The sequence below is a fragment of the Euleptes europaea genome, chromosome 5, assembly GCF_029931775.1.
Source record: "Euleptes europaea isolate rEulEur1 chromosome 5, rEulEur1.hap1, whole genome shotgun sequence".
Taxonomy (NCBI): Eukaryota; Metazoa; Chordata; class Lepidosauria; order Squamata; family Sphaerodactylidae; genus Euleptes; species Euleptes europaea.
This window is the reverse complement of record NC_079316.1, coordinates 82,040,740-82,168,385: the sequence shown is the minus strand read 5'-3', so window position 1 is coordinate 82,168,385 and position 127,646 is coordinate 82,040,740. Positions and strand designations below refer to the sequence as shown.

Below are 127,646 nucleotides of genomic sequence, written 5' to 3'. Positions count from 1 at the left end.
CCTTGCAGCTGTGGAGAAGTTTACATCGGGACCACAAAACGCAGCATACAAACAAGGATAAAAGAACATGAAAGATACTGCAGACTTGGCCAACCTGAGAAATCAGCAGTGGCTGAACATGGACTGACACAAACAGGACACAGGGTCTTATTCCAAGACACTGAAAGACTGGACAATTCTACCAACTATTTTGTCAGATTGCACAGAGAAGCCATTGAAATTCATAAACATCAGCACAACTTTAACAGAAAAGAGGAGAGTTTAAGAATGAATAAGGCTTGGCTTCCTGCCCTGAAAAACCTCCAGACAAAGACAACATTCAACAATAGCCATACAGATTAGCTTTGGATTACACACATTAACAGATCACTTCAGGATACAATGGTTCCATATTAACATACCATACCCTCATTAGCACATTATCTTGATACTTACAGGACAATACTTTTGCAGGACAATACTCAGCTCAAACCCAACCCCTTTCTGACTATATATTACTCTTCCTACACCCTTGACACTGAGAGACACTGTCCTTCAGTGTTACTACTCTGAAGATGCCTGCCACAGTTGCTGGCGAAACGTCAGGAAAGAAAATTCCAAGACCACGGTTACACAGCCCGGATAACCTACAAGAACCAGTTTGAAGATGGCGTGTGGGGCGGGCACATATAGGGAGAGGTTAACATAAAGGGCAGCTGGAAGGCCCATCTGAGATGAACAGGGCAATTCTAAACAGAGTTACTCCAGGCTAAGCCCATTGAAACCAGTGGGCTTCAACGAGGGTTGCGAGTTACCTGCTGCTGGTGGGGGATCTCCTGCTGGTGCTCCTCTCCCTCTTACTGGCACTCAGTGGAGTAGCAGGTGAAGACCTGGAAGTGATGTCACTGTATCAGGCAACATAGAGTTTTATGACATTCCTAGAGTGGCATGGTGATGTCACTTCCAGCTCATTGCCCAGAAGTGATGTTGATGCGTCGCATGCCACAACACTGGCCATACCTCACCCCCAGAGGCTCCTGGGGGTTGCTGGCAGATGCCTGGCATTGCTAGCTGAAACTGGAGTAATTCTACATAGGATAGTACTGCAAGACAACTATGGTTGCCAACTGACCAGAAATGAAACAGCCTCAATGTTTGTCATTGGGATTTTGCTTGTAGGCCTTTTTTTTTTTTTTTTTTACAAATTTTCTTGTACAAGCCCCATTGAAATGAATGATAGATGTACCAGTGGCACAGCCTCCAGGTACTAGTTGGAGATCTGCTATTACAACTGATCTCCAGCCGATAGAGATCAGTTTACCAGGAGAAAATTGCTTTGGCAATTGGACTCTGTGGCATTGAAGTCCCTCCCCTCCCCAAACCCCACCCTCCTCAGGCTCCACCCCAAAATCTCCCACTGGTGGTGAAGAGGGACCTGGCAACCCTAGAGACGGTTCCTGTACCACCGTGTTTTGCTTACAAAGATAATTGGAAAGAACAGATAATGCATTGTGTTACTCTCAAACCAACAACTGCCTCCCAATATAAGCTGGTCATAGCAGCTGTTCTATTTCACAACATTTTTAATACAGAAAATGTTGTTAATATTCCAGCATATTTACCAAATGATGTCTCAGCTGGCCCCAGTGTATAAGCTCAGCGGTATGTTAACATGCTAGAGAGGGGAACAGAAGACTCTTGACAGTATGGGAAAATGCCCAGTTTATCCCAGAAAGCTGTTCGCTGATGCCAAACATAGCTCCCAGTAGAAAGAGCATTAGCATTGCCAGCACTTTCTAACAGAAAATCAAGCTTTGTCTTCTGTAATGACTGTATACAATTCAGGGAGAGCCTCTGGAGTAATTTCGCACCTTGACTTCAACCTCTTAAGGATGCTTTTCAGCAAAGCAACAAGAATCAATGGCCGGTATTCTTCAACTATATCATTAAGAAAACATTAACTGCCCTTCTGTTTTCTTAGGAGGGGGCAACAATTTCTACCAACTGGCCACCCCCCTCTTCTGTAGCTTACTGACCCCCTGACATTTTTTATTTGGGGGAAAGCAGGCCCTCGGGAACAGCATAGTGAGGAGCCCCGTTCACATGTTACAGTGGATGCACACACATCTGTTTGTAAGAAAAAGCCAATGTACATTCACATCGCAGTTGAAACAGGAGACTAGTTCCTGGATAAATGTGGGATTTGTATCACATGTTCAGCTGTACATGGGTTGAATGTAGTGTGAGAATTAACTAATGTATAAATAAGAGTATACTGAACACAGGTTGTACATGGCTTCAACTGTACCTTGTGAACAGAGCTAGGCTCCGCAGTGAGAAAAGGGAATAGGTAGAAATGGCCACCCTCCTCTTAAGAAGACTTCACTGACTTCAGGTTTTCTGAATATGGCTGGATATAGGCCAACAAGTCCAAGATCCAATCAAAATGATGCTCGAGGGGAGAACGGACTTTTTAGTTTTTTGTTGGTTTTCCTCGTAATGGGGCTTAAAGAAGCCGTGGAGATTTTTTAGTGAGGGAAATAGCAAAGAAGGGAAAACATAATCTCCCCTTCTTTGCTAGCTATAAATCTCCCCACCTCTGTAACTGGGACCTAATTGGGCCCCAATGGTCTTTATTTAGAGGTAAAATGTATTGGGAATTCCAACAAAAGACCCCCAAAGTAGTGTCTGTCAGGTTCTTTCTAAGTATTCCTTTCCAGGGTGGGGGTGGGGAGAATGTATTTTCAACAGAATAATTTGCTAGATAAAAATCAAAATATTTAAGTAGCCACAAACACCCTTCTGAATTTACCCTTAGAAGTACTACAGCAGACAGTCATCCATAACTAAAGACTGCGGATGGAATCAGCCTTTGCAGTCTGCATAGAAATGCAGGTTTTATAATAAGAGGACAGTGGAACAATAACACCACACGAGTGAGCTTCCCAAGAGTGACACACGCTGGAATTATGGCATAATCCTAATTAAATTGCTACTCTTCTTTCTCACCTTTCACCGTCCTTGCATTTTCCCATTCATCTCACTTAGGGCAGTTTTCTTACTTGATTCCACGTACACCCGTGCTAAACAGAAGGATGGAAACAGACAGAATCCCTTAAGCTAGAAGGTGCAACAGGGCTGTCAGGTCCCCCTTCACCACCAGCAGGAGGTTTCTGGAGCAGAGCCAGAGGAGGGTGGGGTTTGGTGAGGGGACTTCAATGCCATAGAGTCTAATTGCCAAAGAGGCCATTTTCTCCAGGTGAACTGATCTCTATTGGCTGAAGATCAGTTGAAATAGCAGGAGATCTCCAGCTAGTACCTGGAGGTTGGCAACCCTAAGGTACAAGATTTCCCCTACTTTGAAATGGGAAAAGGCTGTTAGTACAGACCGTGTGAACATTTCTAATAACAGGCAAATTCCTCTCTGTGCTGTGGACAGTAGACTGTGAAGAAAGAAGAGGAGGCCAGTACATTACCAGCCTCTCCATTTGTGTCCGGGGGTCTGGAAGATAGTCAAAAGCACTTCCAATCCTTCTGGAAGCTTCCATGCCGAAGACACATGAAGTTGCCTGATACTGAATCAGACCCTTGATCCATCAAGATCAGTACTGTGTACTCAGCGGCAGCGGTTCTCTAGTGTCTCAGGTCTTTCGCTTCACCTACCACCAGATCCTTGTAGCTGAAGATGCTGGGGATTGAACCTGAGACATTCTGCATGAAAAGCAGGTGCTCTGCCACTGAGCCACAGCCCCTCCCCAACCCTGCATTATGTACCTGTTGTTAGTGACACCGTACGTTACTCCTTACCTGCTTGCAAGCAAAGAGTTTGAAGTGTGCAGGTGTCCAAGTCTCTGCTCTACCATACTTATTTTTTAACCACTAACATCATATTTTAGATGCATAAAACTCCCCCACCCAGCCTCAACTAGGAGTCTTTTTCACGTTTGATTATATTTTTGCAGTTTTTTCCAATGTATCCAGTGTTGCCCCTTCGGTCCTTTTTGTGTGTATATTTCCATTTTTCTGCAATGTTTCCTCATCCCCCCACCCTTTTCTGTTTCTGACAACAAATTAATCTCTATCGTTTTTTTCTAAAATTTCCTTTAAAAATGTCTTGCCACTCTGGGTAATAACCCACTAAGTAATAACAAAACGGGTAAGTAACTGTAACTGCTTGTATCGAGAGAGATATTGTCTAAATATTTAGCATCTTTTATGAAAGTCTTCTGTAAATGCTGAAGCTGTCTCATATTTGCGCATGATATTGATTCTCGGCATGTACTGTTTATCAAATGTGATTCTTGTTTGACTTGTAGCAAAGATGTTACAGCTGCTGTCTTCTCCACTGCCATCATCCGGATTTGTGCAAATAAATCATCGTCATTTTGTAGCAGAAGAAGAGGGTGATAAAACTAATTTCTCTGGGTCTGTCAAAATAAGTTCTTGGATCTTGACAATTTAAATGTGGGATGAAAGTTTTACTGATATAAACGAATTCTGACTCACTGTGCAGGAACGTAGAGCTGGAATTTTTTTTTTTTTAAGGAAGGGGGTTAAAGACAAGACAGACCTTGAAAGCACAAAAAAAATTTTTTTGGGGGGGACCCTTAAGATTGCTGTGTAAAATAGGGGGGAAAGGAGGAGGAGGAGAAGAAGAAGAGGAAGAGGAAGAGGAGGAGGAGGAGTTGGTGTTTATATGATGGCTTTCTCTACCACTTAAGGAAGGATCAAACCACCTTCCCCTCCCCACAACAGAGGTAGGTGGGGCTGAGACAGTGTGATGATCTCAAGGTCACCCAGCTGACTTCATGTGTAGGAGTGGGGAAACAAATCCAGTTCACCAGATTATTGTCCGCCGCTCATGTGGAGGTGTGGGGGAATCAAACCCGGTTCTCCAGATCAGACTCTACCGTGCCAAACCACTGCTCTTAACCATTACACCATGCTGGTATAGTTTAAGGATACACAATACAGAAACCTTGCCAAAGCCAAGCAGATGGGTGTGGTCAGCTCCTGGGTAGGAACCCGGCATTGAGCATCGGGTTGGACTGAGTGACGACCAAAGCCCCTTCCAATGCTACGACTTGAATCCTAAGCAGAGTGAGCGAAGTCACACTAGAGGCAGGAAACTCCTCCGCCTCCCCATTCACTGCAACTTTCTGTGCCCCCCCCCCAAAAATTGTGCTACTGAGGGTCAGCAGACCCAACATGTGGGGATCCAACTGGAAGTCTGCAAGAGGAGGGGAGAATCAGTTAAAAAAAAAATCTCCCCTCCCCCCATAGATGAAAAGCCATTTCCTCATATGAGCTGCCGCTGCTGCATGGATGGATGTAGGCACCTGAAGATCCAATTCTATGTCTGTAATACCTGTTTTGTATTCATCCATGTAGGATGCAATGGGAACAAGTAAGGTACATGCCCCAAAATTGGCAGGATGAAAATATTCCATAAAATGAAGGCTTCAGGGCAAAGGAATTATTACAGGTTCTGCCCTCAGGGCGAGGAAAGCACAGCTGTTTTGCAAAATGGCATTTTTTATTGGATGTGGACGTCATTTCTTCCATCTCCAAATGAGTAAAGGCCTGACAATTAAGCAAAACAAACGGGACAAGTGTGATTTCTCTGTGAATGGTTTTCAAGATTGTTCAGAAGAAATCTTCATTTAACGTTTTTGTGTACTTTTCAGCACCAAAAGGCAAAATGAATGATTAACTCAAGCACTGAAGTGAAAATGTTGTGTTAGGAGGCATCCAGCCCTACACGGAAACAGCCTGTTTTCTGACAGAACAACACTAGACAAAGTCAGAGTTCTGAAGTCTGCCTGTTCAAGCAAGCATCTGGCCAAGCATTGCCATTCCACAGTGGTGGGAGCAAAATATGCAGCCTCCCTCGCCCATCGCAGAGGTAGAGTTGACTAAGACCAAATATGGGAAGCTTGGTTCTTCCTAGAGTTGTCAATTCCAGGTTGGAAAATTCCTGGGATTTGAAGGTGGTGGCTTAAAGTGGTGGTTAAAGTGCTGGACTAGGACCTGGAAGAACAGGTTCAAAGGCTCACTCGCTCCCCATGATAGGGTTGCCAATTCCAAGTTAGGAAATTACTGGAGATTTGTGGGTGGAGCCTCAGGGGGCAGAGTTTAGGGGAGGGGACAGACTTCAGCAGGGTATAATGCCATACAGCCCACCCTCCAAAGCTGCCATTTTCTCTAGGAGAACTGATTTCTCTAGGAAAACTGAAATCATAGTCTGGCAACCCTAGCCTTTAGGCATTCTCTGCCTGCTCCAACCCCCCACAAAAAAATTCTTGAACCAACCCTGTGTAAGAGAACAGGTGGAAGAAAAGTAAGAAAGGAAAGAATTCAGTCCACATGGCAAACAGAGGGCAGAGGTTCTGAATGGAGGACATGATCCTGAATTCTTTTCCAAGATGCTTTTGAGGAAGAGGAAGAAGAAAAAGAGTTGGTTTTTATACCCCGCTTTTCTCAACCATTAAGGAGTCTCAAAGTGGCCTCCAATCGCCTTCCCTTCCTCTCCCCACAACAGACACCTTGTGAGTTAGATGGGGCAGAGAGAGTTCTGAAAGAACTGTGACTGGCCCAAGGTCACCCAGCAAGCTTCATGAGGAGGAGTGGGGAAACAAACTCGGTTCTCCAGATTGGAGTCCACAGCTCTTAACCACTACACCACGCTGGCAAATTGGTGCCTTGACCACCCACTCACATTCAGCCATTAAGCCACTCAAAAATGCCATTAAGCCACTCAAAAATGCATACTAAAGTGATGAGTCATGATAGAGAAATATCAGACAGGCATTCTTCCAGCACCAAAAGACGTGGAATAAGCTCAAAACAGGAGAGAGGAAGGAAAGCCCAGTGAGCTAATCTTTTTTATAACTCACAAGTCTCTGGAATATGATTCCCAAGGAAATCAAAATGAGTGTGATCCTTACTATTTTCAGATTCTGCTCCCCGCCCCCAGATGCATCTGTTTGCCAATAAATTAATGCACAGTTGTTTGAAGGCAAATTTTCAGTGCTGGCTATATGACTAATGCAGCATCAGAATGAGAAAAAGGCTACTCAGCTAGCTGCTATCAGATAATTGGCCAGAACCTACTATATTTTCTTCATCAACAAAGAGCAAGTGGGAAGAAGAAGAAGCAGCAGCAGCCAACTTTCTCACTTAAGGAAGAATCAACCTGGCTTACAATCACCTTACCTTCCCCTCCCCACAACAGACACCCTGTGAGGTAGGTGGGGCTGAGAGAGTGTGACTAGCCCAAGGTCAGCCAGCTGGCTTCATGTGTAGGAGCGGGGAAACGAATCCAGTTCGCCAGATTAGCCTCCGCCACTTATATGGAGAAGTGGGGAATCAAACCCGGTTCTGCAGATCAGACTCCACCGCTCCAAACCACCGCTCTTAACCACTACACCACAAAAATACACAGGATGGCCTGGGAAATAGTACTACAAAGGGATATACTACTAACAATAGCTTTTACACACTGCAGTTTTATATACAAAACACTTCATCATTGTCTTAGTAGCAGCAAATACTGGAATTATCATCTCAATTTTCAGAAGATACAAGAATTGAAAATTTTTAAACTTCTTGGGTCAAAGTTCAGGAGCATGTCCTCATCCAAGGCAGGCCTAAAACCTAATCAGTCCCCTGGCTGTCTCACAATCAACGATTCTGTGTTATCTGGACTGAGTTTCTGTTGAACAGCACTCATTCAGCATCTCTCTTCACAGCTCCTTCCCGACACCCATTCAGAGATTCCACCTCCTCAGGGAAGTTTGAAGGAGAAATCATAACTGAGCACAATTAACCTGTTGGTCACACCCAGCTCTAAATCCTCATGCCTCCAATTTCCTGTCAATTCAGAAAGGCTTTTTATACTTGCTGAGAACCGCCGCAGGGCCCTTGAAAGATTCCCTCTGCTCCTCATACCACCCAGATCCAATCCAAATTTCAAAAAAAAATCACATTGTTTACACAACTCCATGGGTCAGGATCTCAAAAATGTTGTTCCCCATGTCCTCCCCCCATTGGCCCTGCCACTTGCTTAAACGTACCCTCTTTATAATTAAGTTAGTTGAGTCCCAATGTAGAAAATAGGTATCAAACTAAGATCTACCTCTCCCGTGAAGAATTTTTATCATATACGTTCGGGAATTAGGTTGCTGTAATTCTTGTTTTACAGACGTAGGCAGAGATGAAGAAGAGGAGTTGGTTTTTACATACTGACTTTCTCTACCTTTTTATATGCCAACTTTCTCTTTTTAAGGAGACTCAAAGCAGCTTACAATCTCCTTCCCTTCCTCTCCCCACAACAGATGAGGTAGGTGGGGCTGAGAGAGTTCACAGAGAACTGTGACTAGCCCAAGGTCGCCCAGCCAGCTTCATGTGTAGGAGTGGGGAAACCAACCCGGTTCACCAGATTAGAGTCTGCTGCTCATGTGGAGGAGTGGGGAATCAAACCTGGTCCTCCACATTAGAGACCTCTGCTCTTAACCACTACACCATGCTGGCTCTCAGAGACATGTTCAAGCCCTCTCAGAGAACGCATCCATCATTGAGCTAGGATTTGAACCCAGCTCCCCCAGGCCGACGCTGGATTCTCCAAGCTCTGACAGACATTGCCACAACCCTTCTTATCAATCTATTTAAATATTCGCACCCAGCTTTTCATTTACCTGGGACTGAAAATGTGATGGATACAAAATGCAACCCCCTCAATACAATTTAAATAAAGATAACAGGTACACAATACACTTTTCAGGCAGGTTATGCAATAATTCCAGGCTGGGACTGGTTCTGCCAACAGGGTTCACAAAGGGCTGTAGGCAAAGATCCTTTGGCTCTTGCCCTTCGGTTCGTACCAAAGGGGAAGCTGTCAAGGGAAAGGTATCCTGCCAGCCATCAAACAAGTTGTCATGCTGGAGAGGAAATCATATTATGTACACTATTGGAAGCATTTTTTGGCTTCTGGGTTTTGTAGGGGGGAGAAGGTTTCCTGAGCTAAAAATCACTCTTAATAATGCTCAAGAATGTATTCTAGAGAAACAAATTGTTGTCTCCTCTTCCCAAAGGCAAAGGCACCATCTGGGACTCTTTTGTTGGGGGTGGGGGGGAGCTGCAGCAACACAGAGGCAAAGGAAGCTGCTACGACTTTTCCCCTGAGAGATCCAGACAGAGAAAGTGGCCAGATCACAAGAGAGAACTGAGCAAGCTGCCATGAAGCTTGGGTCAAACCTGAAACAAAGGGCCAGCGAAGAGGATGCAAGCAGAAAGTCATCAGATTGGTGCCAAGAGACTGAGAGGTAACATTTTTATTGCCAGATGACGGTCAGCTGATTCTCCATAAAACTTGTTGTCATAACCTAGGGTCGCCAACCTCCAGGTGGTGGCTGGAGATCTCCTGCTATTACAACTGATCTCCAGCCCATAGAGATCAGTTCACCTGGAGAATACGGCCGCTTTGGCAATTACAGTCTATGGCATTGAAGTCCCTCCCCTCCCCAAACCCTGCCCTCCCAAGGCTCCGCCCCAAAACCTCCCGCTGGTGGCGAAGAGGGACCTGGCAACCCTACTCATAACCGGGTGATTTAAATATCTCCCCGGACAAAATTGCTCTTTGTTTCCAGAAGGTTTCTCATTACTGTGGGGTCCAGTGTCTGGTGATTTGCATATGCCGTCTTATGACCTAGCAGAGAAATTGTTTCATGGTGTTTATTCTACACACAAGTTTACACATTGGATTTATATGCTTTGCAATTTTATATTGGTACTAGAACAGTTTTTACTGGCTTTCTGGAGCACTGTGCTGACTTGCATGGCGCAGGGATCAGACTAGGGAATTACAACTGAGCTCCAGACTACATGTATCAATTCCCCTGGAGAAAATGAGCTGGATTTGAGCCCAGTAGCACCTTAGAGACCAATGAGATTTTCAAGGTATAAGCTTTTGAGAATCTGTTGAAGGGAACTTTGACCTTCAAAAGCTTACACCCCAAAAATCTTGTTGGCCTCTATGGCGAACCTTGCTCTTCTACTGAAGACCAACACGGCTACCCTCTGTAACAATCTTCCTGGAGAAAATGGCAGCTTTGGAGGGCAGGGTCTATGGTATAACATAGATTATTGGTGAAATCCCTCCCCAAACTTCCCTCTCACCCCTAAAAGAGCCAGCATGGTATAGTGGTTAAGAGCGGTGGGTTGGAGCGGTGGACTCTAATCTGGAGAACCGGGTTTGATTTCCCCACTCCTCCACATGAGTGGCGGACACTAATATGGTGAACCAGGTTGGTTTCCCCACTCCTACACATGAAGCCAGCTGGGGGCCTTGGGCTAGTCACAGTTCTCTTTAAGCTCTCTCAGCCCCACCTACCTCACAGGGTGTCTGTTGTGGGGAGGGGAATGTGATTATAAGCCAGTCCGATTCTTCCTTAAGTGGTAGAGAAAGTTGGCATATAAAAACCACTCTTCTTCTTTGTCTTCTTCGTCTTCTTCTTCTAAAACTTCAGGAATTTCCAAAGCCAGAGTTGGCAACCCTAGCAAAGACAAGTAATGGAGTGGAATGGCCAGATAGTGGATCTCAAGCAAAACAGGTGGTATTATTCCGAGTTAATATGTGTGATCTCCAGGACCAGTTCTCCGCCCAAGCCTTCACTGGCAGCACGGCTGGGGCCAGTGATGAGAGAGAAGGCAAAAAGCATAGCTTACACCTTCCCAGCTACCTGCTAGGCCTAAGGTGAATCCTAGAATCATAGAGTTGGAAGGGGCCATACAGGCCATCTAGTCCAACCCCCTGCTTAAAGCAGGATCAGCCTAGAGCATCCCTGGCAAGTGTTTATCTAGCCTCTGCTCAAAGACTCCCAGACGGGGAGCTCACCACCTCCCTAGGTAGCTGATTTCGCTGTCTTACTCTAAAAATATTTTTCCTAATATCCAGCTGGTACCTTTCTGCCCGCAATTTAAACCCATTATTGCAAGTCCTATCCTCTGCTGCCAACAGGAACAGCTCCCTGCCCTCCTCTGACAGCCCATCAAATACTTAAAGAGAGCAATCATGTCCCCCCTCAACCTCCTCTTCTCCAGGATCAACATTCCCAACTCCATCAGCCTTTCCTAATAGGGCTTGGTCTCCAGGCTCCTGATCAACCTTGTCACTCTCCTCTGCACCCGCTCGATCCTGAAATGCTGCTGCCGGTGTCTCGCGAAGTACAATCCTTGCCCCACCTCAGTTTGCCAGCACACTGTCATCTTCACAAATACACACTGCATTCTTCTGGCACTTCAGCCAAAGAGGTTGCCTACTACCCCACCAGCGTGGTGTAGCGGTTAAAGTGTCAGACTAGGATCATGGAAATCCACGTTCAAATCCCCACTCTGCCATGGAAACTTGCCGGGTTTCCATGGAAAGCAAAGAAAGCAAGTACATTTGGAACTTGTTACTTTGGAATTAACACATGACATATCATGCTACCCTTCAAGGGCAAAATCTCCTAGTCTACTATTTTGACAAATTCAATTAAGGGTACATGACTTCAGTGTCATCTGAATAGCAGTGGTTAGGAATGATACCTGATAATGAGATATGGGGCTTTGATTCCCATCTAAGGCTCTTTAACATGTACCTAAAAATATCCCACATTGGGTGCAGAGAAATATGCAGCATGCAGTGTGGAAAGATAGGGTGTCAATTGCCACAGAAGTAGAGGGACTACTGAAATTGTGATTAAAAATGCTAAAAACTAGCAAAACATGCCAGTGCTTTGTTCAAATTCTCTGTTTTCCCTCCCCAATGGAAAAAAATGCTATAGTTAGAAATGATTCACAGGTATTATACCATATGTTACATTACCACCTAAAGTTCTATTTTTGTTGCAACACAATGTATATTTTAACAATTTTATGAGTTATTCCCCCCCCTGTATTTTGTACCTGGTGACTTTTTGGTGTTATTATTCTCGTTTAACACCAAGTTTCAAACATATTTACAATAACTGACTATTTACATGAATAGCCAAGCTTGCTGCCTCTTCATCTGGGAATTACTTATAAAAGGTTATGCGTTCATCTAACATCAGATGGTAATCCAATAAACGCTGACATCCCACCTTTTTTTTTTGTATTTTCTTCTTTATAATCAAGCTGGCGGCAACTGAATGTTTCTTAGCATTGTTCTAAAGCAGGTGCACACAACATGCAAGGAACTGGTCAGCTCTATGACGGAAACCTGGGGCTTGATAAATGTTCTGGTTTTGTTGCTTGCATGGGACAGCAAAACCAGCAAGGTAATCAACCATTTGACAGAGCTCAGTCCAAGGCTGCAGGCAGGACTACATTTGGCTTTATGGGTACCAAGCTGAGCATGTTCTAAAGCAGTGGTTCCCAAACTGTGCTCTACGGAGCACTTTGTGCTCCACGAAACATTTCCTAGTGCTCTGTGAAGAGATTGGAAAGAAAAATAAACGAGACAAGATCTCAAAATCGTGAATTTTTGCAGCCATGAACTGTGTGTAGGTAAGTAAAAATGGTTTAAAATACCAGATCAATGTGTGTAAAATATTGTGGGTTTACCATACTTGCTTTGAATTCATTCTCAAATGTGTTTCCTTACTTTTTGTTTTTTGTTTTTTGTGTATGTAGTGAGATTAGTGGAGAAAATAAACTTTTTAATGAAATAAAACTTGATGTTTAACATGCTCAAATGCTTGAAGTACCTTCAATCATCAATACTACTGTCATTTGGTTAAGTATATAGGTGCCAGGTGAAAATTAGTGCTCCGTGACGAATTTCTCTCCTGAAAAATGCTCCATGACTCAAAATGTTTGGGAACCGCCATTCTAAAGAGTCTTAAAAAACCCACTCTATATATCATGAGTGCAAAATAAAAACTCTCCTAGTCATTGCTGAAATTCCATCATCTTCCAGTACGACCCAGACAGACAACTCAGGAAGGGGCGGCGGTGAAAGAAGCAGGTTTGATTCTGAGCTTGCTGGGTTCCCCCAAGTTCAGGGAACAAAATAGTTGTCCCTCTTTACATTCCATGAACTCACCATTCACTACTAGGGGAAAAGTAGAGAGTACTCCTCTAGTCGAAAAGGTACCAAAAGTAGTACATATAGGAAACAATGGTTCCATCAAAAATCAAAGTTCAGGACAATTGCTCAGCAATAGTTTATTGTGTTTCCTTTTTGGAATAAGATCCCTCCAAAGCTGAACACTGTTAAGTCTCTCTGATCTCAAAGGGAAAGACTTCAATCTCCTCGCTTCCTCACTTTTTATCCTTACAACAGCCCTTTGAGGTAAATTGCAAGAGTGAGTAGCCCAAAATCACTCAGTGAAGTTCATGGCTTTGAACCCATGTTTCTCCAGTTCAAGTATGACACTCTTGACACCAATACCACACTGGCTGGATCATGCTCATTGCTACTATTAGAGTCACCTGCAAGCATAGCATCTAAATCCTGGTCATGAGAAGTGGGACATAAAACAGAGGACTCAACAGCACAAGTTATCACCCATTAAAAGGTCAAGGTCCCCTGTGCAAGCACTGGGTCATTCCTGACCCACAGGGTGATGTCACATCCCGACGTTTACTAGGCAGACTTTGTTTGAGGGGTGGTTTGCCAGTGCCTTCCCCAGTCATCTTCCCTTTACCCCCAGCAAGCTGGATACTCATTTTGCTGACCTCAGAAGGATGGAAGGTTGAGTCAACCTTGAGCCGGCTACCTGAAACCAACTTCCGTTGGGATCGAACTCAGGTCGTGAGCAGAGCTTTTGACTGCAGTACTGCAGCTTACCACTCTGTGTCACGGGGCTCCTTTGTATCACCCATTAGGAGACAATATAACAAAATGGAACATTGATTTGAATCTATGTTCTATGCTTTACGACTGAATATTCAGGTTAAGCTAACATTTGCATGACTATTTGCTTAACCATAATTACAGTTCTGCAAGGTTACTCTGACACCAAAGAAGAATCAGAGACATGCCTTGGCCAGCACTTTCGTTATTCTATTTTTTTCCCAATAAAAGACTATCCAGGGAGAGACCTGTCCAGCTTTTCTGAGCAGCACCAAATTATCTTTGATTAAATCAATAACTTTGCTGTAAATATACACCAGGTAATGAAAATACAGGGGGAAAAGTAAAATTTGCTAATAGTATCTAAAATAAGTGCAGTAAATTACCTATTATCATTGACCCTGTTATGCAATTTTGTGGTTGTAACAAGAACAAAAGTAATGCTGAGCTTATAAAGATCCACACCTTATGGTTTTGATGTCTTAATCGCTGCTGCTAAGATTTCTTAACTACAGCGAAAATGTTGAATTTCCCTCTCCGGCTTCCTCCCCTACCTTTTGAAGAGGGTGACCTTGGGCCAGTCACACATTCCCAGTCACAACCCTGGCAAGTATTTGGATGGGAGACCTCCAAGGAATACCAGGGGCATGATGTAGAGGCAGGCAATGGCAGACCACCTCTGAACCACCTCTTAATACATCGCTGGGAATACATAGAAAGTGCGAACAGTACTTTTTATAACAGTTTCAAACTCTTAATACATCGGTGGGAATACATAGAAAGTGCGAACAGTACTTTTTATAACAGTTTCAAACTCTTAATACATCGCTGGGAATACATAGAAAGTGCGAACGGTACTTTTTATAACAGTTTCAAACTCTCAATACATCGCTGGGAATACATAGATAGTGCGAACAATACTTTTTATAACAGTTTCAAACTCTTAATACATCAGTGGGAATACATAGTGCGAACAGTACGTTTTATAATAGTTTCAAACTCTTAATACATCGGTGGGAATACACAGAAAATGCGAACGGTACTTTTTATAACAGTTTCAAACTCTCAATACATCGCTGGGAATACATAGAAAGTGCGAACGGTACTTTTTATAACAGTTTCAAACTCTTAATACATTGCTGGGAATACATAGAAAGTGCGAACGGTATTTTTTATAACAGTTTCAAACTCAATACATCGCTGGGAATACATAATGCGGTAACCCCCAACGATTTACGCGCCGTTCACTGCAGGAGGAAGGACGTCTTGGAGGGAGAGCGGGAGAAACTACAACTCCCGGCATGCACTGGAACGTAAGCATGCGGAGGGGGACTTCCTCTTGCCCGGGGTTTTCACCACGTGGGTTCAACATGGCCGGGTTCGTGGACCTGAACCTCCCCCACTCGCCGGAGAAGGCGTCTTTGCAAAAGTTGGTGGAGTCGGCGGCGCATCGTGAGTCGGGGGCGCGTCCGGGGCAGGGGTGCCAAAGCAGATCCCCCAGGGAGGTGGGGCCGCCCCGGCTGAGAGCAGAGCCTGGCCCGGCTGAGCTTGCGAGGCGGTGCGGAGCGGACGCTTTAGGCGCCTGCGCGGCTCTCTGGCGCCCTCTGTTGACCGGGACGGGTTTTCCTTCTGGCTCAGGAGAGGTAGATGAGAGGCGGCAGGCTGCGATGTTGCGGGGAGGGGGACAGTTTTGCTGCCTGTGCACGTTGGGGGAAACGGGTCTGCTCCTGGCCTGGACGGTGTCAAAGCTCGCGCACTGGGGATTGCTAAAGCAGCTCGCCAAGTGCAGGGACGGAAAGCAGGAGCCAGACAGTCCCTGGTCCAAATTTCCTGTGCCAAGTGCCATCCGTTCGCTTTTGACTCTAGGGTGCTTTCGCACATGGTCAATAATGCAACTTTTAAATGCACGTTAACAATCGTTTGCAATAGTAGAAAAAGGCAAGAGTCCAGTAGCACCTTAAAGACTAACAAGAATATTTTCTGGCAGGGCATGAGCTTTCGTGAGCCACAGCTCACGAAAGCTCATACCCTGCCAGAAAATATTTGTTAGTCTTTAAGGTGCTACTGGACTCTTGCCCTTTTCTACTACTGCAGACAGACTAACACGGCGACCCACTGCCCTCAACTTTTCCTAGCATGACTGTCTTTTCATGCTATACCTAGGCAATACCTAGATGGGTTAAAAGAGCAAGAGTCCAGTAGCACCTTAAAGACTAACAAATATTTTCTGGCAAAGCTCATACCCTGCCAGAAAATATTCTTGTTAGTCTTTAAGGTGCTACTGGACTCTTGCCCTTTTCTACTACTGCAGACAGACTAACACGGCGACCCACTGTGAATCGTTTGCAAGTGGATTTTGCCGTCTCACGCAGTAAAATCCATCAGCAGCGTTCATTGTCTGGCATGCGTGGAAGTGCAGTATGAATAAGTGTCCTCCAAAACGTCCAGTTGTAAACAGCCTTGTTCAGATCTTGCAAATTGAAGGCTGTGGCTTCCTTTACAGAGTCAATCCATCTCCTGTTGGGTCTCCCTCTTTTCCTGCTGCCTTCAACTTTTCCTAGCATGACTGTCTTTTCCAGTGATTCTTGGCTTCTCAGGCATCTAGCATCTCCTTAAATGACCAGCAAATTTTTATTCCCAGCGTTAGTTTCTTTAACCCTTGGTCTATGAAGGATTATACTGGAATAGCATTTTGCTGGTCTTTATGGTATAATTAAATTCCTTCTATTTTTAATGCAACAGACTAACAAGGAGACTGTACCCCACTGGTCAACTTTAGGGACTTGTTCTAAGGATTGCAGATGTATGCAGAGGGATGTTATGCTTTAATAACTATAAGGACTCAATCAGTTGGAATTTCACTGCGTTGGACATAGCCTCATTCCTTTGTAAACACTCAGGAGACAATGAGTGCTCTTTATATGCTCAGAAGAACTCCACCCTTGCTTTAGTTTCTTTTAAAAGTTGGCTTATTTATTATGCTGACTGAGCACGCCCAAAATAGTCCAGATGGTTTCTGCTTTATCTCAGCAGATGATACCATCATGATAAAACTCTCCCTATTTCTGATCACTGTAGCAAGATCTAGAACTGAAATAATTTCCTAAGGCATAAATGGTTATTAAGTGCATATGCAAGAGGGCTTTTTTGTGTGTGGGGGGGGGGACCTTTTACAGGAAAACATTGTCTTTCAAAAATCTGTATATTTTAAACACATCAGCAATTCTACTTCCATTTAAATTAAAAGTGTGCGTGATTCAGTCCAGGGTCTTTATGAAAACTGGCTTATTTGACAGTAAACTTAAATGACACAGGCTTGGCGTTTTTCTCTTTGTTAGTTTGCATTGCAACCATAAATGTGCTTTCTTGTATACACAGAAAACACAAGGCTGGAATAAACCCCCCTCTAGTCCAGCAGTCTGTTTCCAACAATACAAGCCAAATGTCTGAGGGAAATTTGTAGGAAGATAATATTACTTTGTTTTTATCCAGCATCTGGTGCTCGGAAGTATACTGTCTCTGAAGAGGTCATTCTCCCAAACTTGAATTTTAAAATCTTGCATTTATGTGTTGAAGTCTATATTTTTATTTTATTTTCTAGTTGGCTATTCAACCGTGGCAATTAATTATGTCGTTGACTATGAAGAAAAGAAAAAGGTAAGGCCTGTTTCTTCAAAAAGATGCCCCCCCATGCTTATGCAGATGGCAGTGTCTCAGTACAGTGGAAATAGTTTCCCTTTCAGCACTGCAGTTCTGATCTCCAGCAGCTTATGTCATTTTTAATGGAAAAATTTGTGCTGGAGTGCACAGGGAAAAGAGTTCATTGCACAGATAAGTACTCAACCTTTGTTGAGATAAGAAATGGTGCTTTCAGCAGGATTGATTATAGTCATAGCGGGAGGTTGTGTCACTCATGTCATTGTTAGCGATAGGTGTTGGTGACCGTTCCGCAGACACGCTTGTGTCACAGCGGGGTTCAGACAGTGCAGTCCTATGCGGAGTCATGCCCTTTGCAATCCTATTGACTTCAAGGGGCTTAGAAGGGTGTCACTGTACATAGGATTGCATGGAATGGCTTCAGCTTGAGGATGGGGTGGAGAAGGTTTCTGTCTAACAATAGATGTTACTTCCTGGGGTATTTTGTTATCTAGGGTTGCCGGCTCTGGGTTGGGAAATACCTGGAGATTTTGGGGGCGGAGGCTGAGGAGGGCAGGGTTTGGGGAAAGGTGGGACTTCAATGCCATAGAGTCCAATTGCCAAAGCGGCCAATTTCTCCAGGGGAACTGATCTCTATCGGCTGGAGATCAGTTGTAATAGCTGGAGATCTCCAGTCTCCACCTGGAGACTGGCAACTGTATTGATGTCCCAGCTTGCATGCAAGAGAAGTGCAGTGCCTTCCATGAGCATAGTCCTCCTCTGGGCCGTTTCAGTCAGAGAACGATAAGCATGCATTTAACTCCTCCTTGGAAATAGACTAGACTTCTAAGGACCTAACTGGCTTGTGACCTATGTATGTGCTGACTTGCCCAGTAGTGAAGAGTGAAGTGCTTTCATGGCTGTCAATATACAATGGGGAGGGGCCATGGCTCACTGGTAGAGCATCTGTTTTGCATGCAGAAGGACCCAGGTTCAATCCGTGGCATCTCCAGTTAAAGGGACTAGGCAAGTAGATGACGTAAAAGACCTCAGCCTGAGACCCTAGAAAGCCGCTGCCAGTCTCAGTAGACAATACTGAGTGATGGTCCGAGGGTCTGATTCAGTATAAGGCAACTTCATATGTTCAGTGTTCAAATTAGCCTGCATTCACCAGAGGAGAATAAATCAGTTATTGACATGGATAAGCCAGAAGTAGCTTGGGCACATTTTAATCCCTTTACTTTGCACAACGTTTTGGGCCTACTTAGAGCCCTGTGTGTGTGTAAAGTGCCATCAAGTTGCAGCCGGCGTATGGCGACCCCTTTTGGGGGTTTTCATGGCAAGAGACTAACAGAGGTGGTTTGCCAGTGCCTTCCTCTTAGAGCCGTAGCCACTGTATATAAATACCTGTTTGGTTTAGTTTTGATTTTCATTTTGTTGTGTGACACTGTCAAACGTAGCTACCCAGTTTTTAAAAAGGTAAAGGTCCCCTGTGCAAGCACCGGGTCATTCCTGACCCATGGGGTGACATCACATCCCGACGTTTTCTAGGCAGACTTTGTTTGCGGGGTGGTTTGCCAGTGCCTTCCCCAGTCAACTTCCCTTTACCCCCAGCAAGCTGGGTACTCATTTTACCGACCTCGGAAGGATGGAAGGCTGAGTCAACCTTGAGCCGGCTACCTGAAACCGACTTCCGTTGGGATCGAACTCAGGTCGTGAGCAGAGCTTAGACTGCAGTACTGCAGCTTACCACTCTGCGCCAGTTTTTACTTGCATGTTAAATATACTAAACATGTTTCTGTCTTTTCCCTTTAGGAAGTTGTCAAACCTATATCACCCTCAGAACTTTTTACGTCCTTGCCTATGGTGCAGGTATGGCCAGACATAGATTTGTAACAACACCATGTTTATAAAAGACATACTGACGCTCTGCGGGCTTCAATGAGAGTGTTTGTTGATGGTGCTCATTCAGATTTGCAATGTCTTTGCTACTGCATTGGGAGCGAGCACTAGTGGTGGTGGTGGAAAGTGACATCCAGGTCACACCTGACCTATGGCAACCCCGTCGGGTTTGCAACACGAAAGTCAAGTGGAGGCGATTCACCATTTCCTGCCTCTGCATAGCAACTCCAGACTATCCTCGGTAGTCTCCCATCCACAGTTGAATAGTCAGGGCAGATTTTGCTTAGCTTCCAAGATCGGATAAGATCGAGTTAGCCTGAGCACCAGTCTGCAAGAGGAGAATTCTCCACAACCTTTGTTGGGGTAACATAAGGGGATTAAGGAGTCTCCTGGCCCAAGAGGTGACTCCGCATGGTGTAGTGGTTAAGAGCGGTGGTTAGGAGCAGTGGAGTCTGATCTGGAGAACTGGGTTTGATTCCCCACTCCTCCACATGAGTGGTGGAGACTAATCTGGTGAACTGGATTTGTTTCCCCACTCCTCCACGTGAAGCCAGCTGGGTGACCTCGGTCCAGTCATCCTCAGCCTCACCTACCGCTCAGGGTGTCTGTTGTGGGGAGGGGGAAGGAAAGATGATTGTATGCTGGTTTGATTCTGCCTTAAGTGGTAGAAAAAGTCGGCATATAAAAACCAACTCTTCAACTTTTCTTCTCAGTGGGCAATGCCAATATTGCTGGGTCATTCATTCAAAACATGGGTCCTCTTTTTTTTTTAAAAAAAAAAAGAGGTTTCTTAGGGGGTAGCATACAAACACAGCCTGTGCACACATCCGTCCTGTGTGCCTCCTCATTATCAGGAATGGAAATCCAAACTGTGGGTCACACTTGAATGCCGGTGACAGAGATGTGACTGAAAACCCCTGTACTTGCAAGTGGAGAGGAAAGGTAGCTACCAACTGTACTAAATAAACTTCTCTCTCACATTTCCATTGATTACAAATTAAAGGCAATTCTTGCTTAAATTCCTGCTTGCGGAGTGGGCTTATAGCCGCCAAGAGAAAAAAGGAAATGCTTCACTGCTGCAGTAGAAGGGGCATTACTGACAATTACTTGCTTTTTGGGAGGAGGAAACATGTCCTTGAGCTAAGTGGAGTTCTATGGAAGGGGTGGGGCAAACCACACGGTTTAAACTCTTTGCCTAACTGAAAATAGACCTCTTGTGGATTAAAGAGAGGGCAAAGATACGTTTGGCTTCCTCGGGAAAAGAGGATTTGCGTGGGCACTGATTTTTTGAACGCAGCGTCATTCTTTGTTTTATTTTAATGACGAGTAGGAGGGCTGTTGCCATGGTTTCTGCTTTTCTCCTCTCCTCACAGTCTCGACTTTTCCTTTACAGGGGAAATCCAAGCCAATTAAGATTTTGTCACGACTAACGCTGGTTGTTTCTGATCCATCCCACTGCAATATCCTAGTAAGTCTGGAATGCATTTTGCAAGCTGTTTTGCTAGACTGTAACTACGGTGGATTAGAGTCAGGTGCCCTTCATGGCAGTGGGTCACAGTGACTCCCTATGGACTGCCCTAAGCTACCTGGTATGCCCTTAAGAGGTATATAGGGCCAGAGTAGCCAGCGACACATCCTTACACTTAAGAATCTGTTCTAGCTCCTTCATGGCTTTCCTTCCCAGTCTCAATCTTCTGATTTCTTGGTTGCAGTCTCCCTTTTGGCTGATGATGAAGCCAAGGAATAGAAAATCTTGAACAATTAGAAACTGCTAGTAGACATATTTTCTTAGTTTTGTGATAACCTTTTTTGCAGTTTCTGAGGTTGGTGTCTCCCTTCATAGGTGAGTGAGAATTCTTGTAATGGTTCCCATAACATTCACCAACTTCTGTTTTTTGACAGAATCCAGAATGAACATTTTAATTCATGAGGTTTTACGGGCTATAATCTTTTTATTGTCCATTAGTGACATTTGTATCACAGCACATCACTATTATCAATGGGGCCTTTATATTTTCAATGGGGCCCTTTTATTCTGGTTAGTGCTGTTTATTTAATTGTGCTGTTACACAATTAAATTTTTGATGATAATATTTAGAGAGCAGTCCTAAGTTGATCTACTCAGTGAAGCTTGCTCCCAGGGAAGTGTTCTTGGGATCGTACCACAAAAGCGTTCTTACAGTGCAATCCAAAGGGGGCAGGAAGCCAAAAATGTAATTTTCAGAAAACCCTATGAAACTGCTCTATGCAGTTTCATGGGCTATGCCTCCCTTTTTGCAGGTGCAAGTTTGCACCAGCAAGAGAGGGCATTCCCCGGGCGAAAGGCCCCAGTGAGCTGACCCTGACCCCGGGAATGTCCTCTTTGGCACCAGCGCGAGCCCTTGTGCTGGGGAAATGCTGCTGTGGCAGCTGCGCCAGAGCCCATACATGGCGCTGCCGTGCGGCTCTCCGGCATCAGCGTAAGTGGCCCCTGCACTGGAGAGTGCCAATTTAGCCAGTGCAAGTGTCATTAACTCCAGCGCAGGGGTCATGCTGGCTCCAAACCCCTTTCGCCCCCCCCTCTTCAGGATTGCTCTGTTAGGATCGCACTGTTTAAAGTTTTGAAATTTCTAATCTTTATGTTGTGATCCACCTTGAGAACTTTGTAGAACAGCAGGTTATAAATGTAATAGTGAATTAATAGTCTTTTAGCCACTGTTGGATTATTGAGGGCTAGAAACGTGCAAGCTCTGTGTGTTTATAGGACTAAAATTCTGTGAAGGGTCTTGAAAGACTGCCTGCTACCACTGCTTCAGCACTGAATGAAGTTTGCTGCGAATATTATCCACCAAATTGTTTAGCCATTGGGGGGGGCATAGTTTAGCTTTACACCATAAAGTATCATTTCTTCCTTTTATCTGGTTAGTATGATAAATATCTCATACATCGCATTTTCCATAACACAGTTTAATTTTTCTCCTGTACCAGAGAGCAACATCTACAAACATAAAATTTTATGACATCTTCGCTGTATTTCCTAAGAACGGGAAACTCTTTCATGTAAGTTCAGCCCCCCAGCCCGTAGAGCAAAAACATAATGTGATTGATGTTTTGGACTGCTGTTTAAAAACTATTTTTTCTTTTTTTTAAAAAAAGAACAACAGAAAAAAACTCAAAATCCAGCAACTAAAAAAAGGAAAAAAATAGTGTATGTAAAATAGACACACAGCATGTGTGTGTGTATATTACAGTGGTGGCAAATCTACTCATAATTCTATAAAAGCTTTCCACATATCTAAAAATAAGTTCATATGCAATAGTCAGCTATATGCCAAGCATTCAAATATTGATAAAGTTCTAAGGTACTGAATCCATTAATTTACAAGAGGTGGGCATTTATCTCTCCAGTGTTGTAATACGAGTCTTTTAGCTGTAGTAGAGGCATGGAGGGTCCATTTTTGTTGACCATCAGTTAGCCTCCCAAGAGATGGGCGGATAGTTTTGGACTCGCTTGCAAAAATGGTTGTTTTGCTACCGTATCCACCTCTTTTTAATGTGGTACAATTGCTGCCGTGGAATAAAGAGTCTGTCATTCCACTGTTGAATGATCAGTGTTGATGGTTTTACTCAACCCACAAGCATGGTGGATGATTCCCTCTGTTATGGTGCGACCCTTCTGAAGCGATGGTATTGCAGAGAATTATGGACCAGTGCAGCATTAAGGGGAAGCTGGGAAGCAACCAGTTTCAAGGCATACCTCGGATTTTCTCAGCCTCAGCTCCTGATTTACTTTAAAGCTCTATTGTAGGGTTTATGACAGAATGTATGTCAACAGCATTGCACACATAAAATCTCTTCAGATGTAGCCAGCTTGGTGTAGTGGTTATGAGCAGTGGTTTGGAGCGGTGGAGTCTGATCTGGAGAACCGGGTTTGATTCCCCGCTCCTCCACAACTGCGGCGGAGGCTAATCTGGTGAACTGGATTTGTTTCCTCACGAAGCCAGCTGGATGACCTTGGGCACGTCATGCTCTCTCACCCTCACCTTCCTCGCAGGGTGTCTGTTGTGGGGAGGGGAAGGGAAGGTGATTGTAAGCCGGCTTGATTCTGCCTTAAGTGGTAGAGAAAGTCAGCATATAAAAACCAACTCTTCTTCTCCTTCTTCTCCTTCTTCTTCTCCTCCTCCTCCGAAATAATAATTAAAATAATGTTGGCAAAGAGTGATTTCAGTGGATCTCTGATTTGGAGAGATTTAGTCGTGCCGCTTAAAGAGAGAGCGACAAGGCGAGAAACTAATACCAGTGCTAATTTTTCAGCATATATATTTTAAAAAATAATCCCACATCTAAGGAGCACATAAAGCTGGGTTCTTTGGAGGAGCGGTTCCCAATCTGTGCTCCACGGAGCACTTGGTGCTCCTCGAAACATCTCCTAGTGCTCCGTGAAGAGATTGGAAAGAAAATAAATAAAATAAATGTGACGAGATCTCAAAATAGTGAATTTTTGCGGCCATGAGCTGTGTGTAGGTAAGTATTGAGTAGAAATTATTATTCCCAAATGCTTAAACTACCTTCAATTGTCAATACTACTGTCATTCGGTTTAGTATAAAGGTGCTTGGTGAAAATTACTGCTCCGTGACAAATTTATCTCCTGAAAAGTGCTCCATGACTCAAAAGGTTTGGGATCCCGCTACTTTGGAGCATTCAAGGAACATTTTTGGTGTGAGGATGAGTCCTTTGTCCACCAGGTGGAGCTGTAGCCTCTCATACCAGAGGAAAGCGCAACTGTGGGCAGTGTGCCATGAGGAAGCATTCTGCCCATGTGCCCTCTTTCCCCAAGCATTCTTTTCCCTTTTGAATATCTAGTATTTTAAATTCCTACAGGCTGCAGGGAAATTAGGCCCTGTTTAAAAAGCAGATTTTTTTTTTCATATTCTAGTTGATCTTGACAAAAGTTGCAGGATTTTCTTTTTACCGTTTTGAGAAACCAGTGAAAAACGTAAGAGCAGGCCATGCCTTGCATGCACAAAGTCCCAGTTTCAATCGCCTGCATCTCCAGCTAAAAGGATCAGCTGGTAGGTGATGTTAAAGACCTCTGTCTGAGACCCTGTAGAGCTGCTGCCAGTCAAAGTAGACAATACTGACCCTTATGGTCTGCCAGGCCCCAAAAAGAGGCTGTGGGTAACTTTGGTTGCAGGACTTTTGGTTGTAGGACTTGATTACATAAAGCTGCTATATGTTGATTCCGATCATTGGTCCATCAAAGCAAGTATTGTCTACTCGGACTGGCAGCAGCTCTCCAGGGTCTCTGGTAGAGGTCTTTCACATCACCTGGTACCTGATCCTTTTAACTGGAGGTGTCAAGGATTGAACCTGCAACCTTCTGAATGCCAAGCAGATGCCGTACCACTGAGCCACTTGCCTCCCTTCTCATTTACTTGAGGTACTTACAGTCTTGGGTCAGTTGTGAGTTCACCAACCTATCGCCAGGATGCAAGAATAATTAAGAGTGGTTAAGAGCGGTGGACTCTAATGTGTAGAACCAGGTTTGATTCCCCACTCCTCCACATGAGCGGTGGAGGCTAATCTGGTGAACTGGATTTCTTTCCCCGCTCCTACACAGGAAGCCAGCTGGGTGACCTTGGGCTAGTCACAGCTCTCTCAGCCCCACCTACCTCACAGGGTGTCTGTTGTGTGGAGGAGAAGGGAAGGTGATTGTAAGCCGGTTTTATTCTTCCTTAAGTGGTAGAGAAAGTCGGTATATAAAAACCAACTCCTCTTCTTCTCTGGGCATCCCCTGCTATCCCCCCGTCTCATTCCCTTCTATAATCACCTGAGCCAAAAAAGAAAAAAGGTCTATATCTATATCTAAAATGATATTGATAGACTCTATGGTAATGTGTTTCCAGCATAGGCAAGGCAGCATCCCCCCTGGACATCTTGGACATCTTCCTGTCATGTGCATCCCCCCAGTTAATGAGCCTCTTACCGCCCCTGTGTATCTGAGTTCTCTGTGCTTGAAATGCTGGCTTGATTAACACTTTCCTGCTTTGACCTCACAAAGCAGAGAGCCCTGTTGCATAGTGTGTCACTGGACATCCTGTATCCATTCCTGGGCAGACAACTGCCAGCTCATTGTAGTGGGACTCAGCCTTCGGGCATAGGCAGTCTTCCAAACAACAATTGCTTCCTTGGGCGACGTGTTGAAAGCCAAATGAGTTCCTTCAGGAGAACATCCCGCTTATTAACACTGCGGGAAAGAGTCTTCTGTGCGCGCGTGTCATTTAGAAATGAAATGCTCTTATTCTCTGCTTTTCAAATTTCGAAACAGGTGGCTTGCACAACCTTAGATGTCGATCTCGTGTGCATCAATGTAACAGAAAAGCTGCCCTTCTACATCAAAAGGCCTTCGGTTAACGTGGTAAGGTGGTCTACTACTTGAGTGTGTGGGTCCTGACCCTCATTTTTGGTTTGTGTTTTTCTCCAGGATCAGAGGAGCATGCCTATTATATTAGGTGCTTTGGAGCACAGGCAGGATAATGCTGCTGCAGTTGTCTTGCTTGTGGGCTTCCTAGAGACGCCTGGTTGGCCACTGTGTGAACAGACTGCTGGACTTGATGGACCTTTGTTTGATGCAGCACGGCCTTTCTTGTATTCTTATGTTCTCCCTTGGGTTATTTATGTATTTATTTTTGGCTAGTGGAAGAATGTGGGGTTTTTTGGGGGGGTTGCCATGCTGTGCTCAGCTAAAGAAGTTCTTTTCACTGGTACGAGAATGTGGACCGTTTTCCCCACATCTTTGTTTTGGTTACAGATCACAGCATGACTGCAGGCTAGGCTGCTTTAAGAGCACTCTTGGTTCTAGTGCGCCTCTCTGTTCTGGCTGACCAATAACAAGAGGGCCGCACAGGTAGCAGTGAGGGCTTCGCCAGCAGCCTGGCAAAGCTCGGGAGCTTGGGAACAGCACCTGCAGATTCTGTATGGAGGCAGGGAAGGAGGCAAGCAGCAGACTTCCTGGGATTTGCAAGCAAACTGCGTTCTGTTACATATGTCCGAGCTCGTGCGACAAACTGCAGTTTAAAGAAACCGCCATTTGTTGTGACACCTGAGTACATTTAGCGCCCTGCCACAGGGGTTTGCCCGACTCAGCAGTCCTGGCCTACTCAATTTCAGTTCAGCCCTCACTCCCTGTGATCGTCACAAACAGGGATGCTGTGAAGTGCCCTGATTCTGCATTGACATGTATCTCTGGATTCCGTTTTTTCCCCTCTGCTTTTTGAATAGAATACCTTTGGATTTGGAAATCTCTGCTAAACACCCTAAGTGTTCTGAATCTGAGAGTATTAATGTGGATTGTAGCATCTTTAGTTTGGCGTGCGTTGGCGGCGGGGTGGGGGGGGAGGACTGTGTTTTCCCTAGAACCGTTCCTTTGTCCCATTGGCTGCCTCTCTATACCAGAGGAGGCAGGAAAGGAAAACACATCAGTCATAGACAATAGCTGTGAGATTTGACTGTGTTGCTGCTTTCCAATTATGATTATTTTCCTTTCATGTGAAGGCAATAGATCGAGGCATATACTTTGAACTTGTTTATGTGCCTGCCATCAAAGACTCCACAATGAGAAGATACACAATTTCCAACGCGCTCAGCCTGATGCAGATCTGCAGAGGAAAGGTGAGGTTTGAAAACGAAAGGCTTTGCCCTGCTTTCTGCCTCCTGAATGGTTTTGAGTTAACTCGCTGGAATTAAGCGTGGGCAGCTCCAAGCTTTGTTTTGTCAGGAGAGAGGATAATGAACGATTCTATCTGGAAATAGTGTAGTTAATGATCTTCTAATGCAAACGGGAACCTTTGCCACAACTATTTCTAGCTTTGTTACCTGGAAAGGTTATGCAGCCTTAGAGGAGATCACACTGTAGCATCAAGACAGCAAGTTGTGCGCAGCTGCCTTTCTTGACAAGTAGAGAGTTGGCACTGTTGTCTTTGCCAAACACTGATCGGCTGTTTGGAGGCATGGAAGGGGCATGTCTAAACCAGTCCTCCGAATCCCCCCAAATAGAAAGGGATCAGTGCTGACTCAGTGGACCCCATCTGCTGAAGAAGAATAAGAATTTATTTTTATATGACAACTTTCTCTACCGCTAAAGGGAGAATCAAACCGCCTTACAATCACCTTCCCTTCTCCTCCCCACAGCAGGCACCCTGTGAGGTAGGTGGGGCTGAGAGAGTGTGACTAGTCCAAAGTCACCCAGCTGGCTTCAGGTGTAAGGGTGGGGAAACCAACCCGGTTCACCAGATTAGCATCCGCCGCTCCTATGGAAGAGTGGGGAATCAAACCCGGTTCTCCAGATCTGAGTCCACCGCTCCAGCCACCCCTCTTGACCACTACACCACACTGGCTCACTGAGTGGGGTAAAGGCTGTAGATGTGAGCAGCCTGCTCGCCATAGCATCCGGTTGTACCTGTAAATCATGCCCAGGAGCCTCATGCACATGTGTATTGCCCTTTGCTGGGTGGGACATAAGCCTAACACTCTTGTATCACAAAGGAAACCTTCCTCTTCTCTGTCTCCTCTCTCCACAACAGCTTTCTCATTCAGCTGTGGAAAAGGGGCCATATCTCATGAGCACTAAAGGGATCTGAACAGGGAAGCGTGATACCCGGTGAAATAAACCTGTCTGTTGCATTGTTAACTTGGCTCTTCCAAGGAGCTCAGAGCAGTGTACACGGTTCTCCCCTTTATTGTGGTATCCTCACAACAACCCTGTGAGGTCGGTTGGTCTGAAGAGTGACTGGCTCAAGGGCACCCAGCAGGCTTCATAGCTGAATGAGAATTTGAACCCAAGGTCTCCCCAGGCCTAGTCCAGCCCTGTAGCCAGTATACCGTACTGGTTTGTATAGAGGAAATCTTCTTGATGGGAGTAGCTTGTGTCCAACTGATTGCCTGTGGACCTCTAAACTGGGGGAATTTGAAACAGGAGAGGAAGTATGTTCAGCAACTGTTAACTCAGACTAAACTATTAGATCTCATTTTGTCTAAAATGAATCATGTTTTGTTCCCTAGAATATTGTACTGTCCAGTGCAGCAGAAAAGGTAAGCTCGCAGGTGCATGTATGCGTGTAAATCTGCAATAGATAACTGATAGCTTCTTTGTACGTGGGTGCTTGTGTGTGTATTTAATGAGTTTTGACATGCATTTAACTTCGTAATGTTATTGTTTTTGCTGCAGTTTCTCTATGTCCCCTTTTGTCAGTCCTAATTGTAATGGCCTTTGGCCCTACACAATAAATGCTACTTCCCTACCTACCTGTAATAGATGCTGGAAATGAATAATTTAAAAAAAACTTAAATCCTGTCTTGATAAAGAAGCAGCATGTGCATGTATAAGTATTCTGATCTACTTGGGAGAACTTACGAAGAAGAGCTGTTTTTTATATGCCGACTTTCTCTACTTTTTAAGGAGAATTAAACCGGCTTACAATCACCTTCCCTTCCTCTCCCCACAACAGACACCTTGTGAGGTAGGTGAGGCTGAGAGAGCTCTAAGAGAGCTGTGACTAGCCCAAGGTCACCCATCTGGCTTCACGTGGAGGAGTGGGGAATCAAACCCGTTTTTCCAGATTAGAGTCCACCACTCTTAACCACAGCACCACGCTGGCTCTTAAGTAATATTGACACAAGTATTGGCTTTTCTAACAGCAACAAAGCAAGACTGTTCCGCACAACTCCCAAGTTGCTGACCATCCGATGATGCAAAGGTTAAGACTGGGACCGTTAAAACCAAGGAGCCATGTCATTGACTTGGTCAGGCAGAGAAAGACTGGACTCCAAATTTTGGTTGCGTGACCCTGCATTCAATCATTACGTGATGCCCTCCTTGAGTCTACTGCTACATGGCCCTGATAATTTTAATCAGGGGTTGTTTTTATTGATCTTACACCTTTATTTGTACGGGCAGTCTGTGATTCTGCGGTGCACAACTGTTTAGTCTGGAAATTTTGATGTGTTGGAATTTGGAGCTGACCGTATTAATAAATTTGAATTTGAGTACTACTACACGTTTTATTATCTAACCTCAGTACTTATCATGGTATTGTTTTCTGCTTTAGCCTTTACAGCTACGGGGTCCTTACGATGTGGCTAACCTGTATCCTTTACATGCATGCCCATGGGGACATTTAAAATGCTACTGCCTTCGCGATAAAAGTGTGTTGCTGCTTTGTTCTCGCCTTCTCTGCTTCAGAGAAACTATTGGCAACGGAATGTTGGTCAACACTGCTGGTGGACTGCAGAGTGAAAGGTTACATGGAACAAACCTCACCCAGAGCCTAGAGAGAAAAGATGCCGTTGACAGAAAGGGATGCAGGAGATCAGGAGATTTAGGAGGCTGGCAAAGCTGATGGAAGGAAAGAGTGGGGGGCTGAAGGGAGTGGAGGAGAATGGGTAATCAGTGAGCTGAGAATTTATGGGGAGGATGGGGTAAAGGAAAGTACAGAACTTAGGAGAAAGCCAAGTAAAGTAGGGGTTGGAGGTACAATGTGGGTCTGGAGAGGGAAGCCAGGACTTTGTGCTGTTAAGTATCAAGGGAATTTGTAGGGCTGGGAGGGTTATGGATGAGGGAACTTAAGGGTACAGCTAGATCAAATAGTTCAGGATGGAATGGGAAGTTTCACACTACAAGTTTAGGCTTCTTTCTGGCCTAATAATGATTCATTTCTGATATTAGCTGTTTAAAACCATTTTGTTTAGCACAGAGGTCTCCAACCTGCGAGCACATTTGGAATTCTGACGCAGTATGGTAGACGCAGCAATAAAATGACTGCCACAAAATGGCTGCCGTGGGAGGGGGAGCCAGCAACAAAATGATCGCCACAGCTTAACTTCAGCAACATGGTATAGATCCTTGTGCTGTACTGGCAGTGGCTGCCAAAGCAACATTTTAAAAAGCCTGCACAGCCAATCACAAGCCTTGCTGGGCCAAAGCCTTACCTGGCCCCACCCACTTCCTGAAAACACTTGGCCGGTGCCAGAAAAGATGTCAGCGGGCACCATGTTGGGGACACCTGGTTTAGTAATTTAAAATACATCCTCCTGTTCATCTAACTGACCATTCTTGGGCAAATCGTTTTGATTTCCCCCCCTACCTGGGAAGCTGAGGCTGAAAGTGGGAAATGGTCAGTGGCCGAGGGAAGATCTGCACACATGTCTCAAGCTCACCTGCTTGATGGCTGGATTTTATTTGGGCGATTTGGACCCTGCTTTACTGTCCCAAGATTACCTCAATGGCGTACAAAAAACAAAGTTCGCCAAGTGGAATTATGGTTCCTTAGAAATGTGCCCACTGTGCCACAGTAGCTCTTCTTGATAGATGGGAGTTTAGCCATTTGCCTTTAAACTCCTTGCCCTCTCTGTGCGTGAGGATCCTTAACGAATTGAGCAGAGGGTGGCTGTTCGGCCTGTCTGAAAGCAACGCCAAGGCTGCTGTTTCTACCAATGGCAGAGCGGTCCTTCTTCACGGAGGTGAGTGAAGGGGCCGTCGCCCAGTAGCGCAAAGCTCTGCCTTGCAGGCCGAAGGTTCCAGGTTCAGTCTCTAGCATGTGGTTCCCGGCCTGCGGAACATGCGGCTGTCCTTGACAAGAGCGGGGACATTCTCGGCCCCGGCCTGGTTGAACAGTCTACCAAGTAACATCAGGGCCTTGCAGGACCTAAATGAGTTCCACAGAGCCCGCGAAACAGAACAGTTCTGCCAGGCCTACACCTGAGGGCAACTGCAAGTCTTTCCACTGTCATCATTTGCCAGCCTCCCCATCCTCCCTCAACTGGTCTGGGGGTCCGCCGCCGACCAGGCCCACCTAGTGGCTGCGATTCGAATGAAATGCCACCTTGTTCTATTGTAATATGAAGCATGAGTTTTAAAGTATGTTTTAATGAATGAAAGGAGCCCCGTGGCGTAGAGTGGTAAGCTGCAGTACTGCAGTCCAAGCTCTGCTCACGACCTGAGTTCGATCCTGACGGAAGTCGGTTTCAGGTAGCCGGCTCAAGGTTGACTCAGCCTTCCATCCTTCCGAGGTTGGTAAAATGAGTACCCAGCTTGCTGGGGGGTAAAGGGAAGATGACTGGGGAAGGCAGTGGCAAACCACCCCGTAAAACAAAGTCTGCCTAGTAACAAAGTCTGCCTAGTAAACGTCGGGATGTGATGTCACCCCATGGGTCAGGAATGACCCGGTGCTTGCACAGGGGCCCTTTACCTTTAATGAATGTTTTGTGATTATGTTGTGAGCCACTCTGAGCCCGGTTTGCCGGGAATGAGGGCGGGATAAAAATGCAATAAATAAATAAATAGCATCTCTATTTGAAAGAATCAGGGAGTAGGCATTGTGGGAGAGGTCTGCCTGAGACCCCAGGAGACTCATAGTATGCAATGGTGACCTTGATAGATCAATGGTCTGACTCACTATAAGTTAGCTTCAGGGGTACATCTGTACATCTGTGGCCAGTCTTGGCCCTTCAGTAGGGTTGCCAGGTCCCTCTTCATCACCTGCGGGAGATTTTTGGGGCAGAGCCTGAGGAGGGTTTGGGGAGGGGAGGGACTTCAAGGCCATAGAATCCAATTGCCAAAGCGGCCATTTTCTCCAGGTGAACTGATCTCTATCGGCTGGAGATCAGTTGTAATAGCAGGAGATTTTCAGCTAGTACCTAGAGGTTGGCAACCCTACCCTTCAGATAAGTCTCTCCTTGTTGAATTGCAGAAACCAGAAAGACTGCTTGTGGAGTGGTATATACAGTGAAGAAACCCCGAAGCCCAGATGAAGACGACTCCACTCCAGCTACCAAAAAAGCCAAGATGGCATTGTGATCACCAGGCTCTTGAATGGCCCGTTGCGAGACGCATTTGTTCCATTGACGCAGTTAAATTCATTGGGTTTTGGCATCGCTGAGATCAAGCGGGGTATCTGACTGTGGACATTGGAGCCTACATATACTGCTGTGACTTTGGGGAAAGGAGGAAGGCAATTCCTTCCCAGCTGCCTAGTGGAGAGTGGCAAACAAATAGACTTCAAAGCATATGGAAGACTGTTCGCATAGCTCCACTCCATTTATAATAAAGACCTTTCACCAAGGAGTCCTGTTATGCTGCCTTTAGCCATCTGTCTTGCAAGTATTTTCCAGGAATGGAATCTCGCTAGGTATGATTGTAAGTCAGAGCGCTCTAGCACCCTGGTGGCTATTAATTGGCTTATGAATGCACAATCAAGCAATTAAAGAAATTTCCAGAAATGTTAACGAGAGCATTACTGCGTTGATTGGAAGTCTACAAATGCAGGCCCTAGCTGTGCATGCATCACGATGCCTATGCTTGTGGGCCCTGAAAGTGGGAGCTAACTTCTAGAAACATGGTCTCCAGGCTGGAAGTCACTAGCAACTCCTTCATCAAGGGTGTAGGAGGGAGAGCCGACCTTCACATGCAGTCATTCGCCTTTCCCCTCTGATCCTGCTATTAGTAAATCGTCCCATTTGGATTCATAAACTTTGGGCTGAAAAATGAAATTCAGGCTTTCAGATTTTGTAGCTTCTCCCCCTCCCCCCTCCCTTGTTGTATCTTGTGCAACAGGATTAGTGTAATCTTTTCCTGGGATTTGTATAGATCTGACGGCCTCTTGATGGTTTTACAAAACAGCTTTTGGATAAGACAACAGTTAGCAGTACCAGCCATTTGAAACCCAAGGGACCCTGGTCAGCAGCACAAGGGGTGTATAGGGGACAATCGTGGCATGTGAGAACCCAGATTTGGGTTTCCAGAAATATTTGCATCCGTGCATCCACAGCCATTCTTATCCCCTACAGGAACAAGTGAAATCAGACTAAACTTTACTATCTTCTGGCACATAATGTCTCTTCTGTCGACTTCCTTGATCTCCTTCAAGCCATTCCCTCTACTTACCTGCAAGTTGCAATTGGCTATTTCTTCTTGTCATCAAAAAATGGGGGGGGGGGGCAGGGAGACTCCTGGATCTATTCTTTTCTCATGTTAAACTGGAGGTCTAACTAGGAGTGACAGCGTACTAGATAGTTAAATTGTGGAACTCCCTGCCCCAGGATGTGGTGATGGCTGCCAACTTGGAAGGCTTTAAGAGGGAAGTGGGCAGGTTCATGGAGGGTTGGGCTATCCATGGCTATTTGTCAAAATAAATACTACTCATGATCCATACCTATTCTCTCTATTATCAGAGGAGCATGCTTATTCTATTAGGTGCTGTGGAACACAGGCAGGATGGTGCTGCAGTCATCTTGTTTGGGGGCTTCCTAGAGGCACCTGGTTGGCCACTGTGTGAACAGACTGCTGGACTTGATGGGCCTTGGTCTGATCCAGCAGGGCTTTTCTTATGTTCTAGCAGGAGTCCCCACCAAACATTTAAAAAGGGCTGGTTTTGAGTTCATGCAGAAAATGGTTGAGTAGGAGGTAGTACTGATTTTTAACTCAGCTGGGAGAAGTAAACACCATTTAGGAGAAAAGAGTAGCCCCAGCTTTGGAGTGAAGGGAAAAGGACAGGGAGGGAGAGAACTCAGGACCCTGTTCTTTCTTCTGTCGTTTACATTACCCCCTGCTGTTTACCGTGTCAGTATGTCGTAGGATCTGCCTTTTGCCAGGGCTCCATCTAATGAGATCCTGATGGGAAGCAGAATATAATTATCCACCGTAAGAAGGGGCTTGTGTTGTAAATATGCTGTTTCCCAAAGGCCTATAGTGGCTGCTTATAGGAAGATGAGGAAATGCTGCTTGGAGGCTGTAACCTTGAAACCACCAAACCATGAATGGTCATGTTAACATTGGGGAGGGGGGAGGAAGGAGAGAGAAAGGGCTTTGCTGTTAAGTGACTTCTGCTTGGCCATGTATGGTTTTCTGATTTTTCATATTTATTTTGCCACGGATAGTCAGAGTCTCTGAAACTGTTTTGGGCCTTGCAGAACCAGCATGGCTTTGCTTTTCCAGGTAAACTTACAAGTGTAATCCTGAACGGAGTAACACTCTTCTAAATCCCATAAAATGGGTTGCCAGCTCTGCGTTGGGAAATACCTGAAGATTTTGGGGTAGAGCCTGAGGAGGGGCAGGTCTGAGGAGGGACTTCAATGGGATATAATGTCATAGAGTTCATCTTCCAAAGCGGACATTTTCAGCAAGTGAACTGATTTCTGTTACCTGGAGATCAGTTGTAATCCCAGGAGGTCTCCAGCCACCACCTGGAGGTTGGCATCCCTACCCATGTATAGGCTTAGGGTGTAATTCTGCCATTGCACTTAGGATCCCTAGGAGCTGTTGATTTTTGCATTGTGTTCCTTTCTGCCATTCACTTTCATCTGTGAATTTTACTAATAAAAGCACGTGTGGTTTATGATGAAAGAAAATGAAACACGGTTTGTGTTTGGTAGCTTTCTGTGGATGGTCACAGAACTGGGAGCACGGCTGGGGGTCCCATTGAGGAGCTGTGGCCCTGTTTTGGGATGTGGCTTTCTGAGTTGGGAATGTGACCTTTGGATAGGGTTGCCAGCTCCGGGTTGGGAAATACCTGGAGATTGGGGGGGGGGGGGACAGAGCCTGAGGAAGGCAGGGTTTAGAGAGGGGAGGGACTTCAATGCCATAGAGTCCAATTGGCAAAGTGGCCATTTTCTCCAGGGAGACTGATCTTTGTCAGCTGTAATAGCAGATCTCCAGCCACCACTTGGAGGTTGGCAACCCTACTTTTGGGGATCCTTTGCAGCCTAACTTGTCAGGTGACCAGTTTGTAACTTTCAAAACTGGTGCTAACAAAGCCGCTAAGAAGCAATCTTCTTTTGCGATAAAGGCTTAAGAAAAACCAGCTTCTCCATTCTGTGCAATATCTTGGGACAAATTAAGAGGAGAAAGAGTGACGTTTGAAATCTTAAATAGGATTTACTACAAAAAAAATGTACGTCAAAAGCTGTACAAATATACATCGCCTTTTCTTCCGCTTCTCAGTCTTTCGGAACAACTGCGGACTTCCTTGAGCGCCTTTTTTGCCCTGCCCTCCTCCTACCTACATAAACGTTCCACACTGAAATTTGCCATGCCAACAGCTCTCTGACATCTGATTGAAAGACTTGGCCACGACTTCTCTTGAGTTTGAACAAAAGAGAAGAACCGTTCCCTCGTTAATTCTCCTTAATTGCAGTTAACATTCTCTGCCTTCCCGCTGCTTCTCCAGCCTCTGCTTTTGACAGTTTACCAGGACACCAGTGAATCAGCAGAAACCGGGTGATGGTTCCAAACACCCTCGAATGAAAAGAGCGCTGGCCGGGAAGCGACTAATATGCTCCGAACTGCTGTTGTCTTTTATAAAAAGCAGCCTAATGCTCCTGGCTGATTCTCATTAGCACCTCAGTGACTCCAGCTCTCTCGCTAACAGTGGTGCCAACTTGACTTACTGAAAAGATCAACGAAGAACAACGGCCAACGAAACGCTATCCAAGAAAAGGGGGGGGAGAACGGAAAGGAATACAAAATATAAATAGGAATAAATAAAGCCACTTGAAATGAGCAGAACTTGAATGTTCAAGCTGGGCCTTTGGAAACAATGTTGTCCTTGCTTTTTCCCTTCTTTTGGGTGTTCCTTCGGACTCTTAACAAAGGCGGCTTTACATAACCCAGCAAGTTAAACGCTTGTTTCGTTCCCTGAAGGCGGCATCGTTTGTAACGCTGCTGCTCCTTCCTGTCGGTAATGGTGCCATTTGCAAGGTTGCTGTCAATCCCCTTGGCGTTGGAGGCTTAAAGAGTTCAGAACGTGTCTATAGGGCAGCTCTTGTACGAGTTCTCCTTCAGGCTGTTGAAGATTTCTTTGGTGCCGTTTTGCCATTGCAGAACAAGATCCATGGGACTTTTCCCTTCCTGCATGGGGAACATAAGGAAATGAGATTTACTCTTCCAACCATAGTTTAACTTACAATGTTTCTGTTTTGGTCTACCATGTTTCTAGAAGTTGGCTACCTTTCTGGAATGATGGTGAGAAGCAATCGGAACTATTTGTTGGGCAAAAAAACCCCATGAGTGTTGACAGATTTGGTCAGTTTCTGCTTTTAGCGTGGTGTAGTGATTAAGAGCGGTGGTTTGGAGTGGTGGAGTCTGATCTGGAGAGCCAGGTTTGATTCCCCACTTCTCCACATGAGCGGCGGAGGCTAATCTGGTGAACTGGATTTGTTTCCCCACTCCTACACACAAAGCCAACTGGGTGACCAAGTCATGCTCTCTCAGCCTCACAGGGTGTCTGTTTTGGGGAGGGGAAGGGAAGGTGTTTGTAAGCTGGTTTGAGTCTCCTTAAGTGGTAGAGAAAGTCGGCATATAAAAACCAAATCTTTTTCTTCTTCCGCAAACATATTTTCTGCAATAGTATAATAATAAAAACTGACGAGCTACTTACAGTATTCTTCACATTTAGGTTGGCTCCATACATAATCAGGAGTCGGATCATTTTGTAGCGATTCAGCCTCACTGCATCATGCATCGGAGTATCTCCTTCCTGGAACAGAGCAGAAAATGAACAAGATCTGCTTTCAGGCGTCCTCCTGAAAACACTTCACCAATCAGGCAGCTTCTTCCACCCAAGTGCCACGGTGCTGAATGGATTGCCTTGGGTGGGTGGCAAGCGTGTTAAGTGCTATTCCCATTCTCTTGGTGAACATTTTCTGTTTCAGGGGCACCCTTGGTCTCTAAGCACTACCAAGGTTGCCTTGGAGAGGGAGCAGCTGTTAAACAAGCAATAAGGTAGTGGCATAGCCTTTTGCATGACCTGCAACCGAGTGTGATGTTAGATGCTGTGCCAAAATCTCATAAAGGCTTTAAGTAACCATTGACCCAGTCACCTGTGGCTAGTAAAAGGATAAGAAAGAGGAAGGTAGCGTTTATAAATTGATTTGCTATCTCCTCTACTGCTTGGGCCTGTGGGCTTGTTGTGTGTGTATTCATAATTTTTTAGAAGCCTCTTGTAAGTCCAATTGACAGCTGCCTTTCAGACCTGTGGATTCCCTAAGCCAGAGGGGTAGGGTTGCCAGGTCCCTCTTCACCACTGGCGGGAGGTTTTAGGGGTGGAGCCTGAGGAGGGCGGGGTTTGGGGAGGAGAGGGACTTCAATACCGTAGCATTCAATTGCCAAAGCTGCCATTTTCTCCAGGTGAACTAATCTCTTATCAGCTGGAGATCAGTTGTAATAGCAGGAGATCTCCAGCTAGTACCTGGAGCTTGGCAATCATACAAGAGGGGAGATGGTTGCCTAGCTTTCACAAGATCACCCAAATGACATCAGCCCAACAGGCATTTCAGTTTGGGGATATTTCTATTCAGCAGGACACAGCCCCAGTAGTAGGGTTGCCAACCTCCAGGTACTAGCTGGAGATCTCCTGCTCTAACAACTGATCTCCAGCCGATAGAGATCAGTTCACCTGGAGAAAATGGCCGCTTTGGCAATTGGACTCTATGGCATTGAAGTCCCTCCCCTCTCCAAACCCTGCCCTCCTCAGGCCCCACCCCTAAAACCTCCCGCCAGTGGTGAAGAGGGACCTGGCAACCCTACCTCCCATGTACCTCTCACGATTGTCTCGATCACATATAAATGTTATTTGACTGGGCCAGTGTTATTAGAGAGCTACTTCATGGGAAAGCCATTTCATTGGAATGGCCTGTACGCTGCCTGTTCAGAGGACTCATGAAACAAGAATCCGCTTACTCCAGTGATGGCGAACCTTTTAGAGACCGAGTGCCCAAACTGCAACCCAAAACCCACTTATTTATCGCCGAGTGCCAATGCCGCAATTTAACCTGAATACTGAGGTTTTAGTTTAGAACAGGGGTGGGGAACCTTTTTTCTGCCAAGGGCCATTTGCATATTTATAACATCGTTCGGGGGCCATACTGGGCGTGGATCTCCTGGTGTGTGTGTGTGGGGGGAAGCTAGGGTTGCCAGGTCCTCTTCACCACTGGCGGGAGGTTTTGGGGGTGAAGCCTGAGGAGGGCGGGGTTTGGGGAGGAAGACTGCACAGCCATAGAGCCCAATGGCCAAAGTGGCCATTTTCTCCAGGGGAACTGATCTCTATTGGCTGGAGATCAGTTGTAATAGCAGGAGATCTCCAGCCACCACCTGGAGGTTGGCAACCTTAGGGGAGGCTATGCAGAGAAGGCTTGGAGAGTGCCTCAGCTCCCCCAGGTCTTCCCCCTCCTCCCAGGTGGGAAGGCAGCCAGCGGTGGGCCCAGGCAACCAAGGTGCCAGGGGGGCGTAGCTTGCAGCCTGCGGTCGATCTGCAGGGAAGGAAAGAAAGAAAGAAAGAAAGAAAGAAAGAAAGAAAGAAAGAAAGAAAGAAAGAAAGAAAGAGAAAGAAAGAAAGAAAGAGAAAGAAAGAAAGAAAGAAAAAGAAAGAAAGAAAAAGAAAGAAAGAAAGAAAGAAAGAAAGAAAGAAGGAAGGAAGGAAGGAAAGAATGAAGGACAGAAAGAAGGAAGGAAGCAGGGAAAGAAGGAAGGAAAGAAGGAAAGGAAGGAAGGAAAGAAAGTAGGAAGGAAGGAAGGACAGAAAGAAGCAAGGAAAGAAGGAAAGAAGCAAGGAAAGAATGAAGGACAGAAAGAAGGAATGAAGGACAGAAAGAAGGAATGAAGGACAGAAAGAAGGAAAGGAGGAAGGAAGGGAAGAAAGGAGGACAGAAAGAAGGAAGGAAGGACAGAAAGAAGTAAGGAAAGAAGGAAGGAAGGAAATAATGAAGGACAGAAAGAAGGCAGAAAGGAAGCATGGAAAGGAGAGAGAGAGAAAGAAAGAAAGAAAAGGAGAGAGAAAAAGAGGGGGGGGAAGAGACAGAAAAAGAGGAGAGAAAGAATAGGAGAGTGACAGAAAAAGGAAGAAAAGAGAGAAAAGCCTTCACACACACACACAGCCGGCTCCCTGCGACCGGGCTTCAGCCTTCCCACCTCTCCCCCACCCCCACCCCCAAGTCCACAAAAGTCCTCCACCTGATCGGCTCCCACGCGGATGCTCCGGCCCCGGGAGGGAGCGATTGGCTTTTTCCTCCTCTTCCCCCCTCCCTCCCTCCCTCCCTCCCTCTGCGGCGGCCGAGAGAGGTTTCAACCCCTGTGCCGCGCGGCGTGCAGGGACGCTTCGCCTTCCCGGCTTGGGGGAAGCGTCTTCCTCCCTCCCGCCTCCCGCCTCCTCTTGCCGATGGCGAGAGGGGATTTAAAGGGGCCGCAGCGTTCCTGCACGCTGCGGCTTCAGAGAGGGCCGTGCTGCGCTGCGTTTCTCTGGCAGCTGCAGCGGAGCCCAGTCTGGGCCAGGAGCCTTCTTACTCCTCCTCCCAGAGGCTCCAGGGGCTGCTTGGGCGCAAGTCCCGCCGGCCGCCACCGCAGCATGGCCCCCCCCCCCACCGCACGGGCTGCTCCCGCTCCCCGGCTCCGCTTCACAGGCCGCTCGGCTGGGCTGCGCGCGGGGCAGAACCGGGGCGGCAGCGGCGGCAGCTCCTCTTGGCCGAGCGGGGGAGGCGCCGCAGGTGGCAGCCCGGCTTTCAGGGGCCTTTTGCAGCGGGCGGGCGGGCAGGCGGGCCCTGAGGGCGACCGCTGCCGGCTCGCCCGCTGTCCCCGCCCCCGTTCTGAAGCGCCTCCCAGTCCGACCTCGGCGTGAGGAGCCAATCCGGAGTCGCTGCGGACCGCCCGTGGCGCGGGGCCAGGCAAAGCCGCGCCTCAACCCCTCGCCTCCAGCCCGGGAAGGGAAGGGGAAGGAAGGCTGCTTCCCCGGGGGGGGGGGAGTGGAGGCGGCCGGGCGCGTGCCGGCAGAGAGGGCTACGCGTGCCAGAGTCGGCACGCGTGCCATAGGTTCGCCAACACGGGCTTACTCTGTCTTTGGCATTGAGATCTGCTTCACAGGCGATGAGGTGTTCTCCACAGTCATACTGGCCGGTCCTCACTGCCACATGCAAAGGTGTGCTGAGCAGCTAGGGAAAGGGAAGAAAGCATCATCCAGGGAAGCAAGGCAGTTGGTTCCAATACAATAAATGAAAAACTTTGGCCTAAAACAGAATCACGTACGAACAGCTACCAAAGCCCTGGGGGGGGGGGGGATTCCACATCAAAAGCTGTGATAATATAAAAGCTACCTTGTCTCTGGCATTTCTGTTTATTCCTTTGTTCAGCAAGTACTTCAGGACTTCCACATTTCCGCCACGACACGCCCAATGAATAGCTGTTGATTCAAGCTGTGCCCAAGGAAAAGGATCAAATTAGTGGAAATTAAATGATGTCCAAGCAATGTATGTACCACAATACCTTTGACAGAGAAGACAACTGGATCATCTTTTCCAGTACTGTCTACCTGAACAAACAGTGTTGCGAAATACCTGTAGAGTTTGGGGCACAGCCTGGGGAGGGCAGAGTTTGGGGAGGGGCAAGACCTCAGTGGGGTATAGTGGCACAGAGTCCTCCCTCAAAAGCAGCCATTTTCTCCAGAGGAACTGATCTCTGTTGTCTGAAAAGGAGTTCTAATTCTGGGCGATCTCCAGGCCCCACCTGGAGGTATGCACCAGTATGAGCAAATAGCTCTTTGGCCTCACCAGCTGGGGTCTTCCCAGTGTCAAGGAAATGGGCTCCCATAATTCCTTGCTGTTATAATTTCTTTGGTTCAGGCTTTTGGCCTGCTCTAGATTGATATTAGACCCTGAACGGTTGGAGTGCAAACATTCCAGCCTGCAATTTATTGCTGTGGGAATGGTTTCACTTTTGAAAGATTCACTCCTGTGGGAGGAGAGATAACACGCAGTTGTGAGTCCTTTACAGCCCTCCTTTCCTCCCTAAATTGAAGGCCATTTGTTACTAGGGCAACAAATCTGTCGAGCAAGGTGTTATCTTTTGCTGATGAGTACCAGGTGAACTGAGTTCTGCAGACTCAAGCTCACCTTTGACATACCCTGATGCAAGAGTGGGGCAATGTTTGATACATCATTAATTACTGGTTTATGGATTTCTTCGCAGTCTCATTGGATCATGTGGGCTCACTCTATTGGGACTGCAATGATAAAAATGGCCAGTTGATAGCCATAATCTATGAATGATTGGGATATGCAGTGGCATGTCAGCTTCATCACAAACCCATTTTGATTTACCCTTATATGGGGAAATTCTGTCAGACGGACTTTGGAAACAACTCTGGATGCTTCATCAAGATGCGATGACTTTTGTGGAACCGGTAAACTTATTTGAAACTTGCCTAAAGCTTTTGCCAAACTTTTGAACCTAAGAATCTTACTGTGTAGTTAGCTGTGTTAAACCTGTTGTTATTTTCTGCTTAAACCGCTTCATGAGCCTTTTGCTTTTCTGTAATGAGCACAAATCTTTGGAATAAATATTTAACCTATATTTTGGTTGTGCCCTTTGGCTTTGGGGGCTTCAACAACAGAAAAAAATGGAGCAATCTAAAAGGAAGGGGGGAGAAATCCAAGCCTCGGTTTTAAAGAGCTTTTCTTTTGCTCAGAAAGAGCTCGGATGAAGCAGGAAGTATTTGAATCCCTGCCTCTGTCCATGCTGCTTTGTAATTGGCTGTGAGAAAAACCAAACTTGCGTGTCCCGCACTTTGCCTTATGCATGGGGATTTCACCCAGGCTTTGCTCAGGGAAGATAGAAGAGTTGGGTTAACAGAGGAATGGGAAGACCCAGACATTGCGAGGACTGGGAGCGAGGTCATCACTAATAGACGGAAAACTCATGCATAACTCCAAGGAACAACCGATTCAGACCGGGGTGAACATGAGTGAAAGTACCCATGCATAAATGACCCCTGTGGATCTAATACACATACACAAAATATACATACCATATCTTGGAACTCAAGCTGGGCTCCAGCTTCTACTAACTTTTCCACCACTGCCAGGTGTCCTTCTGAGCATGCTCGATGTAATGCTGTGCGCTTGTACTGTGAATTGGAAGAGTGATAAATGGTTTGCTTTCTTTTTAAAAAAGACAATCTATGTTAGATATAACGGCTTTTTCTGCAGGGACTTTTCCCAGCGGTCACTCCCGCTGACTGCTTCGGGGCTTCCTTTTGATTATGCATGCCTTTTCCACCCATCAGAAGTCACCTAGCTCTCCCTGTGCGTTTTGGCTGCATTTTCCCGACTCTGGCTAAAACAACATCTGGAGAAAACGGGCAAAATACGTTGGGAGAGCAAGGCAACCTCTGACAGGTGGAAAAGGCATGAACAATCAAAAGGAAGCCCCGAAGCAGTTGGCAGGAAACGTCCCTGCATAAAAAGCCTATGTATTCTATTCAAAATGCCCATTTTGTCTGGATCACCTAGCCCACATTGTTTTAGCATGTCTGCAAAATAATATTGCACGAAACAAATATATCACTCCCTGGATAAAACAGCTAAAGACACTTTCTGAGAAGAGGATACTGCTTTATCTGCTGTCAAATAGATCGGCCAATTGCATGAGAGATGTGGCAACTTTTCTCTTTATAGTGTCAAGGCAAAATTAAATTTCATTTCCCCTTTTTAAAATGTGAAGTGGTTGATGGATAGCCAATGGAGTGTTAAATCTAGGGAAAGGAAAGCCTATGTGTGTCAAAAAGAGAATCTTCTAGCTCTTCATTCTTATTGCGTTAGAGGAAAGCAGCAGCACATAGCATTTCTCTCGTGCTTTGGGAGCATTCAGAGCCCTTCTCCCACACACACAATTAAACCCTTAGCCTTCATTCCCGCTGAAACAAAGCCTAAGAATGACATTTGCTTATGCTCACCTCTTGCCTCTGTCTCCCCCCCCTCAACCTACATGTATATGATAAGCTCCTTAAAATGGGGCCTTTTGCTTACGTTGCTATCTACAGTGTCATGCACTCTTCTAGTGCTATATATAATTCCAGCACTTCATACACATTCCTGTTATCTCTATATGGCCATAAAGGGCAATGGTGGCTGCGGCTGACGGAATAACAGTGCAAACCTGTGCAGAGTTTCTCCAGTCCACGCCCATTGGAATCAGTGGGCTTAGACTGGCGTATCTCGTCCTCGGGTAGCACTTTCAGACTTCCTGTTCTCAGGCCAGCTGCTGAGTTCATGATTGTGACTGTGAAACTAACGAAGCTTAAGCTTCAGGGCCCCTAATCCCAAAGGGGACCCCTGAAGCAACTTTTTTTTTAATGAGTGAATTTCTCAACAAAATCGATGGAGATTTTTAGTGATAGAATCATAAGCCAATGGGTTGAAGTACTTAATATTGACCATAGAATATGTTTTAATACCCATTTCATATGGCCTCATATGGTCCCTGTAATTGGTCAAATTTCAAAATTTTCTCAGGGGCTTGCAGCGCCCGAACCCCCAGCTGTAAGGGCTCTCTGAGCTCACCAGAATCTATTCGTAGCCTACATTTTGATAGCTGGATCCTCGAATCCTTCGTTGCTGCATGGCTTAATAGTTCTATAGTTTTATTTCATCACTGCATGGCCCATTTTCAAGGACTCCACCCTACCACCCTGTTCTCCACCATTTGGGCCTCAAGGTCCTTGCAAGGGCAGCAAGGTCCTTTTGGACCTTGTTGGATGTTGCCCTATTGTTGCTGGTTGCGAAGGGGCCCCCATAACAGTTCAAGCTTCAGGGCCCCCAAAATGTAGGTCCGCCACTGATTGAGGGGAGATCTGGACCGAGGAACTCCAAGCACCCGGCTCTCTTAGCCACTGCAGCTGCTTCGAACCCTAAAATCTGCTCCTTTTCAAAGTCATACCCTGCCAGATAAGAGGTGTCTATTGTGGCATTTTTATTTTATTTTTTACAATAATGTATGCAATTTGGTATTTTAGATTAAATGTTCTTGGTCCCCTGAATTCCCATGTCAATATTTCACTGGTTCTTACAAGTAACCAACCACCTTTAAGTTGGCAAAATTTTGTGTTTCAGCTTGTTTAAGAAGAAGAGTTGATTTTATATGCCGACTTTACCACTTAAGGAAGAATCAAACCGGCTCACAATCACCTTCCCTTCCCCACAGCAGACACCCTGTGAGGTAGGTGGGGCTGAGAGATCTCTAAGAGCTGTGACTAGCCCAAGGTCACCCAGCTGGCTTCATGTGTAGGAGTGGGGAAACCAACCAGGTTCACCAGGTTAGCGTCCGCCACTCATGTGGAGGAGTGGGGAATCAAACCCGGTTCTCCAGATTAGGGTCCACCGCTCCAAACCACCACCCTGAACCACTACACCAGTGATGGCGAACGTTTTAGAGACCGAGTGCCCAAACTGCAACCCAAAACCCACTTATTTATCGCCAAGTGCCAACACGGCAATTTAACCTGAATACTGAGGTTTTCGTTTAGAAAAAACAACTCCTACATTAACATATTTTGTCTTAAAAGAAAAACACAATAACAGAGCTTTCAATGATACAAACAACTTTTTATGGAAAGGTCAAAGTTTGGCATGCTTTTGAACAATCTAGTCCAGCTCCTGTATCTCACAGTGGCTCACATCTACAATAAGGAGGTAGCACATACCCATCAGGGCTAGTAACCCGTGATGGACTTTTCCGGCTTGCAACAGAAAACACCAAGGTGACAAATGCTTACAGAGCAGTTCACCTGGGGTTCCCTGAGGCAGGACCATTTGTTACTATGACAACAAGTGGTCCGGTGGATGGGAGAAGCAATTGCATTTTTTACCAATGTTAATTGAGCCGTATCCTGGAATGTCTTGCAGTTTGATTTCCCCAGCCAGGCCAAAGGCCTGGACCAAAGATTTTTCAGCAACAAGGAATTGGAGGGGGGGGGTCCCATTTCCTTGATACGCCTTACCCCAGACAGGGGAAGGAGGAAGCGCTCCCATTGGGCTGCTGGGCAGAGGGGCGGGTGATGTGAGAAATGACGTCAGGCACGCATGGAGAGGGGGAGGGGAGCAGCCCGGCCCCTCGTCCTTCTGGCTTTCTAGTAACGAACTCAGGCAAACTCTGTGCTGGGATGGCAGCGCACGTGCCCACAGAGGGGGCTCTGAGTGCCCAATCTGGCACGCGTGCCATAGGTTCGCCACCACGGCACTACACCATGCGGGCATGAAATCTTTTTATTAACTATGCATGTAACCTGGAATGTAGTTTATCATGCGGTGACGATTTTGTACGGTATGTGCATAGTTCTTTTTATGTGTTGTTGACTGTTGATTATGTTATTGCTGTTCTATGATCATAATAAAATTAAGTGAAGTATCTTTTTATGCCAACTTTAATATATGTATGTATGTGTTTGTCAAGTCGCAACTGACTTATGGCGACCCCAGCAAGGATCTTTCATGCCAAGTGATTAAGCAGAGGTGGTTGCACGGGAAGTGGAATATCTCAGCTGAAAAAAATGGGGGCGTTCCCAAGCCGAAACGGCTCAGGAGGCCGCCTAATGGCAGCAGCGCCCCCTGGCCGGCGCTGTAACACCCCAGGAACGCCTCCCAGGACGCTGCTGCGGCCTTTGCTGGTGTACGGACACCGGCGACAGGCTCCGGTGGCGTCTGGCCCAGAGCTGTAGCAGCAGTGGCCAGAGGCCGGCGTCCGGCCCTGCACGCCGATGCTGGGTCCAGCGCTGGGCGCAGCCACCGCCGGAAGTCAGGAATGTGTGGTTAATGATATAGATATTCTTTATGTGAAATAGAAATGAATTAACATACCTCATCACAAGCATCTGGATCCCCTTTGTCTGATAAATATTTTTCAATTACTGGCTTCTTGTTTTCCAAGGAAGCCTTTAAAAACATAGGAATGTCCACAGGACCTGTCTGATGGAGAACAAAAATAAGTGTTAGACAAGAAGGGATTTTTGGGGTGGGGGTGGGGGTAATGCCAAAAAAATAGCAATAAGATATTTTGTTATAGAACTTACTATAACCTCTTGTTCAGGCTCCTTTAAAATAGGCACTTTGACTTTCTTGTATTTTTTTCTTTTTTTCAGTTGGATGATTTTTTCAAGATCTTCTAAGTTTTCAAGTTTTGGTCTCTCCTCTAGTTTCTTCTTCTTCAGCTGAATGGAATTGGAAATAGCAAACATTTGACTGTCCAGAAACTAGAGCAAACATGAGGTCAAGTAACACCAGCTTCAATCCATAGGTTTCAGAGATCTCCTACTCCCATGGAGTCCTCTTGCCAATTAGGTATGCTTCTTATGCATGTTTTAATTTGTTAGCCCCATTGGTAGCCCTTATGTGGGCTGAAAGACAGGACATAGATTTTGTTTAACAGCAACAACAATAATAGGAGAGGTTCTGCTTTGGGTTCCAGGCTCCAGAGAGAGATAAGGTCATAGAGATACAAGGGCAGAGCCTTTCTTCTCAAGCATTCTTGAGGCCCACCTACCACAGTTTCAAAAATGGACAATTCCATTGGATGCTGCAACTTCCATCTGTTTATATATTTAGATATAGATATGGATTATGTATACATATATATCTATATACATATAAAACATGTGTTTCTGATTCATTGTTGGAGGTCCGATTGGCTGCACACATTTTTTAGAAGTGGCTTTGACAGCAGCTGTCACCACAGTTATTGCATGACTAACACTAAGCTGTGTGTATGGAAGAAAATATTTTAAACAATATGTTAATTTTAAAGGGCATCCTGTTAAACAGAGCCTCTGTGTGAATTGTTGAAGAGTTACTATTAGAGTTACTATTAGAGTTATGTGTGACATCCTTCCCTGACATTTTGTGGTCGGCTTTGCCTCTTGTGGTAGCCGTTTTGTGGTTGGCGCCACCTCCTGCAGAAGCCTTTTTGTACCTGGTGCCAGAATTCCAACAGTGCTGACAAGCTGGTTAGAGACACCTGGGCTAGAGAGAAGTCGCTGAAGTATAGTGTAGAATTTACTAGTTTCTATGTGGTGTTTTGTTCTCAGTGGCAGGTGGAACAGCATTTTCACTCATGCAATGCCACTTCTTCCTTTCAAAATGCTAAGGCTTCATGAATGACAAGCTGTCTGTTTTCTGCAAGGTAAGTTCACTGTGTGTGCTGGAACAGATCCTTTTGTACAGCACACATCACACTTCCATAGCAAAGTGGGGGTGTGAACCTTAGTCTCCCAGAACCCCACATTCACCTACACTGACTCTCCAGTTTAGCATCCCCCATCCTCACCAATGGTCACCATTATTGTGGACTTCTGATTCCCATGGCAAGTGTAGTGTGTAGGATACCTCTGTGATGCGTGATCTGAGAGAAACCCTCATAATTTCATCTTGTCCCGATGACAGCGTAATTCTATGATTCTGCCATGGTCTTATGGGGACTGGATGTGCTGAATGAGATAATCCAATCCCTGTGAAAAGTGGATATATCCTAATGCCACTGGTTCTTAAACTGTGAGGCCAACAAATGATTAAGGAATCACATACGGCAAAGCATTATATGCTTGTAAAGATCCACTGTAGTTAGTACTCTTTAGGGATAATCATCAGGCAGTATTAGAATCACATTTGCCAAACAGTGTGGCAAGCCTGACTGACTTTAGCAGGATTGTTCACAGAACCAAATGCTCACGAGTGTAAATGGGAGTGAGAAAATCTGTCCCCAAAAGTTAAATTCTTATTGCACTGGTAGATACTACCCATCTATTTTTAAGTGATTCTCGATGAAGCGGTTTCAAGTTACACCTTTGGTGCACCTCATTAAAGGGGAAGGGAGAAAGAGTCGTTTTTAAGAAATGTCGAATTTGGATCTGTCACTAGATGTAACACTGTGTTGTAATTCTTCGTTTGAATAATCCACCCGCACAGAAGCTGTAAAATGCTAATTTTCAAGCTCCAGATAATCTGTTACTGCAAAGTGAAAGTATGTGAAATGAAATGTTACTAATGTTTTCTCTGTTTTCACCTACCTTCTCAGGAGAAGGCTAGTACACTCTTATTTCTGCAGACACTAGTGTTATTTTCATCCACCACGAGAAATATGTTGGGTGGTGGGAAGAAAAATCATGATGATCATATTACAAAATGTAATTATTCGTGAGGGATCATCGTTTAATGGCCAGGTAGATGCTTTACAGGCATACGGCCTCATGTTCCATCCCCAGCATTTTCAGATAAAAGAAAACATTTCTACCCTAAGATTTATGGAGGACTGCTGTCCGTCTGGATTAGATGGACCACTGGAGTGACTCACTGTGGCCGTTTCTTACATTCACATGATCTCACAGATCCCATGTCTGTGAGTGGCATAGAATTTAGCTTGTTCTAATAAAGCACCTCAAGGATGGGATCAGATGGTAGGTCTGCCCTGCGATGTTGTCTATTCATTATAGCCAGTTATAGTTGGGTATGTAGGTTATTTTCATCCTAGACGGGATGAAAGATAATCAGATGGAACATGTGAGCCTTCAGTCCTTCCTTCAGAGCCAGCGAGGTGTAGTGGTTAAGAGCAGGGGTTTGGAGCAGTGGACTCTAATCTGGAGAACTGAGTTTGATTCCCTACTCCTCCACTTGAGCGGCAGAGGCTAATCTGGTGAACCGGATTGATTTCCCCACTCCTCCACATGAAGCCAGCTGGGTGACCTTGGGCCAGTCACAGCTGTCTTAGAGCTCTCTCAGCCCCACCTACCACACAGGGTGTCTATTGTGGGGAGGAGAAGGGAAAGTGATTATAAGCCGGCTTGATTCTTCCTTAAGTGGTAGAGAAAGTCGGCATATAAAAACTAACTCTTCTAACTTTTCTTGGCCCTCTCTCTGTTTTCACCCATGTAATGAGTTTGCACACAGATATTATGGAAATTCTGACATTGCCAGGATGGTCGCATCAGTGATACAACTATTCTGCCACAGCATCATGGCTCTGATTCTAGCACTGATACAGCAGCATGGGTTTCATAAGGATTGTTCTATCAATGGCCATCAGTCATGATGAGTAAAAACAGAGAGATTTGGCCATTGATTTGACTGGCCATTGTTAGGGAGGGATGTTTTGATCCTTTTTGTGAGTTTCTGTGGGGCACCTGGCTGGTCACTGTTGGAAAAGGATGATGGAATAGATGGACTGCTTTAGCAAGGCTGTTCTCCGTCTTTTCAGAGTTTATGGTGGTGCTTGTCACTGAATCTTTGTACCCAGTTCTGTTGTTCACTGGACAGGGCTGTGATTTTGTCTAGCATCATATTGGTACATCATTGTCAACAAATAAGCATATTGCACTCTTGTAGCAGAAAATGCATGGAGCATAGATAGGGTTGCCATATCCGGGTTGGGAAATACATGGAAATTTTGGGGGTGGAGACTGAGGAGGGCAGGGTTTGGAGAAGGGAGGGACTTCAATGCCATAGAGTCCAATTGCCAAAGCTGCCATTTTCTCCAGGTGAACTGATCTCTGTTGGATCTCTGTTGGATGGAGATCAGTTGGAATAGCAGCACATCTCCAACTAGTACCTGGAGGTTGGAAACCCGAGCTGGTTGTAATAGCAGGAGATCTCCAGCTTGTAATATCAGTTGTAATAGCAGGAGATCTCCAGCCACCACCTGGAGGTTGAGAGAGTAAAAACCAGCACGCTGCTCAATATACAATATGCAAAAAAGTGTATTACAAAATGACGAAGCACAGGGCAAAACAATAGCAACGACAACAAAGACAGTAAAGAATACAAAACAATCCTAGGAAACCTAGGAACAATAATTCCCACTTAATAACTGACGTTTGAAAAGACCTCTAGCATGGGTAAATTCCAAGTTCCACGGAGGTGGTATGGGAGAGAACGTTCCTTGGTAAAGTGAAAGTTCGAAACAACGGTGGAGCCCCGAAGGGCGATGGAAAGGATTTCTCCAAAGCCGCAAAAGCAAAGAGATGAAAGGGAAACGTCTTCCGGAATTGTAATGCTTTTCGCAAATTACATTGCTTTTTCAGCCTAAGAAATATACATATCCATATACGTTTAAGTCTCTCCATAAGTATCATATATCTAGTGGTATTTTCTAATATCTAAAGTCGTTGTGTACAACTCAAACAGTGTGCTAAAAATATTAGTAACTTTAACATTTTACTTGGTATTTTTAAAATTCCTTTAAATATGAATCTTACACATTTTTTACATTTAGTTTTTCATTTTAAGGTGCTATGCATATTATATTCCATGCTGAGAGAGCTCTAAGAATCCCAGCCATGTCAGTAATCAGCTACACCTGTAGAATTGGATATCTGAACAATAAAGTAGCACTCTATGGCGCAGTAGTTCCACTCCTATGTATGATTTTAAGAAGTAAGCAGCTTGTGTTTGGTGCTTGAAAATTAATTAAGACAGGAAGATTTTGTCAATGAAATAAATATTGAGTTTAAGGTAAGATGACATCCTTGCATACCCTTCAGGAAGAAATTGACTTTGGCATAATTGTTAGATGTTAATTGGAAGTTTATCGCATTGTAAAATTGTTTTTTTTAATATGTATCTAATATGTGTCTAATATGTATCTAATATAATATTCATAAAATGAAAAACTAAATGTAAAAAATGTGTAAGATTCATATTTAAAGGAATTTTAAAAATACCAAATAAAATGTTAAAGTTACTAATATTTTTTAGCACACTATGTTTGAGTTGTACACAACGACTTTAGGTATTAGAAAATACCATTAGATATATGATACTTATGGAGAGACTTAAACATATATGGATATGTATATTTCTTAGGCTCAAGAAGCAATGTAGTTTGCGAAAAGCGTTACAATTCCGGAAGACGTTTCCCTTTCATCTCTTCGCTTTTGCGGCTTTGGAGAAATCCTTTCCATCGCCCTTCGGGGCTCTGTCGTTGTTTTGAACTTTCACTTTACCAAGGAACATTCTCTCCCATACCACCTCCATGGAACTTGGAATTTACCCATGCTAGAGGTCTTTTCAGACGTCAGTTATTAAGTGGGAATTATTATTCCTAGGTTTCCTAGGATTGTTTTGTATTCTTTACTGTCTTTGTTGTCGTTGCTGTTGTTTTGCCCTGTTCTTCGTCATTTTGTAATACACCTTTTTGCATATTGTATATTGAGCAGCGTGCTGGTTTTTACTCTCAGCAACTTCACAGTGCAGTTGATTCTTCTTGCATTAACCACCTGGAGGTTGGCAACCTTAAGCATAGAGCTGTGTTTGTGAACAACACATCGAGGAATTGGAGGGCTGGCATTTTAGGGAGACTGGTTTTGGTAAGGCATGTTGAGTTTGCAAAATAAGAAGGGCCTTGTCTATGCAATCTTCTCAGCATCATGTGACAGGGCTGCCTTTTGCTGGAGGATGGGCAAAAGGCATGTGATGAGTATGTAAGAAATGGTAAGCGTGAAATCCAGAACAGTGAGAGGCTGGCCTTGCCAGTTGCTATGATGAGGCTGGGGAAGCAGATTGCTTGGCACAGAACCACAGCAAAGTGACAGGAAGGCATTTGGGGTAGGGAGGTTACGCTGGGATAATAACCACTCCCAGACACTATCTGAATAAGTGATTCGTTTGAGAATCATAGTTTGTACATTCCCATACAGTCGGCCAATTAACAGTTCAGCCTTCTGCAGAGTTTCAATGGGCTCATATTGGAGTAACTCTGCATGGGGTTTTACTGTAAATTTCAGATTAGGAAGATACAAATGGCTGCTTTATTCTAAGTTGGATCAAAGGCAGGGCCAGCAGTGCCCAATTCTGAGAGCTAACAGTTTGGTATCACTAAAACACAGCAAATTATTAAACAGCATTTTATTATGTTTGTTATAAACTAGGAAGTGTTATTTCAGTTGGGGGGGATTTGCCTCAGACACCAAGATGTCTTAGTCCATTACTGACCATGAGTCCATTACTGACCATTAGTCCACTACTGACCATTAGTCCACTACTGACCAATGGTCTACTGACCATGTCTAACAGCCATCCTCCAAACTCTCAAAAGAACTTCTTTCCCACCCTGCAACTTGAGATCTCTTCACTGGAAATACTTTAGGATTAAATCTGGGGCATCATGTATGCAAACTATGTTCATTACTGAGTGAGCTACAGCCCATAAATATATCTGATACTCAACATGGCAGAATCTGTGGATACTTAAATCCAGACACGGGACCCATGAACAGATCTTTCTACAAACCTGAAAAAAAGCCCAAGGTTTGCACATACATCTGAAATCTTAAAAAAAAAAAAAAAAAGTGGTCCCTGTACCTTTAAGAAATGCCCTCTCCGTGGCCATTGTGGGGCTTGCTAAGCAACCACAATAGTGTTGCCAGCCTTCAAGCCCTGGAAAAAGGCAGGGGAGAAGGGCCCTTTCCAAGGCTGTTTTTGCCTTTGAGGTAGGGCTCATCACAGCCAGGCCCAGCAGCAATTTCCGAGCAACTTGCTAACACCTGACTTACATGACTCACTCAGGCATGGCTGCTCACTACTGTTCAATTGCAACCACCCCATAAAAGGAATTGTGTGGTGGTTATGTTTTCAGAATAGGAGCTGGGCGACCCAGGTTAACATCCTCCCTCTGGTATGGAAGCTTGCTGAGTGATCTTGGGCCAGTCACACTCTTTCACTCTACCCTATCTCACAGGGTTGTTGTGAGGACAAAATGGAGCGGAGGAGAATGATGTAAGCTGCTTTGGGTCACCATTGTGGAGTAAGGTGGGGCAAAGATGAAGTAAATGAATATAGCTGGAGGGTGGTCAGATAAAAAGGAGGTGGAAAGGAAAGAAGGAAGCAGGGAAAGGTGAGGCTATGGAGGTTGCCAGGAGGCGAGAAAGAGGAAATAGAGCAGGGAAGGGAGTACAGGGGGAAATGAAGTGCCCCTGCAAGTCCTGGTAACTTTCCCAGCAAGCAAGTGTACTATATTTTTTGCTGGGTAGAAGCTACCAAGGGGGAGGGAAGGAAGGAAAGCTGAAGGGGGGGCAGATAAAGGTAGGTTGGCTGGTAGGTGGGAAAGAGAGAAGGAAACAGGAAAAGGATACTTTAGGGGCTTTGAGGGAAGAAAAAGAAGAAATAATGAGGGAGTAGAAAAGGAGATGATCCCCCAAGTCCTTGCGGGTCCCCCCACTTGTACCCTCTAATATCTTCCAGTTCATGGTTCTCTAGTTATATTTAGCTGGTGCTGAGAGCCTTAGGACCAGCTTTGTAATATCATATAATGGAAACCATAAGCAAAGGGAAAATTTCTCAGGTTTCCATGATATCTCTACCAGAGCTGGGCTGAGCCAAAAGGAAAGGTGGGATAAAAATATTTTTTAAAATAAATAAATAAATGTTCCCATTATTATCTGAAGGGTAAGTTCTTGCCAAAGTTAGCAAGGTGTTATCTTAGTTAAGGATTAACAGGAATTCTTTAGAGCTACAGAAGCATAAGAGGGCATCCAGGAAACTATTTTTTTTAATTATTTTTACCTGCGCTTCTAGCTCTTTTTCTTCTTTGTAGGTCAGATTGCGCCGTGTGAAGGAGTGATCTGTGAGTGTCTTCAAATCCTCTTGTTTCTCTAACCTCACAGCAGTTTCATATTCCCCATTTTTTAAAACCTCTAGGAGGAAGTCTCCAGTTTCTCTTCCATCTGCCTTCTTGCCTGTTACCTGTTGAAAGAAAGAGGGCATCTGAGATTTCAGAATTCCAAGGACAAAGCCTTGTCCCCTGACAAAACTACATAGGGAGAAAACTCATGGGCGATAGGGAGGGAGGGAATATGTTGGAATGGAGGTGAAATGGTGACAACATGGATGAGCAGGGATTTGAGAAAGGCAACTGGCTGGACCACTTTGAAGACAAAGAATGTTGTTGACGAGCGTTCCAAATGTTCAGGGAACAAAGTGCTCGGGATGTTTGCAGTCCAGCTTCTGTGCAGAAAGGGAAAGTTGTCCGTTTAAAACGTCACACATCTCTTGACGGGAATTCTGCCAGTTGCGGTAGCTGCTGTCACTCTGCTGCATTGTGACCTGGCAACCCTAAGGGGGCAATGGAGGTCAGAGAGCAATAGCAGGCAGCTGAATGTCATGTATTGTTTGGACTGACCAACCAGTCAATTGGCTGCAAGTTTCTAGTAATATGTAAGCTACGAGGAAATGGATTAGACAGGACACTTGTATGTAAGAAAGAACTAGATTTTTCCTATTTGTGGAACACACTGAAATGGGTGTGGCTTACACTGAAGGATTGCACTGTAAATGGATTCAGGTAAAATAAGGTAACACAACATTAGAAATAACAAAATAAATGTTTGGCCAATGGTGACTAGTCCATTCATTTAAAGGTGTTACTATGTTCTAAGGTCATTACAGACATGTGTCAGCTAACACAGCCAGCCCATTCCATGGGCTTGTTGAAATCAAAGAAACCAATTTCCAAAATCAACATAAATTGCCTTGCTTTCAATGTGTTAGTGACTGAGTTCCTGTGTACTACTTTGGGTACATACAAGCACATGAGTCCAAGTGGGATGTTTTATTCCTACCCACCCCCTTTGAAACACCAACCTCAGTATCATGTTGTGTACTCTCAAACTCCTCTTCATTTCAAAAGACATTTGCCATGCAATATGTGTTTCTCAGACATAGTGGTAGAAGTCACCAAATTTCAATAAGATCTGATTATTTTGGGGGGGATCTTAACTCATTCCAATTGATTCCAGTTGCTAAAGTCAATATAAAGTCATTCTGGTTCATGTCCAGAAACATTTGATGAACCACTCCACTCAAGCAGTGTAAATAGTAAAACTCCAACTCTTACATCTATCTCGGGTTGGAGGAACCTCCTATGGAGTAATGATAGGAAATGCAATCATTGAGATGCCCTGACCTGGATAGCCCAGGCTAACTTGATTTTGTCAGATCTCAGAAGCTAAGATGAGTCAGCCTTGGTTAGAACCTTGATGGGAGACCACCAATGAAGTCCAGAGTTTCTACGCAGAAGCAGACAATGGCAAACCACCTGTGAACATCTCTTCCCTTGAAAACCCTACAGGGTTTCCATAAGTCAGCTAAATAAATAAAAACAAATTGGGCTGGCAATCAACCTGTTAAGGAGACTACTGTCTTGCACTTTCCCCCCTTGCCTTTAATAACCCAGTCATAAACATCAGAGGTCAAAAGAAGCCTATTTGGTCACTTAGCTCCTCTCCTGATACTTTGTTGTCCTGTCCAGGATTGCTTGCATGTTTTGCACAGTGTAGGCATAGTTGGAAATACATATGCAAGATTCAGGAGTATAGATGCTAATGCAGAGTGCAACAGAACATCTTAATGGTTGTGTCTTAGTCAAAAGGTGAATTTTGCATCCCATGCCATAACCTGCTCATTTGTGGAGTGGCATAAAACGGAAATCAAAAGCAAAACAGGCCATTCTCCTCTAAGCAGAGTGCGGCCCAATCCACAAGATCCCGCAACAATTTACAGAAGTACATAATACTATGCACAAATTTATTGTGTGTTACCAAGGCAAACCCTAAAATTACAGTAGATGCCAAAGTTAAGGAACACTTACCAGCTCTTCTACGCTTAGCATCATCATAGTTGGTGCTAGTGGTGTGTAGTACTCCTTTAAGGGAATATGCCTCCCAAAACCCACGACAGTTTTACTGAGACACGCCAATCTAGTTTAGCTTATATATCTCTGGTAGAACTTCTTCTGAATGAGATAATCTTCCAACCTGGGAATCCAAGTACGCCCTCAGCCCCGCCAGCTCTGAGCTAGGTGCTTTCTCATTCCAGACATGTTAACTAGCCAGATCTAGTGTCAAGGGTAGGAATTGGGAAGGGAGGGGGGAGAGGGATGAGTCTCACGGTATAACCACACTGCATAAGTGAATCAGTGCGAAATACAAGAGCTTCATTCCATTCGCAATGACCGCATCGCTCATCAATGCCAGACATTCTTTCAGTCCAGTGCCCAGTGGGACAGCTGTCTGTAGATACCACGCCGTATCGTAACCAACTTTCATATGAGCAAGAGACTCCAGAAAAAGGACAAGTGACCTATGCGCTGCACTTGAACCGTCATTTTCTGAGAAGTGAACACGCGGTCCTCTCTGTTATGGGATGTCATTCTTTTTTTCTTATCACATTTTCTTCATGGATTGTAAGCAGTTTGACAGACAGGGATTCCCCCCCCCCCACTTTCTCCCTTCGTCACGATGGCCTTTGTCTATATTTGTTGGAAGGAATTCTCTGAAGGGATTACGAAGCCAGAATGATGTCTCTGGTGCTAAAAAGGCTTCGTGACATGCTGCGATACCAACCCGCTTACTTTGCATTTTCCTTAGAATCTGTCACTGGATATAAAGAGAGGAATGAATTACAACCTATGATTCTAAGGGGAAAGGCAAAACAGAGCGCTGTTGTATGAATTCCACGGAAATCACAATAGTCGTACAGAATCACCTGCAGGTGATGTTTCCAGAACATAGACTTGATGCCTGAGTTTTGGCCATAACAAAACTATGAGTGAAATTTTTAGCTGATGAAAAATCAGCCTTGGCTGGTAGGGCTGTCAATTCGGTTCGGCCCGAACTGAAAATCAGCCGAATTTCCCCTGATTCGGTGGTTTTTAGTTCGGGAGGAACCGAACTCCAAACTGGCGGGCAACCGGGGGGGCCGAATTCAGCAAGTTCGGGAGTTCGCGAATAAATTCGGCAAATTCAGCCGTCAGTAAGCAGCATAACTGTCAGTAAGCAGCATTCTCCTCCCCCGGCCAATCGGTGGGCAAGCTGGGTCTTCTTCTGGCCAATCAGTCAGGATTGAGTACTGGAGGAATCAGCTGATGTGCGGCCCGGCCAGGGAGAGAGAGAGAGCGAAATCCTCGTGTGTGTGTGGGGGGGTGCTTGTGCACATTTGCTCCTTTCTGTGGCTGCAGGGGGCGTATGTTTGGGGGTACAGACACAAAGCTTTTAGTGGAGCTTCAGATGAAGCTTCTTAAGATACCCCCCAAGTTTTGTAAACATTGGGTCAGGGGGTCCCGAGATATGGGCTCCCTCCTTTTTCTTTCCATGGCTGCAGGGGGCGCATTTTGGGGGGTACAAACCCCAAACTTTTAGTGGAGCTTCAGATGCAGCTTCTTAAGATACCCCCCAAGTTTTGTAAACATTGGGTCAGGGGGTCTCGAGATATGGGCTCTCCCCCTTTTCCCTCCCCCCCTTTTCCATTTATGTGGCTGCAGGGGGCGCTTTTTGGGGGATATAGCCCACACACTTTTAGCATAGCTTCAGACAGTTATTCTTAAGATACCACCCAAGTTTTGTAAAGATGGGTTCAGTGGGGGCAGAAATATCGCCTCCCCCCTTTTCTCTTTCTGTGGCTGCAGGGGGCGCATTTTTTGGGGTGCAGATCCCAAACTTTGAGCGGAGTTTCAGACCAGTGTTCTTAAGAGACCACCCAAGTTTTGTGAACATTGGGTCAGGGGGTCCCGAGATATGGGCTTTCCCCTTTCCCCTTTCCCCTTTCCCCTTTTCCCTATTGGGATGAATGGATCAGCGAGCCGATCCTGTGTGCATCTTCTCCAGAGCAAAACGTCCCGTGCCTAATTGGAATCATCTTGGATTACAAGTCCTCCCCAGCCCCTCCTGATGGAACAGAAGACAGCCACAGTAAGACCCCTTTGGGGGATTTAATCTATAACTTTTCTCCTGTGTATGTGTGTGTGTGGGGGGGAAAGCAGAGTCTCTGTGTGTGTGGGGAGGGAGCAGTTTCTGTGGGTGGGGGGGAAGCCAAAGGGGGCTGTCGTCGGTTCTGCCTGGGGTGTGTGTTCCCCCTCGAGTCTCTCGCTCCCTGGTTTGAGGGGGGAGGTTTCAGTTGTGTGTCTTCTGGTTTTTCCCTGTTGCAAAGGTGTTGTTTTACAAGGTTGAGTTGCTTTGCAAACTGTTGTCGGGGCTGGGAGCTTTGTGCATGGGCGGCAAGCTCTGCTGAGAGATGCACATTAAGGGTGGGGGGGACCCCTTTCAGGGCCCATATCTCAGCCCCCCCTGACCCAATCTTTACAAAACTTGGGGAGTCTTTCAATAAACGTCCTTTGAAGCTCTGCTGAAAGTTTGGGACCTCTAACCCCAAAAATGCCCCCCCAGAGCCGCGGAAAGGCGCGATTGTGTTTTTAATGGCTTTATTCGGCCGAATTTTTTTTCTGAACTTTGAATTCCCGCCGAATTGAACGGATCCGAAGTGGGGGAGTTCGGACTTCGGCACATCCCGAATCTAAATGGGCCGAATCCGGCCGAATCCGAACTATACCGATTTTTTTTTAATTCAACAGCCCTATTGGCTGGTGCACAGACTTGAGTAAAAAGAAGAAGAGTTGGTTTTTATATGCCAACTTTCTCTACCACCTAGGGAAAAATCAAACCGGCTTACAATCACCTTCCCTTCCCCTCCCCACAACAGATACCTGTGAGGTAGGTAGGGCTGAGAGAGTGTGACTATCCCAAGGTCACCCAGCTGGCTTCATGTGTAGGAGTGGGGAAACAAATCCAGTTCACCAGATTAGCATCTGCCACTCATGTGGAGGAGTGGGGAATCTTCTCCAGATCAGACTATACCACTCCAAACCACCGCTCTTAACCACTACACCACACTGGCTCTCCAGCAGGTATCTCCTATTTTTCTGAAATAAAGATGAGGGCTTTCTCCCCTGAGTGCTATCAACAGAAATACTAGATCAAGTCCAGCAGCACCTTAGAGACCAACAAGATTTTTGGGGTCTAAGCTTTCAAGAGTCAAAACTCCCTTCAACAAACACCCTTGGGATCTTTGACTGTTAAAAACTTATACCCTGAAAATCATGTTGGTTTCTAAGGTGCTACTGGACTCGAATCAATCTTTCCTACTGCCAACCAATATGGCTACCCTCCGAAACTATCAACAGAAATAGGGGCTTATCTTAAATTCACATACAAATTACACGTATGTAACAATAATATAAAACTTTTTGTGTATAACATTTAGGGGGTGTCATCTTCCTTTCAGGTAACTACAGTCCCTGAGTTATAGATTTATTCATTCATTTATTGTATCCACAAGCCCTGCTCCCTGCCCAAAAGTACCTGTGGCATACAAAAAAAAAAAAAAAAAGTAACACATAGCCTAAAACTATCAAACTATAAAACGTTTGACTGACAAATATGTCTAATGAAACAACCTGCCAACTGAAAGCAGCTTTAGTTCTAGACGGTGGCCTCAGTAACCCGCTCTACACTTCAAACTACACATTATAACACAACCACGCATAACATTAGCCCAACGGCCTTTTCATTACTGCATGAATCGGGACAGAACAATATGCCTGTGTGGGAGAGGGCGCCTAACTCTTACTCCACCCACTGCTTTTCTAGTTGCCAGGTGGATCTGCTTTGGGAGGATGTTCTACCACGAGGGTTCAGGGGCAGAAAAGACTCCACTCTTCACATCCATTCTTTTTATTTGAACAGGTGGAATGGGGAACCAAGCTTTCTTGTCAGATCTCAGGGGACGGGGACGGACCTGTGGTATATGCACAAACACAAAAGCTTCCCACACGCAGAAGCCTTCAAATGGGGGATGCTTGCAGGAAAGCTACAAAGTCAGATTGACGGCTCCCGTTTCAGCTTTCTGCATGCAACATTCGCTTTCGAGAGGCGGAGAAACGTTGATAAGAGAACAGCTTTCAAAAAAAGCTTTCCCAATAGATATGAGAGTTTCCCTCCTGTGGAAGACTGTACCAGATGCCCTGCTGACCACGTGAAATTTATTTATTTTATTTATTTTTCATACTTCTAGCCCTCCCTCCCCAAGCCAATGGTTTTCATGAACACCAGGAGTAGTTTGATCAGTCTTTTTTTTTTTTAACTACAATGCCAGTGTATTTAAAATTAATAGAGCAACAGTGTGAGTACAGGACTTCATAACAGTTAACGCACAGTCTGTGTTAACTGATCCTGGTGTCAGGTTCTGCTGGGGTCGGGTCTGAGTTAGGGCTAGGGTTGACAGGTCCGGGTTGGGAAATACCTGGAGATTTGGGGGGCAGAGCCTGAGGAAGGCAGGGTTTGGAGAGGGGAGAGACTTCAATGCCATAGAGTCCAATTGCCAAAATGGCCATTTTCTCCAGGTGAACTGATCTCTATCGGCTGGAGATCAGCTGTAATAGTGGGAGATCTCCAGCCAGTGCCACCACCTGGAGGTTGGCAACCCTAGTTAGGGCTGCCTCATCCTCCATGGTTGCTTTAGTTGGGCAAGTCAAGTGTCCCAGGATAGAGCCTTAGAATAGAGCAAGAGGAGGGTGTTTCTCTTCACCCAGTTTCCACTCTCAGCTCTGCCAATAACCTTTTCCCACTTGCCAGAAAATAGGTCTGGCTCTTCCTCCCTGGCTGCTCCTGGGCATGCCTTTTAAATGCTTCCCCAAGGAGGAGCAACACTGGGCTCAGCCAATCCTCCCTCCCTAATAGGGTTGCCAACCTCCAGGTACAAGCTGGAGATCTCCTGCTATTACAACTGATCTCCAGCAGATAGAGATCGGTTCACCTGGAGAAAATGGCCACTTTGATAATTGGACTCTATGGCACTGAAGTCCCTCCCCAAACCCCGTCCTCCTCAACCTCCGCTCCAAAAACGTCCTGCCGGTGGCAAAGAGGGACCTGGCAACCCTATTCCCCAATCCAGTCCTGGACAGTGACAGCCCCCTAGGCCAGGGGTCGGCAAACTCATTAGTCAAAAGAGCCAAATATCAACAGTACAACGATTGAGAATTCTTTTGAGAGCCAAATTTTTTAAACTTAAACTATATAGGTAGGTACACTGTTTATTAACTTAATAAACTTTAATTAAAGTTTTAAGTCTTAATTAAACTATAGGTACACTGAATAAAACTTGATATCATACTTAATAATGATCTTTTTTATTGATAAAAATTAAATTGTAAGTCCCTGCCATTTCCCCCTCCCCGTCCGGAGTCCTCATCTGGAGGCCTGGTCTACCGCCATAAAAGCCTATTGGTAGACCTGGCCTCTGGCTGAGTCCCATTGGGAGGCCAGGTCTACCCACTGGCTTTCTTGGCAGTAGATCTGGCCTCCGGAGGCCCATAGAAGCCAATTGGTAGACCTGGCCTCTGAAGGGGGACTTTTTCCCCTCCTCGGAGTACAGGTCTACTGACAAGAAAGCCAGTGGGTAGACATGGCCTCTGAGGAGGGAAAAAAGTAAGTAAGGCATCCATAAAATTAAATCATGACAATGACTGACAAACACTGTACATTTTCCCCATCTGCATTCTCAAAACTCTGCAGGGGGGCTTACTGGTGAGTTGTGCATCTGAGTGGCAAATCCAAGGCAAAACCTGTCATTCATAAACGGCCAATAACCCTCCCATGCAGAGTTTTGAGAATCTGGATGGGGAAAATGTGCATCTGAGTGGCAAATCCAACGCAGAACCTCCCATTCACAAATGGCCAATAACCCCCATGTAGAGCTTTGAGAATCTGGATGGGGAAAATGTGCATCTGAGTGGCAAATCCAAGACCACCTCCTCCTTGCCGCCTGGGCTCCTTCCTACCTTCCCTCAAGACCCGACCCAGGACTGCCCCGGGCGGACACTGACAGGCCCTGCGCCCCACTTACCTCCGAGCCTGGGGAACAGGTGGCGCAGCGTGGCGGGAGCGCGGCGTGGACGGAGCCAAGCCGCGATGCCGGGCCAAGCAGGGAGGGGCGAGCGACGGCCCCCCCCGACAGCCATCCCCGACAGGAGGGCGGGCCGGAAAGGCATTCTCCCGGCCAGCATGCCGGGGCTGAGAGGCGAGGCTAGGAGCGACCCGGGGCAGGGCAATGTCCCAGCGGGCCGGCGCGCAGACGCCGACGGCTCCAGTACCTGGCGGCCCTTACAACAAGGGAGAGGGGAGCCAAAGCAGGGCGGCCTAGAGGAGGCCCCAGGGGAAGGTAGCTCTCGGGCCGGCCGGCTGGCGGGAAGACGGGCCCGGATGGACACCAGACGCCCCCCCCCCAACCAGACCACCCCCCAGAGAGGAAAGGGGCAGGGCTGGAAACCGGGAGGGCCCTTGGAAGTTCGGGGAAGGTGGAAGGGGCGGGAAGCACTTCAAACCCCACCGGCCAGCTGGGTGGGACTGGAAAGAGCCGCACTCAAGGGCTCAAAGAGCCGCATGCGGCTCGGGAGCCGCACTTTTGCGACCCGTGCCCTAGGCCATTAGATCCTTGCCTTGGATTGGTGAGCTCACCGGCCCTCCCCCCTGAACTTCTTTGAAGAGCTGGCTGCCTTGCCCAGCCTCCTATAAGGTCAGCGCTGCCTGCTCTCTCTGTCCCTTTGTCAGAGCTCCACTGGATCTCAGTGCCAGGGTCATCTATGGTAGGGGGTGGGGGGAGGTTGGCTGCTGCTGCTAAACACACCACTGAGAGCCAGCTGGGCTCCTTCAAGCTGGCCAACTCCCAAATAAACTCCATCAAGGCCTCACCCTGCTGTGACCTGATAGACAACTTCCCCAGCCTCGGGGCTTGCTGGCGCAGTGCCCCTTCAGTGGGGCTTGCAGTCCGCTGGGGTAAGTGTAGGGGCAGAGGCACTGACCCTAGACACCTGGGTATGCACAGTGGTTTAAGAGCATAAGAGCCTTGACGAGTTTGACAAAGCCTTGCTATAAGTGTGATATCATTGAGGCAAATGCATGAAACTGCTGGGTCAGATCATTTGGAGATTCGGGCTGGGTTGTAGGGTTGCCAGGTCCCTCTTCACCACCGGTGGGAGGTCTTTGGGGTGGACCCTGAGGAAGGCGGGGTTTGGGGAGGGGAGGGATTTCAGTGCCATAGAGTCCAATGGCCAAAGTGGCCATTGTCTCCAGAGGAGCTGATCTCTATCAGCTGGAGATACAGTTGTAATAGCAGGAGATCTCCAGCTAGTACCTGGAGGTTACACAAAAGTTTTTTCGGCAACTCAGGCTTTACAGTTATGCTTAAGAAATTATATTCCAGATATCACAAATATTACAAAATTAGCAGTTATCTCCCATAGTACATACAAATCTGAAAATCCCACTAAGTGTAACAATAATATATAGTTTATTAACAATAGATTGTATTTATTAATAGCTACAAGATGTCCAGGCTAATCTTCTGAGGAAGATATATTGAAACAGTAGAAAACTTACTGAAAGCCTATAAAGAGAAAATGAAAATGTTAATGAGGATATCTTCTACGGGCATTAACTTGTAACACAGAATTGGGTTATTTACCTTTCTGATGACAAGAGAAAGTGAAAATATTAATGAAGATACCTTCTAAGGACAATTCCTTGTGGCATAGAAATAGATTACTTACCTGTCTATGATTAGATGTATTGGGATTGCTGCTCCCCCCGCCCCACCCTCGGAACGTCCCCCTGCGCCACGGTGAGGCTGTGCAGGCGGAGGGGCGAGGCGCGGTCCCGCGGCACTCAGCCGCCGGCGGGACTGGCCTCTCTGCCAGCGTTAAGTGCATGTAAATTCGTGATTACATGCACTTATGCTGGCGGCGAGGTCACGCTGCCTTCTAAGAGGTTTCGCCCGGAAACCTCAGGAATGCGCGGTTAGGGTATTATGGAATACCATGCTTTTGTCATGAGATCAGGTAAATGCCATGGGAAAACATGCATTATATCAATCAACTGCATTTGGTGCAGAAATTATTTCCCTTTCTGAACTCCATTGCCTCATACCAATCTGTGATTCTTTAACCTTGGGGCTAAACTATTGAAATGTGCTCTTTGGGAGGCTGCCATTGAAGACTACCTAGAAGCTGCAATTGGTGCCAAATATGCTAGGCCATCTATTGATTAGAACATACAGATGAGAGATCTGAAGGGTGGATATGGACACAATCTGTTTTTCTACTCAAATATAATTAATTAGAAGGGGGATAATATTTAATTTCTTTTCTTTATTATTCATTGATTTTTTTAATGACAAACCTATCAATCAAATTTAAAGGCATGTATGGTGTATTAGCCCCACAGCTGACATTTAAGAAAACACAACCATGTTCCAACTACTGCTTTATCTTGACTCTTCAAAATGTATTTCACCAGGGAAGAGAAGATGACAAAAGAGGCTGATCAAAGGGAAGAGAAAAATAAATGTTGTTCTTTCTCATTAGGTAGAAAATGTATTCAGATACAGTTGGGCAAGCCACAAAAGTACCGAATGTATAGACAGTTGCCACAAAGAGGTAACAGGTCCAGTGCTCTTCGGCACATGCATACAAATAAAGGGATCTTTAAAGGGTGTGATAAGATCCCCGGGAAGAAGGAGAGCTTCACTGGGCTCTCTGGTGAGTGGCCGCCCCTGGGACGAAAGGGACTCTGCTCCAAAATGGGTTCCAGAGCCCTTAGATCTGTGAGAATTACTGAACTGGGAGACCTCCCCCAGCTCCTGCACTGAGCACATGAAAGTGAGAAGGAGTAATGGACGCAGTGCCGGATTTACGTATAAGCTAAACAAGCTATAGCTTAAGGCCCCACTCTCTTGGGGCCCCCAAAAAATTTAAAGGAAAAAAACACCTGGATGTACATTTCCAAAATATAAGATAAAAAACAAATAAAATAAAACCTACATACAGCAACAGTGTTTTGTGATGTGTAGGCTCCTATGATGTAAGCAATGGGCCCTAACTGTATTTCAGTTCAACAATTACTTTGATAAAATACATATTTTGTTATGTGCAAATGGCTTTAGATACCTATTAGGTCCATAAATTACCATATAGCATATATTCAACACAAAAAACAGCGACAATTTGTTGACAAAGGACAGCTAGACATATAAAGGGCCCCATTACCTTCAATAGCTTAGGGCAGGGGTCCTCAAACTAAGGCCCGAGGGCCGGATCCGGCCCCCGGAGGGCTTTTGTCCGGCCCGGGGACCAAGGAAGCCAGTCCCCCCTTGCCCCCCTCCCCAGAGCTTTTCTGGGCTTCCTGGCTGTGTACGCACAACTGGAAGCCTCCCTCCCGCCCCAGTCGCCCCCTTCCCTGCTCCCTCTCCAGCCCAAAACCCCTTTCCTGGGCACACAAGGCATATTGCTGCTTTGCGTGCCGCACGGTCGCCCCCTTCCCCCTCTCCCTCCCAGGCCCAAAACCTCCTTTCCTGGGTGCGCGAGGCGTCTTGCTGCCTCGCACGCCGCCCAGTCGCCCCCTTCCTGTCCTGGCGTTCCTGTTTTGGCCACAGTTGGCAGCGTTCTCACGGCTCGGGCCTCTCTCTCCTCCTGGGGGTATCCTTGTGGCCTGGAGATAATTGTAGGGGCCCCTTGGGAGGGCTGGGCATATCTCCAGGGAGAAGAAAAAGACTTGTGGCCATTTATGCACAGGAGGTTTTGCCTTGGATTTGCCGCTCTGCAGATGCACATTTTCCCCATCCGAATTCTCAGAACTCAAAAGTAAATTCCCACCCCACCCCAGGGGAGAGTTTGGAGAATTCGGATGGGGAAAATGTGCATCTGGAGAGCGGCAAATCCAAGGCAAACCCTTCCATGAATAAATGGCCTTGGTTTTTACATGCCAACTTTCTCTACCACTAAAGGGAGACTCAAATTGCCTTACAATCCCCTTCCCATACCCTCCCACAACAGACTCCCTGTGAGGCAGGTGGGGCTGAGAGAGCGCTAACGGAGCTGTAACTTGCCCAAGGTCAGCCAGCTGGCTTCGTGAGTAGGGGTGGGGAAACCAACCAGGTTCACCAGATTAGCCTCCGCTTCTCACGTGGAGGAGTGGGGAATCAAACCCGGTTCTCTAGAGTCCCCGCTCCAAACCGCCACTCTTAACCACTACAGGGGGAAGGACCGGGCTTGTAAGGAGGATGCTTTTCCGGAGAGCCCCCTCGTGCCGCCGCCTCCTCCCCAGCAACAGTCCGGCCCCCAACAGTGTTTGAGGGACAGTGAACTGGCCCCCTGTTTAAAAAGTTTGAGGACCCCTGGCTTAGGGCCTCATCAAACCTAAATCCGGCCCTGAATGGACGCATGGACTGCGTTTCCCCGTTGCCATGTGGGAAAGGGGAAACAGTCTGTGGACACAGAAGTATAAGGACAATCTACTGCTATATTTTTACCTGTTGGACTTGGACCGTATTAAAGTTATTGGTTGAATCTACTGCTGCGTATGGAGATCCTTGTGTGCTCTACATTTTTATCATTAAATAGGTTCTGGGGTGAGGTTGTCCATCTGTAACAGCTTCCTATGCATGTTGCGGGGGGTGATCTTAGGGTTGCCAGGTACAACCCCTGGGAGACTTTGGGGGGGGGAACATGGCATGGGGCAAAAAGATGTAATGTGTGTGTCAATGTCACTTCCAGCTAAAACCTGGAGACCTGGGTAAAACCTGGTTTTACCATAGAGATCAGTAAAATCCTAGAATGTCAGTGACAACATTTCCAGGTTTTAACTGGAAGAGACTTTGACATGTGCACAGCGTGTTCCCCCCATTTCCCCCCACCCTCATTTGACCAGAGGCCAGAAGGTGGAAGAGGGAGATCACCCACCATAACACGTGAGTTGGCAAGCCTAGATGATGTATGTCCGGGATGCCAGCTGAGGGCAGGGCCAGAGGCAGATAGCATAATCAGAAAGCCAGTCCAAGGTCAGGCACTATTTAATTCTAATCTAATTCATAAGCGTCAGTATCAGAGGTGCAATCTGAATGCAGGGACAGGTCCAGTTCCAGGGTCAGAGTAACAGCCGTCTAGAGAAGTTCAGGGAATCAAAAGGCACATGATACACAATGTGGTTGTGACTAGTTGTGCCCACACAAGCTTGTCTTGCTTCTTGCTTAAATCTTATTCAGGTAGCAAAAGGGTTGCCAGGTCCCTCTTTGCCACTGGCAGGAGGTTTTTGGGGCGGAGCCTGAGGAGGGCGGGGTTTGGGGAGGGATTTTAATGCCATAGAGTCCAATTGCCAAAGTGGCCATTTTCTCCAGGTGAACTGATCTCTATCAGCTGTAGATCAGTTGTAATAGCAGGAGCTCTCCAGCCACCCCTGGAGGTTAGCATCCCTACTTCTGTGTCACTGTTATCACAAAGGGAGCATTCCAGTCCTGAGTGGAAGGTACTCATTTTGCAAACCTGGCTAAAGCTGGCACTAGAAGAAATGCATGCAGGCTGCTTCTTGCTGGAGCCAGGCCTAGATTCTCAGCTGCTGCCGAGTTACATCGGCCTGCCGAAGTCGGCTTCTTGGCAGCACCCTGTGAAAAGACTGAAAGTCATCTTGTCAAGATGGCAAGGAACCTTAAGGATGTAGACAGTGGAGTCAGAAAAACTATGATTCAACTTCGCACTGTCGGGGGGGATTAAACATTCTCCCATTCTGGAGCTGTGTTTGTGCCCACAAACATCACAAACATGACAAGAACCAAACTGAGCCACCCTCTTTACTGTAAGCATTTTGTTTCATGTTACTGAGCGAATGAACGATACCTTATAAGCAAATAAATTTCCAAGCTTTAGAGCAGTGGGATATCTTTATTACTACAGTTTATCCTCATAACAATCCTGTGAGGTAGGTTAGGCAGAGAGGGTGTGACTTGCCCAAGGTCACTCAGCAAGCTTCTATGGCAGAGAAGGGATTCAAACCTGGCTCTCCCAGATCCTAGGCCAATATTCCAACCTAGGGTTGTGCACACACACACAAAAAAACATCGGTAAATTTTAGGTTTGAGTTTATTGAGCTCGATTTTTTTTTGTAAACCCAGAATAACCCAAACACCCATACCAGTAAACTTGTATTTCAGCGCTATTTCCAGGTTTACAAAAAAAAAAAAATCTGGTCCATTATAGTCTATGGGGATTTCCCCCCCAAAGCTCCTGTGGAGGCATTTTTTGAGGTAGAGTAGAGCTTCAAGGTAGCTTCAAGAGACTCTCCTTGCATGAACCTCAAAGTTTGGTGAAAATTGGGTCAGGGGGTCCATTTTAATAAGGTCCGGAACGGGTCGCCCCTTCCTCCATAGAGAAGCAAATACTTCTGTATGAAGAAGTGGTTGACCCCTTTGGGGCCCCATAAAATTGAACTCCCTGACCCAAACCTGACCAAACTTTGGGGTTCATGCAAGGAGAGTCCTTTGAAGCTACCCTGAAAATTTGGGAACTCTAGCTCCAAAAATGACTCCCCTAGAGCTCATTTTTTAAAATTCCCATAGGGAAAAGCCTAAAAAAGCCGAATAACTATTCAGCTGATTCGGCAATCGGCTACTTGGCTTCAGCTTTATTCCCAGGTTTTGGTATCTGGTAAAACCAAAACCCGAATATTGCCGAAATGGCTAATTTTGGATTTATTTTTGGTCTGGGTTTATCGATATGAACAACCCTGCTCCAACCACTACACTACACCAACTCTTTGGTATCATCTGCACTGATGTCATAGTGATTCAGATGGGTTTGTATTAAAACTCTGTTCAGTTTCCTGGCATCTTTATCATTATTTTTTTAATTTGCTTCGCTTACTTTCGGGCTATAACTGAAATTTCAAACTAAAAATATATGTAAAAATTGGGGGTTGGTACTCCTGCTGTTACAACTGACCTCCAGCAGATAGAGATCAGTTCATTTGGAGAAAACGGCCACTTTGGCAACTGGACTCTATGGCATTAAAGTCCCTCCCTTCCCCAAACCCCACCCTCCTCAGGCTTCACCCCAAAAACCTCCCACCGGTGGCGAAGAGGGACCTGGCAACCCTATGCACAGTGGTTGCACGTCTGGCAACCACAGCAGCAGCATTGCTAGCTGCATGTACCAGCCGGTGCTGTCAGAGGAAAGGGCAGGAATGTGGCACAGGTGGCAGGCAGTGGGAGGGATTATGAGTGGAGGAAATGTGCACTGTCAGGTGAGGACACATAGGTAGGTGGGTGGGTGAGTGCCAAGGGAGGCTGGTAGTGGGCTGAGGTTGCCAGTTCTGGGTTGGGAAATACCTGGAGAATTTGGGGGTGGAGGCTGAGGAGGGCAGGGTTTGGAGGGGGGACACCAATGCTGTAGTAGAGTCCAATTGCCAAAGAGGCCATTTTCTCCAGGGGAACTGATCTCTATTGGCTGGAGATCAGTTGTAATAGTGGGAAATCTCCAGTGACCACCTAGAGGTTGGCAACCCTACAGTGGGCAGAAGGGGGGCCCTGGGCACTGTCTGCAAAGAGCCCCCCCCCCCCGAACCTAGACCCAGCACTGCAGCTGTGTAATGCAGGCATAGAAAAAGTGGCAGTTAAATGCTAACACGATAGAAAGAGGAAGGCTGAACTGCTACTCCATGCTTCTCACTGTGTACAGGACAAGCTGGACTGTGCCCATTGTCTTGTACACAGCTCTGGAATCAGTGCTAAACAAAAGCAGCCACTGCTTTCCAAATTAATACAAGTCTTACCTTCCAGCATGGGTTGTTCAGAGAATTCGTGATAACAATGTTTCTGCATGTTTAGGCTGCTGTGACTGCCGGATAGCAATAAAACCATCACTGAGATCTACTAATCTGGCACCCGTCTTGTTCTGAATAACAGTGTCCTCTTATGCCAGGTCCCTGAAACACAAATTAATCACTACGAGTTGCATCATTTATCACTCAGGAGTTTAAAAACCGTTTCTCTGGAGACTTCTTTTCTAACCGTAAGCAACCTTATGTTTTATTTCTTGAATTGTGTTTGCTTGGCATGTAACAGCAGCATGACTCACTAAAATGTTTCAGATGATGCTTTTCCCATTACTTCTTCATCATGCCAGGAAACATTTTGCCTGTTAAATTTCTGTACATCTTGGCTGCTAATTAATAGCACAGAAGCAGGGACAGCACAGCAACTCCACGGTGGGGGTAGTGGAAAGTACTGTCCAGTTGCAGCCGGCTTATGGTGACCCCGTAGGTTTTTCAAGGCAAGAGACGAACAGAGGTGGTTTGCCAGTGCCTGCCTCTGCATAGCAACCCTGGACTTCCTTGGTGGTGTCCCAACCAAGCACTAAACAGGGCTGACCTTGTTTAGCTTCCAAGTTTGGACAAGATTGGGCTAGCCTGGGCCATTCAGGTCAAGTCAGTAATTACATACCCCCATCTTTAAAAGTCCTTATTCTAGGCTGCCAGACTGTCATATCAAGCAGTGATTCTCTCAATATCACTCAATAAGAATGAGTTAGAGAAGAAAAGGCCGTGACCTGGATGGCCCAGGCTAGCCTGATCTCATCAGATCTCAGAAGCTAAGCAGGGTTGGCCCTGGTTAGTACTTGGATGGGAGACCACCAAGGAATACCAGGGTCATTACGCAGAGGAAGGCAATCACAAACCACCTCTGTTAATCTCTTGCCTTGAAAACCCTGGTGGGTTGCCATAAATTGGCTGTGGCTTGACAGTACTTTACAGAGAGAGAGAGGAAGAAGAGAGATGGGAACTGGTATGCTGCATCGTTAAATGACAGTGGGGAATGCATCTAACCCTGGGGAAATGGTGGATGTGCTAAGCTATTGTCTGGAGACAGTGAAGGGCTGGATGAAGGAATTAAACTGAAAGTTAATCTGGAAAAGATGTAAGTGTTGCAGCTTAGGAGCAAAGCTGATGCCAGAAGGGATTTAAAGTCTGCTCTAGTTAGACAGGATCGTGCTCCTACAACATGTTGGTACACCTGGATTCCTCATTGTCCCTGGATGGCAGAGGTGGCCAGGAATACATCCTGTAGCTCAGGCTGGTCCAGTAGCTGCAGTTCCTGGAGACAGCAAATGTTGCTACTGTCATACATTCCCTATAACAGTGTATGTGAGACTACCTTTGAAGACTGGAAAATACAGCTCTTACAAAAGGCAGCCAGAATGTTTGCAGACGACAGAGGTGCACCGCAATGACCCATCTAAAGCCAATGCCAACCACACTGAAGAAGAAGAAGAGTTGGTTTTTAAATGTCGACTTTCTCTGCCACTTAAGAAAGAATCAAACAGGCTTACAATCACCTTCCCTTCCCCTCCCCACAACAGACACCCTGAGAGGTAGGTAGGGCTGAAAGAGCTCGAAGAGAGCTGTGACTAGCCCAAGTTCACCCAGCTGGCTTCATGTGTAGGAGTGGGGAAACCAACCCGGTTCACCAGGTTAGTATCCATCGCTCATGTGGAGGAGTGGGGAATCGAACCCGGTTCTCCAGATTCAAGTCCACCACTCCAAGCCACCACTCTTAACCACTACACCACACTGGCTGTCACACTGGCTTCCATTTTGTTTCTGAGCCCAGTTCAAATGGGCGCAAAGTCCCTTGAAGGATCATTAGGGTTGCTAGCTCCAGGTTGGGAAATACCTGGAGAATTTTGGGGTGGAGCCTGAGAAGGATGGGCTTTGGGAAGGGGAGGGACTTCAATGCCATAGAGTCCAATTGCCCAAGTGGCCCTTTTCTCCAGGTGAACTGGTCTCTATCAGCTGAAGATCAGTTGTAATAGCAGGAGATCTCCAGCTAGTATCTAGAGGTTGGCACGGCTAAGGATCACACCCACCTGTATCTGCCATCCTCACTACGGGAACCCACATGGTTTAAAGTTCTATTAGTGGGAACTCAAGTAGGGTCTTTTCTGTTGACATCCACAATATGGTATTCAAGGAAATACAACTTGTACCCTTCTTGCAGGCCATCTGCCACTATCTGAAAACATATTCATTCCAAAAGGAGGGGAAAGTTATGTTTCTGTCAGAAATTTTAATATTGTGCTTTTCCTAATGTTTTTAATGGTCTTTATATTTTACATTTTTATCCTGAGGGTTGTCTTGAGTTTCACTTGGAAAAGAAAGGTGACATCAATTCACTGAAAACATGAAATAAGATGCAGTTTACGGGTCTTCATTTTGAAAAGTTCCTTTATACGGGCATGTTAGAGGTACAAACTACACTGTCAATTCAAAACCAGCAGAGGACTCTGTACTAACACAGTCCCTGGCGATGGAATTAATGCCGGTTGCTAGGCAACCTTCAGGTAAGCAATGCTAGAAAGGAGAAGGTGTTAGCGAGAGGTGGGGGCGGGGCTAATGGCCTCAGGGACTCTCGCAAGAACAATGATTTGGCAAATGCCAAAATGTTGAGTAATACATCTTACACAGTAATAACCATCTCAATTACCAGAAAATTGTAGTGGTTTCCCTTCTCCTCCCTAAATGTGGGGCGTACTTTCTAAGAGAAAACCTCTTCCCTTAAAATGCTCTTAATTAATTGCACTCAAAATATCAATGTATGCTGTTACTCCCAGCCAAATGATCTGAATGGGAAAACTGCTATTTTCTCCAGACTGAGGTCTAGGGTTGCCAACCTCCAGGTACTAGCTGGAGATCTCCGGCTATTACAACTGATCTCCAGTGGATAGAGATCAGTTCACCTGGAGAAAATGGTCCCTTAGGCAATTGGACTCTATGGCATTGAAGTCCCTCCCCTCCCCAAACCCCAACTTTTTCAGGCTCTGCCCCAAAAACTTCCCACCAGTGGCAAAGAGGGACCTAGCAACCCTACTGAGGCCTCATCAACCAGGTTGTCCTGTGAGACTTTCATACTATTTGCATGTTAACAAATTGATGATAATGGCATAAAAAGAAAGAAAAGGTGTGGATAGGAAGCTGTTGGTGTTTTTTTTAATAGGGATAGAGTAGATTTGGAACAAGACAAGAAGTGCCTTATCATGCTTTTTTCTACAGGCCTTTTCAGACACAACATGCATCTGTACCAGGAGTTTACCAACAACTCTCCCTTATAGCAATAACCCTAACTGATAAACAGGGGCAAAGTGTGGAGTTAGGGTTGCCAACCACCAGGTACTAGCTGGAGATCTCCTGCAATTACAACTGATCTCCAGCCAATAGAGATCAATTCATCTAGAGAAAATGGCCGCTTTGGCAATTCGACTCTATTGCATTTGAAGTCCTTCCCCTCCCCAAACCCCACCCTCCTCAGGCTCTGGTGCAAAAACATCCCACCAGTAGCGAAGACAGACCTGACAACCCTATTCATGAAATATAATTTTGCAAGCCTGCCCCACGCATTATTGTATATTAGGGTTGTGCAAAAAAAAAAAAAAAAAAACGGTAAATTTCTGGTTCGGTTTTTTTCGGCCCAATTTTTTTTGGTAAATAACCTGAATACTCATACTGGTAAATATGGGTATTTGGCTTATTTTCAGGTTTCATGAAAAAAATGGGCCCATTATAGTCAATGGGGATTTATTTCAAAGCTCCTGGGGGTATATTTTGGGAGGTAGAGTCGCCAAAATTGCAGTGTGTGGCTGCAAGGAACTCTCCTTAGATGATCACCAAAGTTTGGTGAACTTTGGGACAGGAGGTCCAATTTTATGGGCCTGCAAAGGGGTCACCCCCATCCTCCAGGCATTTACATTGTGAGCTGAGCTGTCCATCAGGTTCAAAAGTTCAGTGTTGCTGAGGTCTGGCAGAAAGAGGCGATTCCAGGCTGGCACCTCAAAGTCTGGGCTCTGCCTTTGTTTCTGAGTTGCTTTGCATGATGTCCATGTAAATGAGCTTCCAAACAGAGGAAAAAGGCTTAAATGCAAGAGAAATAAGGCACAGAAAACATCCTTTTGTTGGCAAATGATATCCTGTGAGTAGTTCTTTATTGTGGTCATGAAAAATTTGATTCAAAGAGATGGTCACCGTGTGATGAATTGCAACCTCTACTCAGGCCAACCTTCTTTTGGAATGCAGGTTTTCATGGGGAGGGGGGTGATATTGGAGCCGACCATGACGGGGGCTGTCTGAAGGAGATTCCTCATCCACGTGGATGAAGAAATCTCCTTTGGAAGCCTGGAGGGGTGGCTGTTGAAGCTGGCTCTTTTCATTGGAGGGTATATTCCTCCGGACGAGACTGAGTGAGCCAACTATGGGGCCCTAACAAAACCAGTCAAACAAAGAAAGAAAAAGGGGAGAAAGCACAGCGCCATGGTTCTTAGCAAAGGCGAATAGTTGAACCCGAAAAGCCGACTATCTATGCAGCTTTTTCAGGTTTTTGCATTCGGTAAACCCTAAACCCGAAATTTACTGAAACTGAGACAAAGGATCCTGGGACAAAGTCCACAGCAATGCTTCCAAAGAAGCCTCTCTGGAAGAAATTAGGGTGTGCCAACAGGATGACATCAATTAAGCCACACCAAGTAAGAAGACAAAGGTTGTTTATGCATGGGTGCTTTCACTCACGTTCACCCCAGGTCTGTCTCGGTTGTTCCTTGGAGTTATGCATGAGTTTTCCCTCCATTAGAGATGACCTCGCGCCCAGCCCCCACAAATCCCGGGACTTCTTGTTCCTCTATTAACCCGATTCTTCCCTCTCCCCTGAGATCAGCCCGGTTGAAATCCCCATACATAAGGCAAAGTGCAGGACATGAAAGCTCGGGGGAGTGAAGTTTCTCTCACAGAAAGCACTATAGCAAATTACAAAGCAGCATGTCAAGGGGTGGACATTAAAATGCTTCCTGCTTCCTCAGAGTTCTTTCTGAACAGAAGGAATTTAAAAACAAGGCTTCTATTTATCTCTTGCCTTGAAAACTAGGGTTGCCAACCTCCAGGTACTGTAGAAAGAATAATACCAAGCTCGAAATTATTCAAATTGAAACTTATATTCTAACAGTGTATAAGTGAAAAGGTGCTATACAAACATCATGTGAAATAAATATCAAAGGAAACTTCCTGCTATAAACAACATACAAAAGAATGAGTTTACACAAAGTAGCTGTTTACAAATGCTACAACGTTTTACAAGGCAACAATGTCACAAGGTAACAAGGCAATTATGTTAGTATCAAAATCTTTTTTCTTTTCAGAGTCAATTGAACGTGTAGGATCAAAGCACTAGGGCGAAACCCGGTCCGGATGTCCCGAACGTTTTCACTGCCTACTAGGGCAGCTTCATCAGCGGTTCATTCGTTCAAATGTCAAAGCTCCTAGGATACAATAAAAACCAATCTCCAAAACGTGTATCTCATTCATATTATTTTTTAAAATGTTTTAGAATGTTATGCAAAAATTAAGACAACAATACTATACCTAAGAAAGAAGGAAATCTTATTCATATTTCAAATTTCAAATAGGTCGTCTTTCTCTGTGCCTGTAAGGCAGTCCTGCCGTCAAATGCTTGGATCTAAGCTACATGTGTAGGTAATTTATTCACTACTGTTAGAATATAAGTTTCAATTTGAATAATTTCAAGCTTGGTATTATTCTTTCTACAGCTTGTCTATTTAATACCAGTGCATATTTGGGTTTAACCTCCAGGTACTAGCTGGAGATCTCCTGCCAATTCAACTGATCTCCAGCCGATAGAGATCAGTTCCCCTGGATAAAATGGCAACTTTGGCAATTGGACTCTACAGCATTGATGTCCCTCCCCTCCCCAAACCCTGCCCTCCTTAGGCTCCACCCCAAAAACCTCCTGCTAGTGGCGAATAGGTAACCCTATTGAAAACCCTATGGGGTTGCCTAAATTGGCTGCAACTTGGCAACACTTTACACACACACACACACACACACACACACAATGGAAGAGGCAATGGGAACAGAAAAATTCATTTCCTCCACATATTTAGGGTCTCCATTCCTCCTTCCTAGCTGTTTCCTAAATAATCTGTACCCCTTATTATAATTAATGTGGTGCATGAAAGAGAACATCTATGATAAAAAAATACTTATGGTAGGAAAGGGAAATTGTCCCATATGTGCAACCTGTTATCATTCACATTAGGGCACCATCAATGTCTCAAGTGGAAAATGAACACCTGAGAGTTATTCCTTCTCATACATGTATGATTTCCAGTGTGATTTCCTGGTAGGCTTGAATCTGAATAATTTCTGTAGAAATTAAGCACGACAATTATTAAGACTAAATATTGTTGCCAAGTAATCTAAAAAATTATATACATGATAAAATAATACATAATACATTGCATATCAATAGAACAGCAATATTCCAGGTCAAATCTCAGCAATATTCTTATTGCCTATCAAATATCAGTCAAATGTCAAACACTGTGTCAGATATCATTAGATGCCATAAGTTGTCAATTGTTAGATAATGCCAAATACACAACAATAGTTGTCAAAAACTAAACACTCGTGCATGTCAACCATCAAACTCTGTCATCAAGTAGCAAACTAAAATCACATATTAAAATGAAATATCAGATGTGAAGTCTCCTCAGTAGAAGAAGAAGAGGTTGTTTTTATATGCCAACTTTCTCTACTTCTTGAGGAAAAATCAAACTGGCTTACAATCACCTTCCCTTCCCCTCCCCTCAACATATACCCTGGGGGGTAGGTGGGGTTGAGAGAGCATGTCTAGCTCAAGGTCACCCAGCTGGCTTCGTGTGTAGGAGTGGGGAAACAAATCCAGTTCACCAGATTAGCCCCCCACCGCTCATGTGGAGGAGTGGGGAATCAAACCCGGTTCTCCAGATCAGAGTCCACCGTTCCAAACCACGGTATTTAACCATTCCACCACACTGGCTCTCACACCAGTAGGGATCCAAAGAGGCTTGTGGGGTTCTCTTCTCCTCCTTTTTATCCTCACAACAACCATGTGAGGTAGGTTAGGCTGAGAGTATGTGACCTGCCCAAGGTCACCCAGCAAGCTTCCATGGCAGAGTGGGGATTTGAACCTGGGTCTCCCAGATCCTAGTCTGATATGCTAACAACTACACCACACTGGCTTTATAGAATGTTCCAGATGGATGAATTTAGGTCCTGGCTAATACTGTGTCATTCCAGGTTCAGAACACTTCCACCTGCTCAGTTTCATGTGTGTAATGCATGGATGAGAATTCCCATTTTATTCATAAACATTCATGGGGTTGAATCTTGTAGAATATACAGATGGAATGGGGGTGATTTGGGCCAATTCCGACTCCCTTCTTCCCCTCTGACTTCCATGGTGTCCCCCAAGAATGTCATTTGGGAGGCTTTGGGGGCTGCAGTGGGAGTAGGGAGGTGGAGAAATCCTGCTCTGGGGACAGAAATTCCTTTACACAGTGAGATTTTGCATGGGATCCAACCCAATGAAAAACATATGTCTATTTATATGTTTTTTTAAACCCTCCCTGTTTTTCAGTATAACAAGACAGCTGAAAAGTGGCATGGCTTTTATGTTACATGGTTATGAAAAGAGCAGCACAGGAGCTGAGTGAAACTGGAACTGAACGAAATTGTGAATATTTCCCTACATATCTTTACCAGGAGCTGTGCCTCTGAGTCCTTTATCATGATTTCCATACCACCAGCACCATTTTCTGTCACTGGCCTTTAAGGACACCAAGAAAAACCAGTTGCAGCATAGTATATTGCTTTTAAGATCAGTGCTGTATTTAGAGCCAAGTAATTGAGAGATTCTCTGATTTAAATCAGGCGAGCAAACAATCCTAGGGATCGAGTCTAGCCCTCCTTCCAGAGGGAAATTGTGTACCTCACCAAATCTAAACTTAAGTAACAGTGGTAAATGATCACTGAGGATTAGGGTACCTATCTAAAAATTAATAATATTTGGCCAAAAGGAAGGGGGGATTAGGATGTAGTCAATTACACTACAGCCCCTTGAAGAAATAAAAGTAAATTCTCCAGAGTTGGCATATGTCATTAGGCCATTTAACCAAAATTTATGGAGCTGTAGGCAGATTTGAATTAGTTCCAATCCAGCTAAGTTAGAAATCTTATCTTTGGAGAATCTCGGGGAAGGAGAAAGTAATGGGAGTAAGGGATCTGGTAAGAGATAGTATATTGCAAGGCAAGGACGTAGAGTTCCCAGTGTTGCCTAGGCAAATGCCAAGAGATTTGAGGAGCAGTGCCCAGGAAGTGTAAAGTTTGGGGAGGATATGAAGTCACTTCCAGTTGATGCTCTAGGAATTTCCTCTCATCTTTATGGTAAGGACCGTAGAAACTGGTGGACATTCCTAGAGTGTCACTAAGGGGGGCATTTTTTTCTCCTACTCAATTTTTTAAAGGCAGAAGATTGTGGCATGGCTGGGGAATTCCTCACTGGGCCCAGGCAATTGGGAAGCCTGCAAGGAATGCTTCTGGAAGGATAGGAATTGTGCTTACCATAAGAATAGGGGAACGTTTTGTTTTGTTTCCAAATTCATACGCCACTTTTCTAGAATAGTTTGAAGATTTGACTCATAGTTCCCAATGGCTCTATGCTGGGTCCTGCCCAATGTTCTGTGCACAACCCTCATTCTTACCCTTCACCATTTTTGTCCATTGGAGCTCAGGTTTCCCTAAAGAATTGTTAATGTTTCATATTGTTTTCAGAGGAAAGGGTAGGGTATTCTGTATCAGCTATAAATTGTTTACAACGACAAGAGAACAAATATATTCTCATGCTAAAGGAATGCTTGCTAATGTAATCAAGGCTCTCAGAGAATTAAAGTATTGCTCACTTGGGAACACATACAGTTAGGTAACTGATCTCCAGGCTCCAGCCAACAAGCCAGGATGAATAAAAATAAAAATTGTTTATGATTGCCACCACTTGCTACTTAATTTCCAAATAAAGCTTTATTGAATGTTGCTTGCAAATCACTGGAATTATTTGCTAGCTGTGTTGCTGATATATCGATAAATCGATAAATATATCGATTGTAGTAACCGTGAAACTTAGGGAGCAATCCTAAGTGGGTATACTCAGAAATTCAGTGGAGCTTATGACTCACTGGACTGTGTTCTTGGTAGGGTTGCCAAACTCCAGGTAATGGGTAAATAAAGGTTAGCCTGCTATACAGTTAGTTAACAAATACAAAATAGCAGAAAAACAAGCATTCAGTTCACCTGGAGATCAGTTCACCTGGAGAAAATGGCCACTTTGGCAATTGGACTCTATGGCAGTGAAGTTCCTTCCCTCCACAAACCCTTCCCTCCTCAGGCTCCGCTCCAAAAACCTCCCGCGAGTGGTGAAGAGGGACCTGACAACCCTAGTTCTTGGGTTGAAGCCTTTGAGATGGAAACAACTAGAAACAAAGATCTTGAATGCTGTTACTTAAATGATAGTTTTAAGGTAGTTCCCCAAGTATGAAAACATTTGTTTACATGGTTTAAAGGTCAGAGAGAGCAACCATTGTTACAGGGACCAGAAGGGGGGTGCTTCCTCTGTGGCCAGAAAATGGAAGAATTTAGTTAAATAATTTAGTTTTTGATAAACAATAAAGCATGGCAAGAGGGAGAGAGAATAGATGCATTTTGCAAGAGCCTAAGTAGTAGGGTTGTTGTTAACCTCCAGGGGGTGGCTAGAGATCTCCTGCTGTTACAACTGATCTCCAGGCGACAGGGATCAGTTCACCTGGAGAAAACGGCCACATTGGCAATTGGACTCTATGGTATTAAAGTCCCTCCCCTCCTTAAACCCCGCCCTCCTCAGGCTCCACCCCCAAAATCTCCAGGTATTTCCCAACTCGGGTTGTTAACTCCAGCTTCAGAAATTCCTGGAGCTCCAAGAGCAGTGATAGGAAGGAGCGGGAGAAGTTTGGGAAAGTAGGGAGTTCAAAAGGGATGTGATGCCATAGAGTTAGGGCTGCCAGCCTCCGGGTACTAGCTGGAGAGCTCCTGCTATTACAACTGATCTCCAGCTGATAGAGATCAGTTCACCTGGAGAAAATGGCCGCTTTGGCAATTGGACTCTATGGCATTGAAGTCCCTCCCCAAACCCTGCCCTCCTCAGGCTTCGCCCCAAAAACCTCCTGCCAATAGCAAAGAGGGACCTGGCAACCCTACATAGAGCCAACCCTCCAAAGCAGCCATTTCTTTCAAATCTCTGTGGTCTGGAGATCAACTGTAATTCTGGGAAACTCCAGGCCTAGGGTTGCCAGGTCCCTCTTCGCTACCAGCAGGAGGTTTTGGGGGCAGAGCCTGAGGAGGGCGGGGTTTGGGGAGGGACTTCAATGCCATAGAGTCCAATTGCTAGATGGCCATTTTCTCCAGGTGATCTGATCTCTATCGGCTAGAGATCAGTTGTAATAGCAGGAGATCTCCAGCCACCACCTGGAGGTGCCTACAAGGCTGACAGATTTGGATGTGTGAACCACAAAATGGTGGTCGGATGTAGAAATTATTAATCTGATGAAGCAATCACCAGGGAAACAAAGCTTAAACCGGTGGCTTGTCATATTGTTGACATAACTTCTGGCTGTGATTTTTACCACGGTGCTTGCTGCACACGGACAACGATACAGCCTTGAGAAAGAGAGAAAGAGACATTATTGGTCAGCCGCCATCAGCTGACTACGGAGGAGCCCAGTGCTTATACAACACAGAGGATCGCAGCAAGTGAATGTGTTGCTGTAGAGACTTGTGTGACTCTGATGAACAGTAATTCGATCCTGTCTCTTTATAGTTATTTGATAAGCTTGTGTTAGTTGTATTATTACAAGGTTTCTTTGTTTATAATGATGATTCTGTGAACTGGAAGTACTTGTCTATGTGAGCATAAGAAAAATATTTATAAAAATAACAAAAGGAATTTTTGTGGCTGCGTGTTGAAATACTGTGTGATAACAGGAGATTTAGCCAACCACCTGGAGGTTGGCAACCCTATCCAGGTCTCACTGGAGGTTGGCACCTCTAGGCTGCTAAATTGTCTACAAGTCTATTATGATATGGTCTACTTAATGACATTTGAGAAATAAAATAAGAATTATTCTACTCATGTGATTGCACATATGGGGCTGGATTGGGGGGCGCGTGTTTCACATTTGTACCAGGCCCAGGGAAAATATGCTTGCCCTAATAAAGGATTATCTGAAACTGATATTTCAGAGATCAGTATGCTGAAAGCACCACCCATAAACCTTAAGAGTTATGAGCCCTCTGCCACAAACCATGTGCCAGCATCCATCACTCTCTAATACTTAAAATATATTTCAGCCCACTAATCCCTGCACTCCCCAAGACCCACCATCTGTCTCCCACACCCCCAATGCTCATTTCTGCTTCACCATACAGCTCATCTTTCTGATAAACTATTTCAAGCATTCAAAGCTCTCCATGTATATATTATCTCAGTAAACAGCCCAGTAAGGTAGGCCAGTTTCAGTATTCCTGTATTACTAGGGTTGCCACCTCCAGGTACTAGCTGGAGATCTCCTGCGATTACAACTGACCTCCAGCCAATAGAGATCAGTTCACCTGGAGAAAATGGCTGCTTTGGCAATTGGACTCTATGGCACTGAAGTCCCTCCCCTCCCCAAACCCTGCCCTCCTCAGGCTCTACCCCAAAAATCTCCAGTTATTTCCCAACCCAGAGCTGGCAACCCCATGTATTGCAGATGGGGAGTGTAATATTTCTTAGTCCACTGATAAAAAACTACAAGAATGAGGGCTAGAGAAAATGAAACATCTTCTACAGCTGTTTGTAAGCATTGTCATATGATCTTAGGGCAAGCCCTAAAATACCAGTTCCCTAACATTGTTAAACATAAGGGAATATCTCTAAATTATATATCCTATTATAAGGAGTGGGGAGGAATTAGCAGTGCCATAGTCAAGTTCCTCAAATCTGGGTGACCTAATCTGCATATTATCCAAATTGGTTGCTACTTTTGCTGACCAATCACATTAAACTGCTTTAAAATAAAAAGCATTAGTAAGGTTGCTAACTGGCCTGGAGAAAAAAATCCTGTCACTTTAATAGAGGTTTAATGAAGGAAAAGGACAGTTGAAGCTTTTCGAGGCATGAAGTTGAATAACATAACTTGATAATTGCTTGCACATCAAGCTGATATGACAGGGACAGCCAGAAGGACCAATTTAAAAGTTGGTAACTCTATACGTTATCAATATTTTTAAAAAATATCTTCAGTAAAAACTAATATTTTTTTGCATAAGATCCTTGGTCTTGAAGTTTTGTTTGCCATCCCTTGTCCAAATCCATCCCATTATTTCTGATAATTGTGAATTCGTTGGTTTATTCTATTAAAAAAAAAAAACCACACACCTATGAGTTATCAAGAAAAGGCTGCTGGGTAAAGGCCACTGAAAGGAAAAAGATTTCCACCTGGTGGCAACGGTAAAGACCAGTAGAAGGGAGGAGGCTAGAAGTTGTTCCAACTAATTTTCCCTCCTTCTCATGGTGCAAGATACCTGTCAGCCTATGAAGAGAATAGTAGCTGTCCTAAAACCATGAATGAGTTTGTGGCTGAGGTAAAATCTGAACTAGGAAGTTCCTGGTTTACTATTCACACCTTTAGCCATGATGATTCACCATACCCGTGCTATTTATATACAGGTTATCTGCCCCAGGTTTGATATTGTTGGGATGTGTGTGTGTTTTCCTGCTTCTCCACAGTGTTGTGGTGCATGCATGCATTTCCTTGGTTTTCCCTGATCTTTCCTGTTATGTATGAAGAGAAGCAGCATCTATACTGAGCTTGGAGTTTCTCCAGGCTCCTGGGTTACGTGCTCGTATCGTCTGTAAGACTGTACCTGTCCAATCACAGACTCGAGTGCTTGTGTGTTCTCATTGGCTGCAACGGCTGTAGCCGCCCAATAGGGTACTGGGGGTGTGTGTGACCTGCGGGGCTGAGCGAGCATGTAAGCACAATGCGCACTGAGTTAGCTAGCTGTAATCACAGTAAAGCAATGTTGTATTATCTCTGCCTCCTGCCTCATGTATTGCCCACGCGACTCAACAGTGAAGACGAGGATGGGATTTAGGAGCTGGTAGGCAACCCAGCCCATCCCAGATGAAATCACTCAGGACTGGTAAGCAGCCTGGCCCATCAGCTGAATCACTACCGATACACTGGGGGAGTCGCGGAGCAAGACGCGATGGCGGCCCCAGGCAAGTTCGAGGCGTTCAACCCCACTGCTCCAGAGAAGTGGGAGTCTTACGGCATGAGCCTGAAATTCTTCATGACGGCCAACGACATCACGGATGCCGAAAAGAAGCGGGTGACCCTCCTCAGCAGCTGCAGCCTGCCCATGTTCGAGATCGCCCAGGGACTCCTGGCCCCCGTGCATGGACGCGGCCATGTTCGACAACATCATGACCACGCTAATGGCCCACTTCGCCCTGCAACCGTCCCTTCTCACCAAGCACAACGAGTTCCAGATGTGCCAGCAAGGGCCCACGGAGTCGGTAACCAAGTACGTGTCGACGTTCCACCAGACCGCCCGAGGGTGCGGATTCCCAGACCTCGAGGATAGAATCCGTGACCAGCTGGTTATTGGACTCCGGGATGAGAAGACCAGGCAGCGGTTGTTTGCTAAGAAGATTCCCACATTCGCGGTGGCCTTGGAGGAAGCCATGGCAGTTGAGGCCGCCGAGAAGGTGCCCCACCATGCAGCCCCGGCGGCCATTACCTCTCCCCGCGCGGCCATCCCTGTCCACCATGAGGACAATGGTTAGGATGAGGTGGACGAGATGGAGAATGCTCACAAGATGTCCGCCAGGGGGGCCCGACCGAGGTCCTCGACTGGGAAGTCGTGTGCAAGCTGCGACAAACCACACGATAGTAGTTCCTGCTGTTTCCGTGACGCGGCCTGCAGGGGATGCGGGAAAGTAGGCCACATCGCCAAGGTTTGCTGCTCGACACGAAGAGGGGGGAATTCGGATTTTCCCACGAGGCGCGATGGCGCCAATCATCCAACCAACTCGCTGTCCGCCATCCACACTAATGGGTACCGACAGCAGCCCCGGCGCCGCACCTGGGGGGAGGAGTCGACCGAACTCCATGCCATCGAGAAGGTGCGGGTGACCATCCGCATCCAGGGCTCACCCTGTGAGATGGAGATCGATTCCGGGTCGGCGTTCTCCATCATGTCGGCGGACACCTTCACGCGCCTGTGCGCGAAGGGCGCGGCTCCGCCACTTCAGAAATGCAACATCGTCATGACCGACTTCCAGAGGCGTCGTGTTCCAGTGCGGGGCATCACAACTGTCCGCATCTAGTACAAGCGGTTCACCAGTGACCTCTGCCTGCTCGTCGTGGAGGGTCACAGTGCTAGTCTTCTGGGGATGGAGTGGTTCCCCGCCTTGGGGTTCTTTGTGGGTGGTGGTCTGGAAGGACTTTGAGGACGTGTGGAACACCTCACTAGGCCACTACAAGGGCCCGCCTATCTCGCTTCCCCTCGACCCCGCCGCCGCCCCCATTCACCTGAAATCCCGGCGGGTTCCCTTTGCCCTCAAGGATAAGATTGATGTGGAGCTGGATCGCCTCATTGCTCAGGGGGTCCTGGAGCCCGTTCCGAAAGCTAAATGGGAGACTCCGATCGTCACCCCGCTTAAACCGAATGGGGCAATGTGGATTTGCGCGGATTATAAGTTCACCATTAACAAGGCTCTACAGCATCACTCGTACCCTGTACCCATTGTGAGTTATCTCCTGGCTTCCCTTGCCGGGGGCAAGGTCTTCGCTAAACTCGACCTCGCCCAGGCGTACAAGCAGCTACCAGTCGACGTGGCGGCAGCAGATGCCCAGACGATCGTGATGCACCTGGGCAACCCTAGGAGAGGAAGTTGTATGCTGCTTTGGGTTCTCTTATATTGTGGGCAGTTGTTAGGGTTTCCAACTACCAGGTACTAGCTGGAGATCTCCTGCTGTTTCAACTGATCTCCAGCTATGGTTTCCAGGTCCCTCTTTGCCACCAGTGGGAGGTTTTTGGGGCGGAGCCTGAGAATGATGGGGTTTGGGGAGGGACTTCAATGCCATAGAGTCCAGTTGCCAAAGTGGCCATTTTCTCCAGGTGAACTGATCTCTGTCAGCTGGAGATCAGTTGTAATAGCAGGAGATCTCCAGCTAGTACCTGGAGGTTGGCAACCCTAGTCCCCCCTCCCCCGAGGTTGCAAACCAGCCTTGGTTAGTCCAGGGCTGCAGCATCTTATGCTCCAAACATAGTTTTTGTTGTTTCAGATTTTTTTCCCATTATAGCTTTTTAAAGGAACCATATGCAAAAAGGGAGAAGTGAATCTATGCAAACAAATCATTCTGCCTCATGTCAAAGCATTTTTTTCAAGCTCTGGATGCTTTAGTACTATGAAAAGCAATGATATCTGCTACCACAAACATTTTTGTTTTTGTAGGACTGTTTCTATGACAAGATACAATGGAATTTTGGTTGGGGTAAAAATATACCCTATATCACCCTCTCCTATGGCAAGCTTTTCAGTTTTGCTCATGTGTTGGGACACATCTGAGGAAAAGCAATTGTGTAAACTGCTGTAGATATTATCAATGACTTCATAAAAGATTTTCTTGTAGAAATCCTTAGAAGATTGAAACTGGTGAGGATCACACCTGGCATCAACATATCGTGCAGGCTTTCTGCACATAGGAACAGTAGGATTCTCTAAATCTAAGTCTTTTGTTGTCGTGACTGTCTGTGACCAGAACTATTCAAAGTTGTTCCGCAGTTGCTTTGTACTCACCTTTCCAAAAGCAAGAAGTTCTGCTTGATGGAACTCTATTTTACTTTTTTGAAGAGCTGTGTTTAATGTGTCCAAATGACCAAACACAAGCAGCAGTAACTGTAGCATGAAGTAAGTAGCGACTCTCAACAAGCTTTGTGCATATCCATCTGCTTTTGCCCCAGGATCTCCTCTCAGAAGATTCCATGCTGGCCATAATTAGACAAGGAATAGAGAATAAAACTGCTGCTATCATACTGCCCTTGTACAAATCTATGGTGAGACCACACCTAGAATACTGTGTACAGTTCTGGTCACCACACCTAAAAAAGGATATTACAGAGCTTGAGAAGATGGAGAAAAGAGCAACCAAAATGATCAGGGGGGCTAGGGCAACTGGCCTGTGAGGAGCGGTTAACACACTTAGGGATGTTTAGCTTGAAAAGAATGTGGTTAAGGGGAGATATGATAGAGGAATATAAAATTATGCATGGTGTGGAGAGAGTAGACAGGGAGAAGCTTGTCTCCCTTTCTCATAATAGTAGAACGCAGGGTCATCTGCTGAAGCTGAAGGGAGAGAGATTCAAAACAGATCAAAGGAAGTATTTCTTCACACAACGCATAGTTAAATTATGGAACTCACTGCCCCAGGATGTGGGGATGGCTGCCAACTTGGAAGGCTTTAAGAGGGGTGTGGACGTGTTCATGGAGAACAGGGCTATCCATGGCTACTAGTCAAGATGAATTCTAGTCATGATGCAGACCTATTCTCTCCAGTACCATAGGAGCATGCCTATTATATTAGGTGTTGTGGAACACAGACAGGACAATGCTGCTGCTGTTGTCTTGTTTGTGGGTTTCCTAGAAGCACCTGGTTGGCCACTGTGTGAACAGACTGCTGGACTTGATGGGCCTTGGTCTGATCCAGCATGGCTTTTCTTATGTTCTTTTCTTATGATACATTCTCAAAGAACTGAATCAACTCCCTTTAATTTGAAGCCACTGACTCTAATGAGGCTGCTCTAACAGTCCACTTAGTGGGGCAAAAATGTCTCAGATTTATGTTCCCTGCCTGCTGAAAAGTGTTTAAACAAAGCAAGATGTTTTGGTGAAGTTTTCACAAAGGTGATCATGTCAGATAACTCACTCAGGAAATTTCCACACATAGTAACGTTTTCTGACACATCATGTACCACTAAGTTCATAGCATGTGCAAAACAATGAACATATAGTTCTCTTGGCTCCTCAGCCTTTACAAGAGTCTGTATTCCACTAAGATGTCCAGCAACATTCAATGCTCCATCATGGCACTGGCCACGACATCTGTCAAGAGAAAGATCAAAGCAACAGAGTACATCTTTCAAAACAGAAAAGAGAGTTTTAGCAGTGGTCGATTCTGTTTCATAAAATCCAAAAAAGAATTCCTTGGAGCAGACGTATCTTTTCAAATGTATAATTAACCTTTTAGAAACCAGTAAATATGCCTCAGAAGGCCAGTCTCACCATACTGTAAACTTCAGCCAGCCAGCGTGGTGTAGTGGTTAAGAGCAGTGGACTCTAATCTGGAGAACCAGGTTTGATTCACCACTCCTTCACATGAAGCCAGCTGGGTGACCTGGGGCTAGTCACAGTTCTCTCAGAACTCTCAGCCTCACCTACCTCACAAGGTATCTGTTGTGGGGAGCGGAAGGGGGTTGTAAACCGGTTTGATTCTCTTTAAAAAGTAACAATGAGTATTTTTAGCTAATAAAATAAGGATTGATAAGGTTTGCTTGTTGGCTGCATCACAGCCAAGATATTACCAATCCTCCCATTTTCCCTGATGCCACCAGGCATTACAGAGGAACTATCTGCCAACAAAACCCGAGGATTTAAAACTCCAGATATGAAGGGGTTAAGCATCACACACTTTTGTGATTACAACAGAGGGCAGAGTAATTGATCAGATTTTCTTTGATCTTGCTGAGGTTTACAGAGAGCAGTTGTTGCAAATATCTTTCATCCCTTCAGTGAAATCTGTGGACGTATCTCACTGAAGTGCCGCTGTAATTTGAGAAATCTCTTCTGGGGAAATCTATCCCAGCCCTTTAAATGTGTTTGTGTCTCCCGTCCGTATTGATATGAATTGAATGTGTTCATAAGAGCATAATGTCTTTGCCTGATGAGGTATTGGAGGCATCCAGTCCAGCATTAGAACGCATATCACTTTTGAATTTCAAGGTTTTGTTTTGCTGTCACGGCTAATAGCTGCCCTCCAGTAATTTACTAATCCCATTACGCCATTTCCCCCCCCCCCACAAATAAGTATATGTTAAACCCATCTGTTCTGTTCACTCCAAATAGTTCTCACGAGTAAGCTGCATTTATTTTAATGAACATATTCTGAAGTCAATGTACTCGTTTTGAGCTGAGATATTTCATATTTTCATGGACTGGGTCCAGTGTACAGTAGAAAATGTACAGAAGAAATCTTTCCCACCTATTCCTTCTTTTTGCAGCTCCCTGTGTTCCACCCTCCAAAGGCATTTTTTGGGCCTTGGGGGATTCAAAAGAAGAGCATGTGATACGGGGGGGGGGGGGGGCTGCAGCGCAGTAGAGTAATTGAGCGAAAATCCATCCCACTTTAGTGCAAATTCTTGCACAAATGGGAACCCACTAATTCCTACTTTCCACTGCATCCCATGCTATTCTCAAGAGCTTCCCTGCTCTTATTAGTAGATGGGGGGGGGGCACAAAAGACTTCAGAAAGAAGGGGAAAGCAGCTAAGATCCCTTCCACAAGTTCCATTCCACCAATATTTTTTTGGATCCTGCTCCATATTAATGGAGATTCTGTACATTTATGAGGCAGCATGCTAACAACACAGTACAGGATGAGTAGCCCTCCTCCGAAATGCTTGGGACCAGAAGTGTTTTGGATTTTGGGTTGTTTTTTTTTTGAATATTTGCATGTACATAATGAGATATCTTGGGGATGGGAAGAAGAAAGAGTTGGTTTTTATATGCCGACTTTCTCTACCACTTAAGGGAGAATCAAACTTGCTTACAGTCACCTCCCCTTCCCCTCCCCACAACAGACACCCTGTGAGGTAGGTGAGGCTGAGGGAGCTCTAAGAGAATTGTGACTAGCCCATGGTCACCCAGCTGGCTTCACCCAAGTGTTCACCCAAATCTAAACATGAAATGTGTTTCTGTTTTATATACACTTTGTGCATATAGCCTGAAGATAATTTTATACAATATCTTTAATAATAATGTTGTGCATGAAACAAAGTTTGTTTACACTGAACCATCAGAAAGCAAAGGTGTCACTATCTCAGCCACCCATGTGGACAATGTGTGGTTTTTTTGGCATCACCATAATTCCTGACTGAATTTGTATGTTCCCAATAAAAACTTTCCCCTTGGGAATGCTGAATAAATTTTCTGTTGTGAGCCTGCGTTTTGACTGCGAACCATCACATGAGGTCAGGTGGCGTCATGTCGGCATCATGTTGGCGCTCAAAAAGTGTGGGATTTCAGATCATTTTGGATTTCAGAATTCCAGATAAGGGATACTCAATCTGTACTATAGTTCCAATGAGGTCTTTCATCTAGTATCATAAAAGTTCATGCAGTCATTTAATCTGAGCCAGATCCATTTAGAAATATCATATGGTTCATGTGAACTGGTCCATACCATTTTGGATTTTAGGGGAGGTGCCACCCTGCTTATAACACCTCATTAACCTTAATAAACTCCATGTTTATCACAAGCACTTGTCCTCTTCTTGGGTATCCTACAAACCTGACAGCAGAGTCTGGCAGGCCTTGACCCTAAGTAAGACAGAAGTCATGTTTAGCCTCCGTGGCAGGCTGAATTTCCATAGATAAGTGCTGATGGTATGGGTAAGAATTCAAATACGTAGTTCCTTACCTGTAGTTGGAAGTCATACAGTTTAAGAAAGGGTGTACTATTGGATTGTATAGTTAGGGTTGCCAAGTGCCCGGTGGTGGTGGGCAAACCCCTGCCAATCCACCCCGCTGCCTGCTGCCCAGCTGAGGGTCAGTGGGCAAATGTGCCCACACGCCTGCCTGCCATGGCACGTCACTTCCGGTTTACACCCAGAAACGCTGCATTGCGAGGGGCCTTTTACCGCTCAAAGTGAGTTTGACTCGTAAAAGGCCCCTTGCAATGCATTTACACCTGGAAGTGCTGCATTGCAAGGGGCTTTTTACCCCTCACAATCAGGGCCGGATGTAGGTTTGATGAGGCCCTAAGCTATTGAAGGTAATGGGGCCCTTTATATGTCCAGATAACAGGTACAACAGCTTGACCTACATTCAACTGTGCTGCACTTCAGTCTGCAGCTGCATGCTACATGTTGCCATGCAACCAGTCCATGCAGAATGTAGGCACCCTATATATAGAAACGAGCAAACCAATGATATTTTAGGCAGCAGGCTAGCAGGCGAGGCCCATTACTTACATCATAGGAGCCTACACAACAGAAAACACTGTTGCTGTATGTAGGTTTTATTTTATTTGTTTTTTTATCTTATATTTTGGAAATGTACATCCAGTTTTTTTTTCCTTTAAATTTTTGGGGGGCCTCAGCTATAGCTTGTTTAGCTTATACGTAAATCTGGCACTGCTCATGATGCAGCACTTCCGAGTGTAAACTGGAAGTGATGTGCACTCGTGCGATCCCCTCAGTTCTGCCCCAAAAGCCTCCCACCAGAGGAGAGGGGGGACCTGGCAACCCTATTTATAGTTCAGCTCTTAATAGCTGTAGTGCAAGATCCTGGCATCTTTCCACCAACTGTGGCTCTATAGGGTCAATGTGTAAGCAGTAGGGTTGCCAGCTCTGGGTTGGGAAACACCTAGTGATTTGGGGGATGGAGTCTGAGGAGTTTGGAGAGGGGAGAGATTTCGGTACCATGGAGTCCAATTGCCAAAGCAGCCATTTTCTCCAGGAGAACCGATTTCTATAGCCGGGAGATCAGTTGTAATAGCGGGAGATCTGCAGTCACCACCTGGAGGTTAGCAACCCTAGTAAGCAGACAAAGAGAGCTTTCAAGCTAAATTGGCTAGGAAAAATTTGCATCCCATACTCCGTATTGTAAAAGAAAGATGCAGACCATGAACAGAGTTGGATCCTTTTCTTGTTTTGCAAGGAGTATTCATTTTAGTCTGCATCAAAGCATGAAACCACAAAGTCCAAGCCTGCTATGTGATGTCAGAAAAACAGAAGGGACTTGGCTGAATAAACAAATAAACCTGACCGAAGCAGCTGTCAGCTCTCTCTCGTGTAACCTGCCTATACATAGAGAATGCAAATATTTCATGCTTGAAACTATTCCCAGCTGCAGCTGCTGGGTATTCATAATAGATGTCTATGCTAAAAATTGTGCACTGTTTACAGAGTCAGTTTTCATGTCACATGGGGACGATTGTGCATTCCCCACATTGGCTGCAGTGAACTGAGCTATCAGTGCTACAGTACACTATGCGATGCTCGCTTTATTCCAAGAAACTGGGGCTGAACTCTCTTGGAGTCTTCAGTATAATATGTAGCACGTTAGAACTGTGTAGGCTGTTCGTGTAATTATGTGTGTGTATCTATATGTATATGTATATTTAGATAGATATCAATATTTCTGGCTGTCACATCAGAACATCCTGCTAGTGTGGCAAGCATCAGAACATCCTGCTATACTGGATAGTGTGGTGTAGTGGTTAAGAGTGGCGGACACTAATCTGGTAAATTGGGTTGGTTTCCCCACTCCTAGGGCTGTTGATTCGGTTTGGCCCGAACCAAAAAACAGCCGAATTTCTCTAAATTCGGCAGTTTTTCAGTTCGGACGAACCAAACTCAAAAAGGGGGGGAGCTAAATTGGCTGAGTTCGGGGTGTTCCCGAATAAATTCGGCCGATTCGGGCCCTTTCCCCCACCCCACGCGCCTTCAGTGAGCTTCCCTGGAGAGGCGCGGGGTGCCCTTTAAACAGATCTGCGCCTCCCGGCTGGGAGGCACAGATCTGTTTAAGGGGCACCCCGCGCCTCTCCAGGGAATCCCCCTGAAGGGGGGGTGGGGTGCCCTTTAAACAGATCTGCTGCTCCCGGCCAGGAGCAGCAGATCTGTTTAAAGGGCACCCCGCGCCTCTCCAGGGATTCCCCCTAAGGGGGGCGGGGTGCCCTTTAAACAGATCTGCTGCTCCCGGCCGGGAACAGCAGATCTGTTTAATGCGCACCCCGCGCCTCTCCAGGGAAGCCCCCTGAAGGGGGGCGGGGTGCCCTTTAAACAGATCTGCTGCTCCCGGCCGGGAGCAGCAGATCTGTTTAAAGGGCACCTTGCGCCTCTCCAGGGAAGCCCCCTGAAAAGGCGCGGGGTGCCCTTTAAACAGATCTGCTGCTCCCGGCCGGGAGCAGCAGATCTGTTTAAAGGGCACCTTGCGCCTCTCCAGGGAAGCCCCCTGAAGGGGCGCGGGGTGCCCTTTAAACAGATCTGCGCCTCCCAGCTGGGAGGTGCAGATCTGTTTAAAGGGCCCCCGCGCACCTTCAGGGAATCCCCCTGAAGGCGCGCGGGGGGGCGAATTTTTCCCCGAACTCAGGATCCCCCCAAATTTCCGGGGATCCGAAGCGGGGTAGTTCGGACTTCGGCACGGCCTGAATAAAAACGGGCCGAATTTTGCCGAAGCCGAACTATACCGATTTTTTTTTTCAACAGCCCTACCCACTCCTCCACATAAAGCCTGCTGGGTGACCCTGGCCCAGTCACAGTTTTCTCTGAACTCTCTCAGCCCCACCTACAAGGTGTCTGTTGTGGGGAGAGGAGGGGAAGGTGATTTAAAGCTGATTTTATTCTCCCTTAACTGGTAGAGAAATTTGGCATATAAAAACCAACTCTTCTTCTTCTTAGGATCATTTGTAGTACCTGTTACCAGTTCCTGTTCCATATACTATCTTTCCTAATTAGAGCTGAACTTTGTATTTGCAAAAACTTTACATTTGCCAACATGTGAATAAAAATGGCTGAAAAGCAGGAACTTGCCAGGAAAGTGGGGTAGTGGAAACAGACTTTTTATAAGGAAGTGTTCCCTAGCACAGTAGGCTTGTGAACTGTTGCCAGAAGGAGGCAGGCATGCAGTGGTTTGGAGACTGGGGACTGTCTAGGTACAAAGAGGGCTGCACAGTGGGGATGGGATGAATTTAACATATTCAACTGATCAGAGAATTATTTGGCTGCAGTTGTCAGAGGTATTCTTTATTTTCCAAACAATGCTAGGGCTAAGAGACAGTATTTGGGCCAAAGCTCCCACAGTACTGAGCTTCCTTCCAAAAGCGGTTCTGGCACACTGAACCCCACCCCCCCAATTCAGCTATTGACAGGCATAAATCACATTTGTGATTTGGAGGGGAGGGGCTGTGGCTCAGTGAAAGATCCTCTGGTTTGCATACCGATGGTCCCAAGTTCAATCGCTGGCATTAGCTAAAATAACTAGGCATTAGGTGATGTGAAAGACTTCTGCCTGAGACCCTGGAGAGCTGCTGCCAGTCTGAGTAGACCATACTGACCTTGATGGACTAACGGTCTCATTCAGAATAAGACACAAATGATTGCAGATGATAAGAAGAAGAAGAGTTGGTTTTTATATACCGACTTTCTCTCCACTTAAGGAAGAATCAAACCGGCTTACAATCATCTTCCCTTCCCCACAACAGACACCCTGTGAGGTAGGTGGGACTGAGAGAGGTCAAAGAGAGCTGTGACTAGCCCAAGGTCACCCAGCTGGCTTCAGGTGTAGGACTGGGGAAACCAACCTGGTTCACCAGATGAGCATCTGCCACTCATGTGGAGGAGTGGGGAATCAAACCCGGTTCTCCAGATTAGAGTCCACCCCTCCAAACCACCACTCTTAACCACTACACCATGGTGCTGCACACGTCATCACAGTAGGGAGACCAATGTGACCTCTGGCATGACTTTTGGCTTCTAAGTTGAAGTGCAGAGCGCAGACCTCAACAAGAATGCCTTTGTTTTTCTGCCCCTAGAACCCATTCAATTATTTGCCCCTGCAACACTCACTTCATCGTCAAATCAAGAGGTACGTAATTCTAGCCCTACTCATTTCTTCAAAGCCATTTCCCCTGCTTCTAAGCAAAACATATTGCTCTTCTTAAATACCTTGCTCAGGCTTTAAATGTATGGATTTTTTCTTCTTCTTCTGACAGGCATGTCTACAAAGAGAAAAATCTTACCTATAAGATTGTTGCCAATAAGATAGCTAAATAAAAGAGAGAAACACTGCATGTTTTGCATGGGTGCATTTTCATGAGAGTATGTGGCAAAGACTTAATGGACAGCATTGAGATATTAAAGCCGCATGGCTCTTCTTTAGGCTCTACCTGGAACGTCCTTGAGTAAACTTTAAAATGCCAAAAACTTAGCATAAGAAGGGAGTTTCCACTCAATGGATAAGAATAGGGAGAGGACGAGCAACTTCCACCATTCCTGGTGAGGATGACTAGCCCTTCAAGCCTATGAACTACAAACCAAAATCTTACATGGTCAACAGGAAGAAGAAGAAGAAGAGTTGGTTTTTATATGCCGACTTTCTCTACCTTTTAAGGAGAATCAAACCAGCTTACAATCTCCTTCCCTTCCTCTCCCCACAACAGCCACCTTGTGAGGTAGGTGGGACTGAGAGAGTTCAGAGAGAACTGTGACTAGCCCAAGTTCACCCAGCAGGCTTCATGTGTAGGAGTGGGGAAACCAACACGGTTCACCAGATTAGGGTCCGTCGCTCATGTGGAGGTGTGGGGAATCAACCCCAGTTCTCCAGATCAGAATCCACCACTCTTAACCACTACACCACTCTGGCTCTCATAAGGTTGACAGTCCTTAAAGATGCCACATCTGTCTCCCTAAGTTCTGCTCCTAAGCTCTTCCTTCTTGTAGGAATTTTTCTCTCTGTGCCTAAAATAGTTGACCAAGGACTGGTACCTAGCTCTGAGAGTCAGAATCCAGCACTGAAGATTATACTGTCCTTCCTGTTCTTGCAGTGAACCTGTTAGAGTAGCACTGCATGGTACATTACAAATGTGTTTTGTTCTGCTTAAATTTGCAAGTTAGAATGAACAAATCAGCTATTTTATATTTAAAAACGCTTTCCAAATTAAATTCCAGGTATCAGAGTTTAATCCTATGGTTTGTTTTTCTTGCTGAAGAGGCCCTTCACACAACACATAGTTAAATTGTGGAACTCCCTGCCCCAGGATGCGGTGATGGCTGCCAACTTGGAAGGCTTTAAGAGGGGAGTGGACATGTTCATGGAGGAGAGGGCTATTCATGGCTACTAGTAAAAATGAATACTAGTCATGATGCATACCTATTCTCTCCAGAATCAAAGGAGCATGCTGAATATATTAGGTGCTTTGGGACACAGGCAGGATAATGCTGCTGCAGTCATCTTGTTCATGGGCTTCCTAGAGGCACCTGATTGGCCACTGTGTGAACAGACTGCTGGACTTGATGGACCTTGGCCTGATCCAGCATGGCTTTTCTTATGTTCTTATGTTCACTTCCACCTGCTTGAGATTTCTACAGATGACCTCCCACACCCTGTGGCTTTCTCCTATGCTGTCCCTGGGGGTGCAATGCACCCGAACCAGGAGTTTGAGGAGCCCAATGAACCACAGTGGGGAGGAGGAAGTGGAATTTCTGTTCTGAATTCTCAGAGCATAGGATCCAACCCAGGAACTCAACAGAAACTTAGGCGAAATCATCATAACATTTCATAACTAACAACCAATATGCCATTTGATAACTTGTGAGATTCTATCAGTTCCCTGTAGGCGGGTATTTTAGAAATTATCTTTTCTTTTTTGCCATTGTGAACAATGAGAACAAAATTCAGCACTGAAAGCTTCGCCCACGTACTTCACGGCAGTGAAAGATGTACTAGGCTGGAGGAGGGAGAATGGCAGCATTGCCCTTCATGAAAAGATCACAATGGGCAGACAGATTGTGGGGGTGCTCAAACCTCGGGATGAACTCCAGGATGAAGGACACATTTATCTCACTTGCCAGGAAGGAAGCGGGCATGAGAGAATCAGGTAGAACCTGGCATACCCACAATGTTACAACAGAACAACAAAATGGGGGGGGGGGACTCAACCAAATGAGTAGACGGAGCCTCAAAGGTTGAGCTACAAACTAAACAATATAAGAAAATAATTACATTTATTTCTAGGTGTACCCAGTAAAATTGTTAAAAACACAGGGCCTGGAATGCAGGCTACTGTAAAGGAAATACACCCTGCATTTCCTTTTGCTACAATACTGCACAACATTGGCTCAAACTTTAATTCAGGCTGCGGCCTAGTTACCCCTAGCAAATGCATTTCAAAGCTCCGTTTGTAGTCTGTGAGAGCGGGGGGGGGGAGGAACTCTCTCAAACCCCCTTCCCTTTGAAGCTTGCTCACTGATGACCCATCTGTCTCCAAGGTGACACATCCTGTCACACCTTAGCCCTCGCTGACTCTTGGGATCTCCTGATAATTTGCATTCGCTGCAGGAATGCAACTTATCTCTTGTCTTCAAAGAGTTGGCTAGTGACATCACAAATATGAAATCGTTTTATTATTTTCCTGAGGAATTCATTGGCTGCCTGATCCCCAGCGGACGAATTCGGAAGGTATAAGAATAAACTTCTTCTGATATAGTTTTATGGAGCCTTTGAGGGACATGCCGGCCATGTCCCGAGGCGTTCATCACCTCTCTGATCCCTTTCAGGAAAATCATGAAGGGCTGACACTCTGCGTGTCAGGAACAAACCTTGCTTTTGGACTCTGGTAACTATAATCAACTGAAGTATTTGTTACTCTCTTGGAAACTTTGCCTATTTTGCCTGAAACTTAAAGAACTACTGTGAAGTTAGAGATTGCTAAAATTTCTTGTTTTTATGCTATCTGCCTCACAAATAATTTCCTTTCTGTAACGAGCACATTTTATTAAATAAACTTATAGACTTTATATTGAAGTCTGAGAAACCTTTTTTGGGTCTCAGGGCTAAATCCAAGTGCCTGTGTGTGTGTGTGTGGGAAACCACCTACCTAGTGTTTTGTAGCAACAAGCCTCCCCTGGCAGAAGCTCTACTCTGCAGGGACGGTTTTTTGCTTGTTTTGACTTTTGGGAAACTGGCTGAGGAAGAGTAGCTCTCAGCTCATCCCTGGAAAGCCAGCCTTTTGGAATTGAGAGCCGGTGGCAATATACCTGTACTGCGCTCACAGGGGGAATACTGGAGCACAGTAAGGAATTTGGGTTTTCCTAGGAAAACATTTGGTGACTTTGAACTAAAGAGGAATCAGCCTGCTGGAGAGCAGACCGAGTCTCCTCGACAAGGTAGCAGAGTCTACCCGCATTGTGCTTTAGGGGGAGTCCTGAAGCCCAGTGGGAAGTTTGGCAACTTTTGAATCAAAGAGGAACCGGTTTGCTGGAGGGCAGGCCGGACCTCCTCGACAGCTACATATAAAAATTGGTTATAAAATTCTTATGCACCGTTGATATAACAAGGTAAAAGACCAAAGCCTGACAGGCTGATGTACACACATCCGGAAACATTGTTCATTTTGCATCAGATTGTGTGAGCAACAGCCCATGTGGCAAGACCCACAATTTGGGTTAAGAATTCATATCAAGCCACACAAAATATTAGATTTAAAATATTTCATAAGGTTTTTATAGATATGTTTTTTATAATTTTATGTATTTATGACCACTGAGGAAGGCCTACTCAGGCCGAAACGTGTCTTGTCAAGTTTTGGTCATTTACATTGTTATATCAATTGTACATAATAATTTTTATATGTATTTATGTAAAGGTAAAGATCCCCTGTGCAATCACCGGGTCATTCCTGACCATGGGGTGACATCACATCCCGACGCTTACTAGGCAGACTTTGTTTACGGGGTGGTGTGCCAGTGCCTTCCCCGGTCATCTTCCCTTTACCCCCAGCAAGCTGGGTACTCATTTTACCGACCTCAGAAGGATGGAAGGCTGAGTCAGTCTTGAGCCAGCTACCTGAAACCGACTTCCGTCGGGATAGAACTCAGGTCGTGAGCAGAGCTTGGCTGCAATACTGCAGCTTACCACTCTGCACCATGGGGCTCCTATGTATTTATGCATTATATGTATATATGTATTTTTATATGATTTTTATATGTAGCCTGCACTCCAGGCCCTGTGTTTTTAACAATTTTACTGTATATACCTAGAAATAAATGTAATTATTTTCTTATATTGTTTAGTTTGTAGCTCAGCCTTTGAAGCTCTGTATAACCACAATGTTGTCTCATCCAGGATGTGAGCATAAGGAGAACTCTACCTTCTGCATGGCAGAGATGCTGCTGGTGCAGAGGCTGGTGCATAATCAGGTAGTGGAACAGCTAGGACCACTGTGGGAGAATGGACCTCAGGACTCCATGCAACCTAACGGTAAAGGGCTGCACGGTGCTTCTCTTCTTTTCTGAGCCACTGAAAGTGTGAGTTGGGGAAGAGGTACATAAGGCAGCGGGGAAGAGGGAGAGTGAGCCAGTGAACCCAGAAGATCCTCCACCACCATTGCTAGCATTCCCGACAACAGAATTGGCTGACCTTACAGAACTATGGACAGCCATGGTGGTTGCTACTAAACTCCAGAAACCTACCTATCCAGCAGAAATTCACTGGGTGAGGGGTATACTCTCTAACAATTCATCTAATGTGGGTGCAATTTAAAGATATAACTACTGTACATGTTTCCCACTGAAACCAATGGGTAATAATTAATAACTACTAACTCAGTGTAAGGATATGTCACTGGCCACCAAGACTAGATTAATTCATGCCATCGTATTCCCTATTACTATGTATGGGTGTGAAAGCTGAAGAAAGCTGATAGGAAGAAGATAGATTCCTTTGAAATGTGGTGTTGGAGGAGTGTTACGGATACCGTGGACTGCCAAAAAAACAAATCAATGGGTTATAGATCAAATCAAGCCTGAACTGACCCTAGAAGCTAAAATGACTAAACTGAGGCTGTCGTATTTTGGTTACGTCATGAGATGACAAGAGTCACTGGAAAAGACAGTCATGCTAGGAAAAATTGAGGGCAGCAGGAAAAGAGGAAGACCCAACAAGAGATGGATTGACTCAATAAAGGAAGCCACGGCCTTCAATTTGCAGGATCTGAGCAGGGCTGTCAAAGACAGGACATTTTGGAGGACTTTTATTCATAGGGTTGCCATGAGTCGGAAGCGACTTGACGGCACTTAACACACACAATAACTCAGAGGATTTTGGTGGTGCTCAGCCCCTCTTGGCACAATTCCATGCAGGGATTTTTTTTAAAGCCTTAAAAGGCAGAACACACACACACTTATTGTTAAAAACAATGCAATTACACAGTAAATGAATAAAAATATAAAAGATAATGAAAAATGCACACCCATGAGTTTTTGAACTGCATGGAAAATCTATTTGCTGTGAATAAGAGAGCCCAAATGTATACAATCTGGGTACAGTCCAGGCCATTCCTAGTGGAAACAAAATAAGATTTAATTTCAAGCCATATACTCTGATCTACATTTGTGAACTGTGCTGGGATTCTATTTGCAAATGCAAATAAAAAATGCATAGTAGGTAGTACAAATATCACAAAAGGATGAGGGAAAGTGGCAGATAAAAGTATAGTCTTCAGATGTACAACATATACCATTACCTATTCTATACTACATACAGGTAAGCAATGTAATTTTGGTCCACCTCAGGTTTCTAGCTAGGAAGGGTGAAGGCATATTTGCCACAGAAAATTCACATGGGGGTCTCTTCCCTCTCACAGTAATGTCTTGTTAGGAAAACATGATGTGACATTACCATATTGGGTTCTTCCCCACTCCCAATCAACATCATTGGATACTATAGGAGAAGTAGGGTTGCCAGGTCTCTCTTTGCTACCGGTGGGAAGTTTTGGGGGCAGAGCCTGAGGAGGGCGGGGTTTGGGGAGCTAGTTGTCTCCAGCTAGTACCTGGAGGTTGGCAACAGTAGGAGAAGATGATGCCCAATATGGTTTTCCCACATCACAGATCACACATTTTTGTCACAATGCGAGGAAAGTAAAATAGGTGCATGGATGCTGATTGTGGCAGCAAGGAGAGATTTCCCTTATCACCTATTGTGAGCCTCGGTTTATTTCTTTTTGTTGAGTTTGAATTATAGATAGATCGTGATCTTGTGGATTATTGTACACACACACAAAGTAAAGGACTCTGAACTTGTAGCTTTCTTTTAATTGAACAAATGTTTACTTATTATAGGGAGAGCAAACATGGGATACATAATAAAGCTGTCATGCCGCTTATAGTTTGAGGAATATGTCCTCTTTCATAGCCAGTCTGTCTCAACTACTTAAAACGGCAGTTTAACTGCTGCCCCTCAGAACTCAACAGAATGTCACATGACCAACTGATCAACTAATACTGACTATGTGCAGCAGCACTGTTCCCTGAGATCATGCAAATAAATAAATACATTTAACTAGCATTCCTGATCCAGACAAAACTCGTCGTCCAATTCCCAACAAACCCCTTTTCGAGTTTTAGTCGTTGTCAGGCATGCAAACACAACTTATCATGCAAATACTCAAACTGATGTCTGTTGAATTGGTTTTGTTAGAATGTCAGCCACCATTTCTTTTGATGTACAGTATTTTACATTTATCATCCCCTTTTGTTGCTTATCTTTCACTGAGTTGATTTAGTTTATCAGCTATTTCCTTTGCTGCTGATTCTGTTTCACAACGTATCAGGATATCATCTACAAATGTAAGTATGTATTGGCATTGTCCATTTTTCTTTCTGCTGAACAAACATTTTTCTATATTTCCTTGTTTGAATCCTTGATCTTTTAACAGTGTTGTCAGTTTCTGATTCCATGCTCTGGCTGACTGCTTTAGTCCATACAATGTTTTCTGAATTTTGCAAACTTGTTGATTATTGACAGAATCTTTTAGTCCAGGTGAAACTTCCACGTAGATCTCTTCTGTTAGTTCTCCATTTAAGAAGGCTTTTTTCACATCAAGTTGGAGTATATGCATCTTTCTGGATGTTGCTATACTCATCAAAGTGCGTATTGCTGTATATGCAATAACTGGAGAGTAAGTCTCTACATAGTCAGTCCCATATTTTTGGGTAAATCCCTTAGCAACAAGTCTTGCCTTATATTTGTCCACACTTCCATCTGTATTCCTTTTTATTTTGAATATCCATTTGCATCCTACAGGTTTTCTACCAAGTGGTAATTTGGTTAAAGTCCATGTTTGGTTTTTTTGTAGTGAATCAATTTCTTCTTGTACTGCTTCCAACCATTTGTCTCTTTCACTGCTGGGTAACTCTAGCATTTCTTCTCAGCTTAGAGGCTCAATTTGACTTTGCGTTTCAGTATAAATGTAAGTTTCTCTGCTGGTATGCCTTTATTGCACCTACTAGACTTTCTTATGGTAGGTAAGATCTCCTCTTTCTCAACTTCGGTACTGCTCACATCTGCTGGTCCTTCCTCCGGGGTAATTCCCGACTGGTATTCGATCACAGCAGGCGGTCTGAACTCCCATGCTGAAAAGGGAATCATTTCAGCTTCTTTGCTGATAGTTGTTGTAATTATAGAGCTTTCATCATCAGTGGCACTCATAACGTTTCTTTCATCAAAATACACTGCATTGCTTATTTGCACACTGAGTGTCTTTGGGTTTAGGATTCTGTAGCCTTTTGAAAATTCATTGTATCCAGCCAAAATGCCAAGTTCTGTGGTAGCTTGTAACTTGCCCCTTTTCTCCTTGGGAATGTACGCATACACTTGTGCACCAAACGCTTTCAGGTGTCTTAGCCCAGGCTTTCTTCCATACCATTTTTCAAATGGGCTCATATGAATAGTTCTGCAAATTGATCTTTTGTATAGATAAGCTGCTGTGTTAACACATTCACCCCAACATGCATCTGGTAATTTAGCCTGCATAAGTAGACATTTTGCACTTTCAATCAAACTTCTATTGAATCTTTCAGCCAGACCATTGTGCTTAGGTGTATAAATTACAGATCTTGCATTTACAATTCCTTCTGATTCTAGGTACCTCTGAAATTCATTGTTGGTGTATTCAGTTCCGTTATCAATAAACAAAATTTGAGGTCCTTTCCCAAATTTATTCTTCACCATTGCAACATATGATTTGAATTTATCAGGCACTTGAGTTTTATTCCTTAGCAAATAAACACATGTGAATCTTGAGGCACTATCAACAAAGCTTAAAATATACTTTGCTCCTCCAATGGATGGCTGTAGAGGTCCAATTAAGTCACTATGTACTTGCTCTAAAATCTCAGCTTTCACATCACTAGCATTCTGCACATGCCTTGGTGCTGTTCCCTTTGCTTTAATACAAATTGTACATCTCTCATGACCTTTTTCACAGTCATTCACCACTATTCCATACTCTGAGAGTAGCTGTTTTGCAGAGTTTAAATTTCTGTGTTCCAATCTTACATGCCAGGAATACATGCAATTTGTATGATCACATTTTCTTTCTTTTAATTGCATGACTCCTTTGTTATTTCCAGTTAGATGTTCCATTTCTGATTCAGCCTTATCTGAATCAGAGTCTTTCCTGTATATTTGTTTATCAGATTCACTTTCTGATTGTAAATACTCATCACTGTCCTCATATTCTTCCATTTCATCAGCTGTATTATGCAAATAGAAGTGTAATCCGTCCACTTCCGCATCATATCTCGTTCCCTTAGGATCTATCAAGTTACAACAGCCATTTTCCATTTCTTTCTTGTAGGTTATCCGGGCTGTGTAACCGTGGTCTTGGTATTTTCTTTCCTGACGTTTCGCCAGCAGCTGTGGCAGGCATCTTCAGAGGAGTAACCCTGAAGGACAGTGTCTCTCAGTGTCAAGTGTGTAGGAAGAGTAATATATAGTCAGAAAGGGGTTGGGTTTGAGCTGAGTCATTGTCCTGCAAAAAGTATCAATGGTAATGTGCTAATCATTGTCCTATAAGTTTCAAGATAATGTGCTAATGAGGGTGTGGTATGTTAATATAGAACCATTGTATCCTGAAGGATCTGTTAACATGTGGAATCCAAAGTTAATCTGCATGGCTATTGTGGACTGTAGTTTTGTCAGTCTGGAGGTTTTCAGGACAGGAAGCCAAGCCTTATTCATTCTTAAAATCTCTTCTTTTCTGCTAAGGTTGTGCTGATGTTTATGAATTTCAATGGCTTTTCTGTGCAATCTGACAAAATATTTGGTAGAATTGTCCAGTATTTCAGTATCTTGGAATGAGACCCTGTATCCTGTTTGGGTCAGTCCATGTTCAGCCACTGCTGATTTCTCAGGTTGGCCAAGTCTGCAGTATCTTTCATGGTCTTTTATCCTTGTTTGTATGCTGCGTTGTGTGGTCCTGATGTAAACTTGTCCACAACTGCAAGGTATACGATATACTCCTGCAGAGGTGAGGGGGTCTCTTTTGTCTTTTGCTGAACAAAGCATCTGTTGTATTTTCTTGGTGGGTTTAAACAATTTCACACATTAACAGATCACTTCAGGATACAATAGTTCCATATTAACATAACACACCCTCATTAGTACATTATCTTGATACTTACAGGACAATGATTAGCACATTACCTTTGATACTTTTTGCAGGACAATGATTCAGCTCAAACCCAACCCCTTTCTTACTATATATTACTCTTCCTACACACTTGACACTGAGAGACACTGTCCTTCAGTGTTACTCCTCTGAAGTTGCCAGCCACAGCTGCTGGCGAAACGTCAGGAAAGAAAATACCAAGACCATGATCACACAGCCCGGATAACCTACAAGAACAAATGAACTCTGACCGTGAAAGCCTTCGACAATATTTTGGTTTAAACACTGTTTGTAGGTTATGTTTTTTCAAAAGTTTCTCCATCCTATCAGTGACTCCTTTAATAAATGGCAAGAATACCTTTCCTATAGAAGACTTTTACTTGTATTTTACTTGTGCTGGTCATTGACTGTAATAAAATTTCTATTCTATTCTTCCGGCTAGTGCAGTTTTGCAAAAAAAATCAACCGCACAAACACACATGGTCAACATGTGTTCATGGCTGTTCAGCATGGACTGAACAGACCAGGTGATCAACTCACATCTCAACAACACCTTTGAAGTACAACTTCTGAACACTGTGGCAAAATTTGCAGCATCTACATATCACAGATATTCAGTATTCACATTCTTTGCCTAACACATTATTGGTTTCAGCCTTGGGCTTAGCTCCCTCAAGATCAGATGGTTAAAACTTCTTTCTTCATTGTTTAGTTTCAGACTGCCAGTGGGGGTTCACATAATTAAATATTTCTTGACACTAAAACGTTGAAAACTTGTGTTTTGGGGAGGGGCAAAGGCTAGGTTGGAATCCTCCTTTCTGACAATTAGTTTTCTATACACCAGATTTATTTTATTTTTTTACTACTAGGATCTCAGATCCCTCAGATGCTCTTTAACCATGAAAAAGCCTCAATTTCCCTCATTACAAATGAGGCACATTTGCAAATAAATAACCCATACAACGTATGACCTACTTTCTTTTCCAGTGCTATTGCTAAGTCTAGGAAACCATCTAAATGTGTGATTTATGAAGAGGATTGTGAATAGGAGTTTAAAGACTGAGTGGTAAAAAAAATTCTCTGCTGATTAATTTCAACTGACTTTCTCCGACGAGAAGCGCACCATCAGCAAAATTATTGTTCTAAGAGGAGAGAAATCTTATTTTTGCACATCCTTGTTTATTCTGCATCCCAAAAATGGGAACTGTAAAACTGTTTTTTCCTCTCTGTGTTGGTGCAAAAAAAGAAGATGTGGTGAAGTCCATGCTGAAAACCATGATGAGCAGAATGACATGGTGCAGCTGTCCATAGCTGTACAATTCAGATTGCAGGTGGGGTAAGGTTGCCAGGTCCCTCTTCGCCACTGGCGGGAGGTTTTTGGGGCGGAGCCTGAGGAGGGTGGGGTTTGGGGAGTGATGGACTTAATGCCATAGAGTCCAATTGCCAAAGTGGCCATTTTCTCCAGGTGAACTGATCTCCATTTGCTGGAGATCATTTGTAATAGCCACCACCTAGAAGTTGGCAACCCTAAGGTGGGGGAGTCGCATGATTGAAGGGTCCCCCTTTCAAAGCTCCATTTACACTGAATACTAAAGAGTCACAGCTGGCTGAGTATAAACCTGTGGGTTTTCTAGAAGGGTGAGAGTTAGTAAGATAGAACTTACCCAGCAGGCCCTTGTGTGCTTAACTAAAACCCATTTTTTAACACATATAACAACACTATCTGAATGATCTAGGGCAAAACTTAGCCCGCTCAAATAAATAACAAATGCCTCTATTTTCCAGCTTGTTTGGGAGTCTAGCTCTTTCCAGAGTCCTTCAGATGATTATAGAAAACTGGTTCTAACTGGGAGTTATCTATCTCTGAGGTTTTCTAAGGCTTTAAACTGCTACAAAGTAGCCATAAAGCAACTACTGGAAACAGAGTAACATTAGAGTTGCCAGGTCCCTTTCTGCCACTGGTGGGGAGGGGTGGAGCCTGAGGAGGGTGGGGTTTGGGGAGGGGAGGGACTTCAATGCCATAGAGTCCAATAGCCAAAGTGGCCATTTTCTCCAGGTGAACTATCTCTATTGGCTGGAGATCAGTTGTAATAGCAGGAAATCTCCAGCTAGTACCTGGAAGTTGGCAAGCCTAAGTAACATCTAAGAAAATTTACCAGTGTGCACAGCTGTGTGTACTTTTATCCCACTGCTGTCTCAAGCAAACAGGTTTGGTAAGTTTTTGTGTTGTTTCAAAAACTTTCATATCCTGGTTGACTAGAGATGATGGTGAGGCAGAAGACACCTATGCATATGTACACTAAGGACAGTGCCTCGTTTATACCAGCTTCAATTCCTAAAAAAAGATAATCTGTCCCCAGCCATAGGCTCCTGAATACAGGCTTTTTACACACCTGGTGTTTCCCCTCCAAGCACTGCAGGAAAGATGTAGAAAAGTGTGTGAAGATGCAAAGACCACCTTTTCCTAGTAAGGAGTGAAACAGCACTAAGATTATAGGAGTGAAACTGAGAATAAATGAGAGTCCCAAATGGAAAAACTGTGGAAGCTATGGTGGACCGCTTCCCAGTTCTAATTTATATGCTGTCTGTTTCTTCCAGCTTGTTTTTAAGCTTCTAAATTTTGCTCAGCTACACATAGCAGATGCCAGAAAGATTATCAGGTAGCTCAGTTCTACCCTTTCTGCTACTACATAGGAACCTGGCATAGTATAGTGGCTGTGGACCCGGAAGTCCCTGCTGTGAATAATCCCCCTGCTGTAAATTTTATCGCTAAAATACTATTAAATTAAGCATTCTATCATTAAAATAGCAATGTAAAACAAAACAAAAATGCTGCAACTCGCCGCCAGAGACTTCCCGGCTTGTGTGAGGGCAGGACAAGCAACAATGGGTGGGGAAGAGAAAACCCAAAGTTGAGACTATTCATGAAAATTGCCTCGATTAGCTTCCATTTGGGATCGAGGCAAAATTTAAATTCATGATAAAAGAGGGTTCTGAAACCGCGGGGCAAGTGCAGGGTGGCTGTGGGGTGAGTGGTAAAAGGCTCATTGCGGTGCGGCGCTTCCGGGTGTAAACCGTAAGTGATGTGGCGCAGCAGGGAGGCGCGCGTGCACGCGTTGTCTGCCGACCCTCCACTGGATTGGCAGGGGTTTGCCCGCCACCACCTGGCACTTGGCAACCCTAGGTCTGGGCTCTGCTAGGCCATAACCAGCCACTACCAGCAACCAACGACACCAGTAAAAAGTGAAACGAAAGCAAAAGGCTTTTACTTTTAGAGAGCATGTTAAAAAAAACTATACATACAATAAAGGAATGTCAACAAATTAACAACTGCTAGGGTTGCCAGCTCCAGGTTGGGGAATACCTGGAGATTTTTGAGGTGGAGCCTGAGGAGGGCGAGGTATGGGGAGGGGAGGGACTTCAGTGGGTTATAATGCCATAGAATCCACTTTCCAAAGCAGCCATTTTCTCCAGGTGAGCTGATCTCTATCAGCTGGAGATAGGGTTGCCCACCTCCAGGTACTAGCTGGAGATCTCCTGCTATTACAACTGATCTCCAGCTGACAGAGATCAGTTCACCTGGAGAAAATGGCCACTTTGGCAACTGGACTCTATGGCATTGAAGTCCCTCCCCAAACCCCATCTTTCTCAGGCTCCACCCCAAAAACCTCCCACCGGTGGCAAAGAGGGACCTGGAAACCATAGCTGGAGATCAGTTGAAACAGCAGGAGATCTCCAGCTAGTACCTGTTAGTTGGAAACCTTAACAACTGCCCACAATATAAGAGGACCCAAAGCAGCATACAACTTCCTCTCCTAGGGTTGCCAGCTCTGGGTTGGGAAATACCAGGAGATTTTGGGGGAGGAGCCTGAGGAGGGCAAAGTTTGGGGAGGGGAGGGGCTTCAATGGACTATAGTGCCACAGAGTTCACCTTCCAAAGCAGCCATTTTCTCCGGGTGGACTGATCTCTGGAGGCTGGCAACCCGATCCTCTCCTCCATTTTATCCTCACAACAACCCTGTAAGGTAGATGGGGTTCTTGATTCTTTAAGTGTGATAGCCATGTCGTTGTCACAAATGGAAAGCCCTGTTTTTCAAAATATTCCTAGGTAGGATGAATCAGTGCTCTAGTGGGGTGGTACACCGGATGTCCCTCCCATCAGCTATGGTTCTGCAAAACTAATATCCTGCTTGCTTTTCTGACCTTTGATAGAAGTCATGTCGATAGCCGTATATCTCTGCCTTCCTTCTTCCCCATGTCCAATACTACGTGCTTTTCATTGCCGTTGTGCGCATTGCTCCATCTCATCTGATAGTGCCTCTTAACTACTTTTAACAACTAATCTGCTATATATGACACAGAAAATGCGCTAGGCAAATGTTCTTGGCTTAGGACTTTTTGGCTTGCAGATCCCCTCCTGATGACAGCCACCCTTTCAGAGATGTTAATGATCCTTTTCTTCCCCTGACAGCACTGAGGTCATGAGGGAATAATGCACAACAAATAATTTGACTCATGCACACCTTTAGCTTCCACAGACAGTTAGTGGGGCTTGCATTTGCACATAGATTTAAAAAGAACTGATTTCCATAGCAACAGCAGGGATCTGTGAAACGTTATGAATGTTGCCTCTGCGTCTGTGTACAGTCTTCTTTCTTGCCACAAAAATCTGTCAGAATATGAACTCCCATCTCAAACGGAAGGATTTTCAGGGCTGTGGGAAAAAAGTCTAAGAGAAATTGTTTTGCTCCATTCACAATTGCACATGCAAGATGAGCCCTTGATTATTAATTATTGTGTGTGTGTGTGTGTGTGTGTGTGTGTGTGTGTGTGTGTGTATGTCTCCCTTCTTGGCCAAGCCCTTTTAATTTAATTTTAATAAGTATTAGTAAACTTTCAAAAACAGATGTCTAAAAATGAAGAAAAGGAAGAATAATATATAGATTTTAAACCAGTTCTAGACCAAAAGATGCATGTTAAGAGTCTAGAAAGATGAGAGTAATCTGATAGAAGAGTTGAAACAACTGCATGTTCAGCTATTTTGCTGGGCACAGTAACTTAGGACTATTAATATTAGCAATGAAGTCTTTCCTGGGTAAGCAAGAAGAGGAAATAACTAGGAGCAGCCAGAAAGGCAAAAAGAGTGTCGTGTTTGTAAGAAAGCAGGGATACTATTAAAAATAAGATTCCTGCCGATTATAATGAACACGCACATCAAGCTGTCTTATATTGAATCAGACCACTGATCCGTTAAGTCAGTATTGTCTATTCAGACTGGCAGCGGCTCTCCAGGATCTCAGGTAGAGGTCTTTCACATCACCTACTGCCTGGTCCTTTCAACTGGAGAAGCCAGGGATTGAACCTGGGATCTTCTGCATACAAAGCACATGCTCTACCATTGCGTCATAGCCCCTCTGATGGTTTCATATGCTCCTGATTAGTGTGCTCAATCATTTCTACTCAGTTTTTTTAAAATCTTCATTTTTATAATATCAAAACAATAGTTTTGATATTAGCAAAACAAAGTACTAGAACTGGGTTCTAGTGACGCCCCAATCCCCTGCTGGTGGCCAGGGGGTTCCTGGCAACCCTACTGTGGCTTATTTATTTTATGTACTTCGCACATATACCCCATCCTTCTCCTCAGTGGGGATCCAAAGTGTAGGGTTGCCAACCTCCAGGTGGTTATTGGAAATTTTTCACAGGCACTTATGGCAAAAATACAGACACAGTATGCTGTTACCAAAAGTATAATGTAAACACAAGCACAAACACATAAACGACCCAATGCAATTAATGCCAATACATGACTATACATGTGTAGAATCCATCTGGAATCGCATCAAAGTCCATATGACTCAAGAAATCTTCAACATTGTGTGGTGAAAGCCAAAATAGGTCTCCAATAAGTATCCTATTTCACAACCGCTTTTTCGTCATTGGCACTCCACAAAGACAAATTCGTCAGAACTTTTTTTTAAAAAATTTTTTTTTATTGTTTTTTCATACATTCCATACAATCAATTAACATTGCCTTTTAATATTTTCTAATTCTCAGTTAAATCCAACATGTATATAGCTATCATCTTCTCCTACTTTGACTTCCCCTCTTCCTTCTTCTATCTCTAACTTATCTTCGTAATCCTCTTAGCAATTATTTTCTAATTCTTTATAAAAAAAATTTTTAAACCTTATTAAAAAAGAAAATCAACTTAACTTATAACAAGTTGAATTAGTCTAGGTTATAACCTTTTAACATTTTGCACATTAAGTTCATTTTTACAATAGACAATCCACGCCTCCCACTCCTTAACAAAGTCATCATAATCTTTTTGATTTATTAACTCAGTCAATTTTGCCATTTCTGCTAGTTCAAACATTTTATGAATCCAATCAGTTTTGTCCGGTATTTCAGTCATTTTCCATTTAGCTGCATAGACCATTCTCGCAGCTGTGGTAGCATAGAGTAAAAAGGTTCGTTGTGTTATAATATAGTCTGGTATAATGCTTAAATTCCTCAGAACTTTTGTTCTGTAAAAATGCGTAAGCGCTCATAAATACCAATGAAAACTTACAAGGAGATACAAAATATAATGAATAAATAGACCAAAGTTACATACCCAAGTATAGGCTCATAGCCTCACTGAATTAATGGATGGCGAATCTGCGTCATCTAAACTGTGTCACATTAGTTCCTGATTTAAAGAGATCGTGTCTAATTTGATCCAGCTGTTGTTAAGTATCCAATTAAGAGCAAGCACAACAAAATTGTTTCACTGATTTAAATACATAAAAGACATAATCTGCTTCATGACTGTTATTGTAGCATACAAAAATTATAATTTTTAAATGCATCTATGGTACATAGTGTCCCTGCGTTCTTACAAAAAACTGGATAAATCAAAACTTGTATTGAGGCCGTTAGGTGCTAGCGTATCAAATAAAAAAATGAATCTACATTCTTGCTGAAATAATAACCTATCAATATCTTGATGTTGATATGGTTTGCCCTGGTATTGCCAGACCACTGGCAATACCAGGGCAAACCATATCAACATCAAGATATAGACCCGGCCGAATTTTCCCCCGAACTCCGGATCTCGCGCCGAATTTTGCGGATCCGAAGCGGGGGAGTTCGGACTTCGGCACATCCCGAATCAAAAAGGGCTGAATTTTGCCAAAGCCAAACTTTACCGAATTTTTTTTCCAACAGCCCTAATGTATTGGAATTAATTGCATTGGGTCGTTTATGTGTTTGTGCTTGTGTTTACATTATACTTTTGGTAACAGCATACTGTGTCTGTATTTTTGCCATAAGTGCCTGTGAAAAATTTCCAATAGCCACTTCAGGGGCACTTGTTTTTGCTTTGATTGCTAAACCTCCAGGTGATAGCTGGAAATCTCCCACTATTACAACTGATCTCCAGCCGATAGAGATCAGTTCACCTGGAGAAAATGGGAGCTTTGGCAATTGGACTCTATGCCATTGAAGTCCCTCCACTCTCCAAACCCCGCCCTCCTCAGACTCCACCTCAAAAACCTCCAGACATTTCCCAGTCCAGAGCTGGTAACCCTACCAAAGCAGCTTATATCCTTCTCCTCTCCTCCATTTTATCTTCACAACAATTCTGTGAGGTAGATTAGGCCAATAGTGTGAGACTAGCAAAAGGTCACTCAACAAACTTCCATGGCAGAATGGGGATTTGAACCTGGATCTCCCAGATCGTAGTCTGACACAGGCCCTGTTTCCTTGTTACTAGAGTTGCCAGGTGCCTGATGGTGGCAGGCAAACCCCCGGTAATTTACCCCTCTGCCCGCCGACCACCTGAGGGTTGGCAGGCAAACGTGCACGCAAACATGGATACCGCGTGCGTCTCTTCTGGTTTAGAACCGAATGTTCCGCCTCGCGAGGGGCCTTATACCTCTTAGTTTGAGTGGTAAAGGGCCACTTTACCACTCAAACAAAGAGGTAAAGGCCCCTTGCGAGGCAGCACTTCCGGTGCTAAACCAGAAGTGAAGCTGCTCCCCTCCCCAAACCCTGCCCTCCTCAGGCTCCACCCCAAAAACCTCTCACCAGTGGCAAAGAGGGACCTGGCAACCCTACCGATACTAGAGAGAATAGGTATGCATCATGACTAGTATCCTTTCCTTTCCTTCTTTGCTTCTATGACCCATAGGCCCTGAGCAGTTAAGACTAGCATCCATTTTGACTAGTAGCCATGAATGCCCCTCTCCTCCATGAACATGTCCACTCCCCTATTAAAGCCTTCCAAGTTGGCAACCATCACCACATCCTGGGGCAGGGAGTTCCACATCTGAGTTGCTGCACTTCAGAGCATCTTAGGAAATATAGTCTGACAATGCCTTGTCATCCAGCAACCACCACTCCATCAAGTGGCATAGACAGGAGGAAGAGAAAGGCAAGTAATCACTCCCTCAACTCCTGCTCTCTTTGTACTCTAAACGGGACAACCAGATAACAGAATAATTAATATTAACTAATATTAGTTAAAACCAATATTACTTGTTTTCATTTTCACTATGATCATATTAATAGCTAAAATTACACTTTTTTCATTTCCCCATTAGTTAATAAATTAATGCACATCCCATGAGATGGGAAAGGACAGTATGGGCGAAAATGCACGGTCGCTTTAGCCTCCTTTATTCCCTGTTTCAGCCAGGATTCAGCCAGGATCGAACGCATGCATTTTCGCTGAACGTGCGTTCGATCCTGGCTGATTCCTGGTTGAAACAGGGAATAAAGGAGGCTAAAGCAACCGTGCTTTTTCGCCCTATTTTTGAGACAGGGCAACCATGTGGGGGGGGGGGAGTCCTGTCCATCCCCAGTGTTTGTTTGTTTGTTTGTTTGTTTGTTCGTTCATTTCATAATGCATATAAACTGTACTCTCAGTCCCAAAATTTATTCATGGCAATACACAAGTTTGCCCTGTGTTTCTTTTCTGTAGGAACATTGGATAACTTGCAACTGAAGGCAATGTAAAGTTATATGAATGTTCTGTCGGTGGTGTTAGATATGTGATGGCCCTTTTACATATGGAAGTCATCACTTTATGTTGCAGTCATCAAGTGATGAATGTGCTTGTGTGGAACTACATAGTGTTAATTCCATCAATCACCAATTTATCAGAGGGAAGGTGGGATCAGAACAAGAAGAAATAACAACTGGGGAAGTTATACTATCAAAAACTAAGGACAGATTGCACCAGTCTTTCAAGTTTCTCAGATAGAGCATGTCTGTCTTCTCTTGACAGTTAAAAAGTTCATATCCTTGATCTTCTATTCAGACAAATGAGGAAATAATCACCTTCACAATTCAAGATGCTGTGATTGCCTGATAAATCTTTCTGCCTCTAGCTTCTGTTAAAGTTTTCAAAAACTAACCCCAATGAAAATAAGCATTTTGGGCGAATCATTAGTATTTATCTCATCCCTCCCCTGTCACAGGCACACATCTAAACCCTTCAACTCCCATGCTTGGAGTCTTGTCAAATTCATAAAATAAGCTATGCAGAAATGAATGAATTACTGCTGGATTCATAATACGTCAGATGGCATTGCCAATGGATATACTGAAAGACAAATGAAAAGTGAGCTGTAGCTTGTAATAAAAATCCTTTTACTGGCGCAGTAAAAAGGCGCATGATTTTCCAGCTACCTTTTAAGACAGTCATAAAAGTGGCTCAGCTTGGCATTCTGTGCGCAAGGGGGGGAAAATAGCCGACAGGGTAAATGATACGTTATGCGGGAAAAATGCAGAAACTGAGGGACTCCATAGACGGATACCGAAAGATATTCCTCAAAACAAGATCGAGCAAGCTGCCTTTATTACTATGCCTCTCTCTCTCTCTCCCTCTCTCCCTCTCTCTCTCTCTCTCTGTGTGTGTGTGCGTGCGCGCGCGTGCTTAAATGGGCAGCTGAAGCTTTAAGGGACAGGACAGTTTTTCTCTAGATCATTGGCAGTCCTGTTTATATTGAAGAAGTAATCTTTAAAGCAGGAAAGTTTAGAAGATAGATAGATAGATAGATAGATAGATAGATAGATAGATAGATAGATAGATAGACAGATTTATGATGCAACTGATCAGTACAAAAATCATCACGAAAAGCTCTAGGGTGGAAGTAATGCAAATATATAATTAACTTTTTTAAAATAACAAGGAGTCCCAGATCCGGAGAAAATAACAGGTAGAACATATGATGTACATTCCTTTGTGATTTTTGTTGTTGGACTGTACAATTTCAGACTGAAGGGGGATGACTGGATGGTTCTGAAAACTTCCTTACACTATACATTGTACAATTTCACAAACAATATGTCAAGAAGGCTAGATAAGAGCCATATCCCTGATATTCTAGGTTTGTGTCTGCAAGGGGTATTTTATGTGGGGGAAGTGGGGTTCCTCCGGCTAACGTGAGAGGGGCCATGTGGAAAAATTCTTTTCTCATGGATGCATCTAGGGTCTACTAACAGGTACATTATGCATAGGGTTGTCAAACTCCAGGTATCCTCCTGCTATTACAACTGATCTCCAGCCAATAGAGATCAGCTCACCTGGAGAAAATGGCTGCTTTGGCAATTGGACTCTATGGCATTGAAGTCCTTCCCCTCCCCAAACCCCGCCCTCCTCAGACTCTGCCCCAAAAACCTCCTGCTGGTGATGAAGAGGGACCTGGCAACCCTAATTATGTACCTGGTAGGGTTGCCAACCTCCAGGTGGTACCTAGAGATCTCCCACTACTACAATTGATCTCCAGGGACCAAGGTCAGTTCCCCCGGACAAAATTGCTGCTTTGGAGGGTGGAATATATTGCATTATGCTCTGCTGAGGTCCCTCCCCAAACTCTGCCTTCCTCAAGATCCACCCCCAAATCTCCAGGAATTTCCCAACCCAGAGTTGGCAATCCTATCTTGTTGCTATACACTCCCTGTGGACATGGTTTGCCTTGATCGGGCGCAGAAGGGTATGCGGGATATTAGCAGCACCCCTTTTTTTTCTACAACAGAAGTGTACCTGTATAATGGATATTCATTGTCCCGCGACAGAGCCTCAGGCTGGGGTCGCGGGCTGGGAGGGGGGCACATGGCCCCCCTGCGGGGAGGAAGACGGCGGGCCCAGGGGCGCCGGAGAGACGCTCGGCGGCGCCAGGGTTGAGAGGAGTCTCGGGGGAGGCGCCACACGCTTACCGGGTCCCTCTCCCGTCCCCTCGGGAAGGCAGCCCGGCGGAGAAGCCGGCGGGACGAGGCAGGCTGGGCGGGGCGACAGCAGAGGAGGCCGCGACTGGGCTGAAGGTAAAGCTCAGAACGCTGGCGGACTCCAGAGGGGAAGACAGCCCAGAGACCCCAACGGAGCAATCTGAGGCCAAGGAAGCCCCTTTCCTGCGAGGGGTGACGGAAGGGAAGGCCGGGGGGGCCAAGGGGAGGAACCCCGGACTTCCCACATTCATTATATGTGGAGGGCTGGATTGTATGAATAGCCTGTTGCTACCAAGAATATGTATTAGTTCTTTAATTCTTAACAGCAACCAATATTTTATTTCACCTCAGTGGTTGTATTTTTATCACATCAAAAGAGAAGAGAATTGTGGGAGGATTGCTCATGTTGGCTACAAACAAGATGTTGTTGCCTACGCAGAGCCCATTAATGTTCACATGCAAGGCACTAATGGCTTTTCTCTTGCCTTTACGCAAGAAATAGCTTGAGAAACTTCTGCTTGACCATTGGCTACTGAACAGGGAAGAGTTCCATCTGAGACATTGCCAGAACAATTGTTCTGTTCCGTAATTGCATTAAAAACTGGGAGTTGGCAATTTTTGTGCCAGACTGGAATTAGCTTTCATGGTTATTATGATATACAGTTTTTAATAGTCCAGTTCTGGCTGGGGAAGGAAGGGAAGGGAAGAGAGAGGCAGACAGACCTTTCTTATATAAACAGGGAGCGGTAAGGTGATTTTTGCCATTAGGGACCTTAGTGAAGCTGCATGAAACGAGAAATGCTGTTTAATTTACACTATGAAATCCATTCTCAGTAGCTTCCCAGTTCTGGAAGTTCAGAAAGCACAGAAAAGATACAGAATTGATAAAGATTTTGATCCGAGGCATGGGGCTACTGATGTGAAAGGCCCTGCCAACATGGTTAGAATATTCCAATTCATTCTCAAGTGGGATGAGACTGTGCCACAAGTAAGTGGCTCCCAAGTACCTGTGTGTGTGTGTGTGTTAGGGTTGCCAACCTCCAGGTGGTGGCTGGAGATCTCCTGCTATTACAACTGATCTCCAGCCAATTGAGATCAGTTCACCTGGAGAAAATGGCCGCTTTGACAATTGGACTCTATGGCATTGAAGTCCCTCCCCTCCCCAAACCCCACCTTCCTCGGGCTTCACCCCCAAAACCTCCCGCTGGTGGCGAAGAGGGACCTGGCAACCCTACTGTGTGTGTGGAAGAGCCTCAGAGAGTCCTGGAAAAGTTGGGGGAAAGTGTAATCCTTGCCTACCTGTGTGCTATCAGGAAGACAACCCTGCACTGAGAGCTAGTAGTGGTTGGAATGCTGGACTGGGGCTTCAGTGATACTGAAATCATAACAAAATTAGAGGACACCCATTGCATGTAGGCATAAGTAACTCCCTGGGCTTCCTTCCTTTCATAAGGAGTTGTGCCCAAGAATAGTAACAAAGGAAACAGACTGCTCATACATGTCTAAGAATAGTAGCAAAGGGAACAAACTGCTCATACAAATCTAAGAATAGTAGCAATTTTGGTAGTCAAGGGGAACTGAACCCCCACGTTTCATTCAGAACATCAACTGGTAAGACAGTATTGCTTTATAGATGGCTGGCTGATTGGTTTGCTAACTCTTTAAACAATTGACTGGGGGTGGGGCGGACAAGGAATCCCATCAGGCTGTGTGAGAACGTGCAGGTGATTGCACTGTATAGTTTGAAAATAAGAAAATAATCCACCATGAACAGTCAAACTGCTCAGTGAAAAACTGGCTCAATGCCTGCAACAAGTGAGCAGAACAAAAGCCAAAACAGCAGGTGCTTGTCAATCCCTAATTAATACTTCAGAAATATTTGGTAATTGAGAGCATAATAATATGAAACAACATATCAAGTTTTATACAATTCAGCTAATGCATATTAGGAATTGATAGCTGATTTTTAGAATGAATTCATTCAAAAAACATTTGGAGTTTCCTTTGGAACCAGCGTGGTGTAGTGGTTAAGAGCGGTGGTTTGGAGAGGTGTACTCTGATTTCTGGAGAACTGGTTTAATTCCCCACCCCTCCACATGAAGCCAGCTGGGTGACCTTGAGCTAGTCACACTCAGTCCCACCTACCTCACAGGGTGTCTGTTGTGGAGAGGGGAAGGGAAGGAGACTGTAAGCCGGTTTGATCCTTCCTTAAGTGGTAGAGAAAGTCAACATATAAAAACCACCTCTTCTTTTTCTTCTTGGTCAGCAGAAGTCTGACTAATAAGCTGAAATTCCACCATCACCACCCCAAGTTCCTTTTCAGTAAAGAGAAGAATAGCATGATTTGTCTGGCTCCGTTCTCCTAAGATAATTTGAATTGTTCTCCTAATAGCTTGTATCCAATGAGATAAAGGTTAAAGCTCTTCTAACCACCAGGGTTGAGAGGAAAATCAGAAACCACTTGGACAATTTTGATGAACCCAACAAGAAAGATCAACACCAAAGCTTAACTTGGTTTTTCTTCATTTTTAGGAAGCAGTGAGAAAAGAGCAAATTTCATGAGTTGCCAGAATCATCCCTAGTTTGGAAAGGCAATATAAATGAGTAAAAATATAGCCTCACTGACAAGCTCTCCTGCGCAAGCCTGACTGTCCAACAGAAGGTGTCCAAGAGAATTTTCTTCTCCCATGTAGATTTCTTTATTAAGAGAGCTGATTAGTAATAGAATAACATTTTATCACGTGAGAGCCACCACTTGCTGTCTGGAATGTGACAGCCTAGGCAAGAATTTACACCTCAGTTTTCTTGTGAAAATGGTCTCTACTCAATGTAAGGTTGCCATATGCCCACTGGGGGCAGCAGACCTCCTTCCCTCCTGCCCCCAGTGGACCTTTCCCGCTACCACTCTAGCGGCCAGAGGAAGAAAGAAAAGGTTTTAAAAGTTGCCATCAGTGACCTCTCTTGGAATTAGCAGACACTGTTTAGTAAAACCATAGAATTCTTAGTGATTCCTAGAGAGGACTGGTGTCATTTCTGGGGGGAACCATAGAGGTTTTACTATAGAGTTTCTGGTGGTTCCGAGAGAAGACTGATTTCACTTCTAGGTTTTTCTGGACATGACGTCACAGCGTTGCCGACGGCTGCCTCCCCATGTCCCTGCCCCACCCAGTCCCCTGCTGGTTGCCAAGCCAGGCCTGGCATCCCGAAATCAACGTGAATGGGTTTGGCCTACAACCAAGAGATGTTAACATTCTTTAATAACTGAGGATGTTTCCTCTGTAGCAGTGATGTTTGTCCCATTGGTTGTGTCTCCTGCTTTTGTTTACATACGGGATGAGATATTCAATAGGATGGTGAAGAAAACTCCCCCAGTAGTGGAGAAGATTCCTTTTTAGAACAGGCAAGTTCCCAGATACACCTCCCCCCCGCATAAGAATGCATTCTATTCTGTTCTGGTTTTCTCCGACTTGGCTTTCATATTGGAGCACTTTGTTTCTCAGGAGCTTCCAAATACATCATGCAGTAATCATCCTCTCTCCAGGTTTTCCCATCTTCAACATGCCCATTCCCAAACCTGCTTTACTCCAATCTGTTTCAAAAGAATGCAGTTCAAGTGTATTACGTTGCCAACTGGATGGTGAACATTTTTGTGCCCTGCAAAAGTCCTTCCCACATCAGCACCATTTCCCTACAGTCATCCAGCCCCTCACATTTCCCCAGCATTTCCTGCCATGTAACCAAAGGGCTTTTTTTAAAAAAAGGAATTACTGTAGTGCTATAACGATCTATTGCCACTTACCTATTTCACATTTTAATAGAAAAGTTATAACGCTGTAATATATGTGTCAAGAAAAGGGGGCAATGAGTCATCATGAAAGCCATGAGGACCACACACCTCCAACAGCCAGTGTTGAGTAACTGCAAAGTACGTGTGGTACTTATTTCTTATGTTCTTATGGAACTCCCTGCCCCAGGATGTGGTGATGGCAGCCAACTTGGAAGGCTTTAAGAGGGGAGTAGACATGTTCATGGAGGAGAGGGGTATTCGTGGCTACTAGTAGAAATGGATACTAGTCGTGATGCATACCTATTCTCTCCAGAATCAGAGGAGCATGCCTATTATATTAGGTGCTTTGGAACACAGGCAGGACAATGCTGCTGCAGTTGTCTTGTTTGTGGGCTTCCCAGAGGCACCTGGTTGGCCACTGTGTGAACAGATTGCTGGACTTGATGGGCCTTGGTCTAATCCAGCATGGCCTTTTTTATGTTTAAGAGGAAAGTTAAAAAGGGGTGTAAGAAAAAGTACAATGAAGAGGAAGCTTCACTGGAAGCATGCACGCCTCTTCACTGGCATGAAAGCAATGTGGAGAATTCTCACCATGGGGAAGCAGCCCTCCTGTCCCTTCCTTCCACAGTTTGATCTGCAAAGGAGACAGTGCAAGAGTGGATGAGCAGCATTCACAGCCACCTCGCTTTCTCCACGATATCGTTTCCCTTCCTCCAGGATCATGACCCGAACTGTGACTCAATCTCAAGTAGGCAAGCAACGCTGCACGTTCTGGTCACAAGTCCAAGCAAAGCCCGCGCAGTCCACTCCCTCCAACTCACACATTTTCCCCCCTACACTAACAATGTTAAAAGGATATCAATGGTTGGGCCATTGATAGAGTCATTTCGACCAGTCTGCGCTCTTGTGTTTGCCTCGAATTGCTCTTTTTAAAATAAGGCAGTGGTTGGAGCTGTGGACTCTGACCTGGAGAACCGGGTTTGATTCCCCACTCCTCCACATGAGCGGCGGAGGCTAATCTGGTGAACTGGATTTGTTTCCCCACTCCTACACATGAAGCCAGCTGGGTGACCTAGGGCTAGTCGCAGTTCTCTTAGAGCTTTCTCAGCCCCACCTACCTCACAGGGTGTCTGTTGTAGGGAGGGGAAGGGAAGGTGGCTGTAAGCCGGTTTGAGTCTCCCTTAAGTGGTAGAGAAAGTCGGCATATAAAAACCAACTCGTCTTCTCCTTCTCCTTCTCTTCAAACTGTGTTATAGGGAACCCTGAGATTCTCTGGGAGTTTGGGAGGGGTTCCCCAATGAGACCAATAATGCAGAAGAACTTCCCTGCTAGACACTCTGGCCATTTATGCATGAGAGGTTTTGCCTAGATGCACATTTTTCCCATCCAAATTCTCAAAACTCTGCACGGGGGCTTATTCTTGAGTTTTGAGAATGTGGATGGGGAAAAGGTGCATCTAGAAAATGGCAAATCCAAGGCAAAAAACCCCATGCATACATGGCCTCTGTCTCCAACTCCTTATCTCCCATAAAATGAGCAATTACAGTGTTGCAGAACACACTGTTCTTCTACACACACACTGGGGAGCAGAAACCTTTCTGCTGCCTTGCGGCTCAAAAGCAAACAAGCCGAAACAATGGAACAGGTTGTTCTTAGGAGGAGATGCCCATGTCTACACCTACTTATTTCGCTAACACCAATGAGAGACCACTTTGAACTTCGGGGCATAGTTTAGAGGCAGAGTGTGGGAATGAGCATAGAGATAGAAATACGACATAAATGCATACCTCCTTGGTTTCCAATTTGATTTGAAAAACCCATAAATCTCTGCCTGCAGCAACAATTTGGTGGGTGGGGCTGGCCATGATTGATGATATGATAGTGGGGCCCTAGAAGCCTGGCCAGCACATTGTGTGCATCCGAGAACATTTCCCAGAGTCCTCTGAAAGATATAGCAGATCCCTGCAGATATTCAGGGGTTCCTTTGTCAGGCAAGTTTAAGCGGGATACATTTCACAAAGATAACAACTTCAAATGCCGCTGACATAAGGAATAAACATAACACACTTCCATGAAATGGGGATTGAGGAAGTCAGCTGCTGCTTCACTGACAGTGTGGGTGCTTTCCAGATGTTGCCCTGTGGTTGCTTTTAAAATGCAGAGTTAAGGACCAATTAAAAAATGAGCACATTGAACCTGCACTTGCATCATGCGCATGCACATGAAGCACTGCAGCGTATGCAACCCCAGCATAGCAAGAACAGGCATGAAACTTGGACTTCAAAGTAAGAAGGTACATGTTTGTGAGATTTTGTGTGTGTGTGCGCATGTGTGTGTGTGAAGTACCTTCAATTTGCTTCCGACTCATGGTGACCCTACGAATCAATGTCCTCCAAAACGTCCTATCTAACAGCCTTGCTCAGATCTTGCAAACTGAGGGCCATGGCTTTCTTTATAGTCAATCCATCTCATGTTGGGTCTTTCTCTTTTCCTGCTGCCTTCTTTGAAAATCCTGCAGAGGGCAATAGTGCTCATTTCCTATACAACAGAACACCAGAAAGCATGTTGTCCGTTTCTCTTTAAAATCTGCAAAACATTTCCTCTGTGCGTGAGACAGATTTCCTAAAGCTCCGTGTTTATGAATAAACATGTGTCTATCTGACCTGAGCCAAAAGCACTCTTCCCATAGTGGGAATCAGGAACTAATATTGGCAAGTCCTGACCTGAAGGTGGAAATGGAGCAAGATCTGGTGCTGATGAAATTATTCCACGACATAACCATGCTTCTTTGCTAAACAAATAGCTATTTTTACTAGCAAATTATTATAGAGAAATGCAAACCAAAATACATGGGCTGTCCATGCTAGTGATTCCCAAACCGCGTACCATGTGAGGAGCAGAAGCATGTCTCCAAAAAAGAAGAAGAAGAAGAAGAAAAGCTACCGTATTGGAAGTTTCTACAACCTAATGCCTGTCTGAAGCAAGAGAGTATCATGCAGAAGTGATTCTCCCTCTCTCTCCGCCCATATGTGGGCAGAGACATGATTGCCCCCCAAGGAGGTAGTCAAGTAGAACCAGGATTCCCTGTTCAAGCCCTACCGCAGACAGGCATAGGGAAATCCAAGAAGGAATATCATGGTCCACAATTACAAAATTTGGGAAAGTATGTGTGTGTGTGTTAAGTGCCGTCAAGTTGACTCATGACGACTCTATGAATCAAAGTCCTCCAAAGTGTCCTATCCTTAACAGCTTTGCTCAGATCTTGCAAATTGAGGGTTGTGGCTTTATAGAATCAATCCATCTCTTTTCCTGCTGCCTTCAACTTTTCCTAGCATGATTGTCTTTTCCAGTGACTCTTGTCTTCTCATAATGTGTCCAAAGTATGACAGCCTCAGTTTAGTCATTTTAGCTTCTAGGGTCAGTTCAGGCTTGATTTGATCTAAAACCCACTGATTTGTTTTTTCGGCAGTCCAGGGTATCCGTAACACTCTCCTCCAACACCACATTTCAAAGGAATCTACTTTCTTCCTATCAGCTTTCTTCAATGTCCAGCTTTCACACCCATACATAGTAACAGGGAATACGATGGCATGAATTAACCTGATCTTGGTTGCCAGTGACACATCCTTACACTTAAGAAAGTTTAATTGAGGTAAGGTTTAATTGAAGTTAACTAGTTATTATTTCTTTTTCTTTTCATCCCTACATACATACCTGGGTTCTTATTATTCTGCTATAATACTATTATACATGTTGTATTATGTATTGGTGTGCATTATAAGTGATGTTATTAGACCACTAATGAAGGCCAAGGGGCTGAAACGCATTTGGATTGTGGTTTTAGTTTATCAATGTTCACTGAGCCATCCTGCAGATATAAGGTTCAAGTTTCAGTTTATTGCATATGGCCAAGAGCTAAACATATTATAAATCATTGATAAAAGTTATCTTGCAATGGCGATTTGCTAGCCAATAGAATACTGACATCTGTTATTTCATCATCATCTTGAGACTATCTAAACTGTGGATATAAACAAGTTAACCCTTTAACTGCCTTGACAGAAATGGAACTCGCATTGAATCCCCAACATCTTTTAGTAACAAATTAAAACTCGAGGGGCATGTCACTCTTACCTGCTGGAAATTGTCAGAAAACTGAACAAATAACATTGTTAAAAGTTTGACATTCAGGGTAATCTGGAATTAAAATAACATAAAATAAACATCAAAACCACTCAGAACTTGGTGTCAAAGCTGTGGAATAAGATAAACCCTAGTGCTGAAATCTCAAGCCCGTTATAGTTTTGGTGACCGGTCCCAATCTTTAAGCGACTGCCTAGATAAGGCTCACATTTGTGGGTAGGAGATCCCACTTCACGTCAACCTCTTGTGAATAGAATTTACAGTTCAGTTCTGTTATGTTTTAGTACTTTGGGCCAACCTGGCCACAGTACATTAGACAAGATTGGCCAGAATCGTCTGTAAAACTGAGATCAGTTTCCCTGGAGAAAATGGCTGTTTTGGAAGGTGAACTCTATGGCATTATGTCCCGCTGAGGTCTCTCCCCTCCCCAAACTCCACCCTTCCCAGTCTGCACCCCCAAAATCTCCAGGAATTTCACAACCTGGAGCTGTTAAGAGATCAGATCACCTGGAGAAAATGGCCGCTTTGGCAATTGGACTCTATGGCATTGAAGTCCCTCCCCTCCCCAAACCCCTCCCTCCTCAGGCTCCGCCCTCAAAACCTCCCACTGGTGGCAAAGAGGGACCTGGCAACCCTATCTGGCGCTCCTTCATGTCACATGACTGCAATCCTACAGGGCTTCCTGTAATGTGCTTGCAGTTCAGTGGGTCCCTGGCAGCCCCCTGGGGGCTAAAGGGGAGGTCTCAGGTTTAAAAAGGTTAAAGACCACTGTATTAAAATGTCAAAATAATATTGAGTTAGATCGTGTTATCTGCAGATGCAAGAATCATGTGGAGGAACAGGGAATCAAACCCAGTTCTCCAGATTAGTCTGCTGTTCTTAACCACTACACCTTGCTGGCTTTCCTTTTTGGCCCTGGGAAAGTTTATTTCTGGGGTTGCAAGACTGCTGCAGTTAGGCTTACCCGTTGCCCACTAAAAGCAAGCAAACTCCTGGTAATTGTTGCTGATGCCCACCAACACTCAGCTAGTTGGCGTTTAGAAGCAGGCTGGCAAAAGGGGTGTGTGATCTTAATCACTGCACAATGACATAACTTCTGGCGTGACCAAGAAGCAACAGCATTACACCAGAACAATGTTCTAGCACGTGCCCAGAAACTTCATAGAGTTTTGCGGCGAGTGCTAGAGCGTTGCCCCAGTGTGATGCCAGGACTTCTGGGTCACGCCTGAAGTGACGAACAGTGCCCCATCTCAGTAAGTACCCTCTTCCCCCTTATCTCCTGCTGGTTGCCATGTCTGGCAACCCTAGCTGCAGTGGGGAGGGAGAAGGGAGTGAAATCACACTCTCTTCTATCAGTGGTGCTATACTTGGAGAGCTGGAACATCAGAATTTTGTACCTCTATTCCCATCTTCTAGACAGTCTTGTGTTGATTTCCATTAATCAGCATTCATTGCTAATGACAACACTAGTAAACTAGAAAGCATTAGGGTTGTAACTAGGATTGCCAGGCCCCTGTTCACCACCAGCGGTAGGTTTTTGGGGTGGAGTCTGAGGAGGATGGGCATAGAACACCTATGCTCCTTTCTGAGCATAGTCTGAGCATAGAACACCTATGCTCCTTTCTGTTCCCCACATTTGGAAAAACATTTGGAGGGGAGGGACTTCAATGCCATAGAGTCCAATTGCCAAAGTGGCCATTTTCTCCAGGTGAACTGATCTCTATCGTCTGGAGATCGCAGGAGATCTCCAGCTAGTACCTGGAGGTTGGCAATCCTAGTTGCAACAGAATTTTGTATTACTGTTGTTGTTATTTTGGATAGGCAAACCAGAGCTTTCTCTGGAGGATAGCATTTGCTAGTACTCCAGTGTATGTAATATGTGTTGTGCCTGAAAAGGGCCTCATAAAATCATTGCACTTCATGAATCAGCAAATATTCAGTTAACACTCTGAACGATAATAAATGGGAGTGTACACAGAACATTCAAATGCCATTCTATTAATTGTTCTCTTTCTGCAAAATCTGATTGGAAAAGCTGTTGTCTTCACCTTCAGTAATAATATGTAGCAAAACTGAGCCCACTCCAAAACGGCTGAAGTCAGAGGAAAATGCTAGCGCTGTGGTATGACACATTAAACTTGAATGAATCTTTTCAGCAGGTTCTTTGTGAATGTATTTTTTGCTCTAGAAATAAAGGTTCAAATGTGGATCACCTTTAGTAACAGCTACATACTTTTGAAAGTGGGAGTATATTAAAGCAGCCGTGGGGTACTTTCTTTTTTTACTGGCCTAAGCTATTTATTTAAAGCTCGAAGGGAAAACTGAATGTATCTGGAAAGAAAATAAGTGACTGCTTTTGTGGCATTTTGTTGCTTGGCTTTATTTTGTTGAATTAGGAAATGCATTTCTTTGCAGCAGTGCCAATTATGGTTACCAACATTAACCGATTGATGGGAGCAATTAAATTATTAAAGGTTAAACTGGGTTGTTTTTTTTTAAAAAAAACTACTGAATCAAAAAGCCTTTATGCTGGCATTGTTTGGGAAGAGGGTTGTTTTTTTGTTTTTTTTTAATGTAAACTGTTTCTCTTAAACCTGTCTGGGCTAGCAACAGGATTGGGGGAGGGTGTCATTTCAGATTGCCACTAGAAAGTTGCGTTCCATGAACTCATGTCCCTCTGCCTCCAGAAATACTCCAGGGGATCTAAGCTAATAGTTCCCCTATAGTAGTCCTACAAATAGTAGTCCTAAAACTTCATCTCTTGTCATTTCAGTTTGACGCAGTTCTTCAGACACTCTTCCCAAAAACAGCTGCTCTGGTATGGGTATGTGCCCCATATTTTCCACACTGAAAAAAGAAGCAAGGCATTCATTCAGGTTCTCTGCCATCTTCCCATCTTCCTTAAGTTATCCTTTTGTACCTTTGCCATCCAAAGGCTCATCCACCTCCCTAGCCAGTTTCCAGCTTCTGATATATTGCAAGAAATGTTTGTTGTTTGACTTAATATTTTTAACCATCTGCTCATTAAATACTCTCTTTGCTCACCTTACTGTCAACTTATATTTGTTTTGACAGAACCTATGCTCTTTTCTGTTCCCCACATTTGGAAAAACTTTCCACTTTTTAAAGGAAGGCTTTTGCAGCTTGATTGACTTGGGTGATTAATCATGTAGACTGTCATGGGACAGCCTGCTGAGGCTTCCTCAGACAAGGAGGACCTTGAAGCAGCAGACAGTGGAAGAGAGGAACAGCAGCAGGCTGAGCAGCCACAGACAGATGAAGCTTCCCCATGTCTACAATCACCCAGCGCAATCTGTGGGCCAGCCGCAGGCAGTGTCACCAGAGACCCCCCCAAAGCTGCTGGAGCAGAGGCGCCAAAGGCTCAGAGCAATACTACACAATCTGAGGAGGAGTGCTAGACTGCAAGCCCAGTGAAGAAAACTCCCTGCTGATAGTGATGCCTCTAATGAGCTCCACCAGGCAGGGGATGCTGAGACAGAGGAACAAGCAACAGCTGGTTCTCATTAGACCTATTTAAGCAGGCACTTGCATCCAGGTCAGTGTGGGAACAATATGTCACCACCACTTAGTGATCTTGTTGGACCTTGATCACTCTGGAGACTCTTGTGGCTTTGACCTTGGCACTGACCTTGACTTAGAATTGGACTTTGCCTCTGATACTGAAAGTCTTGTGGCCTTGACCTTGGAACGGACTTTGACTTGGCATTTGGACTTCACTTCTGATATGGACCCTGTGGAGATTGACCCTTGGACCACTATCTGACTATGCTACCCACTTCTGGCCCTCAGGTCTGCCGGCAGTCAGGACATAGACATCTCTTTCCTGAGGTATGCATTCTATCTGGGCCTCAACAGTGTGGTTTTAAATAATTTCCAGGCATCCTGGAGGGATCTGATTCTCATCATTAATTCTCCCTTTTAACTTCCTTCTGACTACTCTCTTCTTTTTTGTAATGTTCCCTCCTTTGAAGTCAAAACTGATTGTTTTGATCTTTTGGGGGAAAACTCTTCATTGACATGAGTGCTGAGATTAATAGTAATGTTGTCAGTGTTCCCAATCACTGCTAGAACATCTAAATCTTGCACCAAGTCTCGAGCCTGACACAGGACCAAGTCCACAGTCACTACACCTCTAGTCAGCTCCATGACCAGCTGCTCCAATGCACAGATTTATGATGTCTAGAAATCTCATTTCTATGGCATAACTCATTTGCTCAGACAATGTGAGGGTAGTTGAAGTCACCCAGTGTTATAACACATTTTCTACTTCAATAACTTCCTTTATATCCCTCTCCATTGCAAGATCTGCCTCATGGTTTTGATCAGGGAGGTGATAGTACACCACACTTTTAAGTAATCTTGTGTCATAGTCCCTTCCTGTTGGGTGGTTCATCTGACCTCTGTAACAGCTCTGGCCAGTGGTTAAGAATGGTGGACTCTAATCTGGAGAACTGGGTTTGATTCCCCACTCCTACACATGAGTGGCAGACTCTAATCTGGTGAACCAGGTTGGTTTCCCTGCTTCTACACATGAAAAAGCCCCATGGCGCAGAGTGGTAAGCTGCAGTACTGCAGTCAAAAGCTCTGCTCACGACCTGAGTTCGATCTCGACGGAAGTTGGTTTCAAGGTTGACTCAGCCTCCCATCCTTCCAAGGTCGGTAAAATGAGGTCCCAGCTTGGAAGGGAAGATGACTGGGGAAGGCACTGGCAAAACACCCCGTAAAGTCTGCCTAGGAAACGTCGGGATGTGACATCACCCCATGGGTCAGGAATGACCCAGTGCTTGCACAGGGGACCTTTACCTTTTTATGCATGAAGCCTGCTGGGTGACCTTGGGCTAGTCACAGTTCTCTCAGAACTCCCTCAGCCTCACTTACCTCACAAGGCGTCTGTTGTGGGGAGAGGAAGGGAAGGAGATTGTAAGCCGGTATGATTCTCCTTAAAAAGTAGAGAAAGTCGGCATATAAAAACCAACTTTTCTTCTTCTGTAGTGCATCCCTCCCTTTGGAATGATATACCTGAAGAGGTACAGAGGGTACCTTCTCTGGCAAGATTTAGAACGCTTTGTAAAGCAACCTTGTTCCTACAGACTTTGGAGGATTGGTTTCTGGCTGTAGAGGCTGATGGCTGATTGGTTTGGGGTGGGGGGTGAGGATGATCAGGCCCTGGATTTTATTATTAGAAAAAATGATCAGTAAGTCTCTCATTTGTTATGAAATTTTGGGGCATTTAGCTTCGATATGTATTTCTGACATTACTGTA

At 45.0% G+C, this 127,646-nt stretch overlaps 2 protein-coding genes across 2 annotated transcripts; one reads left to right on the top strand and one right to left on the bottom strand.

Annotated features, from left to right (window-relative positions):
* The first annotated feature begins 15,150 nt into the window (after positions 1-15,150).
* Positions 15,151-32,169, top strand: RPP30 (ribonuclease P/MRP subunit p30). The gene is made up of 11 exons (XM_056850071.1): positions 15,151-15,250; positions 17,400-17,455; positions 19,250-19,306; positions 20,730-20,804; positions 22,304-22,375; positions 25,645-25,734; positions 26,871-26,987; positions 28,377-28,406; positions 29,423-29,460; positions 30,754-30,833; positions 32,063-32,169. Exons 1-11 carry the CDS (start codon positions 15,169-15,171, stop codon positions 32,167-32,169), a joined length of 804 nt encoding a protein of 267 aa, XP_056706049.1. The 5' UTR covers positions 15,151-15,168.
* A 3,900-nt stretch (positions 32,170-36,069) lies between these two features.
* Positions 36,070-55,943, bottom strand: ANKRD1 (ankyrin repeat domain 1). Its single transcript, XM_056849889.1, has 9 exons — positions 55,753-55,943; positions 53,670-53,849; positions 46,196-46,333; positions 45,984-46,091; positions 42,158-42,256; positions 40,449-40,547; positions 40,188-40,286; positions 36,746-36,844; positions 36,070-36,216 (listed from the first exon to the last, which is right to left on the bottom strand). The coding sequence occupies exons 1-9, from the start codon at positions 55,777-55,779 to the stop codon at positions 36,106-36,108; spliced, it is 960 nt and encodes a 319-aa protein (XP_056705867.1). The 5' UTR covers positions 55,780-55,943; the 3' UTR covers positions 36,070-36,105.
* Positions 55,944-127,646: the final 71,703 nt, after the last annotated feature.

What these genes read in the sequence shown, in the direction of transcription:
- ANKRD1 (XM_056849889.1), bottom strand. Translation starts at nt 55,779, where the DNA reads ATGATGATGCTAAGCGTAGAAGAGCTG. An exon ending in AGCTTGAGTTCCAAGATATG is followed by an intron (nt 40,548 to 42,157) that starts GTATGTATATTT and finishes CCTTGGGCACAG; the next exon opens with CTTGAATCAACAGCTATTCA. An exon ending in ACAGAAATGCCAGAGACAAG is followed by an intron (nt 40,287 to 40,448) that starts GTAGCTTTTATA and finishes CCCTTTCCCTAG; the next exon opens with CTGCTCAGCACACCTTTGCA.
- RPP30 (XM_056850071.1), top strand. Translation starts at nt 15,169, where the DNA reads ATGGCCGGGTTCGTGGACCTGAACCTCCCCCACTCGCCGGAGAAGGCG. An exon ending in GGTGGAGTCGGCGGCGCATC is followed by an intron (nt 15,251 to 17,399) that starts GTGAGTCGGGGG and finishes TTTATTTTCTAG; the next exon opens with TTGGCTATTCAACCGTGGCA. An exon ending in TGCAGATCTGCAGAGGAAAG is followed by an intron (nt 26,988 to 28,376) that starts GTGAGGTTTGAA and finishes TTTGTTCCCTAG; the next exon opens with AATATTGTACTGTCCAGTGC.